The 142,954-nt window shown below is 38.6% G+C and overlaps 8 protein-coding genes across 12 annotated transcripts; 3 read left to right on the top strand and 5 right to left on the bottom strand.

Moving 5' to 3' along the window:
* Positions 1-680: 680 nt before the first annotated feature.
* On the top strand, positions 681-10,683 carry si:ch211-136m16.8 (uncharacterized). The gene is made up of 6 exons (XM_061708097.1): positions 681-917; positions 3,742-9,723; positions 9,807-10,002; positions 10,109-10,188; positions 10,266-10,357; positions 10,460-10,683. The coding sequence occupies exons 1-6, from the start codon at positions 864-866 to the stop codon at positions 10,518-10,520; spliced, it is 6,465 nt and encodes a 2,154-aa protein (XP_061564081.1). The 5' UTR covers positions 681-863; the 3' UTR covers positions 10,521-10,683.
* Positions 10,684-15,270: 4,587 nt separating this feature from the next.
* eif3c (eukaryotic translation initiation factor 3, subunit C) lies at positions 15,271-33,554 on the top strand. 2 transcript variants are annotated; one of them, XM_061708208.1, is made up of 23 exons: positions 15,271-15,414; positions 16,965-17,082; positions 17,170-17,235; positions 18,491-18,680; positions 18,757-18,882; positions 18,987-19,038; positions 19,987-20,099; positions 20,198-20,325; positions 20,490-20,637; positions 20,849-20,952; positions 22,803-22,944; positions 23,692-23,817; positions 24,773-24,866; positions 25,116-25,303; positions 26,697-26,921; positions 27,797-27,988; positions 28,842-29,013; positions 29,106-29,265; positions 29,913-29,978; positions 30,195-30,282; positions 32,132-32,297; positions 32,417-32,461; positions 33,176-33,554. In XM_061708208.1, the coding sequence occupies exons 2-23, from the start codon at positions 16,985-16,987 to the stop codon at positions 33,307-33,309; spliced, it is 2,823 nt and encodes a 940-aa protein (XP_061564192.1). In that variant the 5' UTR covers positions 15,271-15,414; positions 16,965-16,984; the 3' UTR covers positions 33,310-33,554. The 2 variants fall into 2 exon arrangements, with proteins under 2 accessions (XP_061564192.1, XP_061564193.1); XM_061708209.1 differs by having other exon boundaries at positions 15,302-15,410.
* A 705-nt stretch (positions 33,555-34,259) lies between these two features.
* Positions 34,260-50,237, bottom strand: prodh2 (proline dehydrogenase 2). 2 transcript variants are annotated; one of them, XM_061708464.1, is made up of 11 exons: positions 50,168-50,237; positions 47,587-47,982; positions 46,564-46,754; positions 43,853-43,979; positions 43,410-43,481; positions 43,227-43,307; positions 40,893-41,036; positions 40,602-40,768; positions 36,769-36,879; positions 35,281-35,369; positions 34,260-35,101 (listed from the first exon to the last, which is right to left on the bottom strand). In XM_061708464.1, the coding sequence occupies exons 2-11, from the start codon at positions 47,815-47,817 to the stop codon at positions 34,920-34,922; spliced, it is 1,395 nt and encodes a 464-aa protein (XP_061564448.1). In that variant the 5' UTR covers positions 47,818-47,982; positions 50,168-50,237; the 3' UTR covers positions 34,260-34,919. The 2 variants fall into 2 exon arrangements, with proteins under 2 accessions (XP_061564448.1, XP_061564449.1); XM_061708465.1 differs by lacking the exons at positions 36,769-36,879; positions 50,168-50,237 and having other exon boundaries at positions 47,587-48,148.
* A 6,002-nt stretch (positions 50,238-56,239) lies between these two features.
* On the bottom strand, positions 56,240-57,529 carry LOC133419080 (T-box transcription factor TBX6-like). The gene is made up of 2 exons (XM_061708096.1): positions 57,525-57,529; positions 56,240-57,443 (listed from the first exon to the last, which is right to left on the bottom strand). Exons 1-2 carry the CDS (start codon positions 57,527-57,529, stop codon positions 56,240-56,242), a joined length of 1,209 nt encoding a protein of 402 aa, XP_061564080.1.
* Positions 57,530-62,343: 4,814 nt separating this feature from the next.
* On the bottom strand, positions 62,344-71,448 carry tbx6 (T-box transcription factor 6). The gene is made up of 8 exons (XM_061708275.1): positions 71,379-71,448; positions 70,865-71,063; positions 69,855-70,122; positions 67,737-67,880; positions 66,861-66,931; positions 66,710-66,768; positions 66,348-66,621; positions 62,344-63,547 (listed from the first exon to the last, which is right to left on the bottom strand). The coding sequence occupies exons 1-8, from the start codon at positions 71,446-71,448 to the stop codon at positions 62,344-62,346; spliced, it is 2,289 nt and encodes a 762-aa protein (XP_061564259.1).
* A 4,794-nt stretch (positions 71,449-76,242) lies between these two features.
* nif3l1 (NIF3 NGG1 interacting factor 3-like 1 (S. cerevisiae)) lies at positions 76,243-82,367 on the bottom strand. The gene is made up of 7 exons (XM_061707662.1): positions 82,250-82,367; positions 81,094-81,719; positions 80,789-80,945; positions 79,489-79,612; positions 79,211-79,349; positions 77,698-77,781; positions 76,243-77,604 (listed from the first exon to the last, which is right to left on the bottom strand). The coding sequence occupies exons 1-7, from the start codon at positions 82,255-82,257 to the stop codon at positions 77,420-77,422; spliced, it is 1,323 nt and encodes a 440-aa protein (XP_061563646.1). The 5' UTR covers positions 82,258-82,367; the 3' UTR covers positions 76,243-77,419.
* Positions 82,368-88,730: 6,363 nt separating this feature from the next.
* On the bottom strand, positions 88,731-91,595 carry cabp5a (calcium binding protein 5a). Its single transcript, XM_061707816.1, has 7 exons — positions 91,370-91,595; positions 90,862-90,911; positions 90,435-90,465; positions 90,158-90,301; positions 89,835-89,944; positions 89,585-89,732; positions 88,731-89,438 (listed from the first exon to the last, which is right to left on the bottom strand). Exons 2-7 carry the CDS (start codon positions 90,907-90,909, stop codon positions 89,410-89,412), a joined length of 510 nt encoding a protein of 169 aa, XP_061563800.1. The 5' UTR covers positions 90,910-90,911; positions 91,370-91,595; the 3' UTR covers positions 88,731-89,409.
* A 3,956-nt stretch (positions 91,596-95,551) lies between these two features.
* Positions 95,552-140,575, top strand: taok2b (TAO kinase 2b). Of its 3 annotated transcripts, XM_061709007.1 has the most exons (20): positions 95,552-96,078; positions 100,361-100,501; positions 102,090-102,161; positions 102,272-102,373; positions 107,014-107,059; positions 107,169-107,265; positions 107,533-107,646; positions 113,672-113,763; positions 113,885-113,978; positions 115,176-115,257; positions 115,919-116,086; positions 117,123-117,329; positions 118,276-118,499; positions 119,418-119,595; positions 119,701-119,829; positions 120,081-120,284; positions 123,733-123,972; positions 129,476-129,688; positions 133,458-133,640; positions 138,468-140,575. In XM_061709007.1, exons 2-20 carry the CDS (start codon positions 100,370-100,372, stop codon positions 139,404-139,406), a joined length of 3,516 nt encoding a protein of 1,171 aa, XP_061564991.1. In that variant the 5' UTR covers positions 95,552-96,078; positions 100,361-100,369; the 3' UTR covers positions 139,407-140,575. The 3 variants fall into 3 exon arrangements, with proteins under 3 accessions (XP_061564991.1, XP_061564990.1, XP_061564992.1); XM_061709006.1 differs by lacking the exons at positions 129,476-129,688; positions 133,458-133,640; positions 138,468-140,575 and having other exon boundaries at positions 123,733-126,304; XM_061709008.1 differs by lacking the exons at positions 95,552-96,078; positions 100,361-100,501; positions 102,090-102,161; ... (7 more) ...; positions 133,458-133,640; positions 138,468-140,575 and having other exon boundaries at positions 115,190-115,257; positions 115,884-116,086; positions 123,733-126,304.
* The last annotated feature ends 2,379 nt before the right edge of the window (positions 140,576-142,954 follow it).

Here is a 142,954-nt window from a genome sequence, read left to right as displayed (position 1 = left end):
CGTGCTCCTACCTACTGACAGTCCTGGGCATTGCCATCCTCTACCAACCCCGGGAGGGCCCTGCACTGAGCTCAGGTCTCCTCCTTAACCTGAGGAGTGAGCAGGCCGCATCTTTTCCCCAGACAGGGTGGGGTTTGAGATTTTGAGTTTTTGCAGTGATCCATTGTACTTATCCTGTGAAGGACAGAGTCATATTGATAAGTTCAGAAAACTGTTTTTTATTGTTGTGTTTTGATGTATTTGATGTAAGCCCAGTGGATATTTAAAGCTTACAGAAGGCTGCATTTAACTGCTGCTATGTCATTCCTGCAGTATTTCTGCAGGTGTTTTGGTCACTGCTATTATTTGTAATATATTATAATATTTGTAATCAGCACAAATTATCTGTCCCCATATGATAAAATCCACCATCCCCCCTGATTCTTTTTTACAACTCGAGTACTGAAGTTAAGTAATGCATATCAGCCACTGGTGTTTTTCCGCTTTGGCCACTGATCAGCACTGATGTGGGGGCGCAGACTTAGTTTAAACATGTCCCACGCTGAGTTCGTGCCTCATGCACTTTTGTGGCCAGACGTGTATGAAGAAGCAGCTCACATCCGCAAAGTGCGCGCAGCGTCGGTCTGATTCAGCCGTGTTAATCACCCTCTTCCTCATCATGATGCACCGGACATATGAGAGAGCAGAGGGAAGTTAGCTGTATGTGGGCTCCAAAACTGCTCGCCTTTGCAAGCAGATTTCTGCTCAGTGACTGATATGCGTACTATCTGGAAATTAAACTGACACGCTTTTTAAAATTTTACTTTTACTTTTGAAATCAAGTCTAATGACCGCAGGGCAGTAAACAAGCAGGAAGTAAAACGATGGATCCCGACAGTCCCATTTCCAGGGTGGAGAGGACCCTGTGGACGGTCTGGGTGAGTCAGCCTACGGGATTACACAATTAGACACAATTATAAATTACAACAAAAAAAAACATCTAGTCTACAGCTAATTCTCATGTAAAGCTTCCCTTTCTGTTGCTAAGACAAACAAAACGTAAACACTGCAAGACTGCTTGAATATCCATTAAACTATTTCTGTCCCATCCTCCCCCCGTGTGTGTGTGTGTGTGTGTGTGTGCTGGGAGGTTGGGTGGTGCCTCAGCCTGCACACACACACACACACACACACACACACACACACACACACACACACACACACACACACACACACACACACACACACACACACACACACAGTTTTGTGTGTATATGTCCTGGGCTTTAATTCCGCTTTGGGCAATGTATATGAACACAATCGCATTAAATTAGGATTTAATCTCCTCGAATCCACCACAGAGATTGCATTCACAGACCATCTTCTCAACAGTTTAATAAACAGGAAGAGGTGTGTAACTAATGAGTTATAATGTTTATAGTGTCTGTTATTACAGGGCAGCATGATTATGCTTAAACCTTCAGGGTGGAACATTTGTTTTCCTCTTTTGTCACTGAGGATGATTACACCAATAAAACTATAAAAATGGGCCTGGCCTTCAGGTGTGAAAACTGAAGCCAATGAGTGTCCTTAACTTGCATAATCTTTCATGGTCAGTAGGGGGCGACTCCTCTTGTTGCAAAAGGAAGTGTAATTCCATAGAGGTATAAAATAAATTAATCTTTATTCTCACATGATTCAGAAGAACCCCAATAAGGATTCATCTATGAGTTTATGGACTTTATCACTGGTTTCAAGTCTTTCAAGAACAGCAGGACGGTCTGCTTGACTGACTATTTACATTATAAATTGCAAGTGATCAGATCAGGCCTGTGTGTGCATGCTGACTTTCCCTAAGTTGCCATGGTAACCTACATACATAGAATAGATTCAGAGACACCAAAATTAAAATGTGTGCTGTATTGGGTTTGCTGTTGTCTCAAATAGTGACCGTATGAGGGGTCACAGCACATGTTTTCTAAACAGCACCAGAGGTGGAGATCACGTTTACGTGCTATTGTTTTGCAGCCAGCCGTCTCCCTGGGTATGTCAGTGCAGCCGGATGCATAGTCAAGGTAGCTTATCTGTTAGCCACCGGGGGAATCTTCTGTCATTCAGACGGTTCAGATTGAGACGTATGTTTGCAATCATATTTAAAATCACCTCTGTGTGTGCTCGATTTGGAAAAAAATCACATTTCATGTGGATTTTAGCTGTTAAAACTGTCATAAATTATTTATCTGAACGTGACAAAAAATAGGATTTGAGGTTGCAGTCTGAACACAACCTTTGTGGCTCTGTGATAAACTGGTTACCTGTCCAGGTTGTAATGGAAAGTTTGGACAGGCTGTGATGATCCTGTTGGGATTCAGTTTCTCTGAGCTTTTCAGCTTTTTGTCAGTCACAAGCAACTTCTTCCAGCAAAAAAATTATGGCTGAAATTCTTTCTCTTTAGCCTGATATTTGGTCTAAATGTCCATGTTTTTTTAATTGCTATCCATCGACTGTCGAGTTCACAGTTTTTGAGACAAGATGAAATGTGTACTACCTGCCAGGCAGTGAACAGACACAGTAAAGAGAAAGGCACACTGCGACACTTTGCAGCCGAACAAACACAGATATGCAAAATACAACCAAGAGGAATGTATATGATAAACTATATCTGATCACCTAATAGGGCTGTTCGATTAATCGATTTTAAATCGTAATCGCGATTATGTAATTAGAACGATGTTAAAACGTGAAAATCGTAAAATCGATTTTTCACTTTTTAGGAGGGGGCGTTGTAACCATGGTGATATACTAACATGCCACCGGGCATCCCTCAAGCCAGATGCGGTAGACCGGCTCCTGTTCCTTGCAAAAAACTTGCAAATGTGAATAGCAAATGTAATGACTGACATTACACACCTCTACCTCCTTCATGGGTTGCATTATTATTTAGCTTCCAAAGACCCAGTTTAGTTTAATTAGAAAATGTCTTGTTTTATTTAATTGGAAATATAACTTACTGTATGTTTGCAAGTGCTGATTTGCTGATTTTTTTTTCAGAGATAAAACTTTATATTTTATTATATTTTTTTAAACTTTTTTTAAACTTATTTTACAGAGTTTTGCACTTTATTCATTCATTTTTGGTTTAATAAGAGCAAAGTTTGCACTTAAAGCCCAATGGGGCAAATGTTCAATAAAAAAACAGCATATTTGAAATAATTTCTTTGCCTTTTGTCAATTCACAAAATAATCGTAATCGTAATCGAAAATCGGATTTTGAGATAAAAAAATCGAGATTTTATTTTTGGGCAAAATCGACAGCCCTATCACCTAAAACACAAATCCAAATATTTTAGAAAAGTTTGGTGTTTATGTAGCAGGTGTTTTTGTAGACACCTGCTTTGAAAGGTGATCTATTCACATGAAGTGACAAAGTTGAAGTCAGGACTTTTTGGAGGCCACTCAAGTTCCCCTCATTCAACACTCGGTAAACCATTTGCAAACCTTGCTTTGTACATGGGGAGCATTGTTCTGCAGAAACAGGAAAGGGCCTTTCCCACTCTGATTGAAATTCTTGAAGGACGCTATTGTGTAAATGGCCTTGTGGCCATAGCACTAAAATTATTCTTAAGTGGATATAAAGGCCTACACAATAACATGTGTTCATGTTATTTATCAATGTATTTATAACAACTTTTCCTTTTTAGAAAGAAAATGAAACTATGTGATACAGGTAGATGTGTAATTCTTTCTGTATCTCTTCCTCAGTGTTACATAACAGACACCGTAAACAGATTCCTCAGGCCACAGCCAGCAGACACAGTCAGCAATGACCCAAACACCTTCGAGGAGACTAGCGTGGACAGTGAACCTCCTGAAAGTAGCAGCACACAGGCCGACTCTAGTGGAGGGGGGTTCAATGAAGAACGACCTCTTGCAACAGTGTCTCTGCTTAGCTCATCTTCACCAAGTGTTGCCTGGGAAGTTTGCGCCACAGAAATTGACTTAAGGAGTGATGAAGAAAGCACACAGCTGAGAGGACACAGAAACAGCGAAGGGTCTGAGAGTGGAGAGAGCACACGAGAGGAGCAGCTGGGGCAAACGGCAAGAGATGATGCAGGACTGCCCGTGGCTGAAGAAAATGAAGATGAACACAAGATAACACACTTTGAACAAGGTGAGAGGCCTGTGAATGCTGAAGAACATGCAGCTGCTGCGTCATTATGTCGTACACATGATGTAATGAGTGAAGAGATGGAGAAATATAATGAGAAAGCTGGTGCTGAAGAGAAGTCTATGAGTGTAGGCACTTTCAATGGCCGTCAAAAATTGGGTGAAACAACCACAGGGATCCAAGTAACCGAAAATTATGGAAACAAAGACAAAGAAGAGCTACAGGTGGGGCACCATGAGGTAAAACCGTGTAAAGTCAAGGATGTAAGTTCAGAAGCGGAGGAACGCATTCTCCAAGAAAAGGCAATTGATCCAATAGATGCCCATCAAATAATGGCAGAGGTCCAAATAACCAACGATGATGGAAACAAAGGTGACAAAGAGTTGGGAGAGGACTGTACAGTAAAACTGTGCACAGTCACAGATTTAGGTCCAGAACCAGAGGAAAGCACGTTCAAAGAAAAGGCAGGTGGCCATCTGGATGATCATCAAAGAATGGATGAAACAACAACTCAGGTACAAGTGACCAATGATGGAAGCAAAGATGAAGGTGAGTTGGAGGACCATGAGGTACGAGAAGAGGAGGACGGTATGTTCAACGAAAAAACAGTTGATTATCTGGATGATCATCTAAAAATAGATGAATCGGTAAGAGAGGTCCAAGCTACCAAGGACAATGTAACTGAAGTTGAAGAGGAGTTGAAACAGCATCCTGAAATAAAACTGTGCACAATCCTAGATTCAATTCCAGAAGAGGACTGCAAGTTTAAAGGAAATGCAGCGGATCATCTGGGTGATCAACAAGAAATAGATGAAACCATAACACCGGTCCAAGCAACCAAAGACAATGGAACTGAAGATGAAAAGGAGTTGGATGAATTGGAGGACCATGAAGTAAAACTGTGCACCGTCACTTATTCATTTCCAGAAGATGAGGCTAGCATGCTCAAAGAAAAAGCAGCTGATCTACTGGATGATCATCAAAAAATGGATGAAATAACAACAGAGGTTCAAGTAGCCAAAGATGAGAGAACCAGAGATAAAGAAGAGTTAGATGAGAAGGTGGATGCAACGACAGGGGTCCAAGTAGTGAAAGATGCTGAAGAGTTGGAGAAGGACCCTGAAATAAAACTGTGCATCACAGATTTAAGCCCAGAAGAGGAATGCATTCTCAAAGAAAAGGCAATTGATCACATGGATGATTTTCAAAGAATAAATGAAACAGTGACAGAGGGTCAAATGACAAAAGATGATGGAAATAAAGATGGCAAAGAGTTGGAGGAGGGCTGTAAAGTGAAACTGTGCACCGTCACAGAGTTTGGCCTAGAAGAAGGGGACATTATGTTCAAAGAACAGGCAGTTCATCATCTGGATGATCGTCAAAGAATGGATGAAACAACAACTCGGATACAAGTAACAAAAGATGATGGAAGCAAAGACGAAGAAGAGTTGGAGGTGGAGGACCATGAGATACGAGAGGATGAGGACGGTATGTTCGAAGGAAAGACGGTTGATCATCTGGACGATCATCAAATAATGGATGAAACCACAACAGAGGTCCAAGCAACCAAAGATGAGAGAACCAGAGATAAAGAAGAGGTAGATGAGAAGGTGGATGCAATGACAGGGGTCCAAGTAGTGAAAGATGATGGAAACAAAGATGCTGAAGAGTTGGAGAAGGACCCTGAAATAAAACTGTGCATCACAGATTTAAGCCCAGAAGAGGAATGCATTCTCAAAGAAAAGGCAATTGATCACATGGATGATCTTCAAAGAATAAATGAAACAGTGACAGAGGTACAAATGACAAAAGATGATGGAAATAAAGATGGCAAAGAGTTGGAGGAGGGCTGTAAAGTGAAACTGTGCACCGTCACAGAGTTTGGCCTAGAAGAAGGGGACATTATGTTCAAAGAACAGGCAGTTCATCATCTGGATGATCATCAAAGAATGGATGAAACAACAACTCGGGTACAAGTAACAAAAGATGATGGAAGCAAAGACGAAGAAGAGTTGGAGGTGGAGGACCACGAGGTACGAGAGGATGAGGACGGTATGTTCAAAGGAAAGACGGTTGATCATCTGGACGATCATCAAATAATGGATGAAACCAAAACAGAGGTTCAAGTAGCCAAAGATGAGAAAACCACAGATAAAGAAGAGTTAGATGAGAAGGTGGATGCAATGACAGAGGTCCAAGTAGTGAAAGATGATGGAAACAAAGATGTTGAAGTGTTGGAGAAGGACCCTGAAATAAAACTGTGCATCACAGATTTAAGCTCAGAAGAGGAATGCATTCTCAAAGAAAAGGCAATTGATCATATGGATGATCTTCAAAGAATAAATGAAACAGTGACAGAGGGTCAAATGACAAAAGATGATGGAAATAAAGATGGCAAAGAGTTGGAGGAGGGCTGTAAAGTGAAACTGTGCACCGTCACAGAGTTTGGCCTAGAAGAAGGGGACATTATGTTCAAAGAACAGGCAGTTCTTCACCTGGATGATCATCAAAGAATGGATGAAACAACAACTCGGGTACAAGTAACAAAAGATGATGGAAGCAAAGACGAAGAAGAGTTGGAGGTGGAGGACCATGAGGTACGAGAGGATGAGGACGGTATGTTCAAAGGAAAGACGGTTGATCATCTGGACGATCATCAAATAATGGATGAAACCACAACAGAGGTCCAAGTAGCCAAAGATGATAGAAACAACGATGGCAACGATTTGGATGTGGACCCTGAAATAGAGCCGTCCACAATCCTAGATTTAAGTCCAAGAGAGGAGAATAAGTTAAAAGGAAATGCAGTTGATGATGTAGAAGATGATCAAAAAATTGATTTAACAATGACAGAGATCCCAGTAACAAAAGACAACGAAACCGCAGATGAAGAGGAGTTGAATAAGGAAGAGGACTGTGAATTAAAACTGTCCACCATCATTAATTCATGTCTAGGAGAGGAGGAAATTATTCTAAAAGAAAAAGCAGCTGATCTACTGGATGACCATCCAGAAGTTGATGAAATAATAATAACAGAAGTCCAAGTTGCCAAACAAGAAAACAAAGACGAAGAAGAGTTAGAGCTGGAGGACCATGAGCTAAAACAGTGCACAACCACAGACTTGAGTTCAGACGAGGGCAGCATGTTCACACGGAAGCCAGGAGTGCAGAGTGATGATGCTGTTACCATGGTGACATGGGAAGAACCTCAAAACAGTGAAGGTGCGTTAAAGCTGGCGTCTGAAGACCAAAACAAGTCAGACGAAGAAACAGAGCAAGTTGAAATTCCCTCATTCTGCAAAGAAGTGTCAGATGTGTTGGAGGATGCTGAACAAGAAAATTATCAAACTGAGAATGTTTCAATGCAGACTGTTATCAAAGAGGAAGAAGATGTCATTGAGGCTACACACAATCAGACAACAGATGAAGAGCCAGAAATGGAAAATAGCAGTAGGTCCTTTATAGAAAGGAGGCAAGAAGAAAACTATTTAACTCAATATGTCACATGCAGTCAAGAGGATGTGGTGAACACAGAAGTGCAGACCACTAGAGAGACAGAAGTAACTGTGACAGAAGTTTCTCTAGGTGAGAAATTTGTTGATAAATATCCGGTGGAAGAGGACAGACCCTCCAGTGAATTCCACAACAAAGACGACTGCTTGGAAAAAGTTTGCACAGCCCCTTCACTTACGGTAAAACCAGAAGGCGAGACTGAACAGGAAATAAGCAGGGGGTTTAAAAATATTCCCCTGCGGCTAATCGAAGGTCAGGTTGTTGTGTCGCAGGAGCGTGATACTCAAGTGTGTGAGGAAAAGCAACAGGGAGTTCCTGAACACAACAATGAGTTCGGAGCAGATGAAAATACAGCACAAAGGTTCCTGGAAGGAGGAAAACGTGAGGAAAAGCAGATCACTCAATTACCAGAAGAGGTGGAGGCCAAAGAGCAGGAGAGCCTTAAAAACAGTGGCACAGGAGCTGGCTATTTATTGGTGAAGGAGGGTTTGCAGGACAGACCAGAGAGCGAAGAAGATCCTACAAACATCTTTGATTTTGTTGTGGAGCACCCGGGAAAACTACACCTTGCACAAGAACCAGAGGAACCCTGTGTTGAAGCTGTCCATCCGCAATCAGGATATTCATTCGAGAAAGACAAGGAGGAATCACTGGTAAGCCCAATGAAGACGGAGATCAAACACTTTGACAGGGAATTGGAGACGTACATCGGCTCAGCAGACGAGCTGCAAAATGAGGCTGAAACAGTGGAATTTGGAGCAACCGAAGCGTTACGGACGGAGGAAAACCTCAACAAGAGCCATATTTTTCCAGAGGAAATTACTGAATGTGGGCTCTTGAAGCAATCCGTGGAAATTGTACCTAAATTATCTCATGATACCTCTGTGGAAACTCAGAACATAGATACAGATAAAAATGATTATGCAGATGAGGAAGAAGAGGACAAAACATGTCTGCAGGTAGCAGACGAAGAAAATGGACAATCCGAATTATCTCTGCACTTTAATACCCAAGAGACAAAAAACCAGACTCCCAACAGAGCTCTTAAGACAAATGAGTTGGAGATCAAAGTGGAAACTGAAGCAGTTGATGAATCAAAGCCAGCCAGACCAAACGATCTCCTTGTATTATCAGAGGACAAAGCAGCAGAACATGTGATGCAATCAGAGGAGGCCTTCACAGAAGAAGCAATCAGCTCGGTCAGAGGACATCAGGAAGTAATTGATGAAGATATCCTAGATTTGTGGATAGAGACAGCAATGTCGGAGGACACTTGTGAAATTGAACCAGAGGGGTCTGATCCAGACCGACAGAGGGACACCACAACACAGCCTGGAAACGAGGAGACGGGGGAAATATCATCACAGATGGAGAAAGATCAATTAAGGATGTCAAATTCGGTGGAACTGGCGTTCTTAAGTGACACAGAAACATGTTCGTCAGTTGTTGAGTCCGGCGTTTTGGACCAGCCGTTCTGCGAAAGCTCATCTCAAGACGTCCAGGACTTGTCAGGTACTACGTCTGAATCAGTTACTGCATCTGAATTTTCTGTACTTAACTCTGGTTCTCAGGATATATTATTGGAGGAAAGTGCAGGAACAAAGCAATCCTATCTGAGAGATGAGCAGCCAGTCACTGAGACCGGACTTTACCTCCATTCAGGGATTTCGACCCCAGAGACAAAATGTCTGTACCAGGAATCTGATGAATCACAAGAAAAGCTAGGTGAAGAATCAGCAGCGACTGGAGCTGGGATGGTTGTGTTGGGGAGAGAAAATGAAGAGGCAGATGTTACACTACTGCTGCAAGAAGAGACCTTTGAAGTGAGCACGTCTGACTTCTCAGATGAATTCAAACGCACTGAATCAGGACAATGGGGAGTTGACTCAGAGGCTTCATTAGAGGAGGCAGTCATGTTTACAGAACCTGATCCTGAAGGCCAACTTGAGGCTGAATCTAAGAAGATTCCCTCGCCGGATGAAGATATCCCTGATTCAAAACTGGGGCTAAACAGAGCTGAGGTGGAACAAGGGCACACAAGCAAATCTGAAGATCAGAGTGAGGTATTATCTCCCAGCAAATCATGAATAAACATTGTTAATAACCACTAAATGAGTTGTCCATTCAGATGTTTTTGTCATTTCAGGTGAATGCTCCCGTGTTGGACTTTACTGTGCAAAGGTCACGGATTGCTGTTAAAAACCCTCATGTAAGACCACCCACAAATCCCCGCTCCCTGCTCAATATGCCCTCAGTGGATCCCTCTCCCACATCTCATGTTCCAGTCAAAGTGCCTGCAGGCATGCCTTTAGGAGGCTTGGGTATTGGAATCAAATTGCCTGGTAGGTTTTTTGCTGTACAACACACAAAAAGCCGCCCCTTTGACTGTTTCAGGTCCAGTTATTTTTCATAATATGTTTCATGCTTGTTTGTTTTTGTCCATTTCAGGACTTGGTGCAGGTTTACCAGTGTTAAAGAAGACACGCCGGGTGGCAAGAGACGAAGACATTCAGGAAGCTCATCCACAGGTATTACTGCTAAATGATGAAATTAATGTTTCTTCTTATGTTAATATATTGAAATTAAAGTAAAACAATATCAACAGGAGCCTGAGAAAAAGGCAGAGGACAAGAGCGAAGCTACTATGCAGAATGAGGCACAACGGAGACCTAAATGGATGCCGCCGGGACGTCCAGGGTAAAACAACAGTGACAAAAAGTTCCAGTGTTATTTTCAGTGAAAACAAGAGATTATAACTGTTTCTAATTTTTATTTCCTCATGTCTTTTTGTTTTTCCAGATTCGGAAATCCACTTATGTCTGAACTGAAGAGCAAACTGAAGAAAACCACTGAAGAATGAAAATATTATTTTATTGTGATATGAAAATGCCATTATTATTGTTTATCAAACTGAAAACAGTGATTGTCTATTACATTGCCTTCTTGCACATTGTTTTACTCATTAAGACCTGATGCCAGATTTGCAAGCATGACTCAGGTCTTAATGAGCTATCTTTTTTAATAAAGCATAACTAAAAATTCAATGATATTTCATGCAAAAAGTATTTTTTTCCTAAAGAGATTTTAGCTTATTGAACCACCATACCCTTTAAATGTGTCAAAAACCACACATGCAAACAAAACCACTATGGTACAATATTTAACAATATCTGGAGTCTCCGTATTTGCATTCAAATTTGTATTTTTACCTCATTTTTTTAAAACATATCTATTCCATTGAGTTAATGGGCAACAATACCACCATAAAAGATTGGATGCTCTTAGAATCTATCCATACAAATACATTTAAACTCATTTGTAGGAGTGTACATCATTGCTCAAGATAAAATAAGACAAGACTTTTATCCATCCCACTTGAGGGATGTGTCCCGATGACAGCAGCAGCAGCATAGATGAGATATTCCAAAAATAAAATATGCAAAAATAGTCACAGAAAAGACCCTTGATACACATCTGTAAAAAGTACATACGGATGTAAAAAGCATATATGTTGAAAAAACCCACAGTATGGGGGTCATAAATGTCATAAATTAGTAGACCACAGATAAATATAGGCCAAAGCAATTAATCTGTGTCCAAACGTTATAAATACATAGCCTATTATGTATTACATTATATTATATCATATTAGTTGTAATGGCAATCTAACAACAAAAAATGCTATGTGAGGGAAAAAACTCATGCTGGTTCCAAAAAAAGTGGTCTGACAGGGGGCTGCGTTGAACACTTTATTTCACATGTGCAAAGCTTTAAAAAACAACACCTACAAAATCCTGGGTGCTGAATGAGAGGTTAAAAAACGAGCTTGTGTATTATCAAAAACAACACATTAGGCTACTGGCTACAGAACAAACCATGCGGACACACACACTCCATGCACAGTTGAAAAACTGTGTGGCTTCCCAGCTCCTAATTCCATGCACCTGATCACCTGTGTCTCCCTTACTTAACCTCTGATGCCAATTACCTCCTATGCCCACTGGTGCGCAGGTGATGCAATGAAGGAATGAAGCTTATTCAATCATGACAACACAAAAACAACACAACACCAAAAAACATTGTGCACAGCATTGACATTTCACACAAAACCAATAATCATGTGTTGAACAATGACTGAAAAGGCATAGGCAGAAGCAGACTGCTTATCAAAGCCTATCCTATATTATCAACTTTCTTTTTTTGGCTACCAACCTCCAGAAAAGCAAAGAGACAATAGAAAAGCAAAGAAACAACAGTCATTCTGGCCCTGCTGTGGCGCTCATTAAAGTATCTTTGCGCCCTTGCGTCAGTGTACCCTTTGAGCAGCCAGCTTCGTCGGGGGTAAGCAGGGTCACCGAGCAGCATGATTGGTATTTGGACGCCGTTGATCTCTTCGGTGTCCTTAGATGATGGAAATATAAAATGAGTTTAATTTATTTACCAGGGATATTATAATGTGTAAGTCTACCCATTTCTACTCACCCTATATTGTCACAAACTGCAACGTTAAAGTGACATTATGTGCTTTGTCTCCAAATAGAGGGGAGGGGTTGTGTTTCAGAAAAAACTCACTGGTGGAAAAAGCTCCCCTCTCTCTGCCATTGCGTAGATATGGGAATTCTTGAGAACCCTGGCATCGTGGACACTTCCAGGCCATCCAGTGTAGATGTTGGTGAAACTGTTGAGGGGACATGGAATGAATTGAACATTTCATACTTAGACCAATGCAAACAATTATGAAAATAAGTACCAATCAATGAATAATCTTTGAGGCAATAGTGCACTATGGTATAACATTTAAGTAATTTTGTAGGCCAAATTTCAACTATCAATGAGTGTAAAAACAAAAACAAAGAAGCAACTAGATCTAATACCAGTGAGTTAAGACGTCAAAAGACAAAAAAACACTGGTTTCATCTTTAACAATGTGTTGTATTTTAAAAGCTTGTTATATTATCCATTGTGTCAAATCTGCATCTGAAAAGTAACTAAAGCTGTCAAATAAATGTAGTGGAGTAGAAAGTACAATATTTCCCTCTGAAATGTAGGAGTGGAAGTATAAAGTAGCATTACATGGAAATACTCAAGTAAACTACAAGTACCTCAAAATTGTATTTCAGTACAGTACTTTAGTAAATGTATTTAGTTACTTTCCATCACTGATTAGAGTGCAAATTGCACATTTTGTACTTTAGGTGAACAAAAGTATAAAGTAACAAGGATAAACAATTGATTCGTCAAAAATAATGACACTTCTCACGACTGGTTGTATCACAGTGCAGCATCACTTTACATGTAACACTGATTACTCAATTAATGATGGTAGCACTAGTAGAATGACAAAACGATGTGGAAGAGATATCATTTCATAATAGACGTACCAGAACTGATGATCCACAACCCCCTGCAGAAGAACAGAGTGCCATCCTTTGCGATTAAAGTAGTCCACATGATTGTCCTCGGGGGCAATGATGGGGATAAGAGTCCCACTAATCGCTCCGGCGCACTGTGGGAAACCCCACCTCTGTCGGAAGCCTTGTAGGACTTCCCAGAGATCGTCTCCTTGAGGTAGCTTGATGTAGTCAGGCATAAGGACATGGCGAACGGCCTTGCAAAAGTCGTGGTGAATGAGACAAACGGAGGACTTTGCAATGCCAAACAGGTTGGACATAGTCCGGTAACCTGCCCCTGTCGCCAGCCAATATAACCCAACTCCTACACGCTTTCTCAGGGAGATGGGTCGCCTGAACTGAGTGTCTTGTCTTGAGAGTCTTGTGGAGAGGCGCTGACAGATGTATTGGAAGGTAGCCCTCGACATCCTGAAATTCTGGATGAAATCTGTCTCTGTAAAGAGGTTCATCACATCATGATCCCACCCAGTACTCGAGTTGTAAAAAAGAAATCAGGGGGGATGGTGGATTTTATCATAATTTGTGCTGATTACAAATAATATAATATATTACAAATAATAGCACTGACCTAAACACCTGCAGAAATACTGCAGGAATGACATAGCAGCAGTTAAATGCAGCCTTCTGTAAGCTTTAAATATCCACTGGGCTTACATCAAATACATCAAAACACAACAATAAAAAACAGTTTTCTGAACTTATCAATATGACTCTATCCTTCACGGGATAAGTAAAATGGATCACTGCAAAAACTCAAAATCTTAAGAATATTTGTCTTATTTCTAGTTAAAATGTCTCATTTTAGTAAAAAAAAATCTCATTACACTTAAAACAAGACTCATCACTGGAAAAAACAAAACAATTTTCACCTGTTTCAAGTAGATTTTCACTTAAAATTTGTAGAAAAATCTGCATGTGGAACAAGATTTTTTTGCTTGTAATGAGAAGATAAATCTTGTCCCACTGGCAGATTTTCCTACTTATTTCAAGTGAAAATTTACTTGAAACAGGTGAAAATTGTCAAATAAGTTATTTTTCGTTATTGTTGATGTTAAAAAGGAGAATTGGGGTCTCCAGGAAATATCTGATTTAGAGCGGCAAGGTACGGATGTGTGTCCAAGTTAAAGGACACGGATACAGATTTCCAGGTCAGATGAATTTGTTTAACTGTGGTCTGTAACAATAAAAACAAGAGAAAAAACCTATTAATTACCGAAACCAGAATAGAAGTAAATAACATAACATACATGTTTAATTAATCATTAATGTATTCATCAATCAAATAATACAGCGAATTACCAATTAATATAACACACCCACCTCCAAAGAGGTTTATAAACAATATAAATGAACATAATAGCAAAACTAATATATTACATAACAGCAATTTAACTGTAGCTTAAACAAAGTGTGAACGGATAAACATGCTGATGTTCAGTTCACCTTATAATGTCAATAAGCTCACCTTTAGGCATCTACACACAGTAATAACTCAAAAAACAGGCGGATGGCTAAAACAGAGGAAGAAAATAGCACCATCTATCTGCAGCCACATGAAGGAAAAAGTAAACTTTTTTTTTTTATTAACAATTGCAAACATAACAATGATAACAAAACTTCACATTATGCAAATTCACGTCGAATTATAACATATAAAGAGTACAACTCAAATAAAAAACAAAACAAAAAGCACAACACATTACAACCAGCCAGGGGGGATGAAATTATAACAGAAAGCCAAAACATTTACATACATTTATGGTTTTGATTGCCTAAGAATTATTACAAAACTTAATAGAGTCCAGATACTGATTTAATTCGCAATGAAAAGTAAAAAAAAAGGAAAAAGTAAACTACCTTCACTCATAACGGTTGTGGTGCATTCAGGGACCGTTGGTAAAGTCTGGTGAGTCCAGTAAGATAGGACAATTAAAACCACAATGGAAAAATTAATAATATAAAATACTATGAACTAGTAAACATAAACAGTGTGGGCTTTACAGTAGCTTCTATGTGTTGTAGATCTGGGGGTAGCTTCTATGTGTTGTGGATCTGGCTGTAGCTTCTATGTTGTAGATCTGGGGGTAGCTTCTATGTGTTGTAGATCTGGGGGTAGCTTCTATGTGTTGGGGATCTGGCTGTAGCTTCTATGTTGTAGATCTGGGGGTAGCTTCTATGTGTTGTAGATCTGGGGGTAGCTTCTATGTGTTGGGGATCTGCTTCCTCCCTCGCTAGGACCGGCCTGCTCTCGCACACGTTTTTCGTCGCCTCTCCGCAGCAAAACTGGATTTTACAGCAGAACAGACTGAATTTCATTGCAGTATTGGTTTCCAGAGGACGTAGGTGAGCACCTGGTCCGTTTAGACGCAGCTTGTCGGCTGTTTCGGTGAAAAGGCCGGTGTTTGTGTCATTTGGGCTCACATGGAGCGAGGCCTGCTGCTAACGCTTAGCTCGCCAGAGCCGCTAATCGTTGATTTAATCTTTTTCCAAAAGTGCAAATGTGAAGTGCGTTTTTCAAATGTGGCCAAAAACAGATAAAACGTGCCACATGATTCATTACAGCTTGTCCCTAAATTGAATTAACCGTTAAGGGCCATATATATGAGCTATAGCTGCACACGCTGGGCTGACGGTCAGTTTGATATTAGTCCTTTACAGAGTCTTTATCAGCCTTAAAAGTTATGTTTTCTGCGGTTTACGGTAATTTAAGTGTTGTTTCCAGTGGTTATTTTGTTCTGGCTGCTGGTTGCATCAGCCAGCTGCAACAACAGTCTGGAAACAACAACCTCGTGTGCATAATAGTAAGTTATTTAGTCTTAACCTGTAAATGAAAACGTTTTACTTCTTTTAGGTATAAGGAAACTATAAATAGTCCTTTTGGGGGATGTGATTATTTTTTGTGCATTAAATGTGTCATGTTCTACCCCATTCTACCTCGACACTTTAAAAACCCCATATTGTTCATTTCTGTCTATACTCTTTATCTGTCATCTTACGTAACTTTTTGTAAAGATTCATATCCGGCACTTTTTAATCCTCATATTGTACATTTCTGTTTATTTCTGTTATACATTTTACTTTATTCTATCTCTTAGTTTATCTCCATATATATTTGTTTGCTTTTATATTTTTTTTATATATTTTTTTTATTTTATTTTTTATTATTGCACCAATCACCACAACAGATTCCTTGTGTGTGTTGACAAACTTGGCAATAAACCCCCTTTCTGATTCTGTTTTCTGATTCTGATTATATACCAGTGGTCCTCAACCTTTTTTCAGTGATGTACCCCCTGTGAAATATTTTTTCAGCCAAGTACCCCCTAACCAGCACAAAGCACTTTTGGTTGTAAAAAAAAGACCTAAAACAGAGCACTGTGCCATCAGTAACTGATTTATTAAACATAAAAATATTGCTGCTACGCTTCAACCACGACTCCATTGTTGGTCCAAGTGATTGACAGGTGAAGCCAGGTGATTGACAGGTTAGGTGGAACCATCCTGGTGTGGGGGAGACTCTGGGGTTTTCTACTCCTGAAGATAAAATTCATTTTATGAATTTAGACTTATATTTTCCTCAATTATTTATGAAATATTTATTTTTAATGGATTTTTGCAGGGATGCTACTTTTTAAATATAAGTATATTTTAAAATCTCACGTACCCCCTGGAGTGCCTTCACGTACCCCCAGGGGTACGCGTACCCCCATTTGAGAACCACTGTTCTACCCTATATATGATGGGCACAGTTTCCCTTTTTAAAAAGGCAAAATGTGTCTCATGTACATCAGTTCTTCACATTTCATCTGAAATATTGAGCAGAATATGTTAGATGTGGATTAGCGGATGCAATTAGTTAAACCCCATTGCTCATGTTTAACTTTGTCTTGCAGATTGACAGCTCTCTTCAGCAATGTCTCGTTTCTTTGCCACCGGGTCTGACAGCGAGTCAGAGGAATCCTCATCCGCCGATGAGATCACCCCTAAAGCACCAGGGACCACTTTCAAGCAGTAAGCCCACCTTTCAAAAAGCTTTATGTAATAGATTTATTTGATTATTTTTGGTTTAATCTCACACACCTGTGTTGTTTTTTGCAGGTCTTTGCTTCTAAGTGATGATGAGGAGGACACTAAAAGGGTGGTGCGCAGCGCCAAAGATAAAAGGTTGGTGTCTTTTTAAGTTGACAAACTCTCCAGACTTGGGCCCAATCCCAATACACCCCATACTTTTCTTCACTAGCCCTACTTTCTTTCACTCGCCCTTCTTCTCTTCACTACCCCTAAAAAAGAAGGGACAGATTTTAGGGCACTTGAAATCTTCCCAGGGGCCTGTCCCAATACTCTCCCTACCCCTCGTTTTCATCCCTACTCCTAATCAGGAAGCTGATTAAAAGCTGTTTTAATTTCAGCTGTAGCGCTGTTAATATGCCACTTTATTAAGTTTTAATATTTTTTCAGGTGTAAAAGTAACCTTTAAAATCCCCAACCTGGGCTCAGTTTATCCAAATAACGCCTGTTAAGAAAGCAGCAACCGGAGTACAGGATTGATCGCCAGGTCAACCTGCGCCGTCGTCCCCTGGCAGCTCTGTTGAGAATTACTGCTGGTTGAAATAAATCATTTAGGAAGATAAATGTTGGTTTAATAGATGAAATCTGACAGTTGTAGCTACGCCTGTTAAGAAATTTGCTCCGAAAATTTCAGGATTTCTGTCTGCCGGCTCCGGAGCTGATTTATGGTTCTGCGTTAAATCAACGCAGAGCCTACGGTGTAGGGTACGGCGTACGGCGCGCGTCGCCGCGTAACCTACGCCTTAGGCTCTGCGTTGGTGTAACGCGGAACTATAAATCAGCCTTTATTCTGGCGAGGTTGCAAAAAACAGGCAAAAAAGTGATTATGTACATTCACTGAGTGAATATTATGACAGTAAAATATATATTTCTCGCTAGAAATGTAATCAAAACTCATTTTTATGCAGAAACTAACTCAAAATATTGATTTTATTCACTAAAAAATAAGAAATGTCCGCCATGTTTTTTTTGTGGATTCAGTCCGCAAATGACGACGAAAGGCATTCTGGGAAATTTTTCTGGCCCTCTGTCGGCGAGTCAGCATCTGAAATCCCTAGCTTTTAAGGGCTAAATTCATACCCCCTACCCCTCGTTATGCCCACTACCCCTACATGCAAAGAGGAATTGGGACACCACTACCCTCATGGGAATGCGCAAAATTTAGGGGTAGGGCTGAAAAGTAGGGGTAGGGGGAGTATTGGGATTGGCCCTTAATCTAGGAAATGAAGAAAATTGCAGTTCCTCAACTGACCATTAGGGGTAGGGATGAAAACGAGGGGTAGGGGGAGTATTGGCACAGGGCCTTAAGTTTGTCAAATTTGGTGTGATTTTCTTCCCATTTACATTTCAGGTTTGAGGAGTTAACCAACTTCATTAAGACTATTCGCAATGCTATGAAGATCCGTGACATGGCCAAATGTTTGGAAGAATTTGAGCAGTTATGTCGAGCTTTCATAAAAAGCAAGAACATTGTAGACAAAGAGGGCATTCCTCCCTTCTATATTCGACTCTTGGCCGACTTGGAGGACTATCTGAACCAGGTGAGTGTCAAGCCTTCAAGCACAACTTGATTTTTGCTTTTCTTACAGCATGTGAGTAACATTATTTTACTTACAGCTTTGGGAGGATAAAGAGGGCAAGAAGAAAATGAACAAAAATAATGCAAAAGCCCTGAGCACACTGCGTCAGAAGATCCGCAAGTACAACAGAGATTATGAAACAGAAATCGCTGCATACAAGGAGGTAATTCGCGAAGCTTTCTCACCGTTTTACTGTACTTCAGAACTGAAAACAAAGATGTATGTATGAGAATGTGGGAAGAGAAATGGTCATCTCTTTCCTCATAGAACCCTCAGGAGTCTGCAGATGAAGAGGAGGAGAAGGAAATGGACGATTCTGGTAAAACCTGCTGCTTTTGCATGTTTTCATTTCTTAATAACTCAAGAAACATTTTAGGAACAAATTTATATCTAAAACAGATTAGATCAACCATAGTAACAGTTGTACACTCTTAAAACAATAGTTTTTGCCTAGTACATTGGCCAACTATTATCATTATTTGTTCTGCTTTAAATAGATAACAATACATGTATTATCTCAAGGAAAAGAATAAAATCTAAAGAAGATAAAAGAATTCTTTTAAAAAAAAAAGTTGTTTTTTTACACCAAGTGTGATTAAAAAAAAAAAAAAAAAACTTTCACGTTACAAAGGGCAATAGTTTACTTCTTAAGTTATCACAAATAGTTGATTAGTTAGAAATGTTATATCAGGTATTGAATTCAGCATGTGGGTAAAAACAGATTTTTTTTCAACAACTGGGCTGTAACTGTTTAGAAATACGAAACACCAGACAGTTGAAAAAACAGTGTCTATTTGGGGAAAATGTTTTAAGAAAACGGATTTTTCACCGTAAAAAAAAAAGGAAAAAAAAAAGAAATGTATTCACCTTTAATTACAAACTGCTACATTGTGAATTTCTCTGCATCATAAGACAACTCTTGGGAGGGTGGGAACCTTGCATGATGTTGAAAGTTTGATGGAAACATGGCGGTGGCATACCATAATAATGCAGATTTAAATGAAAATTTTCAATTTAAACATTGGCATAAACTACTTACTCAAATTATTGATGTAATCAGTAAAGTTCCCAGCCCTGGTCACTAGAATTTTGCACACTCCAAATATACTTTCCCACTTTTTTACTGCATCACAACCCGTCATTCAGCGTTACATTTTGTTGGAAACGTTCTGATTCTATAAGTAAACATGAGAATTTTAAGGAATAATAATGTTAATACCAGTTAAGTTCAAGCACTGTCTTAAACCCCCTCCCTTTGTTTGTCAAGGCTCCTCATCTGACAGTGATGGTGAAACAGGTGATGTCAAGTCCTTTTTAAAGAAAAAACCTGACGGCCCTTCAGAAGCCAGCAAGTTCCTCAAGTCTGCCAAGGGATCTGGGGTAAGATGACATGATGGATTATTATATGTAGTTTGGTTACACCTAAGCTTAATGAGATGCCTGAGCTAAAATGCAGAGCTTTCTCCTCCTTCCAACAGGATGAGTCCTCTTCTAGTGATGATGACGATGATGAAGACTGGGGTGGAGAGACTGAAGAAAGTGGCAGTGAGAGTTCGGATGATGATGAGGACAAAGGCAAATCCCTGGCCACAGTCTTCCTCAAGAGGCATGTCTAGTCTCTTATTGTGAATCTCGGTGCAAGACATTTTTATTGTTTTGTGTTTTTATTTTTGAAACAAGGAAATTTGATTTATTGATAAGAAATGTGATTATTTGCAGCCCTGTACTCCATAAATATTTGCATATAATGTAAAATGTAAATGTCCTCAGGGCCCCCGGTACCGAAAAAAGTGATAAGAAACTGGCCAAAAAGAAGAAGCTCAAAAAGAAAGAGCGCATTGAGGAGGAGGGTGAGGAGGAAGGAGAAGAGGTTGAAGGAGGCTGGGAGAAGGTTAAGGGAGGTGCCCCTCTTGTCAAGGTAAGTAAGGAATTGTAAATCAAATCTACCATGATGTTTAAACAATAGCTGACAATTAATTTATAATATTTATAAGCTTAATGCAAACAATCAATTTAATTCCTTGAGGAAATATGAATTGGATCAAACAGGCTTCTGAAAAGAAGCTATCACATGATTTGACAACAGAGAGAAACATGCATGCTTCTTTGTGGTGCCGTCCATCCATCAGGAGAAGCCCAAGATGTTTGCTAAAGGCACCGAGATCAACACAGTGGTGGTGGTGAAGAAACTGCATGAGATCCTGCAAGCAAGAGGCAAAAAGGGCACAGACAGGTAACGCAGCATCATTCACTAACATGATTAGCAACAAACTTTGTGATTATGTCCAAACAAGTCGCCTAAAGCTGGGCATACACTGCGATATTTTAAATCGTTTGAGACAGTCCCATCTCACACTGCACGACTAGATTGCTGAGTTCAAAAGTTCACAGCCCACGATTTATGGTCTCACACTGTACGACCCGATGCTCGGATGCTCCGTCTGCTCACACTATACGATCATAATCCTCCCGTCGGACCTCTGTGTACTGGAACTCGAGGCCGGTTTTGGGGCAGGGGTGGGCTGTGCTCACCCAAACGTGCGTCCTGCCCACCCAATCAAAGGTTATGGGGATCCTTTATTTTTTTATAATTTTATTTTTTTATATATATATATTTAAAAAAATGCCAAAATATCTGTACCGTTTCTGAATGGGTGGGCAGTGCGCATCATTTTTAGACACAACAATGAATGCATACCGCAAAAGTTGTGTCTCGGTCTCGCAGCAAAATGAACACTTCTTTGTGTTCAGAACAGCGCAGAGCGCACACTAAAGGCTGATTTATGGTTCCGTGTTACACCAACGCAGAGCCTACGGCGTAGGGTACGCGGCGACGCGCACCGTACGTGGGAAATACGGTATTTTTTTCTGCTATTAAAATATGATTTGTAATGTGAATTTGCAACACTTTAAACTACAAATAATAGTTTTTGATGTGACATCAGAGATTGTGCATGCTCTCTGCGAAAGGATGAGGCAAATCGGGTCGTAGCTGCTTCAACTGTGCGATTCCTTCACGAGGAGCGACCAGGATTTCAAACACGCTTGATTTTCTTGCGAGCACACGATTTGTGATCGGGAGCTCGTCGTGAGGTGTTAATCTCTTGTCGTTACCCCACGTATACTGCACGAGGCACGAGCAACGATTGGGTCGAAATCCGTCCCGATCCAAAAAATAGTCGCACGACTGGAAAATCGTCTCAAAACGAGCCGATAATCGCACAGTGTATGCCCGGCTTAAAGAAGCAAGAAGCAAAGTAAACAAATTCTTCCCGTGTTTTTTCCTTGCACCTGAAGAAAGAAAGAAAGAAATTTTATAGAAAATGTTTGTTATTAAGAAAGATGTCTAGGCTTTGGCATATATTTGTAGTTGGACCACACCTTCCCATATGTTCACATACACATCCAGCCGGGAAGTGAGCGCCTCTGTACAGGCGTTGTGTGTGTAATACTGGAAGTCTCTACTTGGGAGCACTGACATTGACCCACACTAGCACCTCTAGAACTCACGTAAATATTACATCTCGCGTCTATTTTGCATATTTTCATAAGGGGGTACACAATCAGCGTGCCAAACGAACGCATGGTACCATTGCAGCCATATTCTGTTGTTTTTATTTTTGTCTGTATTATTTAATGCCCTGGTGCAGCCATGGATTAGCAAGTAAAATAGCGTATGTTCCAACCAGGTGATGGGCAGTTCAGTTCCCAGGCTTGCCGCTTACTGACATGTCTTTAGGCAAGATATTGAATCTCCCCCCATATTGCCCTTGGTTTGTGGTTGTAGAAAAGAAACAAAGTAACTGTTTATGATATAAAGAGTGCATATACATCCTGAGAAACCGTACCGGTAATTCCATCTACATATTTCCCAGTACTACTCCAATTCCTTGTTTAATTCAGATCAAAAGAATGCTGCGATATCAGTAAAAATGACTGTCAGTCCCAAACATGGGTTGTGTACGTAGTTAATAGATAGATCTACAAATCCCGCTTAAAGAGGACCATCACAAGCGTGAACATTTACTTTTACCCTCTGATCTCATTCTCACTTCTCTACTTCTCTTCCTCCTCCGTTAACAGGGCTGCCCAGATTGAACTACTTCACGCTCTGGCAGCTATTTCTGCTGAGCATAACTTGGGTCAAGGTATCCTGGTCAAGATTAAGATCAACATTATCGCCTCCTTGTACGACTACAATCCCAATTTGGCAGCCTTCATGAAGGTGAGAGACACAGACGTCTGTTAATTAATAAATATATATATATATATATATATATATATATATATATATAGTGATGCACCGAAATGAAAATTTGTGACCGAAAACGAAATAATAAACACTTGGCCGAATACCGAACATTATTCTTCGCAGTTTTTCATTTATTTTGCCAATTTTTTCACCATTGCATAAATCAAATAAATTTGATTTAGGCATGCTTTTCAAAGAAAAAAATCTTTTACAAAATCACAAGGTAGAAAATATTTATTGAACATAAAAAACTGAAAAAAAAATTTATTTCCCAACATTATATTGTTTTGGTTCCACCTCCTGGTGAATGTTAGGTAAAATTCTTATGTGGTTACCTTTTGGTTGGCCAACGATTTATGTTTGTGGTGCGCAACCGTTCCGGGAGCGGCCAGTCTATTTCCTTATATTACAACGCCGTTATTAATTGTTCGGTTTTTTTCCCACTTATTCCACCGAACACCGAAAGTGTTTTTTTGCCATTTTCGGCCGAACAATTTCGGTTAACGAACAATCGGTGCATCACTAAATATATATCTTATTTGAACTTGTTAAAGCTTGAAACACAAGTTAAATGTTTTGATCAAAATAAGGATGAATTCATTGACAATCCCTCAGTCATCCTGGTAGAGAGATTTGAAAGAGTAAAAATACTTGAATAAATTATATAATTTAAAATGTCTCAGTTTGGACTGAAGTCTTTTCAATATTGTTTCCTTTTAGGCTGACATGTGGAAGAAGTGCCTGGAATGTATTGATGAGCTGCTGGACATCCTGTTTGAGAACAGTAACATCTTCATTGGGGAGAACATTGCTGAGGACAGTGAGATGTTAGCTGTCTCTGACCAGGTGACTTTTCTTTTTTCCCCTTACTGATTTTATATTTGTCATTGGGCAGTTTGAATGAGGAAACTGCAGAGTGAAAGCAGGAAAAGGAGCTCAAACAACCTCAGCACTGTCTAGCTCAGGGGTCGGCAACCCACGGCTCTAGAGCCGCATGCGGCTCTTTAGCGCCGCCCTAGTGGCTCCTGGAGCTTTTTCAAAAATGTTTGACCTTTTTTTTCCTTGTTTTTCTTTTTTTATCTTTTTTTCTTTTTTTTCTCCTTTTTTTTCTTTTTTGCTCTTTCTTTTGTCTTCTTTTTTCTTATTTTCCTTTTTTCTTCTCTTTCCTTTTTTTCTCTTTTTTTTTCCTTTTTTTCTTTTTTCCTTTTTTTCTCTTTTTTCTTCCTTTTTCCTTTTTTAATCTCAACATTTTGACTTTTTTCTCTCAAAGTTTTGACTTTTTGCTCGACATTTCGACTTTTTGCTCGACATTTCGACTTTTCTCTCGACATTTCGACTTTTCTCTCAACATTTCGACTTTTTTCTTGCGATTGTACTTCAACATTAATCTCGACATTTCCACTTTTTTCTCAACATTTTGACTTTTTTCTCGACATTTCCACTTTTTTCTCGAAGTGCATAATGAAAAAAAAATCTTCCCCCAGTTCTAACTAATATAGAAACATGCAGCATGTGTTGCCTTCATTCTAAGGCTTATACAAGTCTTTTCATTTTTTGCGGCTCCAGACATATTTTTTTTTTGTGTTTTTGGTCCAATACGGCTCTTTCAACATTTTGGGTTGCCGACCCCTGGTCTAGCTGATACATTTTCTTTTCATTTCTGAATGCAGTGTTATTTGTTCATGCCTTGAGCATCCTTGAAACAATATTAAAAACTCATGTCTGTTGTGAGACAATAGCCAGGGGATTACATTTAGTGAGGAAAAAGGAAAAAAAGAGTAACTGTTGTGCACATTTTCAGCCCTTCAGGGTGCGTGGATGTGTCTTAACGCTGGTAGAAAGGATGGATGAAGAATTCACCAAGATCATGCAAAACACCGATCCTCATTCACAAGGTAGGTGGTTTAAAACTGACCCAACTGGATTATTTCCTCGTTGTATTTAACTGTTAAGATGTATAAACTTCAATCAAGTTTGGACACACCTACCCATTCGTCAAAACATTTGAGTGGGGGTGTATATAATCACTGTAATATAATTTCTTTAAAATTCATGGATGAAATTAGTATTTGCAGCATAAATGGAAATTTCTACGCACATCTCATGCAGCTATGGATCTTTTTGGCTCCTGTTTTTCATCACAGAATATGTTGACAATTTGAAAGACGAGGGGCGAGTTTGTGGCCTTGTTGACCGTCTGCTCAACTACTTGGAGAACAAAGGCAGCACAGAAGAGATCTGCCGTGTCTACCTGCGCAGAATCATGCACACCTACTACAAGTTTGACTACAAAGCTCACAGGCGCAGTCTTGGCCTCCAGGGAGAAACCAAGGTGAGAGGAGTGTTGAAGGGATGCAGCCTGTGTGGTGGAGTAAATGCAACTAAAGGAACTTTCTTGTTTTGACTGCTTTTTATTTGCAGTTTATTTTATCAGCAGTTTATTTATGAAAATAGACTTCTTTGAACACGAATTAAAAAAAAATAGTCAGGTTTGGTATATATCTGTCTAGGGCTGCAACTAACGACTATTTTAATAGTCGACTACTCACCGACTATTGAAACGATTAGTCGACTAATCGGATAATTAGTAATTTTTTCTTAAATTTAGTATGTTGCTTTAATTATGTGACAAATGATAATAAACACGAGAAAGATGGGTACTTCAATGAAAAATACAGGACTTGTCTATTGTGATAAAGTCCTTTATTTTCTGTAATGCAAAAATGTCATACATTCTGGATTCATTACAAATCAACTGAAATATTGCAAGCCTTTTATTATTTTAATATTGCTGATTATGGTTTACAGTTTAAGAAAACTCAAATATCCTATCTCAAAAAATTAGAATATTCTGGGAATCTTAAACTGTAAGCCATAATCGGCAATATTAAAATAATAAAAGGCTTGCAATATTTCAGTTGATTTGTAATAAATCCAGAATGTATGACATTTTTGTTGTTTTAATTGCATTTCAGAAAATAAAGAAATAAAGAACACAATATTCTAATTTTCTGAGACAGTCCTGTAGATATTTTAATCAACTTTGCCGCTGTTCATACAAAAAGTTAAGAAAATGTCCTATTTAAAACCAAGGACAGGCAGTGATCAGTCAGACATAAATCCATGAATAAATAAATATCTATCCATTATTTTTCATTTTTAAGAACAGCCAAATGTGTTATAAAAAATAAAATAAAACGTCTCATATTTTTTCTGTATTAAGTGGGTGAAATCGGTTCTGGATGGCAGGACGTTCTCTGGGTTGAACTGGTGTATCATTTGTTGAAACCGTCACCCAGACCCGACGTGCTTTTTCTTCAAATGCTTGTTCATTACCAACGTGCTCCCGCGATAAGCAAGGTCTGCTTTGCAAACCTTGCAAGTCATCTTTTTATTTACCGTATCGAGGCTAAAAGGCTCCAAAACTTTAGAAATTTTGTTACATGCAGCTGCTACAGGACGGGACGCCGTCATTATTGTTTACCCGCTACCACTCGGCAGAGACGCTATCGCGCATACTCGACTCTTGGCAGAGAACGTATTGAAGTGAGATGCCTCACTCCGTTGGAAAAACACGTCTGTCGACAATGGAATTCATTGTCGACAATTTTGATTATCGATTTTTGTCGACAACGTCGAGAATCGTTGCATCCCTATATTTGTCTTCTCTTGAACTGTGCAGCTTTTTTTCTTGAGATACTGAATTCCATGTGCGTGCGGTTTAGTCTGAGCAGGACCAGGAGGAGAGCGAGGGGGAGGACAGTGCTCTGATCATGGACCGGCTCTGCAAGTTCATTTATGCCAAAGATCGGACTGACCGTATCCGTACCTGCGCCATCCTGTGCCACATCTACCACCACGCCCTCCATTCTCGCTGGTACCAGGCCCGGGACCTGATGCTGATGAGCCACTTGCAGGACAACATCCAGCATTCTGATCCACCTGTGCAGGTTGGTTAACTCAAAAGTACACCAAACATATGTAGGTACTAGGGCTGGGGATCGATTCAAATATCAAGAATCGATTCGATTCCGATTCTTAAGATTCAGAATCGATTATCAAGATTTGATCCGATTCGATTCCGATATTGATTTGGGTTAGTGTTATTAAAACTGTTTTTTGAGCTGTTGCAGGAATTATATGACTAGTTATGCAAAATATTACTACTAGTATTGAGATTCAACAGCAAGTATTGGCAGCTAATGATGCTGTAAGGACCAATCAGCTCCCAGAATGCTGATAGAACTGCTTTCAGAAACATCGTGGGACAGAATTACCAAACAGATCCAGCGCAGCGAACAGAGAGGGATGAAATCGGTTTTATTTTTTCCCACATTCCGTTTTTATTTGTTCCATTTTCGGTTTATTTGGTTTTTAATTTTTGAGCATTTGGTTTTTAGCATTTTTTGCAAATGTAACCCCAAGACAGTATATAAAGTAATGAAATATAGACAATTTATGCAATTATAACCTAACACTTTAATGTTTTCATACCTTTAAACATATTTAAAGGCAAAAACATGGCACCAGTTATTCTCGTGTCCAACAAAGAATTCCTTTTTTGGGGATAAACAAAAAAATAACCAAAAGTTGTAATGTAATGATGAAAAAAAAAAATACATAAATAAATAAAAGAAAAAAAAATCGATCTTTAGACATATGAATCGATTTTTAGGAATTAATATGAGAATCGATTTAGACTTGGGAAATCGATTTTTTCAACACATGCCTAGTAGGTACTATATTTTAAGACTCCTAAATTAGAATAGCAAGCACCCGTTTTTATGTTGTCCCCACCTCATGTTGTTTTATTTTACTCCTCCAGATCCTGTATAACAGAACGATGGTCCAGCTTGGCATTTGCGCTTTTAGGCAAGGTATGATTAAAGACGCCCACAATGCACTGCTCGACATCCAGTCATCAGGTCGTGCCAAGGAGCTTCTGGGTCAGGGTTTGCTCATGAGGAACATGCAGGAGAGGAATGCTGAGCAAGAGAAGATTGAAAAGAGACGACAAGTAAGTCCATCATGTTAATTTCTTTTGTTGATGGTCTGCGTAGTTTAATCTAGATTTGTAACATAAATAAATGGTCTTTTCTGCTTATCGAGGGTCGAGGGATTGAATTCCATAAGATTTCTTTACATTAATTTGCCCCAGAGTAAATTCCTTAAAACCTTTGTTTCCCCTGTTTTTTCGTGATCTTGCCTCTTTGACTGATATGTTTTAGTAATTTGATGGAAGCCATACAATCTGGCAACCATTGAAGGTTTATGTAGGTTCTTCAAAGAAAAGGAAAATGTGAAACGTATTAAACTGATGGCAGATAGAGAATAGTACGACGGAGTATTAAGGCCAAACTAAGACAAAAAAAATGGAAATTACGAGAATAAAGTCATAATATTACGAGAATAGAGTCGTAATATTTTGAGAATAAAGTCGTAATATTAAATATATTATATATAAATATAACTTCAGAAGTTAGTCAATATTCCTTGTTTTAACACAGGGAGAAGACTGCTCTTAGAGTTAAATTATATTCTCATAATATTACAACTTTATTCTCATAATATTACGACTTTATTCTCATAATATTACGACTTTATTCTCATAATATTACGACTTTATTCTATTACGACTTTATTCTCGCAACATTAGGACTTTATTCTCATTATATTATGACTTTATTCTCGTAATTTTCTTTTTTTTTTGTCTTAGTTTGGCCCTAATACTCCGTCGTAGAATAGGGGGAAACGTTGATGGCATTTCACTTCATTTTAATGTTGTGTTCAAACAAACCACTGCTTTCCATAAAGTGAACAGACTTTATTGTGGTACAGAACTTCATCATAATGTTTGGGCTCCATCATAGGTTCCTTTCCACATGCATATCAACCTGGAGCTGCTGGAGTGTGTGTACCTGGTGTCAGCTATGCTGTTGGAAATCCCCTACATGGCTGCTCATGAATTTGACGCCCGTCGCAGGATGATCAGCAAGCAGTTCCATCACCAGCTCAGGGTTGGGGAGAGACAGCCGCTGCTGGGTATAAAACAAGCTAACTGAACTCTAAAGAACACAACGTTTTAATTCACAAAGACATTCGTGAGCATAACTGTTCCTCTGTTTGATCTTCAGGACCCCCCGAGAGCATGAGGGAGCATGTGGTGGCAGCCAGCAAAGCCATGAAGATGGGAGACTGGCGAACCTGCCACTCATTCATCATCAACGAGAAGATGAACAGTAAAGTCTGGGACTTGTTTCCTGAGGCCCAACGAGTGCGTGAGATGCTCGTCAGGTAACTTCTGTCTTACTTTCTTGCTGTTGAACCTTAATCCCAGTTAATGTTGCTGTTGGGGTTTATGTGTGTTTTTAATTAGTGATGCACCGAAATGAAAATTTGTGTCCGAAAATAATAATAAACACTTGGCCGAATACCGAACAATACCGAACATGGTTCTTCGCAGTTTTTCATTTATTTTGCCAATTTTTTCACGATTGCATAAATCAAATAAATTGGATTTAGGCATGCTTTTCAAAGAAAAAAAATCTTTTACAAAATTACAAGGTAGAAAATATTTATTGAACATAAAAAACTGAACATTTTTTAATTTCCCAGCATTATGTTGTTTTGGTTCCACCTCCTGGTGAATGTTAGGTAAAATTCTTATGTGGTTACTTTTTGGTTGGCCAACGATTTATGTTTGTGGTGCAACCGTTACAGGAGCGGCCAGTCTATTTCCTTATATTACTACGCCGTTATTAATTGTTCGCTTTTTTTCCCACTTATTCCACCGAACACCGAAAGTGTTTTTTTTGCCATTTTCGGCCAAACAATTTTGGTTACCGAACAATCGGTGTATCACTAATTTTAATAATTTAGGTTTTTATGTTTTTCATAATGCCTCCAGTTTTATGATACCGATGTCATTTTTTTTTTAATAGGAAAATCCAGGAGGAGTCACTGAGGACTTATCTGTTCACATACAGCAGCGTATATGACTCCATCAGGTCAGTAGAAGTTTTGATATTTTATATATTTTTGGTTTGTGGATTGGTTCACCTTCAAGCTGAAGTTATAGTTTGTATCTGCAGATTAGAAATAATTATTTTCAATCCCTTTGCAGTCCAGAAAGCATGAAACTAAAGCTTGGCTTCAGTTAATCTAAATATGAGGATTTAACTTGGAAAAACATGGTGGTGAAACAATTTTTCTGTGATCCTCAGCATGGAGACACTATCTGAGATGTTTCAGCTGGAAATCCCAACAGTTCACAGCATTATCAGCAAAATGATCATCAATGAGGAACTTATGGTAGGTTTTAAGGTTTCTCTTTTCAGTTTGAGTGGATATTGATTAGTAAACATCAGCATTGTACATGATCTAATTTCTGTTAGATCTTTACATGTTCTTTTATATGTTTTTTAGGGGTGTAACAATATATCTTGCCACGAAATTTCGCGATACAAAAACGTCACGAAACGTGTCGTGGAGGTGGCAAAAAGTGTATCGCGATATTGGGTTATTAATATTAATCTATTGTGTTGACTAGTAACGCGCATCCGACCGCGCCTCGACCCGCGGACCAAAATCTTACTCCGCTCAGAAGAAACTAGTACCGGTCTCAATCATGGGACTCTTGAGCCGCTTTTGCACTAGTATCGCTTCTCCTCGGTTCTACCCGCTACGGCCCCATTTTGCGCTTTCGCACTAGGGCTGAGACAGGTAGAGCCGCTCCAAGTCGATACCTTTTTCTGTAACCATTTCAGCGAGGTTCTATAGCGGGCTGAGCCGGGACTATTTCTGACGTCACCACCCTCCTCGCTACCGATTGGTCGGGGGGCGGGGCCGTCAGACGTTTGAATTAGGAAGCGGGAGTCAGAGCGAGAGCGACCCGCGGCTCGCGGTGATTTTATTATAAAGCGCAAAACGTCTGTTTGGTGATCCAACTCTGAGGTGCAGATGTTCATAAACCTGGTGGCTGACGAGAGAATTAAAAAAGGGATGTAGACGGGCTGTTTTACTCTCAGCCGCTCGCGGCTCCAGCTGATTTCTCATCAGCGCCGACATGAACAAAGCGGTTGCGCAATCGAGTACGTCACAGTAGCTTCACCCCAACCTGCCCACTTCTCCCCTGGCTGTGCGAAAACACACGGGTGGAGCCGTGTCAAGCCGCGCAGAGCCGAGCCGAGCCGGGCTGAAGTGAGACTAGTGCAAAAGTGCCATTGGGGGGGTTTTGAGCTCTGAACTTTTAAGTCTGGTGTGGAGTTAAGCCTTACCTTATCAAATTAAACCTTTTTGGGGTCGTGAGTAGGATAAACACGGGGAAACTTCTGCTGAGTTCCAGTGTACTTTAATGTCCGCTCAACAGTGTAGGATTTTAGAACATCAACAGCACCTAGTGCCGTACTGTGGCATATCACTCCGCCCAATCTAAAACATACTAATTACTACAGATAAACTGACTAGTGTCATTATAGTCCCTGATTTACAGAATATAAAGAATATATTTATAAAATAATGAACCCTGAATTACCAAAATAACCTTAACAAAAATAAATCTCCTCTTACACTTATAAGGTGAGCATGAATCAATCTGTTTTATGATGTAAAATTGTATGTATTTATTTACTTTTATTTATTTATTTAATTTTAGTTGTTAAATTTCTGGAAAAGAAAAAAGTCAAATCATACATGAGAGAAACTATTCCGTTTGTGGCAAAATATTTTTACTTGTATGAAACTGAAAATGCATAATGCAAACCTGACATTTACTTTTAGTTCAGTTTGTGGAAAATGGTTGGCCTGGCTTTCTCTTTAAAACTTAAACAGTTATAAAGCATTACAAAAAATGGTTGGCCTGGCTTTCTCTTTAAAACTTAAACAGTAAAGCATTACAAACTGTAACAATAGGGCAAACACACAGCATTGTTTTGTATTTTGTGTCTTTCAAATAAAAGACATTTTTTTCCAGTCATATGTTCCTCATGTAAGGTTGTTAAAAAAATACTGCTATAATATCGTATTGTATCGTTATCGTGACCTCAATATCGTGTATCGTACCTTATCGTGAGATTAGTGTATCGTTACACCCCTAATGTTTTTACACATTTTTCAGTGTCTATGGAAAATCCTCTAAATGCTTCTGTACTGTTCCTAACAGGCCTCACTGGACCAGCCCACACAGACGGTGGTGATGCACCGTACGGAGCCCACCTCTCTGCAGAACATGGCTCTGCAGCTGGCAGAGAAACTGGGCAACTTGGTGGAGAATAATGAGCGCGTCTTTGACCTCAAACAGGGTGTTTATGGAGGTTACTTCAACAGAGGTGAGCATAGACGGCATTACTCACCATATTTAAAGGCCTTTCAAATGATCAAATTCTATTACTTCTAAATTACCTCCATTGCTGTTTTGGAAACTAACTGGAATCCCTTTGCATTACAGATCAGAAAGGTGGCTACCAACAAAATAAGTCCTACGGGGGTAGAGGTATGTTTAAGCCATTTTTTTTTTTTCTAAAGGAAATCAAAATTCTAGTTCAGGGGTCGGCTCTAGAGCCGCATGCGGCTCTTTAGCGCCGCCCTAGTGGCTCCCTGGAGCTTTTTTTCAAAAATGTTTGACCTTTTTTTTCCTCTATTTTCTCTTTTTTCTCTTTTTTTCTTCCTTTTTCCTTTCTTTTTTAATCTCGACATTTCAACTTTTTTCTCAACATTTCGACTTTTTTCTCGAAATTTTGACTTTTTTCTTGACATTTCCACTTTTTTTCTCAACATTTCCACTTTTTTTCTCAACATTTCCACTTTTTTCTCAACATTTCCACTTTTTTCTCGAGATTGTACTTCAACATTAATTTCGACATTTCAACTTTTTTCTCGACATTTCGACTTTTTTCTCAACATTTCGCCTTTCGCCATTTGCCTTCATTCTAAGGCTTATACAAGACTTTTCATTTTTTGCGGCTCCAGACATATTTGTTTTTTATGTTTTTGGTCCATATTGGCTCTTTCAACATTTTGGGTTGCCGACCCCTGTTCTAGTTCATTTAAATTTTCGTTAATGATGTGGGTTGCTTGTTGAGGTTATTTTTGAGTTGTGGCATTGTGAATTGTATTAAAACGCTGAGACAATATTTGCTTTTTGACCTCTGACTAAACACTTGGTGGATATGTCTAAATGATTGTTTTTCTTTTTGCACGGCAACAGATAAAGGCTCTTACCAGCAGAACAAGGGAGGCTACCAGGGCGGCTACCAAGGAGGCTACCAAGGAGGCTACCAGGGGGGCTACCAGCGAGGTGGCTACAGAAATCAAAACCAGGGCAGAGACTACAGGGACTGAAATGTGGGTTTCAGTCTTGACGCTTGTAGTTTTCATTCCAACAGCCTGGGTTCTGCACTCGGCCCCGTTCTGCTTTCCCTCATCAAAACTCTTTTCAGCTGATCCTGAATCAACTGTCTGTCTAAACATGAAGATTTTCATCATTCTCAACAGAAATGAAAGGCATTGCTGTGTGACATGACAGTCAACAACATACTTGTCATGTCTTATTGAGTCACACCTAATAAATAGTAATAAGCCTTTGATCATGAGTTGTCATTTGTCTTGAAAGTAAACCCTTTTCAGTTCTAAATGTTTCTATATTGGGACCAATGTTTGAAATAATATTCAGTCCTTCCTTACTAGGTCCTAAATTTACCCTGAAAAAATGAATTTGTACAAAAGTTTTTTTTTAAACATTGTTTCAAGAAAATTAGTCTCTTTGTCTAGTGGCTAGGGTATTTGAGAAGAATTGAGAAGTGTGAGTAGCAGCTACGTGCTTTAAATTAAAAGCATGTAACTGATGATCAGCAGGTGAAATCACTTAACTATATAAGAAGCTTGGAGAGTTTTTTTATGTGTATGTTAACACAGGGCCAAGGAGGACAAAGATCAGCAACAATCTTAGAAAAGCCTTTGTTGCTAGTTGCTGATCTGGGAGAACGTGAGGTTTATTTTAGAAATTTGACACCCATTGTTTTTGCAGTTAAAAGTGGAAAACAGAGTCGCCAATACTCTTGTCTGGCAACTCAACTTCAAGGTTCGTGACAGTACATTTAGAAAAAAAATACTCAAGTATGGTTTGCATAGGCAGGTTCCAAGGAGGAAAACTCTTCTTTCTAAAATAATAAAAAACAGGTTTCTAAGACTGAAGTCAGCCAACATCCGTAGTTTCAAAATACATTTCAAACGTGCTGTAATGCCATTTATTTGAAAATATAAAGGGCCTTTTTGATCAATAACATTTATTTTAAGGAGTATCTTCAGAGTATAGTTTGTCAGAAATTAAAGGAAGGTGCAGAACAACCTTTACAACTATTATACTATTATTACTACTATAATAAAGGAACTGGATCATAAATTATGCCAGCATATTTCACAGTTTTAATTAAAGTCAAAATTAAACCATGAAACCTTTTCAGCTTTGATATAAACACCTTTTATCCTTTCATGAAATAACAGTTGCTTCTGGTTTCTGAACTGGTTTTTCAGAATGAACAGTTGTGTTTGTTGATGCACCAGAGCAGAAGATACAATCAGTAATACTTCAGCTAATTATTATAAACGGTAAAAGAGCAAAACGTTTTAATTCACAGCAACAAAAAAGCTTAAATGTGGTGTGCAGACTTCACACAACCTGCAAGACCAGCAGATCATAAATTCTTGTCACTTGAAATGAAATCATGGTTCAAGATTACTCAACAGTAGTGATGAAAAGCACTTTCTGTAATGAACATGATGTATGGACATTCTTCACCATCATCTGGCAGTCATAGCTAGCTTTTAATGCACATATTTATAAATGTAAGGCCGCATAGATCAGATCAGCGGTTCCCATGTGGCCTTCTTTTTTCTATCTTTTGTGCAGAGTTGTTCCTTGTCCTCTGTCCACCTGCACAGGTGATCTGTTATTAGCTGCCACGCTTCAGAATCAGTCCCAATCTCTGCTTGAGCTCTTTCCTCAATAGATCCCTCTCTTTGCGGATTCCCTGCAACACTGTGCGATTCTCTTCAGCCCGGCGCACCAGGTAGGGGAGTGTGTCGTCCACTGAGCCGTAAGGCACTGACTTGTATACGGCGTAGCCTTGCTTCGCTGGAGTGAAGAGGAAGATGATGACAATCAGTTTTGTGGAAATCATTTGAATTGGAGCGATGAGGGTTTCTCTCATCTAATAACACAAAGGTTCAGTCGCTACATCAGACGTGTGTGTGTGTAAGGTCAGGCTGTCATTTAATAAGAAAAGACAGCAGCAGAATGACAGTTCATCTCACCCAGTGTGAGGGAGACGTGATCACACATCCCGAAAAGCTGCCCAAAACACACGGAGCCTCCATCTCTGTCTATATCCAGCTCTTCCATCCTGGAGATAAAATCCACAATACTCACATCACAACACTGGTACAAATATTGCGCTTGATCTACTTTAAAAAATGAAGGCAACTTTTTCCATGAGATTATTATGTAGATCAAGAAAGACTAGTCTTTGTATAAACTACTTAATTTTTTGTATGTAAATAATACATTTTGCAAGTACATTCAACTTAATTGTGTTAAGTTTACTTTATTTATCAAAATTAAGTTGACTTTACTTGCAAATTAATCAGTTCCCACTCCCAGAAAACCCATTACACAATAGAAGAAGAAACTTATTGCAGAGTCCGACTGAACTTATTGCACGGATGTCCACATTATTGCACTGACCTACAGATTATTGCAAAGCCCGACTAATCATATTGCACAAATGTCCACATTATTGCACTAACCTATACAAAAAGAAACCTACACATTATTGCAAAGCCCGACTAAACATATTGCACAAATATCCACATTATTGCACTGACCCACACAGATAGATAGATATTTTTTACTGTGGTGTTCTACTTAAACAAATAAACCATGTTTCATCTAAACGTTGGTCAATCTGCCCAATAGGTTAAAATTGTTAAAGGAAAAGTAAATACAACAAGATCATTGCTTGTTGTTTGTGTGTAAATGAAAAGATTGCCTTACAGAAATACTGCTGGTTAAGGAAAAAATGCACAATGTCTTGTTTTTTGAACAAATGCAGATTAGTTCAAAACTAGATGTATTCATGTAAAGCAACAAACTTCATTTTTAATTGTTAATATCACAGGTTTAAATATGTTATATTTACATGCGCTTAGATTTATTTTTTGCAGTGAAGGCAGTACAACCCTGTCTGGCCTTTTTTTTCTTTCCAGCAAATAGTGCGGCACTACACTACCCAGAAATCGGTCTGTACAAAAATGTAAACAGCAACAAAAAACCTGATGCTTTATATATTAATACTGCTTATAATTATATATGATTGCTTGTTACTATATATTACATGCTATTACTGTTCTCTAACTAATTTCACCATTACATAGTGAAACTAATAGAACTGATGGTAAATTGGTCACATGGGGATATGAGTCCCAAAAGTAAGATCAGACTAGAGAGAAAATTATTATTATTTCAACATTTCTTCATGCCTAATATGAGATCATTTGACTAGATTTAGGGGTATTAGGCTTAGTCCTGTTTTTCCAGTGCAGGTAAATCCAGCCTAAGATGAGGTGTTATACACCATAATAAATAACATGTTTTAAAAGACCAAACTCAAACCATCTTTTCTTTAAATCATTTATACATGATTTAAAGAAAAGAAAAGAAGAAAAAAAAGATGTATCTGGTGTTTGCTGTTGTTTTGCATAGTTTGCATAGTTAAAAACAGGCCTGACACTTTTAGCTCTAACCGTTTGGCAGCTCGTTTCACCGACTCCTCGTTGTGACTGGCCACTATGATCCTGTAGTTCTCTGGTTTCTGTGAAATAGCTTTCAGCATCTCATCCAGGGAGCCATTATAACTGCAAAGACAAGACAACAACAAAAGTGCCAGGTTACAGTTGTCTGAAATGTATAGAGAGCAGTTGAATTGTTGAAGAAACCGTCATTTGATGAGTACGGAAGAGTATTAGGGCCACTTAAAAAAAATAAAAAGAATTCTGAGAAAAAAGTCAGAACTCTGAGAAAAAAGTCAGAATTCTGACTTTAATCTCAGAATTCTGAGAAAAAAGTCAGAATTCTGAGAAAAAAGTCAGAATTCTGACTTTAATCTCAGAATTCTGAGAAAAAAGTCAGAATTCTGACTTTAATCTCAGAATTCTCAGAAAAAAGTCAGAATTCTGACTTTTTTCAGACTTTTTTCTCAGAATTCTGACTTTAATCTCAGAATTCTGAGAAAAAAGTCAGAATTCTAGGCCACTAAAAAAAAAATAATAATAATTCTGAGAAAAAAGTCAGAATTCTGAGAAAAAAGTCAGAATTCTCACTTTAATCTCAGAATTCTGAGAAAAAAGTCAGAATCCATCCATTATCTATACCCGCTTTATCCCTTGCGGGGTCACGGGGGTCTTCTGGAGCCTATCCCAGCTCATTACAGGTGAGAGGCAGGAGTTACACCCTGGACAGGTCGCCAGTCCATCACAGGGCCACATATAAACACACAAACCATGCTCACAACAACACTCACACTCACACCTACGGGCAATTTAGAATCACCAATTAACCTAGCGTGCATGTTTTTGGACTGTGGGAGGAAGCCGGAGTACCCGGAGAGAACCCACGCAAGCACGGGGAGAACATGCAAACTCCACACAGAAAGGCCCCTGCCGGGCCTGGGAGTCGAACCGGGAACCTTCTTGCTGTGAGGCAACAGTGCTAACCACTAAAAAAAAAAAAAAGTTTCTCAGAATTCTGAGATTAAAGTCAGAATTCTGACTTTTTTCTCAGAATTCTGAGATTAAAGTCAGAATTCTGACTTTTTTCTCAGAATTCTGAGATTAAAGTCAGAATTCTGACTTTTTTCTCAGAATTTTTTTTATTTTTTTCAAGTGGCCCTAATACTCTTCCGTAGATGAGCTCTGGGCATGTAAAATAAATTAAAAATAAAGAGACAAATAAACCTCAAGTGATTTACTATATTAGGAACATCGCTTGAACCCTCACAGGAGCCTCTTGCATTCCCAAGATATCAGCAAGCATTTATAGAAAGTTACTTATATACAGTGTGAAGAGAGATAGTCCAATAAAACAAATCCAAGATTACAGAAGATGGTTTACTCAGTTGTAGTTTAGTTGAAAATTAGATATTTTCAATAGAAGTGTCTTTGCTAAGGTACAAATAATCTTTTGAATCCGTTTTTTCTCCGGATGAAGGGTTTTAAATGTTAGATTCAGAGGTAGAAATATAACAGCAACTTGATACAGTTATATCAAATTGTCTTCTTTTGGATCTGCTTGACTATGATTTGATTTTATATAAGCTTTTATAAGTTAAGCTATGATTGTGTTTTTTGTCGTTATTTTGGATGAGATGAATAGGAGTGGTGAAGGATGTAGGGCAGGTGAAAATGAAAGATGTTTTGAGCATTTCGTCCCTCCTCCTTCATCCTGGAGATCCCTGGATGAGCTTGTAGCTCTGACAGGAGACGGCTGCAGCATCATGTTTTTTGAGAGATGGCGGCAGGAGCATGCTCCAGACTGCTGCATCACTCTGCATGGATTTAAGAAGATCTAGATCAGGAGTGTCAAATGTTCGGCCCGCGGGCCGTGTTCGGCCCGAGAGAGATTTTCATGCGGCCCGTGAGAAGTTTCCAACGCAAAAAAACGAAATGTTAATTTACTAAAAAGGAAGGCATAAATAATTGCCATGAATCGCAGCATATCCGATAATATATTTCTTCTACAAATCCATCATTATTCCACAAATAGAGCAGTTTTCGACATTTTTTTTAGTTTTCTAGGATGCATTTGCTGATTTTATTTCTTTGTAGACTGTCGTTTATTTTTATTAACTGACTACTATTATATATTTTCGCAGGAAAAATTTCACTGCTAAAAAAGATGATAGAAGATATTTATTCTGAGAATTTCAGTTTTGAATACGAGGATAGTGACAAAGTAAAACAGTTAAAAGAGAAGTGCTGATTTTTTCGGCACACTGGCGTAAATATCCACGGCAATTTTTAAAAATAAATACACTTAATTGTACTGGAAAAATCTCTAAATAACAAAGAAACACTCTCGGATGTAATAAGAAAGATTTAGCTTTTAATTAAATTTCCTATAAAAAAGCGAAATATTAAAAAAAACATACTTGTTTCTGTTTATCTTTGTAAAATGATATTAAAAGTATCTTACATAATTTGAAAAAAAAAAAAAACGAGAAATTTCAAGAAAAGATCCTGAAGAAATATATTTTACATAATTAGAGTGTAAACAAAGTGCATATTTCCTTTAAAATTAACTAAGCTGATATTGGATTAGATAACAATAGTAAAAAATAAAGAATTAGAAAAAAGATTTTTCGCACCGTTTTTGTTATTTTCAGCGTGCGGCCCGCAAGAAAAAAATTGGTCAAATCCGGCCCGCCAAGCAAAATGAGTTTGACACCCCTGATCTAGATGGACAAGACACTTCATATAGTTAACAACAGATGGTTCAATTTTTAATATGTGACAGTGAACAAGCACCTCTGCACCCGGGATGCTGAAGTGTTGGCTCTGTGTTTCCATCCCTGCTGTTCTCTGAGAGAGGTCCACTAATGCTGCATGTGACAGCTGTTGCCAGGCAACAAAGCCCAATGCAATCATGATGAACTTTAATTTAAACTGCAACAATATAATTTCCCTTTGGGGATTATTAAAGTATTATCCAATCTGAAGGTGAACCCAGATGAATCTGATAGGATGTGATTAATGACAGGTGTGTTGTACCCAGTACTCGAGTTGTAAAAAGAAATCAGGGGGGATGGTGGATTTTATCATATGGGGACAGATAATTTGTGCTGATTACAAATAATATAATATATTACAAATAATAGCACTGACCAAAACACCTGCAGAAATACTGCAGGAATGACATAGCAGCAGTTAAATGCAGCCTTCTGTAAGCTTTAAATATCCACTGGGCTTACATCAAATACATCAAAACACAACAATTAAAAACAGTTTTCTGAACTTATCAATATGACTTTGTCCTTCACAGGATAAGTAAAATGGATCACTGCAAAAACTCTAAATCTTAACAAGAATATTGTATATAATAATGTCTTATTTCTAGTTAAAATGTCTCATTTTAGTAAAAAAATCTCATTACACTTAAAACAAGACTCATCACTGGAAAAAACAACAATTTTCACCTGTTTCAAGTAGATTTTCACTTAAAATAAGTAGAAAAATCTGCATGTGGAACAAGATTGTATTGCTTGTAATTAGAAGATAAATTTTGTCCCATTGGCAGATTTTTCCTATTTATTTCAAGTGAAAATTTACTTGAAACAGGTGAAAATTGTCAAATAAGTTATTTTTCTGGTGTTATTTTTCTGGTGATGACTCTAAATGTTGAAATAGCAGTAAAACCACATTCATTGATGAAATGACATAAGGGATGGAAAGGGGGGGTGGCAGTTTTACAGGGGGGATGATTTGGACCGTTTTTATTTCAGGGGGGATGATTTGGACCGTTTTTATTTCAGGGGGGGATGCCATCCCCCCTCATCCCCCCTCAACTCCAGTACTGGTTGTACCTGTCATTTGTGTCCTCCCAGCTCTGGTGGACGGGGTCCTCACGAGCCTCCTCCTCCGCCAGTCTTCTCTCTTTGTCCATGTAGGCTCCTCGTACGAGCTTAACTCCCAGACAGAAACCTTCGCTCTCGGACAGACGTAGAGCTCCCAGCAGGAGAGACCGGGACTCCTGGGTGACACCGACACGCAGACAGAGAAGCGTGTGATTTCTTCCTCTCATTAACAGGTAAATGGTAAAGATAAATACGCTCTGATACATGTTTATAAAAATACAATAAAATGTAGATAATTGCCTTCAAATAACACTGATACGTGTTCCAGATCCAGACACCGTCCTTGTTGAACTTCTTCATCATCGCCATGGTAACAAGAGAAAGGCCGGGGTTCATGTAGGTGTACTCTGCATCAACCAGGAGTCTGACTTTTTTTTCACTCGCCTGTGAAAGTCGATAAAACGTTGTTTTTTTTTCATTTATCATTTACATTATTACTTAAATAAAAAGAAAAATGTTAAGAGAAATCTTGTATGCAATAAAATTTTAATGCATATATGCAAAATAAAGAAAAGCATATACAGTATTAGATTGATTATACTGGGGATTTTTTTCGGGAAATAAAGGGAATAGAAATATGCTGAGGATTTTTTTTTAATTTAATGAATACATGTTTGAATTATTAAAATTACTTTTTTTTCAAAATAACTGTTTGCATTTTTTAAAATATATTATAAAATTGTTTCACTATTTGTTAAAAAAAATGAATTAAATTTGTTTAGTAAGGCTGACCCTTCAGAGGATTTTTCAACTGATTCTGAACAGAAGGTTAAGATGTTTGCCTTGTTCCCCATTTTAGTTTAGGTATACTGTAGGGGACAGGTAAAAGCACCTGTAGATGAGTCCGCAAGCAGGTGAAGAATAACATCATGGATGGGAATACGTCAAAGTTTGAGTCTATGTGAGGATGCAGAGCATTGAACCGAAACATTTACATGTTTGTGATGAACCTCAGTGGTCCATGGTAGATTTGATTCAAAATGTGTAAGTATTGCACTGATGCATGTATTTAATCACAGTTTTGTAAGCCATATAAGATGATTGGATAAAATCATCTGTTACCTTTAAGGCTGCTGTAGTTAATCTGGCCTTTTCTGAATCTTAAACAAGGGTTTCAAGAACCTTAACATGAAGAGACAACTTTTAATTGAGCTATTTGTGTATGCAGGGTTGCCTGCTTTAAAGAAGTGAAGAAGAAAGGCAGACTCAGCAGGTTCCTGATGAGCAACTCTGAGAAACGTAACACAACCAGAGGCAATGATTCAAACATGAAACCAACACAGCAGCCTCTGACAACGAAAGTCAAAAGCTCCTTGTCATTAATAGTTTTCTAAAATGTAAACTGAAGTTTCTTTAAAGAGAATTTTCTCAAATCAACTATGTATTTGTTCTGCAGAGACATAACAACCAGTCTGACTTTTGATTTCTGATTTCTTTTCCCAGTTAGGTTGCACTCATCAAGTAAAGAGAACAAAAGAAAAGTCAGCCAGGCCTTGCCTTTAACTGTATTTTAGAGAGAGGCTGTTTGGCAGCAGTTCATGCAACAACCAAGTGTGATCACTTGTGTAAGTATCACCTGTGTCGTGGTTTGGTTTGTTTTTGTCTTAGTGATCTTGTATGAGATATTGACTGAATTCAGTGTTTGAAATACAAAGCTGCACCCATTGCATGTCCTTTTTTGAGTTTTGTGGCCCATAGAGCCGTTGTTTATCTCTGGTTTCTGTAGCGCAGACGAACAGGTGGTAATAGAAATAGAAATAAGGGACGCCCCGATTTCAGCAGCGCAGGAGCCAAAAAAAAAGCCCCAAAACTTCTAAACTGAATAAAAATGTGTTTATTTTATATGAAAAAACAAAATGCTTTGATTTAAAGTTTAAAGTGCTTTAATAGCATTGAACTTGCATGACTGTACAGACAACCATACTAGTAACTGAAATAGCCTCCTATGCTACTGTATGTCCACATCAGCCAAGATGTAATATAGCCTACAGGTGAAGAATATGGTGTAAAAGTTAATTTATTTCAATAATTCAACTAGAATATGGTGTAAAAGTTAATTTATTTCAATAATTCAACTAGAATATGGTGTAAAAGTTAATTTATTTCAATAATTCAACTAGAATATGGTGTAAAAGTTAACTTATTTCAATAATTCAACTAGAATATGGTGTAAAAGTTAATTTATTTCAATAATTCAACTAGAATATGGTGTAAAAGTTAATTTATTTCAATAATTCAACTAGAATATGGTGTAAAAGTTAACTTATTTTAATAATTCAACCAGAATATGGTGTAAAAGTTAATGAAAATACGGTATTGCGTCCCGTATTAGTTCAATACGGGACGCAACATTTTTTTCTCAAATAATGGACAATTCCGTATTTTACGGGACGGGTGGCAACCCTAGACTAGCGTCCTATCCTGTTCCCATTCATACACCTGGGTGGAGTGAGGAAAGCCGAGCATCTTTCCCAAGGATGCACAAAGTGACGCCAGTTCGAATCAACGACCTTCGGATCATGAGCCCAAAGCCCCAACCACTAGGCCACTCCGTTCCCTGATCTGTGTTCATACCGTTGCTACTTTGTTGAGTCTTCTCAAACCACACAGGAGATGGGCTGTGTCCTTTTCATCTAAGCCGCTGAAGGTGATCGGCTGAAAGTGACAGTTTCAGGTAAGTAACTTAACATCACAATCATCACAAATGTGAAAATGTGAAGGATGATATGGATTATATTTACTGCTTTGTGGACTTACTTCTCCATCCAGCGCCCTCACCAGAAGACTCAGATCGTACGGTTGCTGGGCAATGAGGGTTGTAAGTTTCACCTTTAACAAAAGTGTATATTCTAGTAGTACACAAGTTCATCAATAGGTCAAAACGTAGCGATATCTTGAGAAAATTTGGGCAGGTGAAGGGGGAATTGGGACTGAGCAATCAGAACTGGAGCGACTGTTGACACAGCAAATATAAATGTGTATATTCTTATCTTGTTTTCCCCCCCAACATGCATTAACATTCAATATGCTTGTCTGAGTCCCAGAAACTTAAATATTCAGACAGCCAACCAAACAAATTGATACATTTCATTGAATGAAATATCCGTTATCAAACACCCCTGGGTGGAGAAGAGAAGAGAGAGAGTGAATTTTTGACAGATTCATCCTCATGAACGCTGTGCTGGAGGGGGGAGCCTTACACACAGCTCTGGGCTGAGCAGGGCCGTGATCTTCAGCTGCACCATCGGGTCTTTGCTCCAAGCGTTGCAGTGGGACATCCGCACACATTCCAGCATGGTCTCCATGTTCTCCTCATATCTTTTCTCTCTGCAACGTGAGGTCAGGGAGCAGAGGTGTCAAAAGTATTCACATTCATTACTCAGGTAGAAGTATAGATACTAGAGTTTAAAAATACTCCTGTAGAAGTTGAAGTATCATCTCAAGTTTTATCTCTCGAGTAAAAGTATAAAAGTACTGGTTTCAAAACTACTTAAAGTATAAAAAAGCCATTAAGGACAAAAGCCATTGAAAATGAATGCATCTTAGTATAATGCAAATATATTAAAGAACCATATATGTGTACTATTGAGCATTAACATGTGTTTCAGAGAGCAGGAGATATGATGACTAGTTGCCTATAAGTATTGTAATGGTGAAAAAAGTCAAACTTCAGAGGCATGTTATCATTTATACTAACCTTTATTGGAATGTACATCCAAGTTTAGTTGCAGGAATCTGAGGGAACGGATGTGATGTAAGAACAAAACTGGACAAGAACATCTGAAACAACCACAACCAAATTCACTCTATCCAGATGGAGCAATTTAACTGGATAGTTTTTTTTTAAAGGCCAAAATGAAATAGAGTAACGAGGCTGTTTTTAAAATGTAAGGAGTAAAAAGTACAGATAATTGCGTGAAAATGTAAGGAGTAAAAGTAAAAAGTCGTCTGAAAAATAATTACTCCAGTGAAGTATAGATAACCAAAGTTTCTACTTAAGTAAGGTAACGAAGTATTTGTACTTTGTTACTTGACACCTCTGTCAGGGAGGGACTTTAGGCTTGAACAACCCTCTAACTGTGACACAGTCACGTTGAGAGAAATGTGTGTTGAAGAAAACTAAACCTGATTTTGATTCCAGTCTGGCCATATTGTGACCTAACATGAACCCCCCCTTTTCTTTTTTTTCTGTTTTTGCCTATAGAGGGCAACATTCCTGTGTTTCAATTGTAAAGTGTTTCTTAAAATAAATATTTTAATCAAAAACATCCCCCAGTTGTTCCTTTAACAATCAATATTTTATGTCCACAAATAAATTGGGTCATTTTATTTATTTTTCTGTTTCTTTTTTTTTGTAGAAGTTTTCATTTTTTAATTGTATAATTTTTTTTATTAGCATTTGGATTATGGTGTGGTGCAGAGGGCGCATAGATATATGTCGACATACTATCCTGCATGTACAGTATGTAACACATGTAGGACAGTGGCCCTCAGGACCGAGAACGCTGGCTTTAAACATCAAATTTGCCAAAGTAGTATTACTTTTAACCCTTGTACTGTCTTTGGGTCAAAATGACCTAATTCTCCTGTCCTTCTTTCCTCCTGCTCTCTTCTTCCTTCTCCCTTCCTCCTTTCTCATTTCCTTCCTTCTTTCCTCCCTTCCTTCCTTCTTTCTTTTCTTCCCTCGTATATTATTTCCTTCCTTTCTCCCTTCCTTCCTTCCTTCTTTCCTTCCTTCCTTCCTTCCTTCCTTCCTTCCTTCCTTCCTTCCTTCCTTCCTTCCTTCCTTTCTCCCTTCCTTCCTCCTTTCCTCCCTTCCTTCTTTCCTCCCTTCCTTCCTTCCTTCCTTCCTTCCTTCCTTCCTTCCTTCTTTTTTCCCCTTCCTTCTTTCCTTCCTTCCTTCTTTTCTCCCTTCCTTCTTTCTTTCCTCCCTTCTTTCCTTCCTTCTTTTCTCCCTTCCTTCCTTCCTTCCTTCCTTCCTTCTTTCCTCCATTCCTTCCTTCTTTCCTCCCTTCCTTCTTTCCTTCCTTCCTTCTTTTCTCCCTTCCTTCCTTCCTTCCTTCTTTCCTCCATTCCTTCCTTCTTTCCTCCCTTCCTTCTTTCCTTCCTTCCTTCTTTTCTCCCTTCCTTCTTTCCTTCCTCCCTTCTTTTCTCCCTTCTTTCCTTCTTTCCTCCCTTCCTTCCTTCTTTTCTCCCTTCCTTTTCTTTCTCCCTTCCTTCCTTCTTTTCTCCCTTCTTCCTTCTTTCCTTCCTTCCCTCCTCCCTTCCTTCCTTCTTTCCTTCCTTCCTTCCTTCCTTCCTTCTTTTTCTCCCTCCTTCCTTCCTTCCTTCCTTCTTACCTCCCTTCCTTCTTTTCTCCCTTCCTTCCTTCTTTCCTTCCTTCTTTCCTTCCTCCCTTCCTTCTTTCCTCCCTTCCCTCTTTCCTTCCTTCCTTCTTTTCTACCTTCCTTTCTTCTTTTCTCCATTCCTTCCTTCTTTTCTCCCTTCCTTCCTTCCTTCTTTCTTTTTTCCCCTTCCTTCCTTCTTTCCTCCCTTATTTTCTCCCTTCTTTCCTTCTTTCCTCCTCTCTTTTCTCCCTTCCTTCCTTCTTTTCTCCCTTCCTTCTTTTCTCCCTTCCTTTTCTTTCTTCCTTCCTTCCTTCCTTCCTTCTTTCCTCCCTTCCTCCTTCCTAGACCTGAAGACAGCACAAGGGTTAAAATATTCCTCCAACGTATGACCTAGTTTCATATGACTACAAAAGATAGACCTTAGTAGAGGATTACAGACAGAAGATTTTAGTTGCAAACATGTTTAACTTTGGAAAAGGAGACTATGTATGAATCTAAGGAAGACTCTTTGAGGACAGCTGGAGAACCCTCTGTGTATTTTATAAGTTAAAATAAAGTGAAGGATGAATGAATCTGAGCCCTACCCAGTACTCTCTCCGAGGTCTTCCTCTATAGGGACAGCCAGCATCGGCCTCAGTCCTAGGAAACTCATCTTCCCCATGGACTGAGAGATCTCCACCTCAGTCTCTCCAGCTACAAACTGAGCGTAAACCGTGGGCTTCAGCAGCAGCGAGAAGCCTCGCCTTCCCAACACTTTGCGTGTTAGAGACATCAGCTGAGAAGAAGAATGTGAAACAGACTGAAACGGTGAGGAGTGCTCAAGATGAATCATTAAAACATCATAACGACCAGAGGTGGGTAGTAACGAGTTACATTTACTCCGTTACATTTACTTGAGTAAGTTTTGGGAAATTTTGTACTTTTAGGAGTAGTTTTGGATCACTATACTTTTTACTTTTACTTTATTTGTGAAGAAGAAACTGTTTCTCTTACTCCGCTACATTAGGCTACGTTGAGCTGTTACTTTTCTTTTATCCCTTTTATCCACGTACGTGTCAATCTCATGACATCACTGAGTGATTCTTTGGGAAAAAATTTTGTTTTTGCATCTTTTGTCAAATATACACAGACTCAAACACAGTTCTGCTTGCGGAGCCTGGTTAAAAAAGAAAAGTACAAAGGCTTGAAATGTTGTGCTACTTGTGCTTAATTTTTTTTTTAATTCTTTTATTCTTTTATTTATTTTATTATTTATTAAAGTACTTGAATTTACTTTAAGATTATTTTAATTTAAGCATTTTTTTATTAATTTAAATTTATTTTATTGATTTAATTTGCCTGAAGATGATTATTTTGTACTTTTGTCTGTTAGAATGGTTGTGTTAAAAAAAATAAATCAGACGTTACTCAACAGTTACTCAATACTTGAGTAGTTTTTTCACCAAGTACTTTTTTACTTTTACTCAAGTAATTATTTGGATGACTACTTTTTACTTCTACTTGAGTCATATTATTCTGAAGTAACAGTACTTTTACTTGAGTACAATTTTTGTCTACTCTACCCACCTCTGATAACGACACAACAAGGTCTTGAATTGGATTCTCACCTTTCCACAGTTGTTGACCAACACAGGGATGGAGCAAAGGCGGAAGACCCCCAGAGCACGAAGCAGCTCGCCCAGACTCTTCACCCTGAAGGCGTCGGGATCCTCAAAGGCTAAGGTCCCTGACAGAACTTCAGGTTGCTTGACTGCTATCGCCCTGGAGGCTGTAGTACCCAGAAGCCTCAGCGGTAAGATGCCGGGGAGTGATGGACGTAAACGAGAGCACAACATCATCCCAGGGATCCTAATTATAAATATATTTTTCAACTTCTACCTGGAGTCCAAATGATTGTTTGTACAAGTCTTATTTTTGTGCGTATGTTTGTGATCTGAGGCAACTACATCAGAAACAGTTCAATGAGAGTATTTAGAAGAGTTGGAGTCGTCTCAGGTTGGAACCTGTTGGAGACACATCAAGAGAAGAAGCCAAGATAACTCGGTCATCAGAGAGTAAAATAAGACATTTAACAGGACAGATATTAAATTTTTTCATTTAATTTCATTTATTCCATTCATGGTATATATTCTTTACGACGGAGTATGAGGGCCAAACTAAGACAAAAAAAATTGGAAATTACGAGAATAAAGTCATAATATAATGAGAATAAAGTCATAATAGAATAAAGTCGTAATATTATGAGAATAAAGTCGTAATATTACGAGAATAAAGTCATAAAATTACAAGAATAAAGTCGTAACATTACGAGAATAAAGTCGTAATGTTGCGAGAATAAAGTCGTAATATTATGAGAATAAAATTTATGAGAACTCTAACAGGAAGAGCTTCTTCTCCCTGTGTTAAAATGAGGAATATTGAGCATCTTGTGAAGTTATATTTATATATTTATAATATATTACGACTTTATTCTCGTAATTTTACGACTTTATTCTCGTAATTTTACGACTTTATTCTCATTACATTATGACTTTATTCTCGTAATTTCCTTTTTTTGTTTTTTTGTTTGGCCCTAATACTCCGTCGTAATTCTTAATAATGTTGTACAAAATTCCATGAAGTACACATTATCACCATGAAAGAAAAGGAGCAGGAAGAAGAAAACGTATGATACCTGCCCCTCTCTGTTAATACCATTACGTTGACTTACTGAACACCAATCTATCTATACACATATCTATAACGAGAAAACAAACAAAAATACCACTCTTCTATCTATTTTTTTCTCTTTCTCCTTCTTCTTTTTTGCAGGCACTTATCTTTTCTTTTTTTTTTAATTTTCTTAAGCTGATACAAACTAGTGCAACTTTTCAGTTCCTTGCTTTGTCCATGCCATAATTTTACACCTGGAACAGAAATACACATTTGTTTTATGTTGAGCCTTGCAAAAGTATGTTTGAAATCAAGTTTAAGTCTGTTTTCCTCATCCTCCAATTTGAACAAATTTTGTAACTGTTCTGGTAATGATCTTTTTTTTGCTTTAAACATTATATTTAAAGTTTGAAGCTCAACTATATCCAATATTTTCAATAAACCTGCCGAAATAAATAATCTGTTTGATGGTTCTCTGAAGCTGACCCTGTGAATGACTCTCACTGCTCTTTTCTGTAGCATAAACAGAGGAGAGATGTTACTTACATAGGTATTACCCCACACTTCCACACAATAATTTAGATATGGCAAGATAAGTGTACAATACAGAGTTCTTAGTGCGTTAGTATTCAAAATAAACTTAACCTTATTCAAAATATATATACTCTTCGCCACCTTGGCTTTTACATATGCTATATGGTTTTTCCATGTCAGCTTGTCGTCTAAAATAATACCCAAAAACCTAAACACAGACACTCTCAATGCTCTCTCCTGCAAATGAAAGTGCAATTTCATCCTTTTTTCGATTTGTAAAAACCATACATTTTGTTTTTTTCAGATTTAACAAAAGCTTATTTTTATCAAACCAACTTTTAAGTTTAACCATTTCATTGGTGATATTTTCAGCGATAAGCCCCAAATCATCCCCAGAACAAAAAAATTTTGTATCATCTGCAAATAAAACAAACTGTAGAGTCTTTGAAACTTCACAAATATCATTAATGTATAAAATAAAAAGTTTAGGTCCCAAAACGGATCTTTGTGGGACTCCACATACTGTCCTCAGACATTCAGATTTAGAACCCTCCAGCTGAACATATTGTTTTCTGTTTTGTAAATAACTACTTAACCAATCCAAAACAATTCCTCTCACACCATAATCATGTAGTTTTGAAATTAAAATGTCATGATTTATTGTATCAAACGCCTTTTTTAAATCGATAAAAACCCCAATTGTATATTTTTTGTTATCAAATGCTGTTGTTATTTCTTCCATTATTTTCGTTAGTGCCATTGCTGTGGATCGGTTAGTACATTAGTCATCCTTTTTTGTCCATACTCCACCTCTACATCAAGTCTCAAAAGTTTTGACAAGGTGCTGCACAATCATGCTGTCAGACAAGCAGGGAACATCACCACCTCCACCACCTCCACCACCTCCATCAACACACCGCTCCCCTTAGTAGAAGAATATAAAATGCAAGTACAAGACAAAAAAAAAACAGTGCAAGAGGAAGAGTTTTAAAAGCGCCTTACTCTGTGACATCTGAACAGGACTCAAAATACCTAAAGTGGTGTTGGAGAGTTTGAGCGTGAGGCTCACTGGTTAATGACTGACCGATAGGGTATTTGAGTAAACATGAGACTGACCCTTAGCATCAGTCTCAGTTTGAGATCAACCCATGGACAGTTGTAGACAGTACTCGAGTTGTACAAAAAAAATCAGGGGGGATGGTGATTACAAATAATATAATATATTACAAATAATAGTACTGACCAAAACACCTGCAGAAATACTGGAGGAATGACATAGCAGCAGTTAAATGCAGCCTTCTGTAAGCTTTAAATATCCACTGGGCTTACATCAAATACATCAAAACACAAAAATAAAAACAGTTTTCTGAACTTATCAATATGCCTCTGTCCTTCACAGGAAAAGTAAAATGGATCACTGCAAAAACTCTAAATCTTAACAAGAATATTTGTCTTATTTCTAGTTAAAATGTCTCATTTTAGTAAAAAAATCTCATTACACTTAAAACGAGACTCATCACTGGAAAAAACAATAATTTTCACCCACTGGCAGATTTTCCTACTTATTTCAAGTGAAAATTTACTTGAAACGGGTGAAAATTGTCAAATAAGTTATTTTTCTGGTGTTATTTTTCTGGTGATGACACTAAATGTTGAAATAGCAGTAAAACCACATTCATTGACATAAGGGATGGAAAGGGGGGATGGCAGTTTTACAGGGGGGATGATTTGGACCGTTTTTATTTCAGGGGGGATGCCATCCCCCCTCATCCCCCCTCAACTCCAGTACTGGTTGTAGATAAATATGTCATATAGAATAGTTTTTACTGAGCACGTCACCTTTTTTTCTTTGCCCAAACATTTTTTCAAAAGGTTTGACTGAAAAGAAAGGATTTCTAGGCTTTTGCCTCGCTCTTCTGATAAAAATACAGCTCTTTGGGAGAAAGTGAAGCTTTAAGAAAATATAAGAGGAGCATCCAGAAGATGAATATTATTATTCATGCCATTCTTCACATGTATCTCTGACCCAATGAATTGAAAGTCCTAAAAGTTACATGTGACCAAGCAGACATTAAAATACAGCTGTAACTGATGATTGTCTGCCCGTTACTCATCTTTTGGACAAACTGACCTGGGCCTAATGTCTCTAAATGTTGGTTAAAACTCCTTCAGGAGCTGCAGCTGGAGCTCAGTCAGACCTTTCCAGTTTGTTTTCTACTCTCTGTCTTTATCTTGACTCAGTCTTTTTTTTCTTTGCACAGCGGTGCTGCACAGATTTAGATGAGGTCAAAAATATATAACGCACTGGCATAGCTGTTGGTTAAATGTTAAAAGTGAATGTGTGTGTGTGTGTGTGTGTGTGTGTGTGTGTGTGTGTGTGTGTGTGTGTGTGTGTGTGTGTGTGTGTGTGTGTGTGTGTGTGTGTGTGTGTGTGTGTGTGTGTGTGTGTGTGTGTGTGTGTGTGTGTCCTCTCATCTCTGAAACCGAAACAAGCCGGTTTTGTCCTGTTTTCATCTCTGGCACCATCCCAGTCTGCTCGTGGACACTGTTCATTTGCTCCTCCCCTGGTTTCCAACGTCCTTTTATCTATTCATATCTTTTACTTTCTTTTTGGTTTTGAGTAGTTAAGTTTAAGTTTAGAGTTTATTTTACAAATAATAAAAAAAAAACACAAATACAGATAATAATCAATTGAGGTTTGTAAAATGGGACTCCCCAGAAGCTACTGTAACTTATGAATAGGGGCCCAGTCACACAGCAAAACAACTATAAATTACACATATAATACATATACATACAGTATAATAACCTTATAACCTAAATAAGAAAAAAAAACACAATAAAACCCTGAAACCTCCTCAGATTTCCTAGATACAAATATATTCTTATAAAAATAATACATCAGGTATTGGTACATAAAAAATGTAATAAGAGACATAATTTAATAACAATTTTTGTTTTAGTCTTTTTTTTAAATTGAGAGAGATCCAGACTCTTTTATAGCACTACCAAGCTCATTCCAAATTTTTGGACCTTTGCAGGTTACACTGAAACTTGTACATTTAAGTTTCCTTTTCTTTCCCTTTAAAAGTCGTTTTCCCCTTGTGGTGTGTTAATGAGTGGGATGAGTGGCATGAGTACCGGTAGTTGATTTTTTATAAACTACAAGTATGAGAAAGCATTATAATTAGGCTTTGACGGGATCTCTCTTTAGGTGCCACCACAACGTTTTAATAACGTGAACTTTGACTATGCTATTCTAAACTCTTCATTGTTTTATTTTTCAGCTATACTGATGTTGATTTGCTGGTGTGTTTTTGCTCAGTGTCTTCTTACATAATGCAGTTTCATCCAAGTTTTCCCTTTCAGACAGATGACGTCACATTACCCAGAAGTTCACGGTCCGCTCAGCGAGTGGAAGTTGTCCAATGTAGTTGGTTTTTACCAGAGGTGTCAAAAGTATTCACATTCATTACTCAGGTAGAAGTATAGATACTAGAGTTTAAAAATACTCCGTAGAAGTAGAAGTTGAAGTATCAACTCAAGTTTTTTACTCAAGTAAAAGTATAAAAGTACTGGTTTCAAAACCAGTTAAAGTATAAAAGTAAAAGTAATGTAAGGGGGAAAAAAGCCATTAAGGACAAAGCCATTGAAAATGAATGCATCTTAGTATAATGCAAATATATTAAAGAACCATATATGTGTACTATTGAGCATTAACATGTGTTTCAGAGAGCAGCAGATATGATGACTAGTTGCCTATAAGTATTGTAATGGTGCAAAAAGTCAAACTTCAGAGGCATGTTATCATTTATCCTAACCTTTATTGGAATGTACATCCAAGTTTAGTTGCAGGAATCTGAGGGAACGGATGTAAGAACAAAACTGGACAAGAACATCTGTGCCACAACCACTACCAAATTCACCTTATCCGGGTGGCGCAATTTAACTGGATAGTTTTTTTTAAAGGCCGAAATGAAAAAGAGTAACGAGGCTGTTTTTAAAATGTAAGGAGTAAAAAGTACAGATAATTGCGTGAAAATGTAAGGAGTAAAAGTAAAAAGTCGTCTGAAAAATAATTACTCCAGTATAGTAAGTATTTGTACTTCGTTACTTGACACCTCTGCGTTTATGTTCCTCTGCCAGTAGCAAAGTTATAATCTAGTAATCTTCAATTATTCAAAACCACCCATTTACAAAACTGAAACATGTGTAAATCTCAAGATGAAGGACTAAAGCAGTTATCCTATCACATCTTAGCGTCGAGTCAGATGTAAGAAAACAGGGTGAAGTATAGATAACCAAAATTTCTACTTAAGTAAGGTAACGAAGTATTTGTACTTTGTTACTTGACACCTCTGGTTTTTACCAAACATGGCGGTGGGTTTTAAAGTCAAACGTCACGTTGGTCTCATCTGTCAGCTGGATTTTGTTTCAGAAGTCTTGTGGTTTGATCAGGTGTAGTTTCATTAACCGCGGACCAACGTCCATGCTCTTTTTATACAGAAACAACCTGCTCTTAGCAACTCTTCACTAACAAACTGTACTTTTTTCAGTCTCTTTCTATTTACACCACATTTAACAGACACTTTTGTCCCAAGCAACTCCCAGCAGAGGAAGACAATCTAGCCACAGTAACACAGTACACCACATAGTAGGCGAAGATAAGACAGTATTTCAATAAGTGCAGCAAAGTCCAGAGGTGTCAAGTAACTAAGTACAAATACTTTGTTACCTTACTTAAGTAGAAATTTTGGTTATCTATACTTCACTGGAGTAATTATTTTTCAGACGACTTTTTACTTTTACGCCTTACATTTTCACGCAATTATCTGTACTTTTTACTCCTTACATTTTAAAAACAGCCTCGTTACTCTATTTCATTTCAGCCACATACATAAATATACACATACAAACCCAGTGATTTTTTTTTTTTTTTTTTTTTTTTTGGGGGGGGTGACGACATCCACTGCCAATCCAGGAAGCAGGAACACACGTCAAGCACTGGAAATCTGCAACAAAAAACCACAAACAAAGCACGAAACCGGCACGGAGCCAACCAAAACAATAACAGCAATCGACCTAAATCTTGAGATCTGATCGCAGTCTGAGGTATATATTCTCAATAATGTTGTACAATATTTCATGAAGTACACATTATCACCATGAAAGAAAAGGAGCAGGAAGAAGAAAACTTATGATACCTGCCCCTCTCTGTTAATACAATTACGTTGACTTACTGAACACCAATCTATCTATCACATATTTATAACATGAAAACAAACAAAAAATACCACTCTTCTATCTATTCTTTTTCTCTTTCCCCTTCTTCTTTTTTGTAGGCACTTATCTTCTCTTTTTTAAATATTTTCTTAAGTTGATACAAACTTGTGCAACCTCTCAGTTCTTTGCTTTGTCCATGCCATAATTTTACACCTGTAACAGAAATACACCTTTGTTTTATGTTTAGCCTTGCAAAAGTATGTTTGAAATCATGTTTAAGTCTGTTGTCTTCATCCTCCAATCTGAACAAATTTTGCAACTGTTCTGGTAACGATCTATTTTTTGCTTTGAACATTATTTTTAAAATGAATGAATTGTTTATTTCGGTCACATTACATTATTTGCAATTCAAACTGTGTGTGTGTAAATGACAAAACACTTTCATACAAGTTTACACTCATCAGTTTCACACAAAAAATAATAATAAACTCTGTAACCGAAAAAGGAATAGGCTGAAGCCAAAGCTTATATTTGCCTACCCTGTACTTTCCAACAGAAAACCCAGATTATCTGCAATATGAAAAGAAACAAAAAGAGAAATTCCCCTTTAAATTGTTCTGCTTAACCAAATTATACTCCAATCATTTAGCATTGTAATCCTTAATTATTTTACTTTTCAATATTTTTTTAAAATTCAACAGAGATTTACACAGTTTCACTTCATCACTAAGTGGATTCCATAATTTGACTCCCAAAAATGAAACACATCTATATTTAACATTAGTCCTCACACGACATCTTTCAAAGACCCACAGCCTTCTTAAATTATAATTTGTTTCTCTTAATTTAAAGAAATGCTGAAAACAAGCAGGAAGGCTATTATTCTTAACTCAAAACAAAATTTCTAATGTTTTTAAATATACAATATCTATGAATTTTAATATGCATGACTCTACAAATAATTTATTAGTAGTGTCACGATAAGAAACTTTATTTATTATTCTTACAGCTCTTTTCTGAAGTTTAACTATAGGGTCTATATAAGTTCTATACGTATTCCCCCAAACCTCCACACAATATGACATGTATGGCATGATAAGAGAGAAATACAGTATGTGCAGACATTTTTTATCCAACAGATCCCTTGTTTTGTAAATTATACCAATAGATTTAGACAATTTCTGCTTAATATAATGTATATGTGGCTTCCAACAAAGTTTATGATCTATAATTACTCCCAAAAATTTAGTTTCATATACTCTTTCAATTTCAACTCCACTTAGATTCAATTTAATTTCACAATTAGTTCTAGCACCACCGAACACCATAAATTTCGTTTTACTTTCATTTAATGATAATTTATTGGTATCAAACCATTCTTTTAACATGATCAAATCCCTCTCTGCTGTTTTCAACAATTCTTTAATGTCTGGTCCTGAAATAATGAATGAATGAATGAATGAATGAATGAATGAATTATTTTTTGAAGGAATTATTTTATTTTCGTGTCCGGACATTTAAATGACCCATCCCTCATGGGATAACACAGACACATTAATTACATCAAAATATAACATTTCGGTGTGTAAACCACCTACTTCCTAACGTTGAAAATGTTTCAAGGAGACATAAGTGGATCACACAATCCCTCAGCAGGAGAGTTTTATTTTTTTACACTGGAATGAATATTTAATACATAAATCTTCAACAAGTATATACAAATCAGTATTTATCTAATCAACGAGTTCATCAGCTGAGCTGCTGCGTTGACATGCACACTTTCAAACTACTACTTTTCATATTTCTAATTCTCCTAAAAGCGCTATGAAAGAAATAACTTCAATGAAGAGGTTAAAAGACTGTTCTTGTGCTTGCATCCAAGTAGGGGTGGGGGTGGCCATGCTGGTGTTGTCTGTACAGATGCCTGAAGGGGATGGAGAGGGAGGAGTGAGGGTCCTGATGCAGCCGGAGAGGGTACGATGGAAAGGTAGAGTAAAGCGCTGGAGGAGGAGTGGCCGAGGGCAGCGATGCATCCAGCTGAGGAAGAAGAGCCGGGTGGTGCAGCACCATATCTGGACGATAGGACGGCGCTGGACTGAACTGGGGGATGCCGCTCATTTCTGCTGGAGCAAACGAGCACGTGGAGGAGGACATGGAAGGGTTTGGGAGATTTTGAGTATGCGGGACTGCAGAGTTGACAGACTGCTGGAACGAGGAGGACAGAGCCAAGCAAGGCGGGGTTTGGAAAGAGCGGTGAGGGAGGGAGGGGGATGAATGGGCGAAGGATGAGTGTGGGAAAGCAGCAGCTAAGGAGGGAACGGTGGCTTGGTGGCTCAGATTTGAGAGGTGCAGAGCAGCAGGTCTGGGAGACACACTGGGAAGGGAGAAGCTTTGCATTTGTGGAGCAACAGAGGGAAAAGCAAACGATGTGGAGCCACCGTTAGTGGGCAAGGAGTGGGCGAGAGGCTGGAGTTGGTACTGATTGGTGAAGGTTTGAGGGGCAAATGGGGCGGGGTCTGGATTTGCATGCAGGAAATTTGGATGAATTAAAGTTGCGGAGGTCTGAGCCATGGGTGGGGCATTTCCATCAGAGATAGTTTCACCTAGGGGCTGGCTGGGCTGTGTCGGCAGAGATTGATCAGGTAATTGGTTTGATAGATTTGAGCGACACGTGGATAATGGGCCTTGAAAAGAGGCGGGCGTGTGTGGGCTGACCGTCTCTGGGACGGGGTGGTAGCTGTTGGAGGAGGGGGAGGAAGACGAGGAGAGGAGTGACTCTGGGGAGGAGGAGTTGGAGTGCGGGGGAGTAGGGAAGATGAAGGATGTCTGTTGCATGGACGGGGTGTTAGGGTGCGCGGGGGCAGACGGGTGGAGGCAGGGGTAGTCTGTGGGAGGGATGGAGGGCTGAGGGTCGGATCTGTCTGAGGTGTCGGGGGCGTGAAGGGAGGAGAAGGAGGGGGAGGCCTCGGGAAGAGGACCTGAGGGAAAAGAGGACGAGTTGGCTTGAGCAGGAGGGAAGTTGGAGGTGTAAGCCGGTTCAGTCAGAGCGTCTGATCTGTGATGGAGAAAAGAAAGTTTTTAGTGGAACTGCACATTTTAGAGCTGGAAAAGATAAAGTTAGAGATTTTAAAGCCACTTCATGTAGGTTTTCTGTGTTAAGAGGGGCCACTGACATTATTGTGCTCATAAGTGGGGAATGGTCAAGCACATAGTGTATTACCACTGCTGATCGGTTCACAAGAGGTGCAGCAAGAGGGGATTGTATTATTCCACTCAGAAAAAGTGCTTTCAGTCAGTCTGCATTCTCTGTTAAAGCTGCACAAGAATGGAACTCCATCCCTGCAACTATCAGAGAACTGGACACATACAGTTTATTTAGAGCTCATTTAAAGGAATGGTTGATTAATACTCAGCTCTGTCAGCACTAAAACTTAATTTGCACCTTTCTTTATTTCTGTACTTTTGTACTTTTCTGTACTTTCTGTATCTTTTCTGTACTTTTTTGTATTCTTACATCTGTCCAGGGACTACAGATGAAAAATAGCCTCTTGGCTAACTCTGGCACATTTACAGCAATGTTTTTATTGATGTGCATTGTCCCTGTCAAATAAACCAATAAATAAATAAATATTACCACTTTGACCCACTAGAGGTGCTCTTTGTTTGCTAGGACAGGAGGACCTGGCTGAAACGGTATGAGGGCAAAGTAGCGAAGTAGACATGTGGGCTCCACTCTCAAGTGGTTAGTGTTGCAGTGACACATCAATGCGAGGCGGTCTGTGGAGAGGAGGCCACGTGTGTTGTATAATCTTTTGTATTTTTTTGTAAAATTGCCCCTTAAAATTGTAAATAGGTTATGTTTATTTTTATTCAGAACTGTCCCTTTTTCTTTTCTTTTCTTTTCTCTCTCTACCTCAAACTGCTGCACCTTAAATGTTTATACTGTTTATTCTGTATCATAGAAATACCACGTTTGTTTTATTGTTTATTTTATTTTATCACCAAAGAGCGAAATTACCGGAGTCAAATTCCTTGTTGGACAATGTTTTCGAAGCTGGCCAATAAAGATGATTCTGATTCTGATTCTGATTCTGATTCTGGTCAAGAGTGGACACATACACTTTCCTGGGATATACTGCCCCCATGTGGTTAGATGTGGCATTGGCACATGGAATGGCTTTAAGGAAAACTATTTTAATATTTTACAGTTTTTCACAGTTGCTAATACCCAAAAATCAAAAATTTGGCACAATTTGCACAACCTTCACTTCATGTACCAATTGCTCGACCCAAGTTGGCACTACTTCACACTCCCTTATCTGCATTAGAGTCTGACTTTCCTTCTTTACACTCTGATGTCAATTACAAATCCCCTTGCATCAACCTATAACACACAAATATTCATAACACTACACACAATGTTCAGTCGTTGAACACACTTCTCAAATAAAATCTCAAAGCATCAAACTACAACACACAAATATTCAAATCTCTAAACTTTCAGGTCTGTTGAGCAATTTTCAATCAGGACTGCAGTATAAAATGTATGACACCGCAATGGAGGGGAATGAGTACATTTTCATTGATGAGGTTGGGTTCAACCTCGTGAAGAAGAGGCGCAGGGCCCGAAATATCATTGGCCAGCGGGCCATTGTTGAGGTCCCCGGCCAGCGTGGTGGGAACATCACAATGTGTGCAGCCATGAACCACCATGGCATCGTACACCGCCACGCCCACCTAGGGGCCTATAACACTGACCTCCTCCTTGCCTTCCTGGATGGCCTGCACAACCTTCTGGTACCACCTGACCACGTATATGACCAACAGAGGGTACATTTTGTCATCATCTGGGACAATGTAAGCTTCCACCGGGCTGCTCGAGTGCAGGAATGGTTCCAGGACCACCAAAATGTTTCCGTTCTATACCTTCCACCTTATTCTCCTTTCCTGAACCCCATCGAGGAGTTCTTTTCAGCTTGGAGGTGGAGGTTTATTTTTAAAAAAAAATTTTTACCTTACTTTTATCCAGTTTTTCTCCTTACCTTGTGCAACGCTGCTACTGTGTACTGTTCATCGTGCTTCTAATGTGTATTGTTGTGTGTTTATTCTATGTATTTTCTGTGTGTGTGTGCACTTGTGCACTTGTGCACTTTTGCCCAAGACAATTTTCCCCTCGTGGGACAATAAAAGTATATCTCATCATCTCATCATCTCAGGTATACGAACGGAACACACAGACCAGGGTCACACTGCTCCAGGCCATGGAGGAGGCTTGTGCCGATGTAAGTCCTGAGTCCTGTCAGGGCTTTATGCGCCACTCAAGGCGTTTTTTCCAACGCTGCCTGGACAGGGAGGACATTGCTGTGGATGTGGATGAGGCCCTCTGGCCAGATAGAAACCAGAGGCATGATGGAGGGGGGGTTTGAGCAGGCCAGTTCACAGTACATTTACGTCCAAAAATGTATAAAAGAAAAATAAATAAAACATTTTTTGGCTGCATATGTTTGTGCTGTTTTATGTTTGACTATGACAAAAGTAGGCCTACACAGTAATCTTCCAAAAAGATAAATTGATTATTCTCAATAGTCATTGACATCCATGTGTGTTCCATTTCTATGATTGTGTTTTCAGTTTTGCACTTCATTGTGCTGTGAATGCTTGGTATGTGTGCAGTAAATGCTTAGTTGTGTGTACCAAATGAATGGTATGTGTGTATCATTTGAAAATATGGCTGTGTGTACCAAATGAAAACATGAGCTCCATTTTGGGAACAGTTAAGAGATTTGATGGAAAAGAGTCTTCCTGGAGAAGAAGTGACAGGGTTTAGCATTTTGTGTGTGATGTTTTCAGTTTTGTGTGTGCAGTTTTGAGAATGCCGTTAGGTTGTGAAAAACGTGTGTTAGCAATTGTGAAAAACTATAAAATGCTAGAAGTTTAGAAAGAAAAAAAAAGAAATATCTCCTGCATTGACATTTGGAAAAGAAATAATCAAACACCTTTTTAGTAACATCTTTAACTTTGTTGGGCCTATAGCTTGTAAATGTGATGCAAATTTCAAAACGTTATAATTTCCCTCCTCAAACCTTTAATCATCTATGGCTCCTAACAATAGGGTTGCCACCTTTCAGAAATAGAAATAAGGGACGCCCTGATTTCAGCAGCGCAGGAGCCAAAAAAAAAGCCCCAAAACTTCTAAACTGAATAAAAATGTGTTTATTTTATATGAAAAAACTAAATGCTTTGATTTAAAGTTTAAAGTGCTTTAATAGCATTGAACTTGCATGACTGTACAGACAGACAACCATACTAGTAACTGAAATATCCTCCTATGCTACGTATGTCCACATCAGCCCAGATGTAGAATATAGATACAGGTGAAGAATATGGTGTAAAAGTTAATTTATTTCAATAATTCAACTAGAATATGGTGTAAAAGTTAATTTATTTCAATAATTCAACTAGAATATGGTGTAAAAGTTAATTTATTTCAATAATTCAACTAGAATATGGTGTAAAAGTTAATTTATTTCAATAATTCAACTAGAATATGGTGTAAAAGTTAATTTATTTCAATAATTCAACTAGAATATGGTGTAAAAGTTAATTTATTTCAATAATTCAACTAGAATATGGTGTAAAAGTTAACTTATTTCAATAATTCAACTAGAATATGGTGTAAAAGTTAATTTATTTCAATAATTCAGCTAGAATATGGTGTAAAAGTTAATTTATTTCAATAATTCAACTAGAATATGGTGTAAAAGTTAATTTATTTCAATAATTCAACTAGAATATGGTGTAAAAGTTAATTTATTTCAATAATTCAACTAGAATATGGTGTAAAAGTTAAATTTCAATAATCCAACTTAAAAGGTGAAACTAATATATTACCTAGTCTTATTACATGCAAAGCAAGATATGTTAAATCTTTATTTGTTATAATTTTGATGATGGAATTGTTTATTGATTTCATAAAATATTCTCATGAAGCAAGTTTGCATATTTGATGTTTTTTGTTTTTTTTTGTATCAAACTTTTTTTTCTTTTTGATTATGAGAGTGGTACAGAGGTCTCAGAAATGAATGAATGAATATATCAAATATCAATCATATTGTTAGATAATGATACAGTGATAAAGTTTCAGGCTGTATTTCCCCAAAACTAAGATTTGATATGATCAGAATATTTTAAATATGTTTTTAACAAAACAAAGGGAGGACAAAAGAATAAACAAGGGAGTAAAACATGTTAAAGTCTTAGTTAATGGTCCGTAACACTCACCAAACACAAAGACAAACCCATTCTTATGAATATAAATTTAGACATGTGATGTCCGTCTGAGGATAATAGTTCGATTTTATAAATGGAAGTTGCTTTGTTGGACACTCACATGAAATGTGAACTTTAGTGGAGGCAAACTTGCGTGCAGACAATGAAAAGTCATGATAATTCTTACATTTGCCCAAGCACTGAATGAATGAATGAATGAATGAATGAATGAATGAATGAATGAATGAATGAATGAATGAATGAATGAATGAATGAATGAATGAATGAATGAATGAATGAATTATTTTTTGAATGAATTATTTTATTTTCGTGTCCGGACATTTAAATGACCCATCCCTCATGGGATTACACAGACACATTAATTACATCAAAATATAACATTCCGGTGTGTAAACCACCTACTTCCTAACGTTGAAAATGTTTCAAGGAGACATAAGTGGATCACACAATCCCTCAGCAGGAGAGTTTTATTTTTTTACACTGGAATGAATATTTAATACATAAATCTTCAACAAGTATATACAAATCAGTATTTATCTCATCAACGAGTTCATCAGCTGAGCTGCTGCGTTGACATGCACACTTTCAAACTACTTCGACGACTAGCTCTTAATATTTCTAACTCTCCTAAAAGCGCTATGAAAGAAATAACTTCAATGAAGAGGTTAAAAGACTGTTCTTGTGCTTGCATCCAAGTAGGGGTGGGGGTGGCCATGCTGGTGTTGTCTGTACAGATGCCTGAAGGGGATGGAGAGGGAGGAGTGAGGGTCCTGATGCAGCCGGAGAGGGTACGATGGAAAGGTAGAGTAAAGCGCTGGAGGAGGAGTGGCCGAGGGCAGCGATGCATCCAGCTGAGGAAGAAGAGCCGGGTGGTGTAGTACCATATCTGGACGATAGGACGGCGCTGGACTGAACTGGGGGATGCCGCTCATTTCAGCTGGAGCAAACGAGCACGTGGAGGAGGACATGGAAGGGTTTGGGAGATTTTGAGCATGCGGGACTGCAGAGTTGACGGACTGCTGGAAGGAGGAGGACAGAGCCAAGCAAGGCGGGGTTTGGAAAGAGCGGTGAGGGAGGGAGGGGGATGAATGGGCGAAGGATGAGTGTGGGAAAGCAGCAGCTAAGGAGGGAACGGTGGCTTGGTGGCTCAGATTTGAGAGGTGCAGAGCAGCAGGTCTGGGAGACACACTGGGAAGGGAGAAGCTTTGCATTTGTGGAGCAACGGAGGGAAAAGCAAACGATGTGGAGCCACCGTTAGTGGGTAAGGAGTGGGCGAGAGGCTGGAGTTGGTACTGGTTGGTGAAGGGTTGAGGGGCAAATGGGGCGGGGTCTGGATTTGTAGGCAGGAAATTTGGATGAAATAAAGTTGCAGAGGTCTGAGCCATGGGTGGGGCGTTTCCATCAGAGATAGTTTCACCTAGGGGCTGGCTGGGCTGCGTCGGCAGAGATTGATCAGGTAATTGGTTTGATAGATTTGAGCGACACGTGGATAATGGGCCTTGAAAAGAGGCGGGCGTGTGTGGGCTGACCGTCTCTGGGACGGGGTGGTAGCTGGTGGAGGAGGGGGAGGAAGACGAGGAGAGGAGGGACTCTGGGGAGGAGGAGTTGGAGTGCGGGGGAGTAGGGAAGATGAAGGATGTCTGTTGCATGGAGGGGGTGTTAGGGTGCGCGGGGGCAGACGGGTGGAGGCAGGTGTAGTCTGTGGGAGGGATGGAGGGCTGAGGGTCGGATCTGTCTGAGGTGTCGGGGGCATGGAGTGAGGAGAAGGAGGGGGAGGCCTCGGGAAGAGGACCTGAGGGAAAAGAGGAGGAGTTGGCTTGAGCAGGAGGGAAGTTGGAGGTGTAAGCCGGTTCAGTCAGAGCGTCCGATCTGTGATGGAGAAAAGAAAGTTTTTAGTGGAACTGCACATTTTAGAGCTGGAAAAAATAACTTTTTCACAAGAGACACATTATTTTGCTTAATGTAAAAGATAAAGTTAGAGATTTTAAAGCCACTTCATGTAGGTCTTCTGTGTTAGGAGGGGCCACTGACATTATTGTGCTCATAAGTGGGGAATGGTCAAGCACATAGTGTATTACCACTTTGACCCACTAGAGGTGCTCTTTGTTTGCTAGGACAGGAGGACCTGGCTGAAACGGTATGAGGGCAAAGTAGCAAAGTAGACATGTGAGCTCCACTCCAGATCTGACTATTATAAACCAACAAATAATCTTATTATTAAATATAATACTTTAAAATTACATGATATAGTAGAGCAGAAAACTGTTTTATTTCAGGACCTGTTCCAGATAAAAGAAACCCGCTATGACCTGAGGGGGAAACTCATGTTTGAGATGACGACAGCAAGAACTAATATTAAAAAGAGATGTACATCAGTTAAGGCTAGAGAAATTTGGAATAGTTGTAATAACAACCTAAAAACGTGTAGTTTTATCTTCAAGTTTAAGGAAATGTTTAAAGAAAATACTGTAAATAAATATAAAACACTATAAATATAAAGTATACTATCTAAAACATTCTAGAATGTGAAACGTCAATTTCATATTTTGTCTTACTTATTTTTGTCTTCTTTATGTATTGTTTGTTTCCACGGAGTAAAGTTAATGTCTCATATTTTTGCTGATCATAAGAAAAAAGGGTATAGGCAGTAGGCACTATAAGCTACGGCTTCTGCCTACACCTTTTCGGCAAAAGAAATGTTTTTGTTTTTTTTAACTTTTTCTCTTGTTCTGCAAAAAAGTGTGTACACGCCGAAATAAAGATTCATAACATAACATAACACTCTCAAGTGGTTAGTTTTGCAGTGACACATCAATGTGAGGCGGTCTGTGGAGAGGAGGCCATGTGTTTCTGGTCAAGAGTGGACACATACACTTTCCTGGGATATACTGCCCCCATGTGGTTAGATGTGCTATTGGCACATGGAATGGCTTTAAGGAAGACTATTTTAATATTTTAATGTAAAATGCTAGAAGTTTAGAAAGAAAAAAAAAAAGAAATATCTCCTCCATTGACATTTGGAAAAGAAATAATCAAACACCTTTTTAGTAACATCTTTAACTTTGTTGGGCCTATAGCTTGTAAATGTGATGCAAATTTCAAAACGTTATAATTTCCCTCCTCAAACCTTTAATCATCTATGGCTCCTAACAATAGGGTTGCCACCTTTCAGAAATAGAAATAAGGGACGCCCTGATTTCAGCAGCGCAGGAGCCAAAAAAAAAGCCCCAAAACTTCTAAACTGAATAAAAATGTGTTTATTTTATATGAAAAAACTAAATGCTTTGATTTAAAGTTTAAAGTGCTTTAATAGCATTGAACTTGCATGACTGTACAGACAGACAACCATACTAGTAACTGAAATATCCTCCTATGCTATGTATGTCCACATCAGCCCAGATGTATAATATAGCCTACAGGTGAAGAATATGGTGTAAAAGTTAATTTATTTCAATAATTCAACTAGAATATGGTGTAAAAGTTAATTTATTTCAATAATTCAACTAGAATATGGTGTAAAAGTTAATTTATTTCAATAATTCAACTAGAATATGGTGTAAAAGTTAACTTATTTCAATAATTCAACTAGAATATGGTGTAAAAGTTAATTTATTTCAATAATTCAACTAGAATATGGTGTAAAAGTTAACTTATTTCAATAATTCAACTAGAATATGGTGTAAAAGTTAATTTATTTCAATAATTCAACTAGAATATGGTGTAAAAGTTAATTTATGTCAATAATTCAACTAGAATATGGTGTAAAAGTTAATTTATTTCAATAATTCAACTAGAATATGGTGTAAAAGTTAACTTATTTCAATAATTCAACTAGAATATGGTGTAAAAGTTAACCTTTTTCAATAATTCAACTAGAATATGGTGTAAAAGTTAATTTATTTCAATAATTCAACTAGAAAATGGTGTAAAAGTTAATTTATTTCAATAATTCAACTAGAATATGGTGTAAAAGTTAACTTATTTCAATAATTCAACTAGAATATGGTGTAAAAGTTAATTTATGCCAATAATTCAACTAGAATATGGTGTAAAAGTTAACTTATTTCAATAATTCAACTAGAATATGGTGTAAAGGTTCATTTATTTCAATAATTCAACTAGAATATGGTGTAAAAGTTAACTTATTTCAATAATTCAACTAGAATATGGTGTAAAAGTTAATTTATGTCAATAATTCAACTAGAATATGGTGTAAAAGTTAACTTATTTCAATAATTCAACTAGAATATGGTGTAAAAGTTAATTTATTTCAATAATTCAACTAGAATATGGTGTAAAAGTTAATGAAAATACGGTACAAATCGTGTCCCGTATTAGTTCAATACGGGACGCAACATTTTTTTCTCAAATAAAGGACAATTCCGTATTTTACGGGACGGGTGGCAACCCTACCTAACAAGAAAGTGCGAAACAATACAAATAAAATTAACTATTTTCATAAAGCAGAAAACCCTTTACAGATATTTATTTCTCAGTAATTAGGCAAATCAATCATATCAGTTGATGGGAGTAATGGAGGTTAAGCTGAAGCAGCGATTCACTAAGGTGTATTTGGAGGGAAAAAAGGTAATAAATTAAAGACGACTGAAATCTGAAGCAATGAGAAGATACATCTCGCCGTACGTAAAGCACAAACATCTCTCCTCACCTTTCAATCATATTGTGTGATGCTTCATTTCCTGGTGTTTCCTGCATGCCATTGGCCATTGTGATGGCGATGTCAGATATCTGGGAGTCTATAAAAGCCTGGCCCAGCTCCAGTGACTGATGTGGGACCAGTGAGTCTGGATAGGAGGCCTCCTCTGAACTGAACCCACAGTCAGGCAGTGGAGGCAGGGAGGCCAGAGCCAGGGCCTGCATGTCTGCGCCGGTGCTGCTGGGATGCTGGAGCAGCTCCGTAGAGTCACATGGATCACAGTTGACTGAGAGAGGGACAGGAATTGATATGTTTTAGGATGAATTCAAGTACATTTTTATTTAATCAATGCCCAGAGTGACTTTTCCTCTCACCAATATCCAAGGTTTCTGAAACAACTGCTATTTTACGCTTCTGTCTGGCATCTCTCTGTCTGTAGAGAAAAAAATGAGTTTAATATCCACACAATATGTATAAAACAAAGTTTATATCCTCCCTTTATTGTATATTTCTCTTGGGAATTACCTTTTGCTGTTCATGCCATCCTCTCTGAAGCCTTTAGCAAAAGGGTTGGAGTTGATCTTCAGGTCTGTGATCTGAGGACGACAAAAAGACAAAAACACTTTACCCCACTTTCTTCTGTCATATCTGCCGTTGCCTCTCATTATCACAGAAACTGTGTAACTTTGATTAAGCCTATCTCATCTCTATATAATCAAGCCTTAAAAATAATGGATAAAAAACCGATGAGATGGCATCACTGTCACATATTGAAACAGTACAACATGCTTAGTTTTGATAATTTCTTAAAGTTTTCTACACTCAAACTGGTTTTTAAGTGTCTACAGAACCTAGCACCAGATGTTTTATGTACGTGGTTAGCAGGCAGAATAGTGGTAGGATCACCAGGGGAACAACAAGTGGTAACTGTAAGGTTGAACGCCGTAAGACCTCCTTTGGGCAGTCAGCGTTCTCTATAAAAGGGCTCTCAAATGTGGAACACACTGCCAACTGAGATAAAAACAACTCAAGATTTTAAGGTTTTTACTAAAAATGTCAAAGACTGGTTGAAGCAAAATCAGAAATGTACGCATTTTTAATCACCTGTAACCGCTAATAGGGTGCTCTCTTGCAAGCTGAGAATTGTAAACAGGATATAGCTTTGCATGTTGAAAATTGAATGTATTTTTGTATTCTTTTTCTCCTTTCTTTTGTTTTCTTTTACTAAAAGCCTAACTAGGGACAGGAGATGGAAACTAGCAATAGCTATAATCTCTGTATGCAGAACATCAGTCACATTGGCTTGTTTGTAATGAGTGAATGTGATCACATGTAAACCTGCATTGTCCCTATTAAATAAAATAAATTAAATTAAAGATCCTTTGTGGAAAGCATTAATACCTTGTTGTTCTGGTAGGCAGTGACTGTTATGAACTGGGTCTCGGGGAAGACGAAGGTGTGCTGTCCTCCACTCCACCTCAGCACATCTCTGGCTTCAATCACATGAACTCGGGGCTGGTAGCGATGCAGCGAGTGCAAGATGATCTTGGTGGAGAGAAGAAAAAAAGAAATCAATCTAAAACAATAATCTATGTATATACCAAATGCATGCTGGGTCATTACATCTTTTATTTATTTATTTCTCAGGACAATGCACATTGATGAATATACATATGCAGAGGTGGACAGAGTACTCAACCCAGTACTTGAGTAAGAGTACAAATACTACTGGTCAAAATTTACTCCGTTACAAGTAAAAGTAGCTCAGTCAAAATATATCTCTAGTAAGAGTAGAAAAGTACCTGCTTTTAAAGGTACTTAAGTATCCAAAAGTAAATGCTTTTAAATTTACTTTAAGTAAAAGTAAGAGTAAGAGTAAGAGTAAATTTCTTATTTTCCACATCAGTAAATTACTATATTTTTTCTAAATTAATTGTTGCGGCTATGTCTTGACTTGTTGCAGCTCTGTCTTGACAAACGCAGGCTACTTTGGCGGTATCGTTTTGAGGAGGCTTGACGTATTTCCGCTTTACGTACATCCCAGTGGAGAGCGTGCACTGTGATAGGTCTCCTCCTTTGACAAAAACAGCTTGTGTCCAATAGGATTTTAGGGAAGAAGAAAAAAGAGCAGACCTGAAAGTAACGAGTACTTTTCAGCCTTCCTAGAAATTTACTCGAGTAAAAGTAAAAATATTTGTGTTGGAAATGTATTCAAGTAAGAGTAATAAGTACCAAAGAAATCTAATACTCAAGTAAAGTACAAATCCTCTGGATATGTACTTAAGTACAGTACTCAAGTAAATTTACTCCGTTACTGTCCACCACTGTACATATGTAAATGTGCCAGATTGTAGCACAAGGCTAGTTTCCATCTGTAGTCCAATATAGGCAGGTAAGGTGTTAAAAGCAGAAAAGGTAAAAATACAATAAGAAAAAGAAAACAGAAACAAAGACAAGTACAATTAGTAAAATGAGAATGATAAAAAAAAGTTAGTAGGTAGGAGGAGGCCCAAACACACATTAGGTGTGTGTACACATTTGTTGACCTCTGAGCCACATTTTTATCTGGTTTTTAAAAGTTGTTAAAGAGGGGCATTCCCTTATGTGTACAGGTATAGAATTCCATAACGCACTACCCTTTATGGATAGTGCGTTATGGCTAAAAGCAGTTTCTCTGAACGGAACCTCTACGTCTCTGTTGGACACTGCTCGAGTGACCCGCGACTGTCGGTATTTAAAAAATTCCTGGAGGCAAGGTGGTGCCAGGCCATGTAGGGTTTTATACATTAGACAACTGTATGAGAATTTGCAGAAGTTGTCGAAGCTTAATAGATTGTATTTGTCCAAGATGTTGCAATGATGGTATGAGATAGGTTTTTTATCTAGGACAGGGCTATTCAATTGGGGGCCCGCGGGCCACATGCGGCCCTCCAGGAGCTTTTATGTGGCCCCTGGTCATATTTTAAAAAAGGGGGTGTTTGTTGAATTTTTTTTTTTTTTTTTTTTTTTTTTTTTTTAATAATATTTTTATAACTGGCTACTATGGACTAAAATGGTTGTGCTCAATGCTTAATATAATATTCAAATAAGGAAATCTTGGTGGAAAGTGGTGCTTTGTCATTATGGCATGTTTTATTAAAAGTAGGTCAATATCAATTTCATTAAGTTTGCACAATGCATGGTTTCAAAATGAACTTGCATTCAAAATAACATTTCTTTATCTGAATATTATATTTAACATTCACAATTACTAAATCTGGAGACAATTAATATATAATTCATATGTAAACTAGATATATTCAAATGTATAATACAAATGTATTATATTTACATAAGTCATCGTCTTTGAGTGCAAAATACATTTTGAAAACCCCCACATTTTCAAATTGTGCGGCCCTCTCCATACAGTCCTTTTGCAGATGTGGCCCCCGGCCGAATCTAGTTGAATACCCCTGCTATAGGATTTTGAGTGCTTTTTTATATAAAACCTCCACTGGCTTGAGTGTCTGCAGAACTTACATGTCCCTGACTGTCCAGTGTGTTGTTGGTGAGCTTGGCGTGATGGAAGGAGATGGTTCGGCTCTGCCAGTGTGCACCCGTGGCCGGTGAGTCTGGGTGGATGAACACCCGGTCAGGAAGCCTCGCCTCTGCCGCACCAACAGCCTGCCAGCCACCGCCTTGGAAACGGTAGCGGGAGTTGTCCACGGGAACCATGTCAAGGAGGAGGATGTATCGTAGCGTTGGGTTTAAACCAGAGAGCTTCAATCTCAGCCCAGGAAACATCCGTCTGGGAAAGATATGGAGGAAGTATGGTTATATTTGTCTGATGTCTAATTAGCAGAGGTGTCAAAAGTATTCACATTCATTACTCAGGTAGAAGCATAGATACTAGAGTTTAAAAATACTCCTGTAGAAGTTGAAGTATAAACTTAAGTTTTTTACTCAAGTAAAAGTATAAAAGTAATGGTTTCAAAACTACTTAAAGTATAAAAGTAAAAGTAATGTAAGGGGAAAAAAGCCATTAAGGACAAAAGCCATTGAAAATGCCTATAAGTATTGTAATGGTGCAAAAAGTCAAACTTCAGAGGCATGTTATCATTTATCCTAACCTTTATTGGAATGTACATCCAAGTTTAGTTGCAGGAATCTGAGGGCAACGGATGTAAGAACAAAACTGGACAAGAACATCTGAAACAACCACAACCAAATTCACTCTATCCGGATGGAGCAATTTAACTGGATAGTTTTTTTTTAAAGGCCGAAATGAAATAGAGTAACGAGGCTGTTTTTAAAATGATAGGAGTAAAAAGTACCGATAATTGCGTGAAAATGTAAGGAGTAAAAGTAAAAAGTCGTCTGAAAAATAACCAAAATTTCTACTTAAGTAAGGTAACGAAGTATTTATACTTTGTTACTTGACACCTCTGCTAATTAGTTTGAAAGAAAGTTGACAGGAGACAGTTAATGATCATTATCATCAATACAAAGGGAAACATTGGGGGAACTATCTTGTAAAGGACTTCTCTCACCTGCCCTTCTTTGTGATGATCATCTCCGTGCCCACCGAGCTGAACTGTTTCCATAAGGAAGAGTTCTCCAGATCCATCTTCACCTCTCCTTTGTGGGGTTTGGAGGCCGGTTCGCTGCAGACCGGAGGAGGGCCCAGCATCCTCGGGGCCATGTCACAGGTAGAAGGGAACAGCGGGATGGGAGCAGGAGCCTCCCTCTCTGTGCCAATGAACATAGAACATGAGCGTTAAAAAAAAAACAAACATGCATTTCATGCATGTAAGTCTACATATGACTCCACTTTTCACTTTCTTTTTATATTTTATGATAAACTTTCTTTTAAATGAAGTGACTAAGCACAGCTCCCCACCATAGCTCTGTCCTTCATAGCTTCTATCACAGACACAACAGTTTATCCTTTTATAAACTTTAAAAACATGAATTCTTGAATGAACTTTTATTATCTTTAAGTACATTAAAATCAAAAACGTGGCTGTCCTATTCCATATTCAGTCTGCCTGAGCTTCGTCTCACCTCTGTAAAAGCAGTCTCTGATCCTTTGAGGACCCAGAGCCAAACCGGGGTGTATGTCCACACTCAGCATTGTCGTGGTTCGTCTTTGTCTCTTAACTCGTCTTCCTCACTGGCTGCAAAAAAACATTCTTCAGTTGCCTTCCTTGCGGCCCATTAACAATTAAAAAAGAAATTGAAAACTTCTGCCGTTGTTCTAAAACCAAAACTTGTTCTGATGGCGATCTCTGTTTCAAGTATGACAGGGTCTAGCTTGTGCTGGCCTTTACTAAATGAGCCCAGAGTGCTGCTTGACTCCCTTAAATAGGTGTGTGTGGGACTTCACACTTGCAGCCAAATGGTCCCATTTTCACCTAGCCCCTCATTTGCCTCCCTGTCTCTCCTCCCTATCTCCTCAGCTCTCCTTCTGTCCCTATAAACAAATACAAACAATACTGGTCATACTGGGGGTGACAGGAAAAATCCAGTCTTGGTTCAGTGTCAGTGAGGAGCTTAAATGTATTTTGTGTAGATTAAGCCTGATTACAATTGCATTGCCTATTGAAATTTGCCTTTCTCTGAAAATACTGTAGATGCATGGTTGGTACTTTGTGTCTGATTGTTAGGATTACTTGAAAAGTAGAAAAACTGAATATACAGAGAGAGAAAGCCTTTTAACATCAATCCACAAGAAGATGTCTTCCCAGGTGCATGATTTTTGGTTTGCAGACATAACAGCACACATAAGCTGATACATGCTTTCTAACCTACCAGCAGTAAAAGTCCTGGCAAAACTCATCAGTCAGGAGTTTGCATAGACATCCTACCAGAGGTGGGGCACGGCCCAACTCTTAATTGATTAACCTTTAATATAGATACAGATCCGGACCAGAGTCCAGGCTATACAGTATTTCTTCACTGTTAAAATCAGAGGCCATGAACTTGCATCCAGAGGTGTCAAGTAACGAAGTACAAATACTTTGTTACCTTACTTAAGTAGAAATTTTGGTTATCTATACTTCACTGGAGTAATTATTTTTCAGACGACTTTTTACTTTTACTCCTTACATTTTCACACAATTATCTGTTCTTTTTACTCCTTACATTTTAAAAACAGCCTTGTTACTCTATTTCATTTCAGCCTTTAAAAAAAAACTATCCAGTTAAATTGCTCCATCCGGATAGAGTGAATTTGGTTGTGGTTGTTTCAGATGTTCTTGTCCAGTTTTGTTCTTACATCAGATATCTGCAACTAAACTTGGATGTACATTCCAATAAACATTAGAATAAATGATAACATGCCTCTGAAGTTTGACTTTTTGCACCATTACAATACTTATAGGCAACTAGTCATCATATCTCCTGCTCTCTGAAACACATGTTAATGCTCAATAGTACACATACCGGTAGATGGTTCTTTAATATGTTTGCATTATACTAAGATACATTCATTTTCAATGGTTTTTGTCCTTAATGGCTTTTTTCCCCCTTACATTACTTTTACTTTTATACTTTAGGTAGTTTTGAAACCAGTACTTTTATACTTTTACTTGAGTAAAAAACTTGAGTTGATACTTCAACTTCTACAGGAGTATTTTACTTTTGACACCTCTGCTTGCATCCTTGCTCCGTCTATTGTCAGTAGTTTCACCCACACTAGTGTTCATTTTGATGGAGATCTATTACGTGTTCAGATTAATCGTTATTTTGCTGCAAACGAATATTCTGTCATCACTCAAAACGCTCTGATTCTTTTGGTCCCTAACAAACATTTACACTCCTTACCATCTAATAACAGTCCTAGGGTTGTTTCAACTCCAGAATGTGCCTTTAATTGGCAAATTTGGTGCTTTTACATGTCAGTCGTCAACGGCTACAGTTACTTATGACTTTAAAACCATTTAGAAATAAAATTCAGTACCAACACCTAGAGGTGCAAACATTTGCTTCACCCCCTTGGCCAACAAGAAATGTACTATTAGACTTTCTCTTGTAATTAGTCAAAAAACGTTATCCATCAGTCAATTATCAGTCATTTATAGTACAGGATGCATTATAGCACCTGTCTGTTGTAGTTTAACTTCCCTGATATTCACTTGTTTTTTCAATCTGAGGAATGCTAAGACTTTTATGCATGCACATGAATCTTGTAGTTTATTGGCAGCCCCCCTGTAGATGTTTGACGACCTGATGACATGTTTCTTCCTCCTGGCAGTCTGCTTGTTAAGCTCTCTCGGCAGGGAGTCAGGCCCCGAACGCAGGTGGAAGGGACGACAGTTTGGCCGACCGCTGCAATTTGGTTGCTAAACAAACATAAATGTCTAAAAGTCTCTGCAGGTTTAAGTTAAGCTATGAACTTTACATGGCTGCACAGTGAGACAAAACCTCTCGTAAAACATCCAGAGTATTGAATTCAGATCAAGTTATGGGGTCTTCTGACAGATGTTTATGTTCCTCTGCAATAGGAATGGGCGATATTTTACCGTTCACGATATACCATCAAAAAAATTCTCCACGGTAAGAATTTGTCATCTCACGGTAAAAACGATAAATTCCCGTTTGAATGAGCCAGAATGAAAGAAAGAAAGAAAGAAAGAAAGAAAGAAAGAAAGAAAGAAAGAAAGAAAGAAAGAAAGAAAGAAATGAGCCTGAAAGAAAGAAAGAAAGAAAGGAGCCAGAAAGAAAGAAAGAAATGAGCCAGAAAGAAAGAAAGAAAGAAATAGAAATGAGCCAGAAAGAAAGAAAGAAAGAAAGAAAGAAAGAAAGAAAGAAAGAAAGAAAGAAAGAAAGAAAGAAATGAGCCTGAAAGAAAGAAAGAAAGAAATAGAAATGAGCCAGAAAAAAAGAAAGAAAGAAAGAAAGAAAGAAAGAAAGAAAGAAAGAAAGAAAGAAAGAAAGAAATAGAAATGAGCCAGAAAGAAAAAAGAAAGAAAGAAAGAAAGAATGAAAGAAAGAAAGAAAGAAATGAGCCTGAAAGAAAGAAAGAAAGAAAGAAAGAAAGAAAGAAAGAAAGAAAGAAAGAAAGAAAGAAAGAAAGAAAGAAAGAAAGAAAGAAAGAAAGAAAGAAAGAAAGAAAGAAAGAAAGAAAGAAAGAAAGAAAGAAAGGAGCCTGAAAGAAAGAAAGAAGGATAAATCCCCGTTGATACGTTTTTGTGTAACAAACATGGCAGAACGGGGATCTTTTATCAATTCAATTTAATTGGTGTAGACTGAATGTGGTGATAGATTTATAGTTACAAAGATGGAGTTGAAATGGTATTTTTTTATTGTCATTTTTATTGTTATCGGGATAAATGCCAGAAATGATCGTGATACATTTTTTCGTCCATACCGCCCATCCCTACTCTACAAGTAGCAAAATTATAATCTAGTAATCTTCAATTATTCAAAACCACCCATTTACAAAATTGAAACATGTGTAAATCTCAAGATGAAGGATTAAAGCAGTTATCCTATCAGATCTTAGCGTCGAGTCAGATGTAAGAAAACAGGGTGAATACGTTGCCATGGAGATTTATCCTGTGTAGAGATCTTGAGATTTATTTCTTTTATCCCTGGTCAAGACTAAGTTTACAACGTTTCCTCATGCTGCTGCTTTATCTGATCAGTCAGCGGCTACTAAGCTCAGGAAGAGATGCAATCAACAGTTATTCATGATCTTACTTTCTTTAGCCTGCATCAAGCATCTCATAAACTGTAATCCAACATTGTGGACATCATTATCTATTGTTCACTTGTGTTGATTATAAAAGTGGACTTTTTCAAACGTCTTTTTTTTTTTAACAATGAAATATTTCCTTCAAGTGTTTAAGCAGTCCACAACTTTTCCAGGCTGTTCAGGCCTGTCTTACTTTTTTGATTGTGTAAAATTCAAATGAGATATATCTACCGTAATATTTTTCTAGTATCCTAAAAAAAAAGCAGTAGCTATGGCATGACTTGACTTTTTACAAACATTTGAAATTTAAGTTATTAACCAAAACTAGGGTTGTGCAAACTACTCAAAAAGTAAGGTTTTTTTTTTTAGATTTTTTCTTTATAATGTTAGACAGTACTCGAGTTGTAAAAAAAGAAATCAGGGGGGATGGTGGATTTTATCATATGGGGACAGATAATTTGCTGATTACAAATAATATAATATATTACAAATAATAGCCCTGACCAAAACACCTGCAGAAATACTTCAGGAATGACATAGCAGCAGTTAAATGCAGCCTTCTGTAAGCTTTAAATATCCACTGGGCTTACATCTAATACATCAAAACACAACAATAAAAAACAGTTTTCTGAACTTATCAATATGACTCTGTCCTTCACAGGATAAGTAAAATGGATCACTGCAAAAACTCACAATCTTAACAAGAATATTTGTCCTATTTCTAGTTAAAATGTCTCATTTTAGTAAAAAAAATCTCATTATAGTTAAAACAAGAGTCATCACTGGAAAAAACAACAATTTTCCCCTGTTTCAAGTAGATTTTCACTTGAAATAAGTAGAAAAAGTTATTTTTCTGGTGATTACTCTAAATGTTGAAATAGCAGTAAAACCACATTCATTGAAATGACATAAGGGATGGAAAGGGGGGATGGCAGTTTTACAGGGGGGATGATTTTGACCGTTTTTATTTCAGGGGGGATGCCATCCCCCCTCATCTCGAGTACTAATATCAATATGTGTTTCTGCCTGGGAAAAGTTAATGTTGTAATGTTCAACCTAAAAAGACTGCAAGTTTAAAGCAAAATGTAAGACTAGATAAGGTGACAGAGGTTTGTGTAGCTGCTGTTTTTTGCAACCGTGTCTGAAATGTGTCCAGGACAAAGAAGAAATAACTTGAACTTGACGTCATCTGCCATCATCAAGTTCCTTGAGATAACAAGGGTCAACAAATCATTTGATGAGTATAATGTTTATTAGATTAACTAAAAAAAAAGACAAAAATAAATGATTGACCTAAAACATGACAGTTGTAAGATTGTCTGCAGGCAAAAAAGCCTAACCAGCCCCCCCAAACTACCTGCTTTCAGGCACCCGGGCAGCATAAACGTGACAGCTGGAGTCGGTTTACACGAACGAAGGCTACATGTTGTTGTAGTTGTTGTTTTCCTTCTCCATTTGTGTTTGTCGGTGGGGATGAAAGCAAGTGAGGGTCGAGGGGAAGTGGAGGTGTGAAGGGGCATGCTGAGAGAAGGGCCGTTAGCTTGATGGAGGCAGCGAGGTGTGTGATGTCTCCTAATGTTTTTACGAACAGACAGGTGCGCCGCGGCCACAAGACTCTGTAAAGGGCAACGATGGGGAGCTTTGCTCTAGTTTGGCCTCTGTCACTGCTGCACTGGGGGAGGGGAGGGCCGTTAGCAGAGCATCAAGCATCACCGCAGGCCTGGGCTTTGGCACTCATGTGCAAAATGGATTGATGTCTACATAAGTTTGCTCAGTGAGGTCTTAAGGTCCACCTATAAAAACGTATGGGAGATAATACAGTCCAGCGTTTTTCATTTCGTTTTAAATCCCTCATGGTTGACTCAGACTGCTGCTGATTTCCTGCTGCTCTAACACTTCCTGCAGACCAGGAGATTACAGATTTCCTACATGTCTATGATGAAACAAGCCTTTTAATCTGATCAGATTTCTTTATCATTACGCTTCCTACAAACAGTTCCCTTTAAAAAATTTTTTTTGGATCCTCAATTATTTTCAAGCCAAACCAAAAGGATGAGGCCTCACATACCTGAACTGATTCATTTATTTCACAGGGCATATGCATTTATATTACAGATTACATCCTTCCCTTTCAGCTTTTCCATTTACATAAGCTGATTATATGCAGTCTCAAAATCAATTTCAATCAGCCGGGATCTATTTTTATTAAGGCCTCAGTAGATAAACATTTAAATAATGTACAGAGGCAGCAACTTACTGTGTTATTACAATCAGTAGATAACACAGAAACTCCACGTAATGCTGCATATTTTCTTAAACATCTTGCACACATCAGTTTAGATCAATTCAGTCAACACAATGACATTTTATTCAAACAGACCAACAAGTGCAACTGCAAATCAGTCTTTCAGACAACCTGCAGAGGATCTCTGTCTGCCGCCGACACCACCACCGTTACGGTTTCAGGAAGACGCACAGCCAGCCGCTCCCTGAACACGGCCAGGAAGCCGCGCTCACTGTTGCTGTGGTCGCTGAGGATGACACTGGTTCCCCTCGCCACTGCATCCAGCACCTCATGGTGGGACATCTCTCCTGGAAGTTAAAGAAAAATAAAACAAAAACAGATAAATAAGAGAAATTCTGCCTGATACGCACAACTGCTTATCATTAGGGTTTCTTGTTAACCTGTGATGTGGAGGTCTGCCTTGACTCCATTCAGCACTGAGGCCCCAGAGCCTGCACATACAGCCACAGAGCTCACAGAAGACTCTGGAAAATATCAGAAATGTTACTGAATTACAACATTAAACACTTCAGGAAACATTACCATTTTGCACATGTATCTGGCATCCACAGCTGTCTAAACAGGACTTTCAAAAAAGTTTCTAAAGAAAGATTTGACATGATTTCATGACCTGGACGACTGAGAGGCTACACCATCGTAATAAAAGTGGAAATTTGCACCTGAGAGAAATTTTTTGCTCATATGAAGTGACTCCAAAAATCAAAATCTTTAACATTTGCTCATGTTGGTTTAAACTTTAAAGAGACCTTCAGATTTGCAGAAATCTACAACTCCACAGATCCAGACCACAATTAAGTGACAATTTTCACACAGTGTTTGCTGTATTTTTGAAGTGGGATACATATTGCCGTATTGTAGTCATTTGATGGGGGGAAAAAATATGTTTAATGTCTTAGCACTTTAACACCACCTATGTTTTCTACTTGTATTAATTAATTTACTTGTATATTTATTTTAAATGCATTTATATTTATTTATATTGTAATTATTAATCTACCTTTTAAATGACTAATAACATCATCTTAGAATGCATCTGTTTATTTATTTAAATACTTATGTGATTTATGTATTTTAATTGTCATTCTTCTGTGTTTTCTCAAAGACTAAAGATGGTGTTTACTCCATTCCTGCTCCTTTATTGATATTATTGGTAAGCATCTAGGTGTGTTGTAGTGGTCGTAGCTGCAAGGGTTTGTTTTTTGTTTTAATCCTGTAAAACACTTTGTGTTGCACAATTTGTATGAAAAGAGCTATGCAAATCAAGTTTGACTGACTGTGGCCATGTCTTTGCATGCTTACAAACAGAACAAATTGCTTTTTTTGTTTTTCCCTTGCTAACATACGCCTTCTCAATATGCAGGCTTGGGACCGGTTCTGCGAGAGCACTGGTTTGTGACACCTTAGTGGGGTGGGCAGCGGGAGCAACATGGCATTCAGTGTCCTGCCCAGAAATGCTGGTGACAATATTGTGATTTGTTTTCTTGTTGCTAAATCAAACTGGAAAGTATAAGTTGACCAGGTTTATCGAGAAAAAACATTATGCTCAAATATGCAGTGTATCTGACAGGCTTTTCCCCTCACAAAATTGTTATTTTGACCTCAGAAATGTTTCCCCCTTTAAATCTCGACCTTCACTCTGCCATACATTATTTTCCCTCAAATGCCAAAAACAAGATCTTACAGGGAGTACAACAAAGTTGTAACAACTTCAAAAGAGGTGCAACCTGTGGAAAAGTGGAGTGAAGTGGAGAGGTTCACTCCTGATACCTGACTGCTATGAGGAGAACTATAAAGATGTGGTAAACACAGCAGGTAATTTTGTAAGTGTTCAGGTTTATATCATTTATTGTATCAGTCAAATAAGCTTTTTTACGTGTGTCCACTTTCTCTCACCTAAAGTCTTCCCAGATCCCAGAGCCAGCCGTAGATGACTTAAACCCAAGTGGGATTTCATTTTCTGGACGGCTGCTGCCACGGTTACCGGTTCATCCAAAACACTGAGTCGGCCTTGGCCGTGGCCTGGTAGAGGCGGCTGCAGGGAAGTTATGAGAGAAGGTTTGCTTCTGTGAATAAAACATAAAACTAGGAAAAAAAAACATTACTGAATATAAATGTTAAGTTTGAACTTTGTTTAACTTGTATTCTCTTATTGTAAAGCAGTCATGATGTACCTTTTCTAGCTTCAGGATGCTGAGGGACTGGCTGGCAGAAGCATGTCGTAGCAGAGTCTGGACGCTAGGGGTCAGTGTTGAGTCACTGCAGCTGGTGCTGACGTGGATGCCGCTGCTGTCTGAGCTGTCAGAACGAGAGAAAACTATTACTTTTCGGCAGAGGTGTCAAAAGTATTCACAATCACATTCATTACTCAGGTAGAAGTATAGATACTAGAGTTTAAAAATACTCCTGTAGAAGTTGAAGTATCATCTCAAGTTTTTTACTCGAGTAAAAGTATAAAAGTACTGGTTTCAAAACTACTTAAAGTATAAAAGTAAAAGTAATGTAAGGGGGAAAAAAGCTATTAAGGACAAAAGCCATTGAAAATGAATGCATCTTAGTATAATACAAATATATTAAAGAACCATATATGTGTAATATTGAGCATTAACATGTGTTTCAGAGAGCAGGAGATATGATGACTAGTTGCCTATAAGTATTGTTATGGTGCAAAAAGTCAAACTTCAGAGGCATGTTATCATTTATCCTAACCTTTATTGGAATGTACATCCAAGTTTAGTTGCAGGAATCTGAGAGCAACGGATGTAAGAACAAAACTGGACAAGAACATCTGAAACAACCAGAACCAAATTCACTCTATCCGGATGGAGCAATTTAACTGGATAGTTTTTTTTTAAAGGCCAAAATGAAATAGAGTAACAAGGCTGTTTTTAAATTGTAAGGAGTAAAAAGTACAGATAATTGTGTGAAAATGTAAGGAGTAGAAGTAAAAAGTCGTCTGAAAAATAATTACTCCAGTGAAGTATAGATAACCAAAATTTCTACTTAAGTAAGGTAACGAAGTATTTGTACTTCGTTACTTGACACATCTGCTTTTCGGTGCAGATGACAAATACACCACGATGGTGGCGTCTGCATCTTTTGGACTGCTACCTACAGCTTCTCCATTACTACTGTGAAAGAGTAAGGCATAGTTTGAATAATTCACAGACAAATTATGTGATTTTAAGTTTTTACACTGCTGTCAAAAATATAAGCAAGTTGTAATCTTGAAGAAAAACAATTTGTTTTTCCAGTTAAGCATTAAATCCACAACTCTACATTGTGTGTAAAAAAAACAACTCCTTACAGAATTCATTGCATGTTTAGGAGATTCCCTGCAAGTTTAATCTCGGTAGTAATCTCTGCTGAAACCAAAGCACACGGATGTGCAAAGCAAGCAATGATACTTTACATTTCTTTGTTGCTAATCCTTATTTACCGCACTGAATACATGCTTAAGTCTGTGCACACAACCTGCTTCTTAAATGTAGCTGGGTTGCTTCACTCTCACAAGCCTTCAGTTCCTCCAGGACGGCATTCAGTTCCTCTTTGCTTTTAGCCATGAATTCCAGTTTGTGACTGTGGGACATGCTACCAATGGCCTGACTTAGCACAGACACCTTACCGCTGCCTGAAAGTCAAGAAACAGATGAGGGATGGAGAAAGGAGAAAAAAAAAACATCATCAGAGGATCAGTGTCCCAACATTGTGGCCAACATCTTCTTAAATATGCAATTACAGCTCCCATCATTCATGTTCTGATCAGAACGTCCTCTTACCAAGGCCTCCGACCAGCCAGTCATTCACTCCTCCTTTGACACTATCCCATGAAGTGTGAGGCGAGAAGATTGCTATCCCTGCCTCGATGGCTCGGATGGCCAATCGCTGCTTCCAGTCTTTCTGAACAAGTCGCTTGATTGACCGAAACAACGGTGGGTGATATGAAATAATGAGATTACAGCTCATGGCCTCCGCTTCCTCCATGACGGCGTCGGTGAGGTCGTTGGTTAGCAGGATGGTTTTAATGGGTCGAGATTTGCTTGGTTCGACCAGCAAGCCGACATTATCCCACGATTCAGCGAGTGACAGAGGAGCAAGCTGCTCCAGCACCTGCAAAACATCCCTCAACTCCATCGCACCAGTGAGAGGAGCAGAACAAGACACGTGCCGGGTGGAAGAAAAATGTGGGGATGGATGCGATAGTGCTGAGATTTGTCCGTTTGCAAAGAATCGGGGACTCCGAGTAGGTGAGGGGAGAAATGAAAGGACAGATGAAGATGATGAAGAGGCGGAGGAGGAGAGTGCAGTCTGAGAGTTTAAAATCTTGCTTGTGCAAAGTCTTTTATGACTGAGTGATAAAAAGGTCCAAGAGAGGTTTCTGTACCCACTCAACATCAGTGGACGTCTGTGAAGACAAAAATAAGTACATAAATAAATAACAATAATAATACAGTATGTGTACTGGGTGATAAATTATCACTTTTATTAGGCATCGGTTTCAGGTTCATATTGCAGACTGAGGAATGATTCACCATGTTTTTAATAATTATCGTATAATTTAAAGAAAAAGAAAAACTCCTGATGAAGTGAAAATTATTAAAAGGTTTGTTTTATAGCAGAAACGACTAGATATTTTAACTTTAGACTCATCTACATATAATTAATAATAATTAATATAATATTTGTCTTTATTCAGTTATCACTGACAACTACTTGTATTTTTTGACTGGTAACTGAAAATTCAATGATGCTCAGTTGACTTCTGACTATTTACTCAAAACTATACGAATTTTTAATCCTTTTGGCATTCATGTCGGAATAAAACGAGCTGGGGCTGCAGACATGCAGCTAAGCAGCTAACATTAGCAATGCCCTTAACAGTCACAGAGAAGATTACAATTATACAATTGACACGGGAATATATGCAGAAGTTACCTTTTCATACTTTCTGCTCATAATCACGAGAGATTAACATAAACGGCGTGTCGCTAAACACATTTTGTTGGACTGACAGAAGTGTAATGTGAGCAGACTTACTCTGGAGAAGATTGTCCCTCCGCAGCTTCCGTTGAACGAACGAGGAAACCCGTGACTGTATTTTTATGACGTTTTATAATAATAAAATAATATATTAAACAAATAGACAGAATAACAACGTTTTACTAGATTTTTTATTGCAAAAATGTAACAATTTTACTGTAAAATTAAGCAAGATTAATATTTGTATTAATTCTATTTCATATTAGAAATTGAACAAAATACATGCAACTATTTATGTTATTACACAATTACTTTGCATAATCAGGCAGTGACTTTTAAATATGATATTTGAGAGCTTTTATAAAATGTATTTATTTTTAGTTACCAGTCTGTGTCCAATCTCTCTGATGGAAATAAGGAATACAGTTCATCAACTGAGCACCAGGGACTGTTTCCAAAAACGAGTCAATCCCCATTATCTCCTTTGTAAAAATGCATTGTTTTTTTGTTTCATTGTTTTTCTTTTTTGACTGAGTCGACTGTCAATAAATCGTATTAGAAATACATTTATTTCTTTACACAAAATCTCTTGACATAGTACAAAAAATAATTCCCCTCAAAACTGACATTGGTGTGAAATCAAACAATTGAGACCAAAACATCTTTTAATTAGCAGATTAATTGATTTTAATGATCATCCTTTCCATTATTAAATGATACTCTTTGTTTTTGACACATCGTAGTCAGTGGGTCAGCGTTAATGGCACTCTATCTGAAAGTAAAACTCTGAACACAGGTGCACCCCAGTGATGCGTGAGCTCACCGGTTCTGTTCACCCTGTGTACAGATGCGTGTAGAAGTCTACATACAAACAATCGCATCATTAAGTTCTCAGACGACACTGTAATTCTATCACTGTTGAAAAAGAATTATGACATTTCTGACTACTTTTTGGAAATTCAGAGCTTTGTTACATGGTGTGAAGATAACTCTTGAATGTGAATAAGACTGAGGAAATGGGGTTCGATCCTCGGGTAGTGGGTGACCATAAGCCCGTGATCATCCACAACCAAGCCATTTCCCAGGTGTATTTAGGTGTCTAGTTGACAACACACTTACCTGGAGCACACACGGCAATAGCCTTCGTTGCAGACTTCAGCAATGGTTGCATTTTCTACGGCGTCTGAGGATTCATGGTGTTGATCAAGAATGTATGGTGATTTTTTTTTACAGAGAAGTTTTAGAAAGTCTTATTAGGTACAGTATCACAGCTTGGTTTGGCAACCTTTCTCTGCAGTTAAAAAACAAACTGTTACATCACACAACTGGAAAAACCATCGGTATTAAAGATCACTTCTCCATTCTGAGTATTTAAACAGGCCACTTTGCAACAAGCAAATAAGATAATCAGTGATCCCTCAGATATCATGCACGGCGAGTACGAGCTGTTACCGCTGGGCAGAAGGTTTAGAGTTCTGCACTGCAGACTGAACAGATTTAAAAACTCGTTTGTGTCTGTGGCAATTAAGCTGGTTAATGGGGTCAGATAGGACCAGAGCTCAGATGACTGGCATTTGGTTGTATAATTTATTTATCATGTCTCTTGCACTTCTCAGCACCTTACACCATTTGATGCTGTTTTCTGTGGGTTACCGTGTTGTATTGCCTGTTGTATTGTGTTGTATGGTTGTTCTGTGTTGTGTCTGCAGCATGGGCTAGAACAGGGGTCGGCAGGGGTCGGCAACCCGCGGCTCTAGAGCCGCATGCGGCTCTTTAGCGCCGCCCTAGTGGCTCCTGGAGCTCTTTCAAAAATGTTTGACCGTTTTTTTCCTTTTTTTCTTCTTTTTTTTCTCTTTTTTTCTTTTTTTTCTTTTTTTCTTCTTTTTTTCTCTTTTTTTCTTCCTTTTTCCTTTCCTTTTAATCTCGACATTTCAACTTTATTCTCGACATTTCGACTTTTTTCTCGAAATTTTAACTTTTTTCTCGACATTTCGACTTTTTTCTCGAAGTTTTGACTTTTTTCTCGACATTTTGGCTTTTTTCTCGACATTTCGACTTTTTTCTCAACATTTCGACTCTTTTCTCGAAATTTTGACTATTTCCTTGACATTTCAACTTTTTTCTCAACATTTCGACTATTTTCTCGACATTCCGACTTTTTTCTCGACATTTCGCCTTTCGCAATTTGCCTTCATTCTAAGGCTTATACAAGACTTAATTTTTTGCGGCTCTCGCGGTTTTTGGTCCAATATGGCTCTTTCAACATTTTGGGTTCCGACCCCTGGCCTAGAATTAATTTTTCTCTTGGGAAACAGTAAAGTTAATTTTGAATCTCAATCTTGAATCTTGAATACATTTTTTGAAAAAGGATGTAAATATGTTTATTTCTGCTCTAAAGTTGGACATTTTAACATGGGAGTCAATGTAGATGAACTCACTTTTGGAGCCAGCCTCCAGTGGCCAGTGGAGGAACTGCAACAGATTTTAGTTCCGCATGAGACTCAATCCGGACGTTGTTGGTGCTTGATTGTTGCTCATCACACTCCATCACACTATTGATATATCTGCCATGTTGGTAGCTACATGTTTACTTCTGTACATCAGCAGTAAAGTGTAGCAACATGCTGCTCTGTCCGTTTATCTTTTTTGTACTATTATTTGTACTTTGTTGTATAAATGGGGTACAGAATTACTGTTTATAGAATCTGATGCAGAAGTATTTCACACAGCTATACTTTAACAAAAAGAGACAGTGGGTGAACTTTTGAGTGCTTTCTTTCCTGGGGACATTAAATATAAAGTTGTGAAGCATCCAAAAGTTAAAGGGGACCTATTATGGCATCTAATACCCATTTCAAACAGGCCTTGAATGTCTTAAAAACAAGCTTTTGATTGTTTTTGCTAAATAAATTAGAAATTCAGCCTCTGAGCCATGTCTTTATCTTCCCATTCTCGACGGGCGGGGAGGCTATGATAATGAGGCTCTGTGCGGATTGGCTGCCTGAATGACGCGATACACCGCTACGAAAAAATGGCGGAAGCTCCGGCCTGCGGAGTTAGTTGTGGGCGTGGTTTAAATCACATTTTCGTTACGTAAAGACGGGAGGAGAATCTGAACGGCTCGTAGATCCACATCACACTGATGGATCATCCGGGCGGCTGTACAGACACTGCAGAATTTGGTTGCTTTCCTCCTTCTCTGAGTTGGCAGGCTGAGGGGAGACCACTTTATATATGTTAAAGAAAGAAAAAACGTGTTTTTCATAATAGGTCCCCTTTAAGCTTTGCAAGATTTTGGAAAAAAAAAACAGACTGTGTAAATTGAAGACATCTTTGACCCCACACACCTGTGTCCGAATGGTCATGTTTCTAAGTCCTGAACTCATCCCTTCATTAATTGAACCTTGAGAGATTTGTAACTCCCAAACTACTCAACTGTATATGCAGTCACATCACAAACAAGGTGAGAAAACACAACTCGCCTCGCCCCATAATGAACAAGGCATCCACCATTTGCATTAATCATTTTTTCTTCATTTTTCATGTGTCAATTCACACACATTCAGTATAAAGTGAAGAACTACACAGTAACTGTTTTAAATAAGGTCATATCTTCAACACAGTGATTAATCACACCTACCCGACGTTACAAGGAGGCTGCTGAGCGGGAGCACTTCCTACGCAGCACTCATACGTTGGCCATTTCTCCTAGATATGAGTATTAAAAACACTATTTGGTGCTCTGTACCTGAGATGGATAATGAAATAGCACAAATGGCATATAATCCTCGGACCTCTGATCTATTTCTGTGAACAGAAGTTACACAGAAGTGTGGTCAACAGGCTACATGTGTAGATATGGGATATTCAGGGATGCCTCCTGATGGTTTGGCCATGTTTTACTGAGTTAAATATAGTTTATTTCCCTTGTACTTAAACTCTCATACTGGGGTAATTACATAATATAAAGTAAACATATTCAGAATTGTTCAAACAATACAGCATCTGAATACAATTTAATAAACATGGAAACGGTCAGAGTAATCAGTTACCTTTATATAGATTTGGTATTACATAATGCAGTTAAAAATGCAATGTTACGAAACAAACGCACAGATTAATGTAAACAGCAAAAGACTATAACTTTGATAAGCGGTATTATCTGCCGTGGGACAGGTGGTCTTGCAGAGACCCAAGCTGCGTCCATCTCTTCTCAGAAAGATTACCAGCCGTTGGGCTATATGCAAATGAAATCCATCTGCACATGATGATTGTGAAGGGTTAAAAATGCATTTCTGGCATGACAGCAAGCTTCTGGATAGAACAGTTTCCTCGGGATTGAGTCACAGAGTGACCAAGAGAGAGATTATTGTGGATTAAAGCAATAAAGGTCAGCGCTAGATGTTGGGGGGGATCAGGGAAGGATCAGAGCAGAGGCAGCAGGGCAACAAGCATTACATCATCTGATGCTTTCTGTGGGCTCATCAGCTATATGCACTCACTATAGGCTGATGAAGACCCGGCTCCTCAAACATCCTTGTGTGCATTACATTTGCATTAATAAGAAAATGCGACACATTAGGAAAAAGGTGAGTTAGTGAGTCTTTGAACTAGATATTTGCAAGACATCTGCTTCAAAGCAGAATGTGTGTGATTAAGCATTATGTCAAAGGCATTACCTGTTGTATCAAATCTATTTAGTGCCTCTCACAGATGTGTTTTTAGGTATTAAGTTCAGTGTGTTCACAAAAAAAGAAGTCACTTTTGTCAATTGGCTCTTTAAACCCTTGTGCCCCATCTGTCTATTGGTCACGCTGTAGCATCTGGCCGTGTGGCTTGTCCTTGGTTTGGGTCAGGGTCAGAGTGTCCCTCTTCCAAATTAATTTTCCAGTTTTTGTCCTGATTTTATTCTTAATTTGTCATATTTTTCCCCCCTCTTAGTGCACACACAATATGTGTTTTTTTTCCCATCTAGTACACTGCCCATATTTGGTCAAGTGCTCTTTGTCCAAATGTCCTTCAAAAACAAGAGCAGCTTATTCAGCCCTCATTTGTACTCACAGAGAAGCATCACTAATGTTTTTGGTTTGCAAATCCCTTCTTTTGGACATGATCCATAGATTAGTGCCTCTATTTATAGAAGAAGTAGTTAGATGTCATGCAAGTCATTGTGCTACAAGGCAAATGTTTTGTTTGTTGGCAATAAAATGAAAGAGCTTTTGCACATTAGACATTATAACAAAATATGACGAGCAGAGAAGTCAAATCCACTCAGTCTACTTGTACCGCACATTAGGAAGATGCCACGAAGGAACTTTCCTAAGTAGCTCAGTCCATTACACATTTTTACAAGTTTTGTTTTTCATTAAGAAAGCAGGTTTATTTTACTGGGATTTCATTTGTTTAATTCAATCCAAGAAAGTTTGAATAACTAAATACATATTACTACGCATTTTTATTCACAAAGGCGTATCACTTAATGGCAAACAAAAATCACTGCGTGAAACTTCAAATAATTTAGGCTTAAGTTTTAGTTGCCCATAGAAGAAATAAAACACAGGGAAATCTAAAACATTGCTGAGAAATGTTACTGTCGCTCATTTTGAAGTTTTTTCTAGAAACATGTTTAGCATGGAGGGGCAGGGGCGTGCGTCCCCTTGACGTCATCGACAAAAGTCTGGAAGATTCTCTTCAGGCCGATGGTGTTGGAATCCATGCTGGCAGAAGGTGGTAGCTTGTCTGGGTTTTGGATATACGTCTTTTTCTTTTTTTTGAATCTGTAATTAGCTGTTGTTGATGCATAATCATAATTTTAAAGTCATAAGCCAATAAAAACTAAAAACTACAGAATAGTTTGTTCATATTGCAGCACTGCTGGAGAACCTGATCACCAGAACCTTTCATTGTTGATTTTCAGTCCTGTCCCGAACAAAAAGAGACTTCTAATAATCTCTTTGTATTGATACATTTTACATTGTAATGAATGTTACATTAAAAACAATTTAAGGTCTGTTATTAGATTGTAAAGTGTGTACTTTTAGGTTAGGGACCTGAACGACGTGAATCAAAGCAGGTTTGAGAGAAAACAGACATGACATTTGCACCAAAATAGCATTTATTGTTCGCACAGGCGGCTATGAGGCCACGCCAAAATAAATTCCTATTTTCAGCGTCTGGCAAGATTTAAAAAATGTAATTCTGCTTATAGAGTGGAAAAGGTCCTTACACACAAACCAAGATAGTTTTAATTTTGTATGTGTACAAAAAGTGTGTCAAAAATAGTCTCCGTCTGTTTACTGCTTCATTGTTATGCACAACCCGTTTCATGTACACTACTACGAAAAGATGCAAACAGACAAGCGTTAATATCCTCTGTCTATGGACCTGTGTTTGGTTGGAACTCGTCCACATCCTTCTTAAAGACTGAGCTTCTCTGCTTGTTTCATACCGATCTAAATCGATATAAAGGATTGATGCTGACTGATCCGTCGAGCATATTTGTTTTATTTTTCTACTCGGGTGTTGTTTGTAATGTTTTTTTAAAGATTTCCAGTATTTTATGAGGCCAAGTCTTTGTGATAAAACAAAAATCTCAGTGTGTCTGAAAATAAAGATTTAATTTATTCTTTTTTCATGTTGTATATTTATATTTAAAACAGTGTCCCAACCTTCCTTGGAAAAATGCATTCATGAATGATCAAAAAGAGATGCAACAATTCAGTAAGAACCCATTATATGAGCAAAATTACATTTATTTCCTATAAATCCAATTCAGCAAACACGTCCAAAAAGGACCCTCTGTATTTACAATACAAATAAAACTATATACTTCCAGTGGTTTACAGATTTTCTCAGTTCTGACACTCAGAAAACAATGTCATCATACTTCTCAATGTTTGCATAGCTACGATTTCCTCTCTGAGACCAGTTTGAAGTTGTTTTCTTTTCAGCATTTAACAAGAATTTTGACCTTTTTTGTGGCTTTTTTGGCTCTGAATAGTGCACAACTCAATCTGTCAGAGGGTTTTGAAGGAAGACAGTATCTGTGACGATGCATGAATATACAGTAAATACAGGTGTAAATAAACTTTCTTGATTGAGCTTGTCCTCAGCCATCATTGATGGGACATCATTCTGACAAACTCTGTAAGGAAGAAGGACAGGTTCATTAGTTTACTGTGTAGTCAGAATTAAAAAATAACATTTATTTAAACTTGATCTTTTCTCCAAGTACACACTCGGTGGTGACGCTATTAGGATGCTATTGCTTTTGTCAATGACATTTCACACCTTCAAAGTCTACTGTGCCGTCTCCGTTGTCATCTGCCTCTTTCACAATGGTGTCGATCTCTCTGCGGCTCATGTGCTCTCCCATCAGCTTAGTCATGGCTGCTCGCAGCTCCTCCGTGGTGATCTCTCCATCTCCATCCATGTCGAACTACCCAGAGGAAAACGGCATCACAATGAGCGATGGGCAATGGGAAGTAAAATGTGATTCATCGAGAGACCAGATGGTTGTTTCTTGCAGTTTTATGCTCACCTCTTTAAAAGCATCTTTAAGCTCCTTCACACCGATCATCCCAGCTGTCTCTGCCAGGAGCTTCGGGGTCATCAGCTCCACAAAGTCCTCAAAGTCAACTTTCCCACCAACTACAGGGGGTGAAAAGATGCAGAAACACCAGTTACACACATGCACTTTTCATGTTTTCAAATCTTCAGCCTTTATTTAAATCGGGTTTGAAATCTCCTGTTCAAGTAAGTCCTGATCAGTGATTTAACTTTCATGATTTGCAAATAAGCCTCCAACTGAAATCTGAAAAAAAGGCATTTTACGTCACAGGTTTGGTTCGAGGGAGAACTTACGGTTCATATTGATGTTTTGGCTGAGCTCGATCAGCTCCATCTCAGTGGGCATGTAGCCCATTGTCCTCATCAGATTCCCCAGGTCCTTACAGCTGATCAGCCCGTCCTTGTCTTTGTCAAACTCGTTGAACGCCTCACGCAGCTCTGCAGCCCACCATGCAATGATGGAGATGTGTGTGAGAGAGAACAATTAATCAAACATATACCAGGAAATGACACTAACATGAATTAGTGAGAACATGAGAGCAAGACGATGTGCAGGTAGTGACGACCTTACCTTCAATTTCATCATCAGCCAGCTCTCGTTCCTGTACAACAAACGACACAAAAAAATAATCTAAGTCTGGTCTGATATGGTCTCCATTAAATAGAAAAAAATACTGTTCTTTAAACACATGCAAAAAAAAAAGTATCAAACTAGAGGTACGTTCACATTTAAATTGCAGCATAAGACAGAGATTAAACAGCGGGATGGATGTTTTGCTGGCATGGATTCACATGTAGATTATGGGCTTCTTATCAGTCAGAGACATAATCGGCATGCGATTGCAAAGAAGAGGGCAAAGAGCTGTCTGTCTCTTCTGATCCTGTAACCTATTGGTTTATAATCCAATCAGCCTTGCACAGTTGTTTGCCAACTTCAGTGGAAAACCGTAGAAAAAGACAATGTCAAAAAGGAGCTACCCTTTACTGCTCATACTTACAATGCTTTTCCCTCCTCGCAAGAAGATGCACGCTGCACCTAAACTCATTTCTGCAAGAGGAAATGTGGAGAACGTTGTTTGATTATTAGGTGGAAATGACGTTAAATTTCAGTGTCTTAAAACATTCAGATTCAGATTCAAAATCAGATTCAGATTCAGATTCAGATTCAGATGACTTCATTAATCCCTTTGGGAAATTCCCTGGGGGAAATTGACATCTCCATCTCACTCACACAGCACTGTCATATACAAATTACACATATACAAAAAAGATTTTTTTTAAATTAACACCCTTATAAAGATTAAAAGATTAATTAAATTTAATTAATTAATTAAATAAAAATAAAAACAAAAAATAGAAATAAAAAAATAAAAAGTGTGGTGCCATAAATAGAATTATATGGATAATAGATCAATAAATTCCAAACAGTTAAAAAGTTTTTTTTAAAGAATCATCTGAGAGATCATCTAGGAATAAAGTTGCAAAGAAATGTCTCTTTGCACTCACCTTCTTCTGGTGATTTTCTGCTCACTTAAGCGCACCTCACATGAGCCCTGCGGCTGAGACTCCTGCAGTTACAGACACCCTTTCTCTCCTCCTTCTCTTTCTTACTCCTTCTCTTAGAACTAGACGCGTCTCTCTTCATCCAAGGAAGCTTTGCATGTGAGCGTGCTGCGACCCCGTCTGCCCCGCCTGCTAGGATGCTCCAGGGTTGTGTGAGGTGGGATGTGGCTGCATCCAGGCATGTATGCTGGTCGGGGGAGGAGTCAGTGGCGTGACTGGAGGACGGCAGGCTCATGTGTGAGCTAAACACATGGCACTCTGGTCTCCAGTTGTGTGATGACCTCACTTAGTAAATACTAATGCGACCTGAGCCCACAGCTGGCAGAAAGAATACAGTTAAATGCAGATCAGATAACAGGTTTACTATGAATTGATTAATTAGATACTTTAAAAATCTTGCAGTATTTTCAAAAGAATACAAATAAACACTGCAATAACATCTTTAACTTAATTCTGTCAATTTTAACATCATTGCATTTCATTTTTTTCTCAGAAAGATTGGACAAAGTGGATGTTGAGATCCACAAATTACTCATTCAGTTCAGCAGAAATTGTTTTGGAGGCATAATAAAAAAAACAAGCTGCAAATCTAATTTGCATGAATTATTGAATGATTATTTTGCAGTGTTTCAATAATTCATACTTTAAAATCCCAAATCAGTTTGTCAGGTCAGTTTTTATTCCATTATTTGATGTCATTGTTTATTCGGCTGCTTTTGTTCACATGAATTCTCTCCTTTTCAATGAATTACGTTAAACAGATTCTGGGTATAATAAAGGGTCAGAGCCCTGAAAGCTTTTATCCCATTTTGTGGTAATCTGAAAAACAAAAACAAAGAAAAAAACAGTTTGTTAGATTTGTGTGACAAAAAGTATTGTTTCTTCCTTAAACTACTCGAATGATTAACACCACAGAGTCAGCACTGAGTGTGTCCAGTGGCGATGTTGATACTGGATCTTAATTAACCGTCTAAGCCGAGACTCAGACACACCGGGTCTCGATGGAGTCATCTGCTCTGAACTTCTTCCCTTTTCTATGCCTCTGGGTTATATAAATCCATCTAAAATCTCTTTGCATAAGAAGCTTAATCCACTGCAGCATGCGAGGGAAACTAATAACGGTTTATTATCTGGTTTGGGTTTTGTTTTTTGTTTTTTTGTCTCCCATAATTGCAGCGGGCCAGTTGGGGGGATTATGCAAGGCCAAACCCAGAGCGGTGAGAAAGGAAGTTTGCGTGATGGAGAGTTGGAGGTATATGGGTGAGAAGGCCCTGATTGGATAAAAGGGGAGAGAGAGGAGGGGTGGGTAGTAAAAGGTTTAGTATCGCTTTAATTCTGAGGATAAGAGAAATAGTGATATGAGTTACTAAAAGTGAAAAATGTGCTATGATGTTGATTAGTTAGATGGAGGTACATCACATAAAAAGCACATGAACAATGACTGACCCCCTTTTGACCCGTTAGCTCATTTGGACTTTTTGAATACGTTATTGTAATTCACCAAGGATTTAAAAACCCTGCCAGTGGCACCTTGTCATGTCTGGTTTATCACTGCCTGGCGAGCAGATAAAAATGAGAATGAACAAAAGGTACATCAGGAAAAGGCTCTTCATGGTCTGTACGTTTTGAAATGCTGAGATTACACCTTGTGGGTTATGTAAGAAAACGCTGAGCTAAATAAATCTTATGTGTGATGGAGATGGCGTGTGTCTGTATGTGATGCGATCATTTGGCATCAAATCAGCCTGACAGCAGGAAAAATTCAAAATCCATGAAAAAAAAGATGTTTTTTTTAAGTCTCTGTAACTAGCTGCAGAACTAATCCAAACTGTCTTTATAGCAAATATATAATGATGACGTTTCCTGAATACATTATGTAACACAACCCCACTATAGTTTCTTTACTGTCTCGGCAAGTATGACATACTAATCTGTTACGTCAAACACAGGGTAGTTTTATAAGGGCAGATGTGTAACTTGACATCCATTCAAATCTGTTAGCTGTCATCTCTTCATGTGATTGTATCAAGTCTGATGCAAGTTTTTTTCCTCACCTTCACGGTCTAGCTCAGAACAACAGCTGCAGAGTGGGAAAAAGTCTGGCTTCTTTTATCACACTTCCCCAGGCTCCATGGTTGCAGAAAGAGGAGACACGGTCCTTTGATAAAAGGGGGGTTAAACATGTAGCTGCCCCATCTTGTCACCATTAACAGCATTTATATTTCTGTAAAAAGTCAAGCTTAGATGGTATGAGATTTGATGGGAGGTACTGAACACACAGACCAGAGAACTTGTGTTTTTTGTGAAACTATTGTACGCCATAATGCAAATTACTGACAGATAATTGTCAAAACTGTCTGTTTTCTATATAAGCCACAAGCGTATATAGAAAAGCGTCTCTTTGTTTTATCTAAACATTTTTTCATATGTTTTGTCATAAAATATATTCATTAACACTCATCATTTCAGTAAAACTCTTGTATGATAAAGCAGTCCCCCCCCCCCTTTTTTTTTGTAACCACAAATCAGTATAGGCAAAACTTACAAAATAAACAGCTGTTACTGGCCAGTACAAGCTGTTCCCAAAAACTTGAAATCCTCTGGCCCCCTTTTGGAGGACAGCTGTTGCAAGTGAGCCAAGTAACACCGTTAAAAGATGTGGATTGGGATTAAAGACCAAACTGACACATTTCATCTCTTTTTTGTTTTTTTTTTTAAAGAAAGATAAAAGGTCTTTTGCAAGATTAATTGCAAGATGTGATGATTTTTCATTGTATGATCTAACAATTTCAGAAAAACAATTTGTTTACTTCCTTATTTCATAAGTTAAGAACTGTCATATACCAAAGTGCCCGCTGGCAGGACACATTAAACAATAACAAACTATGAAAATGTGATTTGTGAATAACTTTTGCACCAAGTGCATGTTTTGCAGGTTCTTTACCTCACCACAAATATATTTATTGTAGCTTTGTAACTCATTGTGTTAGTTGGTAGAAAAGGTTTTGCCTTTTTTGTGTTTTTGTTCCTTCTTTTTTTGTTTTTAAATGATCCATCATCTTCCATCACCCATATTACTTTGGGTTAAGTTTCCAAATAAACTTAATTATAGTTGGTTGTCTTATATGTTAGTTTGGGTATTGTGTGTAGTATATAGTTATGTTTAGTTTTATTGTCATTCCGTGTCACATATTGATCCTTTTTTGTGATTTGGGTATTTTATTTCGTATTTTTTTTTTTTTTGTAGGCCATAAGTTTGTTATCCGAGGCATTGCAGGTCCTTCCTCCCCGCTGCCATCAGATTCCACAACCAGGACTGCTCACAAACGGACAATGACAACAAGATGTGCAATATCTTTATACCTCATACACATCCTACCTGCTTTTTTTTTTTGCACTACTTTTTTTTTTGCACTACTTGGAATGAAGCAGGGGAATGAAAATGAATTCCACTTTACAGTATATACTGTTTATATTTTGGGGGACTATTGGGTGAATGGGTAGATCTGTGTATATTTTTGTACAGAAATGGGCAGCAAAGTATGTATGTATATATATATATATATATATATATATATATATATATATATATATATATATATATATATATATATATATATATATATATACATATACATATCTATATGGGCATATGTGTACAAATGTACATCATGTATGTATGCATGTATGTATGCATGTATGTATGCATGTATAAGGATGTGTGTGAGTATAATTACAGTATATAATAATAATAATAATAATAATAATAATAATAATAATAATAATAATAATAATAATAATAATAATAATAATAATAATACTACTACTACTAATAATAATAATAATAATACTGTTACTTAGCAGTGTGAGTACAGTGTGTGAATATTTATAAATACAGGTTAAATGATCAGTGAATAGGGTAGGACTAAATAAGTTTACACTTCTTCCTACTCCTGTTTTGTTGTTGTTTTCTTAAACTTCTCATGAAGTGTTTTACATGTACAAAAATAAAATAAATCAAATCAAATCAAATATCTGGTCTGGCCCATGGACCACGTGGGGGCGCTGCTGGTGTTGTCACCGCCGTCGCAGCCGCCGCCTCGAGTCGGAGCGTAGAAGAAGAAGCGTTTCCGCTTTCCTCCCCGCCCCGCTCCGCCATCATGAAGTCCTGAACAAAAACGCACCAGGGTCGAGCAAAATGGGGGGGTAACACGAGCAGGAGGTGAAACTCGCTCACGACGTTGACGAAATGACACTGCGAAGCGGAGAACGGAGCGGAGTGGCGGATTTTAATGAACCAGCTTCCCGCTGAAGAGCGTCCCGGGCGGGCTGCTGCTGCTGCTGGCGTCACGTTACTGCGTTAGCCGCTGCTAACGGCAGCAGCGCTGCGGAACAAGCTCCGCTGCTGGCGGGGGAACAGCTGGCTGTCAGTCCCGCTCACACCCATGACGAGTAACAAGTAGACGGGAAAGACTGTCAAAATTTGACTGGGAGCATCGTGATGGCGAGGAGCTGAAGCAGCAGCGGCAGCAGCAGCTGGAAGGGATGTGTTGGTGTTGAACAGACACCAGAGCCGAGGGGAGAGAGACCCATATTTTCCAGCCAGGCCAGTCAGCTAGCTCCAGGGCTAGCAGTGGATCCCAAAAGCCACGGTGAGGCGTGTTATAAATCATTCAGACTGGTCCAGTATGGAGTACTTGTGAGGGGGGATTGACTATATATGTTTTTTCGGCACTACCTTGTTCTCTATAGTTGATATAACATGAATTACTCCTATGTGGGATCAATAAAGTTCTTATTTTTGCCATCTGAGAAAATTAAATATATTATATTTGGTGCCTAACTGTTTCCCAAGTATATTAGTGCGTGTGTGAATGAATAAATGAGACGTAAAAGGTCAATTTCTTACCTAATTTCTTACTCACATAAAAACAATCCTTTATATATATATATATATATATATATATATATATATATATATATATATATATATATATATATATATATATATATATATATATATATGTTTTTATTGGCAGATTGTTTCCACAATACAGAGCAAAACAGATGAACATACCTTTTTTTTTTTTTTTTTTTTTTTTCTCCCCATCCCTCTCCCCATGGTTATCATCATTAAGTTTCCTTTGGGTATAGCAAAAAATAAACAAAAAATAAAACTAATAATAATAATAAAATTAAAAAAAATAGTAAATAAATAAAAAGATACTAATATAGTGACATAAAAGTAGTAGTAGTGCAATGAACTTAAATAAGAAAATAAAGTGAGAACGAAACCGAGTAGGGTTATCTAGAGATTAATAATTATTTCTTAGATCAATAATTAGCAATTCCAGTAGTAGTCACAAGTTATACTAGTAAACACTTGAGTCGGAATGTTGTCATATATCACCCCCAGAGTTATATACCAATGTAATTGGGCTGTTACTATTTTTAGGGATAGAAAAATGAAAAACAACAAAAAACGAAGTCCTTTGGAAGTACCCTCAAATTTTCAAAATAGGTAATAAATGGTTGCCAGCTCGAGAAGAACCTTTCTAATGAACCTCTAATTGTAAACTTTGTTTTTTCCAATTTTAAGAAATCCATAATATCATAAAAACAATCCTAACCCTAATAATTTATCAGACTCATGTGTGTGACAGCAGAATTTGGGGTACAACTTTTTTATTTACATACAAATGTTTATCATTACGAATAGTTATAACATGGACACATCTTTTTGGAAGTTATCTTACTCCATAGTCGAGCAGCTAAATGCGCATCCTTACCTTCTATTCCTGCATGCCGGAGAGCGACAATGCAGGATTATGAGCTGTCTTACTGTGCTGGTGTTACTGACGTTAAAATGCAAGTGTGTTCCTGGCGTTAATGTCACGTTACAGTCGGATACATGTCATGTGTTTATTTGGTTAACAGGAGCGAAGATACCCTGATTGTCCGGCCAAGTGAAAAAGCGATCTATCAATCAGTCAATAACTTTATTTGTCCCCAATGGGGCAATTAATTTTGCAGCAATATATACACATAGTAAAAAAAGGACAAGGAGTTTAAATCTAAAAATCCAAGCCCCACAACAGCTACCTTTTCCTCGTGGAATTGAGAAGGGAGATGGCAGAAGGTACAAAATAATGTTTATATCTGTTAGTTTTGAGAAGTGGAAGTCTGAGCAATGTACCCGATGGGAGAAACTGAAACTCTTGGTGTAGAGGATGGAACAGTCCGATAGGATAGTTTTTGCTTTCCTATACAGCTGTTTGTTATACAGGTCCTGTAGAGTCACCTGAGCAGAGCCAATTATTTTGCTACAGACATTAACCACCTTGGTAAGAATAGTTTTCTGCCTTACCCTAATGAAAACCAACAAATGAAAGAAAAAGTTAATACAGACTCAGTGAAAGAGCGATAAAACATGGACATCAAGGATGAATCAACATGGAATTTGGACAGTTTTCTAAGACAGTACAGACGCCCCTGACTTTTCTTGTAAATTAAGTTGGTGTTACTCGCAAATGTCAGCTTATTGTCTATTATAATTCCCAGATACTTATAGGACTCTACTCAGCTGAGATGCAAACAAGACATTTAGATTAATACTTATCCAGTAAATGTATATCTAAGCTGTAAATAAACATAGCTGGATGAGAGTACATCACTGCAACATGGCTTGTCTCATCCTGTGCTGTTATGTCTGCCACTTGTGTGATGTGGCTAGGCTCTTAAAAATAGACCAAGAGCTTGCCTTTGGCTTGCTTGCAATATTTAAACAACTTCCTATTTTTTTAAAGGGAACAAACGTTTCCTCTTGAAGGTGATGAAAACTGGCCAAAAGAACAACTGAAGCATGTTCATTTTGAATACTTTGGACGGACTGAAAGTTGCCAAGTGTTACTGACCTGTGAGAGAGTAGTAGGTTTTGTTATCAAGATCTACTCTTTGACAGAGTCCTAATGACAGTTTTTCACACTCCAGGCATTTTTGAGATGCAACACATTGCTCCAGGAGCAGCTCCTGTTAGTTCTGCAGTTATTCATGAGAATTGTCTTAGGAACCATAGATTTATACATTTATCTAATAAAATGCATTGCCTTTAGGCATATTTTCTACTTTTTACACGTTAGCCTCAGATATGTTGCAACACAATCGTTTTTCTAAACAGACAAAGCAAGAGAAGTATTTTTTTTTAATTGTTTAGCACAAACGTCTAAGAAAAAAAAAACAATATTAATATCCTTTAACAGTCTGAGCCTAATTTGAGTGTATAACAACCACCTATTTAAGAAATTCACAGTTAGTACTTTTGTGATGAAGTCTGCAGCTTTGGCTGTATTACCATAAATGCTCAGGAAACCTTTCATTAGGTTTTCAGACAACTATCAAACACTGTTGAGGTTACAGGTTGTTGTGATCTAGAAATGGCTCAATGTTGTGGTCAAGCTGATCTACACAGTAAGCAAATTATGGGCAACTTGATGGTTGGGAGCTTAATGGTTATTGCTCATTGTGCTGTTTGCTGCTGAACATAATCATACTGCACTTTATGATTTAACTGATTCAGAGCTAAAGCATCACTTTAAAATTACCCTCTAAATCCTGGGAGGATTTCTGAGAAATGTAAAGCTGTTCACTAAAAGCTTTTATTTCACAAACAAAAAGCAGGACATAACTGTTTAAAAGGTAAATCTTTGGCTCTTTTATGTATTAAGTTGGCCCTCATTTGTCTCAACATTTAAAAAAAGGTTGAAAAGTAAAAGCATGTTGTATTTAGTCAAAATGTTTATGCTATTTTTAAGATTCCCAGAGCTCAAACCTCATTCAGGGTTTAGTACTGAATGTCCGTGTACTGCTTAATTATCTTTATGCACTTATCTCTTCTTATTTGTATATTTCCTTTGGCCTGTACAATGCCATGCCTTAACATTGCACCCTACGTTGTAAAACTTAGAAGTGATGATGCAAATCAGGCCTACCACTATTCATCTTCATTTTACTCCTTAAATCGAATATATAGATACCTCGTTTAGTCGAGAGGTTATTCAGCCTGGACATGCAAAGAAGTGTGCATACTTTCTGACACCAACTGTGGCGTTATCGAGTGTGTAGACTGGTGAAGGACAAGTGAATGACCAGTCGGAAAAACAAAACAGAAAAATATTTTCTTCATCATTGACAAAAACATGCATTTACAGATGAAAGAAACCCTGTGGGCATAGAAATAGGCCAGATTTGGTATTTTAACATTCTTCTGATGTGAAAAAGGTGCAGCCAATAAAACAGTTATACTTTTTTATTTTTTCATTGGATACAAAAAGGGTGACATTTTATAAACTGTATCAGGTAAAATTGTTAAAATTAACGTGGTTTATGGACAGAAGGATGATTTAATTTATTATCATTTTAAGCAGAGTGTAACTTGAATATTTACAGGTCTTAATAATGTATACCAATTACCATTCTTATTTGTATTTTTGTATGATATTACATTAACAGCACTTGTAAGGCAGGAAATGATTTGCTCCTGTGAAGAGAAATGGCAAATGTAGTGTGAAACTGCGGAGTGGTGTGTTGTTGTTTTTGGTGGGATTCAATGCTAAAATTAAAGAAATATACAATTAAACAGTGTTTTAGAAGTGCTTCGTAATTTGTTTATTTTTATTCTTTTTTGGAGGGGCATTTGTGTGCTGTTATATACTTCCTTTTGTCCCATCTTTGGTTGAGCACAGTGTATTTTACCTCAGCAGGATACCTGGAAGAATTGCATAATATGTGTGTTATTTCCTTTTAGAGGTCCAGTTGTGCTGATTATATGTGACAGAATAAACCATAATTCATCATAACTTGTGTGTCCAAGACAAATGTTTGTAATCTCTCCAAATAACAGATGCTCACTCAGCGTGTCTCTTCCACTCTCACCAGGCGCTGGTCATGCCGTCGAGTGTGCGGGCCGGGAGCCTGAAGGACCCGGAGGTGGCTGAGCTGTTCTCCAGGGACGACCCGGAGAAGCTCTTCACCGACCTGAGGGAGATCGGCCATGGGAGCTTTGGAGCAGTGTACTTCGTAAGTTGCTTTATTGATGTTTGTAACAAGGATTTAATACTGCAGGGGCCACTCTTTCCAATGAAAAAGGTAAACTAGTCCTTTTGGTAAATTTTCTAAAATCTTAGATTAAACTGTAATTTTCACCACCTAGATTTATCTTACCCTATTTCAAAAAACCTAAGCAAATGAGCTCTAAAATCATCAGCTCAGTGTAGATTTATTGGTGTTTAAGTTTAAAAACTTAAACGCTAAAACTAACAATATTTATGTGACTTATTAATGCAGTCTCCATCACAGGGAGGTTCAGAGTTTTTTTTCTAAATGAGTCTTGCATTGAAATTCTGATTGTAAAGTAGCAATTATTGGAGAAATGATTAAGTTTGGTACTTAGCATTGGTATTTTGATGATATGAATATATGTGTTGGACTAATATGGACTAATTTATGAAGTAATAATGATACATGACTGATGTTGAGCTCAAAAGGTATTCTTTAATTTGCAGTTTTCGAACATATTTAATACAAAACTGCTTTTTTTTTCTTTTTTTTGTATACTTGTTTTTTTTTTAATAGTTTTTCTATAATATATGCCATTTAATGGAAGTGAAACATCATTATTTTCTACAATAAATGAGCTTTTCTTGTCTTTTCAGAAAAAAGCCCATGGTTTTGATACTGTTGGATGGATGTTTATTACAATATTTGTCATCTTATAAACACAATAAATATGCCAAAGATAAAATTACAAGGTTGTGACTGTGATGAATCTTGCCTGGGTCAGATTGGTTGATAGTATGGAATGATGGACATAGAACAGGAGAATAGCCTCCTTTCAATGATCGTTCTCAAATTGCTGGTTTGTGATGATATTTGTAAGAAAAATGGCCAAGGTAATGATACAAATATTTCACGTAGGAGCACAAGGTGGAGAAATCTTTCAGCTGAATATGAAAGGTGGCGGGAAAGAGGGCAAAAGTATAACCATGGTGTGAGTCAGAGACAGAAAACAACTAGCCAGTGGTGGGTGAAAAGCCCTGCTTAATGAAGGGTGAAAATAAACTAGTCATGGATGAAGAGACGGACCGAAGAGGGGGCGAGGAAGCTCGACAGAAATTCTTTTTATGTAATAGTGATTCCTTTGCTGTGTCCGAAGTGTATATAAAAAAAAAATGGCTGATGAATCATCATACATCTCCAGTGCTTTGCAGGGGGGAAATCAATTCTGTTGTACTGCCAACCAACACTTTTGAAGTGATGCTCAATCTTAACTGAAATCAACTGGATGAAAATGCAGGCAAATGGAGGGCCAAGCCTTAGAGGTTCGAGTACATCTCCCTATAGCTGGAAGGCTGGTGGTTCAATTACCAGCACTGCCACTTGTCAAAACGTCCTTGGGGAAGACATCGAACTCCCAAACTGCCTTCAATATCCTCATCTGTGTGTGATTACAAGTCTCTGTGTGACTAAAACCTAGACAAGGGTCTTGAATTTTTACCATTTTCAACCTTTTTTTTGTCTATTCTGCTAATGGAAAACTAAGCTACAGTCTAACAAGCATCCCCAAACTCAACAAGTATTTTGTCTGTTTCTTTCTCTTCTCAATTAGGCCCATGACATCCGCACAAATGAGGTGGTGGCAATCAAGAAGATGTCCTATAGTGGCAAACAGTCCAATGAGGTAGGACCCGAGAACTCTGTAGACCTCAGTCTTCCACAGATGGAAGATTCACGTCATTCACGGAAACTACAGTGTTGGATTGTCAGTGACCGGTTCTGTTCTCGTTCCAGAAATGGCAGGATATCATCAAGGAAGTGAAGTTCCTTCAGAAACTACGCCACCCAAACACTGTGGAGTATCGAGGCTGCTACCTGAGAGAGCACACAGCATGGGTGAGTGTTTTTGTTAAATCAATCATGATGTGATTCTGCAGTTGCACAAAAACGGCAGTTCAGTGCACCATCTAAGTTACATATAACTTGCATTAGGGCTGGGCGATATGGACCAAAAGTCATATCTCGATATTTTCTAGCTAAATGGCGATACTCGATATATATCTCGATATTTTTTCTGTGCCTTAATTGGGGTTTCCCCCAAAGCATTATAGCATAGCATCTCTGTTAGCTTCATTTTTTTCTGAGGCAAACCCTTAAAAAAACAGTCAGTTTTAATACAAAGCCTCGTGCCAAATGTCACACAGGTTCCTTTATTAACAGAGGTCTGCACAATATCAAAATGTATAAAACAAATGAAATAAAAATAAACTGCCTGCATATATAGAATAAAAATGGTTCTTGAATAAAATAAAACAAATATCCCTTTCCTGCATAACAATTAAATTAAAATACACTGTGCAATTAATACAATGTAGACAGTAACAGGCAGAATTTTCCACTGAGGTTGACAGTTGTGCAAATAACAAAAAGTTTGTGCAAATCTCAAATAAAACATTCAAGTCAATTTGTCACAAAATAAGCTATATCAAAATCAAAAAAAAAAAATGTAAAATTTTTTTTTTTTTTTTTTTTTTTTAAATCGATATAAACGATATTGTCTCGTACCATATCGTGTTTGAAAATATATCGATATATATTAAAATCTCGATATATCGCCCAGCCCTAACTTGCATTAATTATTATGAAAATAAATGTCTCCCATCATCTTAATGCTGTTAATCCTGTCTCAGAACCTGGGAACATGGAAAGACATATTTCAGGAGTACCTTTAAACTTAAAAATGAATATCTCTCATTGACCTGAAATGTTTCAGGAAGTCGACTCGAGAAATAGATTTGAGACCACGGTGCTGTAATCACAAGAGGAAAACACAACTACTTTTCAAACTAACATGTTTTCACATGTAAACCATGTATATTTTCTGGGGATTGTGCGGACAGTTCAGCCCAGCTCATCGCTGTTGTTCAGGGATTGACATAAGCGCTTGCCTGGGGCCAGTAAGCTCAGTTTCTGGTATAATGATCGCCCGGTTGGGCAAGTGAAAAATAAACTGAGCCAAACTGTGATCTTGATACTGTGGAGCGTGCCGATCAGTCAGAAATGTTATTCCCTTTCTCTCCATCGTGCATTAGGTCTTTGTAAATGAAAGAGATTTTTTTCTCTGTGAATATTTTCCCCCCAGCCACCAAATCCTGATCGAAAACCAGGGGAAAAAAAGCAACAAAGGAAAGCAGAACCAAATGGGCAATGATGAAACAACATGACACTATGAAATAAAACATTGAATAAAATTCTTACCAAGTTGCTATGATACATTTCCCTGGCTCTGCAATGACTAGAGGGTGACTAAGGGAAATTAACATGAAACAATTTCAGGATTCATCAGTTGAATAGTTGAATTGTGGCTGTCGGCACATCTACATGGTGTACGCTACTGTAGCATTAACGGCCGTCACTAAAAGCAGCCGCTTGCAGCACAGCAGTGAGCTTAGTTATAGGTTGAATATTCAACAGACGGTCACCACGGATCTTGTAGAGTCTAATTTAGGCACCGTCAATAAGTTAACTGAATGAAATGTTGAAGGATTTAAAACAAATAATAATTCCCCCAATAGCCTCCATATCAGGTGATCCTGTCAGTCCAGACCTAATCTGAATTGTTGTACTTGAAGAGTAAAAAAAAACATTCTACTTTGTATTGCATTTGAGGACATTTTTTTGTACTTCAATTTTATATTAGTTTTTATATTAAATAATGTTATTTTCAGTGATATTCATGAGGTATTTCTTTTCCATTAGCTTTCACATCACATAATGAACATTTTCCATGTGGAGCAAATAAGTTTGGTATTCAGGCAAGTTAAACATGTAAGCAACTTGGCAAAAGAGGAAGTGGCTGAAAAAGCTTAATGTCAAGCCCTGCTGTTGCATCTAAATGAAGTGCAGAGGAGGAAAAAAGAGAGTGAGCAGTGAAAATCAGTGTCTTGTTCACAACACATGAAGTATGAATACAGTTTCTCAATGACATTAACAAGAAAATAAGTCAGTGTCATAGATATTTTAATGTATTTGCAACATTTCTGGGAAAGTGGAAGACAACATATAGCCAATGATTCATACTCTCACTCTTGCAGAGTGAGAGTATGATGCATTGGCTGTTGTCAGTACACTCTTCCTTGCATTAAATGTTCTGGAGGATTTTGCAGCTGTTTTAACACGCTGGTGCACTCGATGTTCAGGACTTCTTAGTAAGGAATTGGCCAGGTCAAACGTAAATGTTTCAAACATTAGGTCTTGTCATTCTGTCTAAAATTTGATAGTACAGGTAAGTTCAATTCAATTTTATTTATATACTGTCTATTACAGTACAAGTCTCTAGGTGCTTTCCAGAGACCCAGAACATGAACCCCGAGCAATTATTACATAAAAAATGGCAGGTAAAAACTCCCCTAGTGGGAGAAAAACCTTAATCCATACAGTGGAAGGGAAAAACTATTTGGGGGGTTGGCATTGAGCAGCAGCAGGCTCATACGGGGGGGCGGATCCTGCCGAAGCCCAGCCGGGAGATACTATCAGTACTGAGAGATCCCGTATCCTTACAGAGAAGGCCGACATGTTGATTTTCCTTTTCAAAAACAGCTGACTTCATATAGAACTATGACCAGACCTCTCTCTTTTTATTTTGTTTTTTTTTTAATGTTTTTGTTATTTGTTTGTTATTTACTGCAGGAATTGTTGAAGTTAAAAAAAAAAAGGGGAGTCCTCCTGATTATTATTATTGTTCTGAACACAGTTTGAGTGATGAGAGAGTGATATGTATGTGTGCAGCAGATATCAAGGAAAATAAAGTGTTAGTGTTAAAATGTCAACTTAAAGTGTTAACATCTATAGTACTGATGTGGATGAAATAAAAACATTTCTATTCTTGATATATTCTATTTATCTACTTTCTAATTAATATTGGTATCGGAATCGGTATTCGAAAAGAAACGGATTCGAAATGAGGATTCGAAATAGGAATCGGATTCGATGAAAATGCAAACAATACCCATCCCTAAGCAGGAGTAAGGGAGATCAGAAAGGGGGGATGAAAAACTGAGAAATGAGACACACTCACTGGCTAAGGTACAGAAGACAAGATATTAGTATTACCTATCCGTGAGCAGGAGAACTAATGGCGCTTTTGCATTAGTACCGCCTTAGCTCGGTTCTACCCGTTTTGCGCTTTTGCATTAGGGCTGAGACGGGTAAAGCCGCTCCAAGTCGATACTTTTTTCTGTAACCATTTCAGTGAGGTTCTTAGCGGGCTGAGCAGGGACTATTTCTGACATCACCACCCTCCTCGCCACCGATTGGTCGGGGGGCGGGGACGTCAAACGTTTGAATCAGGAAGCGGGAGTCAGAGCGAGGGGACTCGCGGCTCGCAGCGATTTTATTATAAAGCGCAAAACGTCTGTTTGGTGATCCAACTCTGAGGTGCAGATGTTCATAAACCTAGTGGCTGTCGAGAAAAAATTTTAAAAGCGATGTAGACGGGCTGTTTTCCTCTCAGCCGCTCCCGGCTCCAGCTGATTTCTGATCAGCGCCGACATGAACAAAGCAGTTGCGCAATCGAGTACGTCACAGCAGCTTCACCCCAACCTGCCCACTTCTCCCCTGGCAGTGCGAAAACACACGTGTGGAACCGTGCCGTGCCGCGCCGAGCAGAGCCGGGCTGATCGATACTAGTGCAAAAGTGGCTTAAGAGTTGTATGTACATATGACTGACACATGGTTAGTATGTGTACTACAGGGATGACTATATCAACAGATGTAGACAGCAGACACTGACGTGGTCAGAGGGTGGGAATGCATGTCAGCAGGTATCCAAAAGACATCTATACAGACAGGTGGAAGCTCCTGAGGCTCTGGCCCGTAAACGGGTACAGAAGAGAAAAGGATGGGGCAGACCAGCAAAACAAACTACAAGAACGATGGAAAGCAATTATAGTGATAAGATACTTTTAATTAATAACTGAGGATTGATCTAAGAAAAGGAAAGAGAAGGAGGGCGATGGGCACCGCTCAGTGGATCATGTTGGGGTCCCCCTGCAGCATAGGCCTATAGCAGCATATCTACAACAAAACTGTTTAAGACGAGCTGCTCTAGTCTCGTCTTGCGGTTGCAAGTTATAATCCCCCCCCCAAAAAAATTCCCTACAATATACCATTGCGACTAATGCGAAAGGTTAAAAGTAGATTTAAATATCCTTTTCTTATCACACTTTTATTGCAACTCAGAAAATAATATTGATTATTACTTTTTTTACTACTGTTCTTTTTTCTTAAAAAACAAACAATTTAAATTAGTCACTTTTGGTATAAAAATAGAATTAGAAGAGACAATTTAAGACCTCCATGTTGGGGTGCACCTTTAATTTGCTGGCAGCTTTCCCACGTTAACAAATATGCCATGAAGGAAAAAAAAAAAAAGGTCCCTTCAGTACAAAGAAACGCTCTTCTTCTCTGGTCAACAGTGTAAAAAGTCCTGTTTGGTGTTGGGTTGGATTTTGTAACACTCCCCGTCTCTGTTCTAGCTGGTGATGGAGTATTGCTTGGGTTCGGCCTCCGACCTCCTAGAAGGTAAGAAGAAATGAACAGAGGAAAATGAAAACTGATGAATTCTTATTGTGAATTTAGAATGTTTTTAAGTTATTCACACAATGTCCTTTTAATATCTCTCGTCTGCCAGTCCACAAAAAACCCCTACAAGAAGAAGAAATAGCTGCCATAACTCACGGTGCATTGCAAGGATTAGTGTATCTTCATTCTCACAACATGATTCACAGGTAACTCCCATTTCTGTTTTTAAATACGTGTGTATATTCTGTTGTCCACCCCCTCTCATCTGTCAAGAGAACAAGAAAATACAATGGAAAAAGGACAAACTGTGGTGTCTGAGATAAGCTCACGCAGTGGTGTTTGTGCTCTCACACAGTGCCAGCAACACATTTTAGAGCAGCTCCCGACAATACATTTTGTTTCTGTGTTGTTTCCCCCTGTTTTTCCTGACCTGTCATTTTTTCCTGTCTGATCATTTCTGCTACATTTCTCAGGGATGTGAAAGCAGGAAACATCTTGCTTACAGAACCAGGCCAGGTCAAACTGGGAGACTTTGGCTCTGCCTCTATAGTTGCTCCAGCCAACTCCTTCGTGGGAACACCTTACTGGTAAAACATTATTTTATACATTAGTGTCTTACGATTTAGCAAAATGGGGACCCTTCTTTAATTAAAAAAATGAATAAAAATGACCATATTGTATGCACAACAGCAAATGTGTCTCAAACATAAAGATGGGTATCAAGAACCAGATCTAAACGGCTGTCAGCTTCAGAAATTTTTATCAAAGTACAAATTGGCCTCCGTATAAACAGTGCTGCTCTCTGTATTTATGTAACATAAATTCCTTGTCATCATGATAACAAAGCTACCAGCCTCTGTTACTATCACCTTTGACTTACAAGTGTGTTACATTCTGCTCTGCAGTCATGGTCAGAAATGTTTGCCATGGAGCTTAACTCCACCAAATCCAATAAAAAATAGTGATGCACCGAAATTTAAATTTGTGGCCGAAACCGAAAATAATATTATAATTTAATAATAAACAATAAACACTTGGCCGAATACCGAACATGGTTCTTCGCAGTTTTTCATTTATTTTGCCAATTTTTTCACCATTGCAAAATCAAATAAATTTCATTTCGGCATGCTTTTAAAAGAAAAAAATCTTTTACGAAATTACAAGGTAGAAAGTATTTATTGAACATAAAAAACTGAACATTTTTTAATTTCCCAGCATTATGTTTTGGTTCCACATCCTGGTGAATGTTAGGTAAAATTCTTATGTGGTTACTTTTTGGTTGGCCAACGATTTATGTTTGTGGTGTGCAACCGGGAGTCTATTTCCTTATATTACAACGCCGTTATTAATTGTTCGTTTTTTTCCCCACTTATTCCACCGAACACCGAAAGTTCTTTTTTGCCATTTTCAGCCGAACAATTTCGGTTACCGAACAATCGGTGCATCACTAATAAAAAATAAATCGTCTATATTCATAAAAGGTTGTTTACATGTTGGGAACTAATCAGACGAAACGTTTATAACGTATAACTTGAGACGGTTTTAGTAGCTACTACTGATATATGTACAATAGCTGTAGCCACGGAGCCTCTTGGCTGTTGAGGATATGACTTCATAAACGTGCCACCGTCTTAAGCTTTTAATGTCACGGCAAGTTTATTTGTCTAGCACATTTCATTTACGAGACAATTCAACGCACATTACATTAAAATGTTAAGTGCATTAAAAAGTAAGAGTTTAAAAGCAGAATAAAAAATTAAAGAGGCACACAAGTTGAAATGGAACAAAACGGAATCAAAGGCTACGTTCACACTGCAGTTGCCAAGTGACCCAAATCCGATTTTTTGCTCATATGTGACTCAGATCCGATTTGTTTATGACAGTGTGAACAGCACAAGTCACATGGAATCTGATCTTTTCAAATCAGATTCAGGTCGCTTCCATATGTGGTTCTAAATCGGATACAGGTCTGATGTTTTGCAATGCGACCTCAGTGTGAACAGCCAGGTCGGAATTAATGCGACTTTGACGTCACACGCAGAGCCCTGAGCCGCGGGGGAGAGACACGGGAGACGGCGGGGGTCCCTCCGGGCCGCCTCCGCCTCTCCTCCGCCTCTCCTTCGCCTCTCCTCCGCCTCTCCTCCTCTCCTCCGCCTCTCCTCCTCCCCTCCGCCTCTCCTCCTCCTCTCCTCCGCGCTCACCTTTTTCACCTACGACCTCAGATCAGACGAGACAACCCGCTGAATTTAAGCATTACTAAATAAAGAAGCTAAGGATTCAAATCAGTGAAGCGGTCGTGGTCGCATAACCTGCCCGTTTTACAACGAGCTGGACCGTGTGTTGATAAACCCAGCTGAACGCCGGAGAGCAGAGCTGACACTCCGGGGAGCGGAGCTAGAGCCCTGCTATAGACTGTTTTCTTCATCCCGCTCCCGCTGCATTTGCGCCCGCAGTGTTTACATCCGCTCCCGCCCGCTCCCGCAAAACTCTGAGAATTCATGCCCGCACAATGATAAAGATGCAAGAGAAACGTCCTTGACAAATCTATCTGATTTAATGTTAACATGATAATTGTGAGCTTGATGGATAATTGGCAGTTCACGGGCACCTGTTGGATACAAATCCATCATTGTCATCATCACACGCCTCTGCGCATGCGGGTCAGTTCAGGGCCGCGATGCGTTCACACTCGAGTCGGATATAGGACACATTTTAAAAGATAATGTGAACAGCCACACAAAAAAATCGGATATGGGAAAAAATCGGAATTGAGCATTAAGGACTGCAGTGTGAACGTAGCCAAAGAGATAAAAGTTATAGTGCGCTGTGGGAGATTAATGAAACGCAGAAGTAATTAAGAGTTTTCAGCCTTAATTTAAAGTAGCTGAGAGTTTCAGCAGCCCTGATGCATTCTGGGAGAATATTCCACAGTTGAGGAGCATAAAAGCTGAACGCTGCCTCAGCGTGTTTGGTTCTAACTCTGAATACAGAAAGTAGCTGTGACCCTGACGGCCTGAGAGTTGAGGGAATTCCCTGGAGTTGAGTCATCCATAGGTCTGTTGCTAGACAGTAATGAGTATAAACTTTAATTAGGGGTCAAAACTATGTGAACAGAAGCAGTTGTGAGTTAAAACTGTTGTTTACAGCATAATGAATTTAATGTTAGTCCAGTAGTGATTAATCCAGGTAGCAAATAAATAGGTATTTTAGACTGACAGGACTCAGACGTCTCATTCGACTTAAAGGTGACCTATTATAAAAAAAAAACAAGTTTTTTCTTGCTTTAACATACAGGACTGTCTCAGAAAATTAGAATATTGTGATAAAGTTCTTTATTTTCTGTAATGCAATTTATAAAAAAAAAAAAAAAATAAAAAAAATGTCATACATTCTGGATTCATTACAAATCAACTGAAATATTGCAAGCCTTTTATTATTTTAATATTGCTGATTATGGCTTACAGTTTAAGATTAAGATTCCCAGAATATTCAAATTTTTTGAGATAGGATATTTGAGTTTTCTTAAGCTGTAAGCCATGATCAGCAATATTAAAATAATAAAAGGCTTTCAATATTTCAGTTGATTTGTAATGAATCCAGAATGTATGACATTTTTGTTTTTGTAATTGCATTACAGAAAATCACAATATTCTAATTTTGTGAGACAGTCCTGTGTATATAAAGTGGTCTCCCCTCAGTCTGCCAACTCAGAGAAGGAGGAAAGCAACCAAATTCTGCAGTGTCTGTACAGCCGCCCGGATGAGCCGTCCAGTCTGATGTAGCTTCTACGAGCCGTTCAGATTCGGCTCCCTTTCGTTACGTAACGACAGAGCGATTTACAGAGGTTGGCCTCCGATGCGTGAAACCACGCCCACAACTAACTCCGCCGGCCGGAGCTTCCGCCATTTTTTCGTAGCGGTGTATGGCGTCATTCAGGCAGCCAATCAGAACAGAGCCTCATTATCATAGCCCCGCCCACTCAGAATCCCACATAGATAATGAGGTTAGAGACTGGGAAGAAAAAGACATGGCTCAGAGGCTGAATTTCTAATTTATTTAACAAAACAATCAAAAGCTTGTTTTTAAGACATTCATGGCCTGTTTAAAATAGGTATTAGATGCCATAATAGGTCCCCTTTAAATGATAGTCTGAAGGGTCCCTACAGAAGAACAAAAGGAATATTAACTTTGAGTGTACAAAAAGTGTATTAAAAAGGAAAACGTGTACAGGAATCTACGAGTTATCCGTGAAGCGGCCTTTCAATCTCTATGAGAGTCTGATGCTCTCTTAAAATCAGGAGGGGAGTGAACAGAGTTGTATAACAAGTGTAGGTGAACAATTTTGTACTTGCCATTAAAGTCATCTTAACTCCATACAAATCAACTATCTGATGTTGTATATACTAGGGCTGGGGATCGATTCAAATGTCAAGAATCGATTCGATTCCGATTCTTAAGATTCAGAATCAATTATCAAGATTTGATTCGATCTGATTCGATTCCGATATTGATTTGGGTTAGTGTTATTAAAACTGTTTTTGGAGTTGTTGCATGAATTATATGACTGTAGTTGTGCAAAATATTAATACTAGTATTATATTGAGATTAAACAGCAAGTATTGGCAGCTAATGATGCTGTAAGGACCAACCAGCTCCCAGAATGCTGATACAACTGCTTTCAGAAACATCGTGGGTCAGAATTACCAAACAGATCCAGGGCAGTAAACGGAGACGGATGAAATCGGTTTTATTTTTTCCCACATTACGTTTTTATTTGTTCCATTTTCGGTCTATTTTGGTTTTTAATTTTTGAGCATTTGGTTTTTAGCATTTTTTGCAAATGTAACCCCAAGACAGTATATAAAGTAATGAAATATAGACAATTTATGCAATTATAACCTAACACTTTAATGTTTTCATACCTTTAAACATATGTAAAGGCAAAAACATGGCACCAGTTATTCTCGTGTCCAACAAAACATTCCTTTTTTTGGGATAAACAAAAAAATAACAAAGTTGTAATGTAATGATGAAAAAAATAATAATACATAAATAAATAAAAGAAAGGAATAACCCCCCCCCCAAAAAAAAATCCCCATAAAAAATCGATCTTTAGACATATGAATCGATTTTTAGGAATTAATATGAGAATCGATTTAGAATTGGGAAATCAGTTTTTTTCAACACAGGCCTAGTATATACAACTGTCAGTAGACAATAATGAGGAGGAAAGTTCATGGCTGCTTTGCTAGAACCAGATGAGTATTGTTTTAGAGACTGTAGCCACACCAACACTGCCGTGGAAAGACAAAAGGGTTCCATCTCGGTATGGCAGCATGGAAGTAGAATTAAAATTAAGTCTATAAATGCAGAATGATGTTCTCATTTAAACAGTCCTGATGTGCAGGGTTACTGAGCCTTTATCATTAAATGAATTAACCTGAGAAGTGCTCATCTGTATTTGGCCTCACACATCCATGGGCTCATGTAAAAATACTTTCATATTCATTTGAGCTGCTGAAAGCTGCTGTTATTCTGCGGTCAACTAATTCTTGTACTGCTGCACCTCCATGTCCACCACTCAGCAGTAAAGGTTTAGTCAAAGATAATCTATACAGAAGATCACGCATTACCGTTACTGCCAATGATATGAAACGGTATACACTTCCTGTCTCCTAAGTGGGCGTGGTCGCCCCTCTCCCCACATCGTTTTGGAACATACAACACTAGATACAGTCAAAGATACTCTACATTTATTTATTGAACGTTTCTGATACAGTACAACTTTAATATTTGCGCCTTATTTTGCTGCTCGTTTTTTTTTAATCTGCTACCTTTTATCTGCCGCCTTCTATCTGCTCTGTTTTATCTGATATCAACCCAGTACAAGATCATCGGATCAGTCTAATATTCTTTTTTCCCTTCCAAAAAGACTTCAATAATAACAATAACAGTATTATTAAGCAAAGAAGTAATTTTTATTTTAGTTTTAAACTTCATTTTATCCGATGGGAAAACGACTTTGGCAGTTCTGCAGTGACCGACGACTCTGAGCAGAGCTATGTATTATTATTATTATTATTGTTATTATTATTATTATTATTATTATATTATATTATTAGCTATGAGAGCCCAATCTCGCGAGAGTGTGTTGCTCAGACAGAGACAGGTCTCAAACAAAGTTCATTTTCTCCTAATCTGTCGGTCTGAAAATGGCCATTTTGGTGTCAGAATGTTCAGAAGGTTTGTGGCTTTTGAAAAATGGGTCGCATATTTACTTAGGTTACTATGGGGCGAAGGAATTGGTAATAATCTGTGCTCACGTTCACTTTTCCCATAGGACTCAATAGACTCAGGACCTGCTGTTAGTCTCCTAAAGGGGCGGGGGAGTGGGGAAACCCACGTGACACAGATACAGGAAACACAACCGTAGTGGGGGGTCTCGTTTATAAAACGTCTCTGGTTTAGTGTTTCTACTGCAGGAAGCAGCACAACCTGTATAGAAGTTGGCAGTGAGTGAGCCCTGAGGTGGTGTTATCTGTTGGACGGGGATCAAAGGGAAAGAGCTGGAAATGGCTGAGCTGCTTTTGTTGTGTCGTTTCCTTCATGCAGGATGGCGCCTGAGGTGATCCTAGCCATGGACGAGGGTCAGTATGATGGAAAGGTGGATGTGTGGTCACTTGGCATTACCTGCATAGAGTTGGGTAAGACATGGCCTCAAATGATTCCCAAGTGTCTTGTGTGCTTACAAAGCTGAGAGCATCTGACAGTTTTCTCTCCTCTATCTCTCCTTCTCACGCTACATCGGGCTTTTTCACTCTCCAGCGGAAAGGAAGCCTCCTCTGTTCAACATGAATGCTATGAGTGCCTTATATCACATCGCCCAGAATGAGAGCCCTGTGTTGCAGTCTAATCACTGGTGAGATGCAGTGCACTGTGTAACTCAGGGGTGTCAAACTCATTTTGCTTGGCGGGCTGGATTTGACCAATTTTTTTCTCGCGGGCCGCACGCTCAAAATAACAAAAACGGTGTGAAAATGTTTTTTTTTTTTATTCTTTTTTTTTTTTTAACTATTGTTACTTAATCCAATATCAGTTTAGTTAATTTTAAAGGAAATATGCACTTTGTTTACGCTCTAATTATGTAAAATATATTTCTTCAGGATCTTTTCTTGAAATTTCTCTCTTTTTTCATATTATGTAAGATACTTTTAATATCATTTTAAAAAGATGAACAAACAAGTATGTTTTTTTTATATTTTGCTTTTTTATAGGAAATTTAATTAAAAGCTAAATCTTTCTTATTACATCCGAGAGTGTTTCTTTGTGATTTAGAGATTTTTCCAGTACAATTAAGTGTATTTATTTTTAAAAATTGGCGCGGATATTTACGCCAGTGTGCCAAAAAAGTCAGCACTTCTCTTTTAACTGTTTTACTTTCTCACTATCCTCGTATTCAAAACTGAAATTCTCAGAATAAATATCTTCTATCATCTTTTTTAGCAGTGATATTTTTCCTGCGAAAATATATAATAGTAGTCGGTTAATAAAAATAAACGACCGTCTACAAAGAAATAAAATCGGCAAATGCATTCTAGAAAACTAAAAAAATGTCAAACTGCTCTCCTTGTGGAATAACGATGGATTTGTAGAAGAAATATATTATCGGATATGCTGCAATTCATGGCAATTATTTATGTCTTCCTTTTTAGTAAATTAACATTTGTTTTTTTTGCGCACATTTGACACCCCTTGTGTAACTATTCTTTGTCCAGATGAGTATTTATTTATGTTTTCTGGTACAAAGAGGGTTGTGTGTGTATGTGTATATATATTATTAGTGTGTGTGTGTACAATGAATATGTAATTACATTGTCAGATGGTATGTCGCACTAAGCTGTCACGGCCGACCTGTAAAATTTTGCTATCAAATCCTACTTTGCATCGATCAAATGATAACAATGGTTCATTTTGTCATAATGCTGCTTATTGTCAGGATAAAAATATTTTTAAAGAATGATTGTAATGTACAGCATCATTAATCTTGCAGGCTGCTTTTATGTCATATATATCTTGATTTGAAAAACTTTTGATCTTATTTAACTATATTTTTCAGGTCTGATTATTTCCGTAATTTTGTGGACTCGTGTTTGCAAAAGATCGCCCAGGACAGACCTACCTCTGATGTGCTGCTAAAGGTACAAGGAGCTAAAATGTTGATCAATGTTGTGTATTAATGTAGGCTTAAGGTTGTTGTTTTCATGATCAAGAAAAGATGATCATTTTTTTTTCTCCCAGAGGATAACTATTTTAAATGCTGATTATTCAGTTGAATTAGTGTTTTGTACTCAAGAAATACAACTCGCAATTAATGTGGATCAGACAATTCTTTCAGCAGAAGGTTTCTAAAATTATCTGTAGTGATGAATCATTGCATTCATAAATTAATTTAATTTACAATTTTAAATGTCACTTTTTGCCATTCAGTGTGGGTTTTTTTTGTTTATTTTATCAATTCCTCAAGCCTACCCTGACATGAGAGAAGGGGAAGACTACAGAGATGTCTGGTTGAGGAGAAAGAGAATATGGAGATAATTGGGGAAAATATACTTTTTGAGTTAATTTTTAAGTAACCATCTTGAAGTTAAGCAGGATGTAAATTGCTTACTCATGTGAGTGATTACTTTTTATAAATCAGATCTCTCAAGATTCCTTTATTTCTTCTTCTTTAATAATATGAACCAACAGAATCTCCAGCACTACAACCTTTTAATTTCAGAACCTCCAGAATCCTGTTGTGATTTTCTTCACTACCGTGTTTCAGTTTCACGTTTTCTCTCAACCCGTTCTTCCACCCAGCACCATTTCCTATGCAGAGAGCGTCCCATGACGGTTGTGATGGACTTGATTGCGCGCACCAAGGATGCTGTCCGTGAGCTAGACAACCTCCAGTACCGGAAGATGAAGAAAATTCTCTTTCATGAGGCACATAATGGTCCAGCACAAGAAGGAGGTGATGAGGAAGAGGTGAGACCAAGATGGACGGAGGAGCATGAGGATGAGATAGCTGAAGGAAAACATTGGAAAAATGCACAGAAATAGCGAAGCTAACTATACAACCGTATCCAGCACTGTCAGACTTTTGTCCTTGATTTAAATTCACAGTCCAGTGGATTACTCTTATTTGTCACAATTTTAGTTCAAACTTCAAGATTGTAGTCAGACTGAAGGCATGTTAGCTGTCTCAAAACATTTATTTATTTTAAATGGCAGCAAGTGTGAGAACAGTGGGCTTTTATTTTTGTCCCCAGTATTATGCCGTATGTTTGTTTATCACAGGATAAATATATTTACTTATACCAGGGGTTGGCAACCCGCGGCTCTAGAGCCGCATGCAGTTCTTTAGCGCCGCCCTAGTGGCTCCTTGGAGCTTTTTCAAAAATGTTTGACTTTTTTTTTTTCCTTTTTTTTCAATTTTTTTCCTCTTTTTTTTATTTTTTTCTCTTTTTTTTTCTCGACATTTTGACTTTTTTCTCGACATTTTGACTTTTTTCTCGACATTTCGACTTTTTTCTCTGCTTTTTCTCGAGACTGGATTTCAACATTAATCTCAACATTTCGACTTTTTTCACGTAATTTTGACTATTTCCTCGACATTTCGACTTTTTTCTCGACATTTCAACTTTTTTCTCAAGATTTTACTTCAACATTAATCTCGACATTTCAACTTTTTTCTCGACATTTCGACTTTTTTCTCCACATTACGACTTTTTTCTCGAAATTTCAACTTTTTTCTCGAAGTGCATAATGAAAAAAAAAAATCTCCCCCCAGTTATAGCTAATATATAGAAACATGCAGCATGTGTTGCCTTCATTCTAAGGCTTATACGAGACTTTTCATTTTTTGCGGCTCCAGACATATTTGTTTTTTGTGTTTTTGGTCCAATATGGCTCTTTCAACATTTTGGGTTGCCGACCCCTGACTTATACCATAAACTGGAGAGTGCACTACTATACAACTTGCGGGGCCATCCTTAAACTTCCTCTTTTTCCCTTCCAATAGGATGTGGAGCACTATATGCTGCGCACTGGTACAGTCAACAGCATGGAGAGCTCCCACTCACTGCCGTCCATGTCGATCAGCGCCAGCTCCCAGAGCAGCTCGGTCAACAGCCTGGCGGACGGCTCCGACGACAGCGGGGAGATGGCCATGATGCAGGAGGGAGAGCACACTGTCACCTCCAACAGCTCTGTCCTGCACAAGCCCCTGGTCAGTCCAGATGTTCCAACATCCTTGCTCAAGTTGTTTAAGACATCTGTTCTGTCCCACACCCTTTTCTGGCTGATCTTTAAAAATATTGGAAGAAAACATTTCAACTTTTTTTTACATCTATAGTATTTTACTATACTCTTGCTTTCTGTCACATCTGTTTATCTTGTAGTCTTTAGTACTCCTGTAAATTCTGTAGTCTAAAGGAGAAACAATGTGGAAAGAAGAAATTATTGATAAGGCAGATTAACAAAAGGGTCACAGCTAAGGGTTTACAATTATTTTATATTATTTTTGATCTGTTGAGACTAATTTTAACGATCAGTGTCAATAATTCCCTACACAACGTTAAAAAAAAAAAAAAAAAATCTAATCCAGTCAATATCTCCTGCATCGACTTTTTTCTTGACATTTTGACTTTTTTCTCGAAATTTTGACTTTTTTCTCGACATTTCAACTTTTTTCTCGGCTTTTTTCTCGAGATTGTACTTCAACATTAATCTCGACATTTCGACTTTTCTCAACATTTCGACTTTTTTCACGAAATTTCGACTATTTCCTCGACATTTCGACTTTTTTCTCAACATTTCAACTTTTTTCTCAAGATTGTACTTCAACATTAATCTCGACATTTCGACTTTTGCATTACAGAATAGCCATGACATCTGTGGACCAAAGACACTTTTCGCTCAAATTGCATACGGAAATCATGAACAAAAAATTGTATATTGACTGTCAGCCATACAGTTATAGAAATAAGCCAGTTAGGTGAATGGCTTGGTTGGTTAGGAAACCTTTGAATAAAAGCACCGCTTACTTCATTACTGCCACACCAACGCAGAGTCCAAGGGGTTCTCGGGATCGAGAGGCTAATTTCATGTTGATTACTAAGATGACATTTAATACGGTTCAGTCTGATTTTTGACTCTTCTTAAATCTCCTGCAGAGCCATGACAATATCTACGATGACCCTTATCAGCCAGAGATTGACTTGCAACGAGAAGCTTCATCTGTTGGCGGTGGTGGCGGAGGGGGAGGCGGCGGTGGAGGCGGAGGGGGTAGACGTCGGCGTGGCCGAGACCACTTTGCGACTATTAGGACTGCCTCTTTGGTCACTCGGCAGATCCAGGAACATGAGCAGGGCTCAGCCCTCAGAGAGCAAATGTCTGGGTAAGACCATAATAGTGAATCATGCTGCATTATAGCCCACTTATTACATTATAATTCAGGTAAAACAACAATTTATCAAGTATTTTTCGCTAGGCCTGTGTTGAAAAGATCGATTCTCCGATTTTAAATTGATTCTCATATTCATTCCTAAAAATCGATTCATATGTCTAAAGATAGATTTAAAAAAAAAAAATCATTATTTTTATTTATTTATATTACAACTTTTGGTACTTTTTTGTTTATGCCCAAAAAAGGAATATTTTGTTGGACACGAGAATAACTGGTGCCATGTTTTTGCCTTTAAATATGTTTAAAGGTATGAGAACATTAAAGTTTTCAGTTATAATTGCATACATTGTCTATATTTCTTTGCTTTATTATACTGTCTTGGGGTTACATCTTCATAAATGTTAAAAACCAAATTCTCATAAATGGGGAAAAAATAAAAGCGATTTCTTTCGTCCTCCGTTTGCTGCCCTGGATCTGTTTGATAATTCTGCCACATGTTTCTGAAAGCAGTTCTATCAGCATTCTGGGAGCTGATTGGTCCTTACAGCATCATAAGCTGCCAATACTTGCTGTTGAATCTCAATATAATACTAGTATTAATATGTTGCATAACTAGACAGTCATATAATTCATGCAACAGCTGAAAAAACAGTTTTATTAAGAGTAACCCAAATCAATATCGGATCGAATCAAAGCGTGATAATCGATTCTGAATCTTAAGAATCGGAATCAAATCGATTCTTGATATTTGAATCGATCCCCAGCCCTATTTTTCGCGCTGCAAACCTTACAAGTGTTGAACTAGTTGAACTTGAAGCCTAAAATATTACGAGTCCTACAACATCAGGATCAGTTGGAGTTCACCTTCCTCCCTCCAGCAGACTTCTGATACATCTTGTTTCTTTGCAGGTACAAGCGAATGCGACGGCAGCACCAGAAGCAGTTGATGGGCCTGGAGAACAAGCTGAAGGCAGAAATGGATGAGCACCAACTTAGACTGGACAAAGAGCTGGAGAATCAGAGGAACAACTTCTCAATGGAAGCAGAAAAACTGACCAAGAAGCACCAGGGTATCCAGGAGAAAGAGGTGAGATGGTAGTTTGGGATGAGAAGAGAACCTCCTGCAGTTTTCATACTTTGCGTGTTCAAGAAATTCCCTCTTCATTTTCTCTTCACTTTAAATTATTTCCAGACGAAGGCAACTTGTACTGAAGAGAAGAAGTTCCAGCAGCACATACTCGGCCAGCAGAAGAAGGAGTTGACCAGTCTGTTAGAGTCCCAGAAAAGACAGTATCGGCAACGCAAGGAACAGCTCAAGGAGGTGCTTCAAAGATTTATCATGTCATCCTATACTTAACAAAAAAAAGAGGGAGAGAGATCTGAGATCTTCATTTCCCAGCTTTAATTTGTTTGATGGCTCTCCAATTCAGTAAATACTGGACTTATTTTTTAACTTAAGGTGTTATTTGTATTGTAGTAACTCTACAGAAAATGCAATGGTCGTGGTATTACATGCCATTAATGTCATGGCAGTGTAGCTAAAACTCTCCACATTTTTCCCCCACACTAAAGGAACTGAATGAGAACCAGTCGACACCAAAGCGAGAGAAACAGGAGTGGTTGGTCCACCAGAAGGAGTGTCTGCAGCAGCTGCAGGCGGAGGAAGAGGCTGGCCTGCTGCGGCGGCAGAGGCAGTATTACGAGCTACAGTGTCGCCAGTACAAGAGGAAACTGCTGCTAGCACGCCACAACCTGGAGCAAGATTTGCTCAGAGAGGTATTACAATTTAACTTTGTTCAACAAATATTTCATACGCATGAAAATCTGCACTGTGTAAAAAAGTGACCCTCTTTCAATTTCAAGGTTTTATATACAAAAAAAAAATCATCTGGTGCCTCATTTATAAAGCTTGCTCGCACAAAACCGGGCTTGAAAGATGCGCACGCCACCTTCTACGCAAAGGTTGGGATCTAAAAAAAATAAACCGAAAAATGTGTGTATCTTTACGCCAACCCTGACCCTCGCGCACGAACATTTTGAAGATATGGGGAACTGGCGACGCAGACGGTGAGGTGGTGAAATGAAGCCAGATTCATGTCATACTTTTAATGTCATCACATATCAGACTTATAGATCCATGTACACCCAAGCCGGTGTTCTGCCGAGTTGTCCTACCTCCGCGAATCGTCCTACCCGTAGGATGAAATTATATACTTCTCTGCCGAGGTGTTCTACCTCCGCAGAAAATACTACCGTACGATCCCCGTTTCTTTTTTTTCAAAGGCTTTTTCGTGCAAATAGACGATTTAACAGCAGGAAGTCAGAATGTGCTTCGACATAGATCTATGTGTACGATGCTTCGGCGGAAGAAGAAAAAAAAAAACGTCAGATCACGCTTCCACATAGATAAATGTTGATGTCTATGTGGAAGCGTGATCTGACGGGGTATTTTCATCTGTCAAATCATCCTACCTGCATTTATCTATGTGGAAGCGTGATTTGACGGGAACGCGCAAAATGTAGGGGTAGTGCTGAAAAGTAGGGGTAGTGGGTGTATTGGGACTGGGCCTTTGATCCACTGCAGACAGATCCACTGTTATTATTGTCGCAGCAACTGTCTGCATTCAGAGGAGGAGAGATGCTATGAGACAAGAATGATCTGTAAGAAAAGTTGTTTCCAGCTGGGTTTTCTGCACTGAAACTTCACAGCAATAAGATTCAGCTGGGTCTTTCTGCGTCTGCATGAGTTTTCTCTGGGTACTCCAGTCTCCTCCCACCACAAAAACATGTTCTTTCAGTTAAATAGTCATTGTAAATTCAGTCTAACCATAAGGCACATCGCATTATATGCCGCAATATCAATGAACGGGTCTATTTTCATACATAAGGCGCACCGGATTTCGGCCCATGATAAAACGTATATAAAGCAAAACAAAACAGTCGGGTAAGAAGAAACTTTTTTTAACTCATTCACAATAACTCAGAATATCGTTCAGTTGTAACTAAAACAGAAAAATACTCTCACATTTTAAATCAGTCGTCGTCCTTGAATCCACAAATAAAAAGTGTCCGAGGAAAGCGTCATACTACATCGTTGCCAGTGATAGCAGACACCTGAAGTTAGTGTGAGGTTGGAACAACGTTTGATTATAACTGGATTATGATATAGATTTGAAAATTGGATTTATTTTAAAAACCTAACTTTGGCTTGACATCTAATTATGGTAAGGTAACATTAACTTGATGTTGGGTGATGTGGCTAGCAGTGCTACATAATAGTTAATCTGATGTTGCAACCCGTATCCAACCAAGGACTGACTTTAATGTGTCAGCTCAATGGTCTGACCATCAATCAAGCTGAGCGGCTTTGTTGCTCCCAAAGTTACTCATTTTGAGCACAGTGTACCACATAATATTGGTTCGACATCAGTAAGCACAACAGAATTCATACATAACACGCAGCTGATAAGGCGAACTGCCGGTTATAAGAAAAATTAAGGATTTTAAGCTCGCCTTATAGTTCGGAAATTGTGGTAAGCTTTATTTACATTAACTATAATGTAATTTGATTGATGGGGCTAATTACAGGAAGAAAAAAATAGAGTAGGAATAATGAGGTCTAACAAATAAATAAATAAATGGATTTGATTAATGTGTGTGGCAGTGGGAGAAAGCCGCCTGCGCTGTGAAAGCCCCTTGAGTCGTCCTCGGAGTAGAAAGGCGCTATATAAGCGTGTTGTAACTGTAATGTGGATGGAGTTCTTTTCTGATACAGAGCCGAAACACTGGTACATGTGGATATGTTTTATTATAAAAGGCATTTTTAAATGAATGTGAACTAGTGTGGTCACAGCATCACTTGGCTTGTGAAATGTTAGGGTCTGTGACAGTACATTTAGTAAAAAGACTGTGCAAATATGGTCTGTTTTAGAGGGATTTTTCAGGAGAGGGATTTTGCGCAGTGCAGAATGTAGAAAAGAAGCCTAAGAAAACATCAAAAGAGACTGAAACTTAAAGGTATGTGTGACACGGCTCTGTGGAGGAAGACCGAGGATCTGTGAAAGGGGAAAAACAAATGTGAATTTGCTCAAAAGAGTTTATCCAAAATTCCGTATCCAAAGTACGGAGAATGTCTTGAAAGACATCCAGAAGTTGTTTCAAATAAAAGAAAATAAACACAAACTCAGGGGAATATGCAATTTTAAAAAAACAGCATGTACGAACAAACATCAAAACCCATTGTGTATCAGTGAAGGGAGTTAATCTGTGGAATAACTGTAAAGATGAAATGAAATCATGCAATTCACTAAGTAAGTTTAAACAAATCTTTAAAATCAATACTCTTTATGGATACAAAACAGAAAATGGACACATGAACTGACAGCCTGACTTTTTCTTTTCTGCTTTTCTTTTAGAAGTTGTGTGAAATGAAGAAATGTTAAAAACAGAACATTAGAAGGGGTAGGACTAGAACAGTTTTTTGAAACTTCATCCTACACTCTTTCAAACAGGAAATATTTATCTACGTATAGATTTGTCACTTAAAAAAAATAAAAAGAATTCTGAGAAAAAAGTCAGAATTCTGACTTTAATCTCAGAATTCTGAGAAAAAGTCAGAATTCTGAGAAAAAAGTCAGAATTCTGACTTTAATCTCAGAATTCTGAGAAAAAAGTCAGAATTCTAGGCCACTAAAAAAAAATAATAATAATTCTGAGAAAAAAGTCAGAATTCTGAGAAAGAAGTCAGAATTCTGACTTTAATCTCAGAATTCTGAGATTAAAGTCAGAATTCTGACTTTTTTCTCAGAATGAGAAAAAAGTCAGAATTTTGAGATTAAAGTCAGAATTCTGACTTTTTTCTCAGAATTCTGACTTTAATCTCAGAATTCTGATTCTAATTTTTTTCGGTATATACATTTTATGTATTCTGATTATTTTTTTGTTTTTGTTTTAACCTGTTTGAATAAATAATTAAACGAAACAAAACAAAACGAAATAATAGAATAAACCTGAAACTTTTGTAGCATGGAAAAATTCACTTTGAAGTTTTAAAATTGGCATTAAAATATTTGGGAAAGACTATAAATATCTTATTTGTTAAACAGTTTACTGTAAAGATAACAGTTCAGTTTTCAGAAATTAAAATTAAACTTTTGTCATCTCTTTCAAGTAGTAGCCCTTTTATTCATTCCTGTCTTGCTCCGTCTCTGCTTCCCTTCTGTAGGACCTGAACAAAAAGCAGACCCTGAAGGACTTGGAGTGTGCCATGCTGCTGCGTCACCATGAATCCACCCAGGAGCTGGAGTTCCGCCAGCTGGGTTTGGTGCAGCGCACGCGGGCCGACCTGATCCGCACACAGCACCAGACGGAGCTCACCAACCAGATGGAGTATAACAAAAGGCGCGAGCAAGAGCTGCGTCAGAAACACGCCGTGGAAGTTCGTCAGCAGCCCAAGAGCCTCAAAGTGAGTGAGAACACCCAGATGCAGGGGTCTCCTGAGGAGGGAGAGAGGCCAAGCAGCGGCTGGGACAGCGAGGCTGTAGAGGTGGAGGATGAGGGGGATGGAGAGTTAGAAAAGGAAAACAAAAATGTGGTAAAGGAGATGTATGATGCTGGTGATGAGCTTGATGGAGCAGGAAATGATTACATTTTTAGAGAAGGCATAGATGAAGTGGAGGGAGATGGTGACTTTGCAGTTGAAAGCCCAATGGAAAATGATGGCAGGGATGATGAAGATGAGTGGAAACTGGAAGACGGGGTTGAGATAAGGGAGGTAGAAGGAGTGCAGTGGGATTATGAGGAAGTCCACAGTAAAACTTTGCATGCAGACATTGATGAAGAGGAAGAAGAGGGTAGGGGTGTGGCGGATGGCTGTCCATCAGAGCACTTCTCATCCCTTTCAGCTGAAAAGAGACGCCCCCACCAGCGAAATACTGATGAGTTATCAGAGTTTTACTTCCCCGACACCCCAGACGAGCTGGAGCCTGGCCCCGTCTCACCTCGTCCCAGCCCTCCCCCTTCACAAACTTCCTTCCCTTCACTCTTTTCTCATGCCATCTGCCTCCTTCTGTCCCTCTCTGCTGCTGCCCAGCCCTCCAACCTCACTTTGCTGCTGCTCTCCATCTTCCTCCTCTCCCTCCGTCGTTCACCACCCCTCCCCTCAGTGGCCTCTCTTATCCTCTCCGCTGAACTTGCTCTTTTGGCTCTCTTTTTCTCGTACCTCCTCCTGCGATCCTGCTGCTCTATGTCCTTCTCCACTTACCTGTCACTCAGCCTTTGGGCTTGTGTTCTCTTCAGTTTAGGACTCTCACTCAGTTTGGGGATTTACTACATCCCTATGATTCTGATCTCCGCTTCCTTCCTCAGCTCCCCCTCCCTCTTCCTTTCCCTTTACTTGGTTGTGGTGTTGGTCGTCCGGCCAGCCCGTGACTTCTTCCAGCACGCACCCCGAAAAGTTAACCGTCTGTGCATGCGCATCCTTTTCCGCCTTCCCCGTCCCCTGTTTGCAATGTGCCAGTCAGTCCTGGGTGGCGTGGCTGAGCGTAACCTCTATGAAATGTTTCCCAAAGCCGGCCGTAACTGGGGTGTCCGCCAGTCCAAAATCCCAGTTCTTCTGAAGAGTTTGCCAGTGCAGTGTCGGCCTCGCTGCAGTAAAACTTCTCACATGGGCAAGGGCCTGCTGTGGTTGAAGCGTTTTAGCGGGCGTCCCCTCGGGGTCCTGGCAGACTTTGCTAATGCTATAGTTATGAAAGTGGCCAGGCAGGTCATTAAAAAGCTGCCACTCAGTGTTCGAGTCAAACTCCAAATGCTGGGCCTTTTGAAGAAGGAGATCCAGAGCAAGTTGCCCCAACTGCTCCCTCGGGAAGTCAGAGAGAGGAGGCAGGAGAGGAGGAGAAGGGAGAGGGAGAGACAGAAGAGGGAAGAAAGAGAGAGGATGTTTCGTGAGGAGGTGAGGTGGGAGTGTGGGCTGAGGCGAACTTCATCTGGAAGGTTTGTCAGAGGGAAGATTCGGCCGTGGAGATAGATGCGATTGAAGTATAATGTAGTGAAGTATGCTGGTGATATGTGAGCTTGAGCCTGACCATGACCATGATGCTCTGCATTCCATCGTTCAACCGTTGTCTCTTTTTGGTTTGGGTCCAAATGTCTCTCTCCTGTTAGATAATTCCCAAACTGGTTTGTGGTCACATTTATTTAAAACAAGCCTTATTTAAGTTGCACACGAGGATATGTACACACGTGTGCGTTGGCTGAAAGGGATTTTGGTTGTCAGACGTGCACATGTGTGCACACAAGCCATACTGTAGAACTAGATGGGTCCACAGGCTTGATCCACAGTTGCTGTACCAAACCCAGTGAAGTTTCAACTTATTATTATTTTGCTTTTTGTAAAAGTTCCTTGAAGTTCCTTTTATTTGTATTGTTTGACAAATATTTTTATGGTTATTTTTGAGACCGTTTTTGTGCAATCTTGTTTTTCTTGTAGTGGACTTATTTCATAGGGTGCACTTTTTCTTTTCTTTTTGGTTTGTTTTGGTTATGTTTTAAGTGCCTGGAACAAATATGACAGTGTTAATTCCAGCTCCATGGATAGATCCACTCCTCTGTTCTGAATGCTGTGAAAAAGGAAAAAGGAATTCCACTTACATCACCCTGAACACTAGCTGTCAGCGTAAAAGTGCAATAAATACCTGAGTCACAATATCGTGGACCATAATGTTTGAAGCCAAATGAAAAACGTTTTTATTCGACTCAAGATAATCAGCTTAAACGTAAAGCCTATCACGATAAACTACCGTACAATAAATGTACCTACTATAAATTCTGGGTAAATTGGCTATACATAATAATACTGTTTTTATGTTAGCTGGTAAAAACCATCTTTTAAGTTCTAGTTATTTTATTATATTGCGCTTTATGCAATAATCTTATGATTTACCATGTAAACATTTCCCCCATCGAATGAATAAGTGCCTACTTTAAACTTTTTGCACAAATGTTTGATGTGAAGTGAGATATACAAGAATAGAGAAATCAACTATATGAAAAACAGAATATGCCTTAGAGTAGTGAAATATAATATAAAAGTTATTTAATATTTAGTGTAATTTTTAGTAAGCCATACAGAAGATATTTTGAGGCATACAGCAACAAAGACAAAAATGACTAAACTACTGAATGTGAATATTAAGACGGAGCAGCTCCCTATCAAGTCGTGAGAAAAACAGAAATATCCGTAATAAAAAGTGAAATTTATTTGTTGCAGCCTTCACTTAAATAGATGTTTTCAAATGTGCTTGTTACCTAAAACCAAAGATAATCACTCAGTCATAACAGCGGACACAAAAGCAACAAATCCTGTTTTGACTGGCTGAGACCAAAGAATGCACATCGTTTTTAATCATGGTTGTTGCTTGAATAATCGATTATCAAAATTTTTACACGTCAACTCGGCTTTCGTTAAATATCACAAAGTGCTGTTGGAAGTTCACTCGATTGAGACGAACAGACGTGTAAAGAAGTGAGTTGCTCATGTGCAGGGTAAAATCTCTGCGTGGAAAAGCGCCCGCTTAGAAATGCAAATGAGCAGGGAATTAAAAAGCCTTGTTTCAGCCATTTCTGTGGTAGAAATACTCAGTCTTAATTGTAAAATCACCCAGGGGAAATGAAAAAGTAGGCCACGGTTTTTATTTTTTTATTTCCAGTTGACCTGCTTTTTAACATTCAAGCTTTAAAGGAGGAGTCTCCAGCAGACGTTGTTTGAATGTAACTTGTATACCGTTGATTACATTTGTGTTCAGTTATGACCTGCTCCTCTGTGTACGTTTACATGTTGCATTCTGTTTTGTTGCGACACTGTCTGAGTGTTTGAGTTTCCACAGACTTGTATCACCTGAAGTTTTTTATTTTATTTTATTCCATTTTATTTTTTTTAACTTAATTTGTGCAGTATTTATGCAACTAGTACTGCATTGTGCTTAGTGGACATTTTGTTGTCCTCTCTCTCATTTTAGCTGCATGGGTCTTGGCGTACTGTACGGCAGTGTGCATGCAAGCATAGAAAAAACATTTTGTCATACTTAGATTTTTTTCTTTACAGAAAAATAAATTTTTGTGTTGAAATCATTGTCTTGTCTGGTTTTATGATTTTCCATTTTTGGCACGTCTTCATTTGTTTACATTCCTATTTTTTGTTTTGTCTAGAGATTTTATGCAGAGATTTAATTTTCTTTATCCAGATTCCTCCTTTTGTCATCGCACATATTTGTTGTCATCCATCCTTTTTGTCCATCATCCTCCAAACAAAATACAACTTCTGCTATTTCGCGGTTTCTTTTTATTGCTTTATTTATTGTAATCCTCGTTTTTACATCCACGTTTTATGTTCCGAGCATAAACTGGATATCTTCTACATGAAAGTAGCTACTGGGACTTTTAATTTGGGGGGATTATTTTCTTTAAATGTGTAAAAAGTTTAAATTATAATTATTACATACTCCTGTTAGGATATTTTAGGATAACTACCTTATTTACCGGTAAGTAATGGGGATTTAACATTTCTTTGTCCAAAAATTAGTTCTTCCCAATAAGAACGCTGTGTCTGTGTCAAGAGATTTTTTTTTTGCTTTTTTATTTTTATAACATTACAAATATTGTGAAGCCTTTGCTTTAGAGCGGTGTGTTAAATAACAAGAGGAGCTTGGAGCGCAGTCCTCTGTGTTTGATGAAACTCAGTCTGGTGATTTCTATCAGACAAATGATCACCCGGAAAACAAACCTCTGACTTGTCTTCAGCTGATTAGATGCCTGGAACTATGTTTAACCTCTGATTAAGGATGCCTTCAATCTTAAAATAGCTTTTTTTGTGGTATTTGTAATTTTATATTGATCTAAAACACAAATTAATACTATCAGAGTTCCATTTTTTTTTTCTTTTAACTACCACAACTGACAGAAGTTGTTCAAGCAATAAAAAACCTGATGGATTGAAGGCAAAACAAAAGCTAAATGAAGCCAAAATGCTTCATCACTATGGAAGCATATGAGGGACTATATTCAAATTAAAATGCATTTGCGGAAATGTTTTTCATTTTAAGAATGTGGCTGTATTATTTGAGTCAAAAATTAAATGGATAATATATAATCCGATTTGCATCTTAATTTTCGTATTCAACACTGCTTATTCTTGTACTTAATTAAAATGAAAAAGAAAAAGACATTTGAGATTCAATTTTCAAATCATGCCTCAGCAAATGGTTACCAATATTCAATTTTAAATCTAAAATTTGAAAATGAAAATGCATTTCCAGAAATGCTTTTTCATTTTAAGAATGTGGCTGCATTATTTGACCCATAAATCAAATTAATAATATTTAATCCGATTTGCATTTTAATTTTCGTATTCAACACTGCTCATTCTTGTACTTAATTCAAATTAAAAAGAAAAAGACGTTTGAGACTTAATTTTCAAATCATGCCTCAGCAAATAGTTACCAATATTCAATTTTAAATCTAAAATGTGAACATTAAAATGCATTTTAATTTAAATATAGTCCCTCATATGCTTCCATACATCACTGCAGGTGTGGTTCAGTCCAGTATTTGAGTGAATTTTTGATGTTTTAAAATGAATTCTTTTAACCGAGTTCTTCTCACTTTAAAGTTACGTGACCAGGAAAAAAAAAAGTTGATTCATCTGGAAAAAGAACAACTAAATAAAGTTGATGTGAAGATACAAGTAAACATAGTTTATATATAAAAAAGATGTCTTTCAGTATTTTTTGGAGGACCTCTTTAAAGCTTCTCCCACAAACACTGATGAACAACACAAACCCAGGTCAGTTTCACTTTCATTCATTGGGTCTTTCATGTTGAGGTTGGTGCTTGTATTTTCTTCTTTCTTTATTTTCTCTTTAACTTGAGCTCTTTAGCCCAGCAGCTTGCATCTCTCTTTTCTCCCCTTGCAGTCCAAAGAGCTTCAGATTAAGCGCCAGTTCCAGGACACCTGTAAGATCCAAACCCGTCAGTACAAGGCCCTGCGCAACCACCTGCTGGAGAACACGCCCAAGTCGGACCACAAGGCGGTGCTGAAGCGGCTGAAGGATGAGCAGACTCGTAAGCTGGCCATCCTGGCCGAGCAGTATGACCACTCCATCAATGACATGCTGTCCACACAGGCTGTGAGTAAGGCAAGGAGACATCATTCACTTCACACTCGCACCGCACCACTGCTGTCCTTGGCTCGGGGTCTGCCCTACCTGCTTCCTGCCTGCCCGCCTGTCCACCCGCTCACCGGCCAGCCTCCTCCCAGTCCCTCAGTGTTGATGTCCACCTGCACTCACACTCAGTGGTGGACAGTAAAGGAGTAAATTTACTTGACTACTGTACTTAAGTACATATCCAGAGGATTTGTACTTTACTTGAGTATTAGATTTCTTTGGTACTTATTACTCTTACTTGAATACATTTCCAAGACAAATATTTTTACTTTTACTCGAGTAAATTTCTAGGAAGGCTGAAAAGTACTCGTTACTTTCAGGTCTGCTCTTTTTTCTTCTTCCCTAAAATCCTATTGGACACAAGCTGTTTTTGTCAAAGGAGGAACCTATCACAGTGCACGCTCTCCACTGGGATGTACGTAAAGCGGAAATACGTCAAGCCTCCTCAAAACGATACCGCCAAAGTAGCCTGCGTTTGTCAAGACCATGGATGTAATATAGAACAAGACAGAGCCGCAACAATGGCGTCAGGAGAAGAAAGACAACCCACTGAGTAGTCTGAGTCGGGACTTTCACAAAATCCTTGGCCGTATCTTAACTCAATGTTTGAGTTCGACCGAGTAAAAAACGAGGGCACAGACAAACCACTGACATTTATTTTCAAATGTTTATTGTGTCTGCCGAAGCAGAACTACCTCTCTGCTTTCAACAACTCAACATCGAACTCTCAGAAACAAGAGTTAAAAGATCCTTAAATTAATTTAGAAAAAAATATAGTAATTTACTGATGTGGAAAATAAGAAATTTACTCTTACTCTTACTTTTACTTAAAGTAAATTTAAAAGCATTTACTTTTGGATACTTAAGTACCTTTAAAAGCAAGTAGTTTTCTACTCTTACTCGAGTAATATTTTGACTGAGCTACTTTTACTTGTAACGGAGTAAATTTTGACCAGTAGTATTTGTACTCTTACTCAAGTACTGGGGTCGAGTACTCTGTCCACCTCTGCTCACACTCCCCCACTTCTACAGCTAATGACCCATCCTGTCCTGTGCAGCTCATCTTTCACAACACGGTAGCTCCCTAAACGTTCTGGATGGATTAATCATTCTCCATGGTGGGGCATGTGAGGACATCTGGAGGATTGAAGGATAAATCCTAAAGTGCAGTTGAACGGCAGGTTAAATACCTTATACTAAGAGCACTTACACTCATAATACCACAACAGTCAGGTTTTATCTTTGAAGATAAAATAAAGCATTGCACTCCTTTTTAAAATTTGTCATTTCTAAAGGAGTTCAACATTTTACAAAAATAAAATGTTAACACACTTTTTAAAAGAGTAAAACGTGTAGGTTTTACTCCTGAGAGTTACACTTTCTACATATACATTCCTCCATCCCTCTGAAATAGCCCCATAATTACCTCTAAGCTTGCATGAAGTACATTACATTAGGCATGGGCGATATTTTACCGTTCACGATATACCGTCAAAAAAATTTCCAACGGTAAGAATTTGTCATAAAAACGATAAATTCCCGTTGATGATGTTTTTGTGTAACAAACATGGCGGAAGGCGGATCTGAGAGCGAGGAGCTCGTCGTTAAACGAGGCTCCAGCTCTGGAACTGGTTTGGATTTAAAAACAGTGACGAGGAGCAAACATCATCTATTATATGCAGAGTCTGCAAGAACAGAAGGAAATTGTTGTTACATTTTGATATAACGTTTGACTATTAGGAAAAAAAAATTCAATAGTATCTAATTTGTGGCATGTTCCAACCACAGGTTAATTTGCACATTTTATTTATATTAGAAGAGGTCATCACTGATTGGATTTTATTTTCAGTGAACTTTTATTTATTTGTCCTGTTTCTTTATTTATCAAGTTGTATTTTTTTTCTACTTTGTGATTTTATAAGCTAAGAACTTGTTTTGGGGGCTCCAAAGACTGAATGTGGTGATAGATTTATAGTTAAAAAGGTGGAGTTGAATTGGTATTTTTTTTAATCGTCATTTTTATCGTTATCGGGATAAAAACCAGAAATTATCGTGATACATTTTTTAGTCCATACCGCCCATCCCTACATTACATATATAAATGTATATGTATGTGTGTCAGTTATTGCAGCTTTGACGAGATAAAATAAGTTGATGTATTTCTCAGACGGGGAGGGAGGAGCTAGCTCTCTGGGTTTTGTTGATGTTTTGTTTAAACGTTACCAAATGTGATGTCATCCAGAAATCACTTACCCTACATTTCTAAACTGGCATTATGGGTCAGAAAACTGCTGCCGAAGTCTGATATCAACTGAAGTCAGCTTCCCAACAACAAAAGTTGAACTGCTCAGGAGATGTTAAAGTTAAAAGGTTAGTACTGAAAGTCAAAAAATCATCATCTTTTTATCTGAGAGGCAAATACAAGGTTCAGCCCCCTCCCCATCCCACAATAGCTTTGATGCAACACCTTAAATGCTTCTCAGGGTTGTTCATAATACTCCTGCGAGGACAGATCCTGACCTTTTGGCAATAGATGGCAATAGAGGAGATGGTGCAATAAAACATCTCTGAAGTGACATAACCGTCTGTTTGATTTAAATTACCTCAAACCACAGTGTGCCACATAAACCCAGTATCCATAAGCCAAATCCCCACTGTCCTTGTTTCCCCTGTGTGCACATCCCATCACGCTGGGGTGTAAAATCTGGAAAGGTTTACTAAACACTGATTAATGTCAGAGGTAAAAAAGATATTTTGACATATTTAAAGGAATAACATTTGCCCAGTCAATACATGACCTATTATTCTGTACCCTGGAGTCACACTATATCTCTATTTTCTAGCTGAATGGCGATACTCGATATATATCGATATTTTTTCTGTGCCATAATTGGGGTTTCCCCCAAAGCATTATAGCATAGCATCTCTGTTAGCTTCATTTTTCCTGAGGCAAACCCTTAAAAAAACAGTCAGTTTTAATACAAAGCCTCGTGCCAAATGTCACACAGGTTCCTTTATTAACAGAGGTCTGCACAATATCAAAATGTATAAAACAAATGAAATAAAAATAAACTGCCTGCATATATAGAATAAAAATGCTTCTTGAATAAAATAAAACAAATATCCCTTTCCTGCATAACAATTAAATTAAAATACACTGTGCAATTAATACAATGTAGACATTAACAGGCAGACTTTTCCACTGAGGTTGACAGTTGTGCAAATAACAAAACATTTGTGCAAATCTCAAATAAAACATTCAAGTCAATTTGTCACAAAATAAGCTATATCAAAATCATAAAAATCATTAAAATTATTTATTTTTTTTAAATCGATATAAACGATATTGTCTCGTACCATATCGCGTTTGAAAATATATCGATATATATTAAAATCTCGATATATCGCCCAGCCATATATATATATATATATATATATATATATATAGTGAACTGGATGTCAGTTTTATCGTCTTAAATCCAGCGAACGAAGGTACACACACTGTTCAAACTTGTATTGCTCAGACAATATTTCCCCATCTGCAGCTCACACTCCTGTTCCTTCTTCTGCATTCTTCTACATCTTCCCTCTCTTTTCCTCATCAGACCTTAAAAACCTTCCCTCCTCTCACCTTGTAAACGGAAAGGGAAAAAAAAAACCAGGTAAGATTGTCCGTGCAGTTGAGCTAAATGCATTTTTCATCACGCTCCCTCCTGTTTCTGCCTCTCAGCTGCGATTGGACGAGACCCAGGAAGCCGAGTACAAGGTGTTGCGGATGCAGCTGCAGCAGGAGCTGGAGCTGCTGAACGCCTACCAGAGCAAGATCAAGATCCACACCGACACGCAGCACGAGAGGGAGGTCAAGGACCTGGAGCAGAGAGTGTCCATCCGCCGGGCGCTGCTGGAGCAGAGGGTTAGCACTCTTTAAAAATCACATACCGTATTTTCGCGACCATATGGCGCACTGTGTGGAAAGGCGCACCCTCAGTTTTGTGTGTCATTTTTGGTTTTAAAACACACATACGGCGCACCGACCCAAAAGGCGCCGTCTACGGAGACGGAGCTGCACAGACACGCGTTGCAAAACACACACACGCGCTAAAAATACAGCAGAAGCAAAACTTAGTTTGATATTTTATTTCACTTTTCACATCAATCAAACCCTTCAAAGGTTCATATTCTGTTTCTGCATTAAAGAATTTAAAAAAACCACCGGGTTGCTGCACAAACCTGTCTCAGCCATTGATCATCTCCTCATCCATCCAGCCCTTTTCATTTCACTCTGGCTGGAAAAGTCTCTTTAGGGAACGCTTTTCTTTTAAAAATCCCGACCGCGGCGGTCCCGGGTCCCGCTCCCCGTTCGCTCCCTCGCGCTGGACCGGGTCCCGGTCCGCCCCCCCCCCGCGCTGGTCCCGCGGCGGTCCCGGGTCCCGCGTCCCGGGACCCTCGCGCTGGACCCGCTCACACACACGCGCTGTCGGGGAGCCGGTACCGGGGTTTGTATCCGACAGGAGCTCCGTTAATTCAGCTGCGCCAGTCAGAATTTCCAGACCTGTCTCAGCTTCTTGATCATCATCATCCCTTCATCCAGCCCCCTCTTTTCATTCACCCTTATAATGACTCCGGCTGGAAACCTCTTATGCAAAGTTTTTCTTTTAAAAATCACCATAAGTTTCTGTCCATCAGCTGCGCCAGTCCAGCACCACATAGCCTACATGAGAATCTGTGTGTCGCGCCGCGAATACACACACGCGCATGTCGGGATCCGGTACCGGGTTTGTAACCGACAGATTTGGCTGCAAATCTCGGAAAGTGAAGCTGATCTGACCTGAGACAGACCCCAGAAATCTCTGCTCTTAAAGCGGCCGGGAACCAGGTCATCGGACCCGCTTGGGGAACCAGGAAGTCGGCTGCAGCAGCGACCATCACCGCGCTGCTGCAGCCGCTGCTTTAACCGGGGAATGTGGACGGTTCCGACCGGCCGGCGCTGCAGAACACTCACACACAAGTGTGCTTATTTAAATAGAGCGGAGCAAAACTTAGTTTGATTGTATTTTATTTCACTTTACACATCAAGCAAATCCTTAAAAGTCTTCATCATCTGTTTCGCATTAAACAGCTCAGTGGATGGTCTCATTCAGCTTCACCCGCCCCCTTCTCTTTTTACCTTCTCATGGTGGCCGACCTGACATTACCGTAATTCAGGTAATAGACACGGCGCACCGTTTCTTAAGGCGCCCGGCACATTTAAAAAAAAAAAAAAAAAAAAAAAGTTGCGCCTTATGGTCGCGAAAATACGGTAAATGAAAGAAAACCCCCTTATAGTTGATTAAACTGATCCAACTGCTGCCACTTTACACCAGATATTGATCGATAGTATACAGTATGTCAAATTTTAGTCAAGAACTGCAGCACTTTTAATCTTGATTTACTTTAATCTGAATTTTCCTGACTTTGCCATTATATTTAATGGTAATAAATTAAAAAAAAAATGCTTGGGTTAACGGGTTATAATACTAATATTTCATGCCTTCATGGCCACGCACTGCTGCAGAACTTCTTGTCACTTTCTGTTTGAAATACTTTGTTTAAGCCACTGTCTCGTTAAGAAACCCCACCCACTCAAATCCCCAGTTTGCTCTTATTGGTCAACTTGTTGATTTTTATTTTATTTTTTCAAGAGGTGGAGTTCTGAGCAGTTCCTACGGGACCCGGCCATGTCGGTCAGCAAGCCAACAGTAACATTCCCACTGCATGTCAATCAAAATTAGCTTTGCTGCCTGCTCCATCAGTCAAACCCTGCTGAAATATCTGCAGGGCAAACGTGATACATTTACAGTGGAATATACCGTTTCACATGTTGACAAATCAAAAGGGACCGTCCCGTTTAGCCAACGCTGGGTTAGTATAAACAGATGGTTGCTTTGCGAAGGGCGGTAGCATGACGACTACAGATCAGGAAGTGATAACAGCTAGTGATTGGCTGAGCCGGCTGCCAATCAATCATACAAGAAATAAATGTACTGCTTGAAAAAAACTCACCCCCCTCAGAGTTGTCATGAGTGTGAAATCAAACGATTGAGACCAAAATGTTTTTTTTGAACCAAGATGTAAATATGTTTATTTCTGCTCTAAAGTTGGACAATCAATGGAGATTGATTCTCTTTCTGAACCATCCTCGATCGGTCAGTCGAAGAACTCCAAAGAATCTTAATCGTGCATTAGCATCAATGTGGAAGTGAGATGGTTGGCACGTGTTTGAGGCTAGCAGAGCTAGCAATAAGTCATATATTTTGCAAATGTGTTTCATGATGATATAAAGCAGGGGTGTCAAATTTGCGGGCCGCGAGAAGTTTCCAACGTAAAAAAACGAAATGTTAATTTACTAAAAAGGAAGGCATAAATAATTGCCATGAATCGCAGCATATCCGATAATATATTTCTTCTACAAATCCATCGTTATTCCACAAAGAGAGCAGTTTTCGACATTTCTTTAGTTTTCTAGAATGCATTTGCCGATTTTATTTCTTTGTAGACGGTCGTTTATTTTTATTAACTGACTACTATTATATATTTTTGCAGGAAAAATATCACTGCTAAAAAAGATGATAGAAGATATTTATTCGGAGAATTTCATTTTTGAATACGAGGATAGTGAGAAAGTAAAACAGTTAAAAGAGAAGTGCTGACTTTTTCGGCACACTGGTGTAAATATCCGCGCCAATTTTTAAAAATAAATACACTTAATTGTACTGGAAAAATCTCTGAATCACAAAGAAACACTCTCGGATGTAATAAGAAAGATTTTGCTTTTAATTGAATTTCCTATAGAAAAGCGAAATATAAAAAAAGCATACTTGTTTCAGAATCAGAATCAGAAAGGGGTTTATTGCCAAGTTTTCACACGAGGAATTTGTTATGGGGATTGGTGCAACACAATACAAATATAAAAACAAATATATAAGAGATAAAATAAAATAGAATGAAATGTATACACAATAAAAAGTATAGACAGTAAAATAAAATGTAGACCGGAAATTTACAAAATGAGGTTTTAAAGTGCCGGGTGAGTCTGTACAAAAGTGACTTAGCAACTTAGGATAGGTAAAAAGTATAGACAGAAATGTACAATGAGGTTTGTAAAGTGCCGGATATGAGTCTGTGCAAAAGTTACAGGATTGGAGTTTTTACGTTAATGTAACGTAGAGTGGGATGGGGGGGCAGTCCGTGGTAGTCGGGGGGGGGGGGGAGGGGGGACCGGGGCCTTGTTGATGAGGAAGGCTGCAGACGGGAAAAAACTGTTCTTGTGGCGTGAGGTTTTGGTCCTGATGGACCGCAGCCTCCTGCCAGAGGGAAGAGTCTGAAACAGTTTGTGTCCGGGGTGGGAGGGATCTGCTGCAATCTTTCCTGCACGCTTCAGGGTCCTGGAGGCGTGCAGGTCCTGGAGAGATGGGAGATTGCAGCCAATCACCTTCTCTGCAGAGCGGATGATACGCTGCAGCCTGCTCCTGTCCTTTACAGTGGCAGCAGCGTACCAGATGGTGATGGAGGAGGTGAGGATGGACTCAATGATGGCCGTGTAAAACTGCACCATCATTGTCTTTGGCAGGTTGAATTTCTTCAGCTGCCGCAGGAAGTACATCCTCTGCTGTGCTTTTTTGGTAAGGGAGGTGATGTTCAGCTCCCACTTGAGGTCCTGGGATATGATGGTCCCCAGGAAGCGGTGGGACTCCACAGAGTCTGCTGGGGAGTCACACAGGGTGAGGGGGGCAGGTGGGGCTGCGTTCCTCCGGTAGTCCACTATCATCTCCACTGTCTTTAGAGCGTTGAGCTCTAGGTTGTTCTGACCGCACCAGGTCACCAGCTGGTCCACCTCCCACCTGTAGGCGGACTCATCACCATCAGAGATGAGTCCAATGAGGGTGGTGTCGTCCGCAAACTTCAGGAGCTTGACGGACTGATGACTGGAGGTGCAGCTGTTTGTGTACAGGGAGAAGAGCAGGGGAGAGAGAACGCAGCCTTGAGGGGATCCGGTACTGATGGTCCGAGGGTCAGAGACATGTTTCCCCAGCTTCACCCACTGCTTCCTGTCAGACAGGAAGTCAGTGATCCACCTGCAGGTGGAGTCAGGCACGTTCAGCTGGGAGAGCTTGTTCTGGAGCAGAGATGGGATGATCGTATTAAAGGCAGAGCTGAAGTCCACGAACAGGATCCTGGCGTAGGTTCCTGTGGAGTCCAGGTGCTGGAGGATGAAGTGCAGGGCCATGTTTACAGCATCGTCTACAGACCTGTTGGCTCTGTAGGCGAACTGCAGGGGATAAAAGTATCTTACATAATTAAAAAAAAAAACAAGAAATTTCAAGAAAAGATCCTGAAGAAATATATTTTACATAATTAGAGTGTAAACAAATTGCATATTTCCTTTAATATTAACTAAACTGATATTGGATTATATAACAATAGTAAAAAAAAGAATTAGAAAAAAAGATTTCGCACCGTTTTTGTTATTTTGAGCGTGTGGCCCGCGAGAAAAAAATTGGTCAAATCCGGCCCGCCAAGCAAAATGAGTTTGATGAAAGAGAAGGATAACATAAAGAAGGATAACATTTGAAGACTACTAAAACCGCATTTTTGACAGTAGAAGTGTCGGTCATTGTGTGGGGCAGAATAACTTACATTGGACACTTAACACAAAAAAACTGAATGCATGGTCTGTCTTGTTTCATGTCCTCTCTGTTAGATTGAGGAGGAGATGTTGTCCCTCCAGAATGAGCGCTCAGAACGCATTCGCACTCTCTTGGAGCGACAAGCCAGCGAGATCGAGCACTTCGACTCTGAGAGCCTCCGCCTGGGCTTCAGCAACATGGCGCTGTCAGGCATCCCCAGCGAAGCGTACCCCAAGCAGGGTTACCCCAACGCCCTGCCCTCCAGCTCCCGCTCCGCCGGCCACTGGAGCCACGGCGTGCACCAGCAGAGCACGCCCTCGCAGCAGCTCTCCCGCCGCAGCCACAACAGCAGCAGCAGCAGCGGGGTCAGTGATCGCAGGAGCGAGTCGTCCTCCTCCTCCTCCGCCCACATCCTGGGAATCCTGGGCCACGGGCGGGACGGGAGGGAAATGCACCACTCGTCCCGCTCGTCCGCTTCCTCCTCTTCTTCCTCTTCCTCGTCGTCTTCCTCCCACCACCAGCGCCACCACCTGCCCCAGCACTACCACCACCAGAGCACGCCGCAGCTGTACCGCGAGCGGGAGAGGGATCGAGATCGAGATCGAGACCGGGAGCGGGAGAAGGAGAGGGAACGAGAATGGGCCGGAGTGCGAGGTTCCGGCGGGGATCTGGCTCACCCACACCCTTTACCTTTCTCCCATCACCTCCCCTCACGCTCCTCCTCCCAGTCCCTGGCCGTGTTACCTCCCCCTCCGCCCGCCCCGCCCTCCATCTCCGGCCCGTCCTCGTCTTCCTCTTCCTCTTCCTCCTCGCAGGGGGGGATCTACGGAGGTGGCGGGCTGGGGGTCCGTGGAACCCCCAGCCTGATGGCCCTGAGAAACAGCCCCCAGCCTCTCAGGAGGACGGCCTCGGGAGGGGGCCCTGGCGGCGCGGGGGGCAGCGACGGCGTCCTGAGCCGAAGCACGTCGGTCACTTCGCACATCTCCAACGGTTCCCACCTCTCATACTCTTAGAAAGAGAGAGAAACGACCAACGCGGTGGCGGCGGCAGCGGGGCAGGTGGGGGACGTATTTAGGAAGGTAGCGATCACAGGTTGCATCTCAGTACTATCAGCTTACCAACTTTCTTGGTTTCCTGGAAGGATTTCAATTATTAGAACTGCTGACGGTTTAAAAATATCACTTTCTCCTCTTAATGTACAGACAGTCAAAGATATGAGTGAACTTCAGCAGCAGAGAGAGGGCGAACTGGCATTACTGAGCTGCACCCGACCTCTTTAGACTCAGGGTGGGTAGAAAGGGTTTCTCCCATTCTCACAGGTAAAAAGAGAGGGGAAGGAATGTAACCACCTGTCATAGCACTGGTTTAAGGTGATACTAGATTTTTTTTTAAAGTTTCCGTTCAGTGTTTTTAACTTTATTACCACATGTATGATAGTGAGTTAGGATGTGTGAAAGGGGGGAACATTTAGCCTTTATTTCCTCTCACAGCTGCAGTGACAGGAGGGCAGCCGGGTCTTCTTCTATGATGTTCTTTGCTGGAATGGAGAAAGAGAGAGGACACGAAAGGAAAAAAGGAGGATGACGTTGTGTTGAATCGTGTATGTAATTGTACGTAGTCCGTAGTGTCCAGATATTATCTCGCAAGCACTTGTAAATTGGAGCCCAGAGAAGGAAAAAGGAGGAGAATCAACAAAAAAAAAAGATGGTTTACTTTTTGCCTCGAGCCTGCTGGCATTTGGAGAACACTTTTTATTGATTTGCAACTTTTTTTTTCTATTTGTATTAAATGTGTAAAAAGAAAAAAGAACACATGCATACACACACAAACAAGTTGCTTGGAAAGTCACCAATGCCTTTAAGGGGGTCTTAAAGGGACGTCGTGCCATCAAAATTTTTATTTGATGACTGCAGGATGATTTAAAACTGAATACAAATACACAGAATGTTTGTAAAGTCAAGAGACTCATAAAATGCAGTGAGGATGAGGAGAAAAATGTTTGTGTGGACATGTATAAATATCTTCGGAGGAAAAAAAAAGAAAAGAAAGACCTTTCTGGCATCCATGACATATTGAGTATCTAAACAACATAGGTGTCTACAGGAGTCACTCCAATGCATGAGATAGATGTACAAAAAAAGAAAAAAAAAATGTAAACATGATGGAACACATTGAAATGTACCGTATCTGTCCAAGTTTCACTGGCATTTAAGATCACTTGTCCCACATTTTTGATCTTTACTGTACATATTTATGGAACTATTAAAAGCAAAAATCAAATCATTTGGTTTTATAGAGTAACAAAGACAATGATAGTAATTTTGATATATTCAAAGGACTATTGAATTTAAGATTTAGAGCAACAACTCCAACTGCATTTTCTATAGGTGTCAGTATTACCATAACTAATCCTGGTGTAATTGTTGTAATCATGGTCACAATTTTCTTGCGAGAAGCAAAAGGGCCCACTTTTACTGTAAAAAAATGATAAAAAAAAACTGTTGCATTGTCAGGTACGGTGTGTCTACAAGGTATTAATGATTATTAATAAGAGATTAATAATTGTTAATTTATGTATGTGTGTCAAGTGGTAAACTCTGGTAATATTACCACTTCTTTTTTTTTTTTTTTAAGACAGCAAAACAACAGAATTGTAAGGCACGCTTGCAGTAACAGCAACACGCCACCGATGATGTAAACTCTGACCTCCTCTGGACTGTCACTGAAAAAAAAAAAAAAAAAAATTGGCCACTGGAATGTAAACACTGGTTTTCCTTTGTATTTATTTGTTTGTGACTTAAGGATTAATTTGATAATCTGACTGTGAATGAATGCGGTGTGCAGGTAAAAGTTGTGCAGAAGAAGTGAGGAGGGCGGGCATCGACTGAGCTGCTGCGGTCGAGCCCCCTCTGGTGCCGGCGCAGCAGCAGTGACCGTGGCGGCCCGTCCACACCCATCAGTGTTCAGTGATGCATGTGAGGCCCAAACCTTTATCTCCATCTGTGGGCTGCTGTTAATGTGAAGGACAGCAGAAGTAACAGGACATTTTTGTTGCTGTTTTATTATTATTATTATTATTATTGCTGTTATTATTTTAATTGGATAAAAAAAAGAGAGAAAGGATAATCACCTTGCTGTTTGTATGACTCAGAAACACCAGCTCAAGACAATTCCCTGTATAACTTACTACTTTATGCTTGGTTGGAATCTCAGTGCATGCATAAACTCCTTGTATAAACCAAGAATGACGGGTTCTGGGGCGGATTTTGTGTGTGGACATCGGTGTGGTTGTGCTTTCAGACGGGCTGTCGTCAATGTCATAGGACTGGGGTGGGGAGTGGGGTGACATGAAGTCTGGATTCCTGGATAACTCCTGGATGAAGGACGGAGACGGACGACTGTGAGATTTGCTGAGATTTTTCAGGGGGTTAAGATGCTTATTTAAACACTCACATCAAGCAGTTCCAAGCTTGAAGAGAGGAAGGAAGAAAGGTTAACACATGTACTGCAATTGAGATGAGGTGTTTTAAAAAGTAATCTAAAAAAAAGACAATAAATTGATATTAACACATTAACTTGTCTGGATTTATATCTGGGTCTCTTGAGTCTAATAACTGGAAATCAAATTGGTAGCTAATTTGATTGATTTTACTGATGAACCAAAAAAACCTCGGTCCCAGTTTCTTGAATATAATTTCTTGTTTTCTATGAGAAGAAATTGTTTTACGTTCTGGGTCTACTGGTGAAAAATGTTTTATTTAAATTTGATGTATTTTTTTTTTTGCAGGGTTGGCTGCTAATCATGTTCCACATACTGATTTGGCATAGTTGGGTTCTTTTAAACATTGGATGCCTTTCATGACAACCTTCCCCAATTATACAGGGAGCAGCACTTTAAACGGCAGGGACACTTTGGTACGTGACAGGGTTGGGGATCAATCTGCACCTTCCAGAGGAGCGGAACCAACTCTACCCACTGGACAAAGACAACACTAAACAAATAAACAAGTTTGACTTTAGGAAATAATGGATGGCATTTCCAGATTTGTTTAAACAAAATCATTTGAAAAAAATGATTGACGATTCATGAGCAAAAATCTAGTTAAACACAGCCCCAGACTATTTTAATGATTAGCTTCCTAATTTCAAGATTAACCACCTGATCATTTACCAGGGCAATGAGGTGCATGGCACAACTTTTCACACATACAAATAAGATTTTTTTTAAAACATAAAATAAAGGAACAGTAAGTGATTCTACACAATTTCTACCCTAAATATGTTTTCTCACACTCTGAACATCTCTCTAGTTAGCAGCCCAACCTGTGATGTCATGAGCGGCCTTTGCTCTGGCGTCAGGTCCTTCCTGTGCATCTCTGCTTTGGTGAGACTGGGAACATATTAATTCTGGGTTGTGATGGACGTTTAAACTGGTTAACCTTTCATCTCAACTTTTAAATTCCAGAAATGGGTAATTAACTATTTTACACACAATTTTTTTTTTTTTCTGGTGCCTGATTGTCTTGTGGTTTTATTCTTAAAAAAGGCACACCACTTAATT

This window comes from Cololabis saira, chromosome 19, assembly GCF_033807715.1.
Source record: "Cololabis saira isolate AMF1-May2022 chromosome 19, fColSai1.1, whole genome shotgun sequence".
NCBI classification, from domain to species: domain Eukaryota; kingdom Metazoa; phylum Chordata; class Actinopteri; order Beloniformes; family Belonidae; genus Cololabis; species Cololabis saira.
This window is presented reverse-complemented; position numbering and strand designations above follow the sequence as displayed.

Bases quoted from the DNA above. Each gene is read 5' to 3' on its own strand.
- si:ch211-136m16.8 (XM_061708097.1), top strand. From the start codon at position 864: ATGGATCCCGACAGTCCCATTTCCAGGGTGGAGAGGACCCTGTGGACG. The intron at 918-3,741 runs GTGAGTCAGCCT...TCTCTTCCTCAG, and splicing joins GGACCCTGTGGACGGTCTGG to TGTTACATAACAGACACCGT. The intron at 10,358-10,459 runs GTAAAACAACAG...TTGTTTTTCCAG, and splicing joins ATGCCGCCGGGACGTCCAGG to ATTCGGAAATCCACTTATGT.
- eif3c (XM_061708208.1), top strand. From the start codon at position 16,985: ATGTCTCGTTTCTTTGCCACCGGGTCTGACAGCGAGTCAGAGGAATCC. The intron at 25,304-26,696 runs GTGAGAGGAGTG...CGTGCGGTTTAG, and splicing joins GCCTCCAGGGAGAAACCAAG to TCTGAGCAGGACCAGGAGGA. The intron at 32,462-33,175 runs GTATGTTTAAGC...GCACGGCAACAG, and splicing joins TAAGTCCTACGGGGGTAGAG to ATAAAGGCTCTTACCAGCAG.
- prodh2 (XM_061708464.1), bottom strand. From the start codon at position 47,817: ATGATGTTGTGCTCTCGTTTACGTCCATCACTCCCCGGCATCTTACCG. The intron at 46,755-47,586 runs GTGAGAATCCAA...TCTTCTTCTCAG, and splicing joins TGGTCAACAACTGTGGAAAG to CTGATGTCTCTAACACGCAA. The intron at 43,308-43,409 runs GTAAGTCCACAA...TGTCACTTTCAG, and splicing joins TGAGGGCGCTGGATGGAGAA to CCGATCACCTTCAGCGGCTT.
- tbx6 (XM_061708275.1), bottom strand. From the start codon at position 71,448: ATGCTGAGTGTGGACATACACCCCGGTTTGGCTCTGGGTCCTCAAAGG. The intron at 67,881-69,854 runs GTAAGTTCTGCA...CTCTCCACCAAG, and splicing joins CACTGGACAGTCAGGGACAT to ATCATCTTGCACTCGCTGCA. The intron at 63,548-66,347 runs GTGAGGAGAGAT...TCTCCATCACAG, and splicing joins TCACACAATATGATTGAAAG to ATCGGACGCTCTGACTGAAC.
- nif3l1 (XM_061707662.1), bottom strand. The intron at 79,350-79,488 runs GTACATCATGAC...ACTTCCCTGCAG, and splicing joins GCATCCTGAAGCTAGAAAAG to CCGCCTCTACCAGGCCACGG. The intron at 77,782-79,210 runs GTGAGAGAAAGT...GATATTTTCCAG, and splicing joins GGGATCTGGGAAGACTTTAG to AGTCTTCTGTGAGCTCTGTG.
- cabp5a (XM_061707816.1), bottom strand. From the start codon at position 90,909: ATGAGTTTAGGTGCAGCGTGCATCTTCTTGCGAGGAGGGAAAAGCATT. The intron at 90,466-90,861 runs GTAAGTATGAGC...TTTGTTGTACAG, and splicing joins TGCGAGGAGGGAAAAGCATT to GAACGAGAGCTGGCTGATGA. The intron at 89,439-89,584 runs GTGTGAAATGTC...TCTTCCTTACAG, and splicing joins CGGCACAGTAGACTTTGAAG to AGTTTGTCAGAATGATGTCC.
- taok2b (XM_061709006.1), top strand. From the start codon at position 100,370: ATGCCGTCGAGTGTGCGGGCCGGGAGCCTGAAGGACCCGGAGGTGGCT. The intron at 107,060-107,168 runs GTAAGAAGAAAT...CTCGTCTGCCAG, and splicing joins GGCCTCCGACCTCCTAGAAG to TCCACAAAAAACCCCTACAA. The intron at 120,285-123,732 runs GTATTACAATTT...TCCCTTCTGTAG, and splicing joins AGCAAGATTTGCTCAGAGAG to GACCTGAACAAAAAGCAGAC.